General features: G+C 32.2%; 5 protein-coding genes and 1 pseudogene across 8 annotated transcripts in view; 1 reads left to right on the top strand and 5 right to left on the bottom strand.

Annotated features, from left to right (window-relative positions):
• The window catches only part of LOC139488689 (monocarboxylate transporter 9-like), a 14,626-nt gene extending 6,124 nt beyond the window's left edge, over nt 1–8,502 (top strand). For all 3 annotated transcript variants that reach the window (XM_071274501.1, XM_071274503.1, XM_071274502.1), the window contains exons 2-3: nt 1,453–3,445; nt 7,913–8,502. In XM_071274501.1, the coding sequence (XP_071130602.1) occupies nt 1,648–3,445; nt 7,913–8,148 (2,034 nt within the window). In that variant the 5' untranslated portion in view covers nt 1,453–1,647 and the 3' untranslated portion in view covers nt 8,149–8,502. The remainder of the gene's footprint in view (nt 1–1,452; nt 3,446–7,912) is intronic.
• A 13,412-nt stretch (nt 8,503–21,914) lies between these two features.
• Nucleotides 21,915–26,787, bottom strand: LOC139488712 (monocarboxylate transporter 12-like). The gene is made up of 2 exons (XM_071274532.1): nt 25,487–26,787; nt 21,915–22,554 (listed from the first exon to the last, which is right to left on the bottom strand). The coding sequence occupies exons 1-2, from the start codon at nt 26,784–26,786 to the stop codon at nt 22,403–22,405; spliced, it is 1,452 nt and encodes a 483-aa protein (XP_071130633.1). The 5' UTR covers nt 26,787; the 3' UTR covers nt 21,915–22,402.
• A 10,270-nt stretch (nt 26,788–37,057) lies between these two features.
• LOC139488711 (monocarboxylate transporter 9-like) lies at nt 37,058–42,343 on the bottom strand (annotated as a pseudogene).
• A 5,878-nt stretch (nt 42,344–48,221) lies between these two features.
• LOC139488688 (monocarboxylate transporter 9-like) lies at nt 48,222–58,294 on the bottom strand. Its single transcript, XM_071274500.1, has 3 exons — nt 58,185–58,294; nt 49,550–50,943; nt 48,222–48,760 (listed from the first exon to the last, which is right to left on the bottom strand). The coding sequence occupies exons 2-3, from the start codon at nt 50,934–50,936 to the stop codon at nt 48,624–48,626; spliced, it is 1,524 nt and encodes a 507-aa protein (XP_071130601.1). The 5' UTR covers nt 50,937–50,943; nt 58,185–58,294; the 3' UTR covers nt 48,222–48,623.
• Nucleotides 58,295–62,509: 4,215 nt separating this feature from the next.
• Nucleotides 62,510–74,824, bottom strand: LOC139488687 (uncharacterized). The gene is made up of 10 exons (XM_071274498.1): nt 73,935–74,824; nt 72,872–73,079; nt 71,268–71,572; nt 70,214–70,351; nt 68,960–69,157; nt 68,116–68,228; nt 67,054–67,505; nt 65,593–66,286; nt 64,076–64,370; nt 62,510–63,212 (listed from the first exon to the last, which is right to left on the bottom strand). The coding sequence occupies exons 1-10, from the start codon at nt 74,118–74,120 to the stop codon at nt 62,793–62,795; spliced, it is 3,009 nt and encodes a 1,002-aa protein (XP_071130599.1). The 5' UTR covers nt 74,121–74,824; the 3' UTR covers nt 62,510–62,792.
• Nucleotides 74,825–80,104: 5,280 nt separating this feature from the next.
• On the bottom strand, nt 80,105–138,693 carry LOC139488708 (uncharacterized). Of its 2 annotated transcripts, XM_071274527.1 has the most exons (8): nt 138,602–138,693; nt 137,680–137,943; nt 134,654–134,773; nt 134,035–134,391; nt 132,376–132,657; nt 112,953–113,012; nt 82,871–82,943; nt 80,105–80,847 (listed from the first exon to the last, which is right to left on the bottom strand). In XM_071274527.1, the coding sequence occupies exons 1-8, from the start codon at nt 138,675–138,677 to the stop codon at nt 80,373–80,375; spliced, it is 1,707 nt and encodes a 568-aa protein (XP_071130628.1). In that variant the 5' UTR covers nt 138,678–138,693; the 3' UTR covers nt 80,105–80,372. The 2 variants fall into 2 exon arrangements, with proteins under 2 accessions (XP_071130628.1, XP_071130629.1); XM_071274528.1 differs by lacking the exon at nt 134,654–134,773.
• Between the last annotated feature and the right edge of the window lie 5,486 nt (nt 138,694–144,179).

The raw sequence follows: 144,179 nt of genomic DNA, 5'->3' as shown, positions 1-144,179 counted from the left end.
TTTCAATGGGTACTGGTAGGATTTGCAAGGGATGAAGGCTCATGGGAAGTCTGGACTGCCACTAGAAAAGGATTTATGTTAAATAGGGACAGATATTCTGTCTAATATTACAGACTTTAATAGCATACAGTTTATGCTGCATTTTGAAGACCTCACTTTGTATTTAATATGAAGAATAGCAATAAAAGCACTGTTGATTTAATTTTTTATGCCCCACCTACGATAGTAGAGGGGCATTATGTTTTCTGGTCTGTGCGTCCGTTAGTTCGTTCGTTTGTTTGTCTGTCCCGCTTCAGGTTAAAGTTTTTGGTCAAGGTAGTTTTTGATGAAGCTGAAGTCCAATGAACTTGAAACTTAGTACACATGTTCCTTAAGATATGATCTTTCTAATTTAGAAGCCAAATTAGACTTTTGACCACCATTTCACGGTCCACTGAACATAGAAAATGAAAGTGTGAGTTTCAGGTTAAAGTTTTTGGTCAAGGTAGTTTTTGATGAAGTTGAAGTTCAATCAACTTGAAACTTAGTACACACTTACTTATTTTAAATGCCAAATTATTTTTTACCCAATTTCACGATCCATTGAACATGGAAAATGATAGTGTGAGTGGTGCATCCGTGTACTTTGGAAACATTCTTGTTTTGTACATGTAATTTGACTGTAGAGTGGAGAAATATCGTTACACATTTGTTGATGGGTTTACTACATATGTATCCTAGACAATGCTAGATAAAAAGTCAGAAAAATAAAATAAAATAAATTACAGTTCATATGTACTTCAATAATGTTTTCTTTGATGTTGATGGCAAATTCCAATGTAACACAGATGTGAGAGATGTACAAACGAAGATAAAGCACACTATTAATTAACATGTTCTTACAAAGGACAAATCTCTATCCTTCAATTGAAGTCCACGCCCTTCATATTAATTAGCTATGTATTAAATATTTCCAATAGATTTTTGTTAAAACCACAGTATCCTAATATATTTTAGATTTTATGTACAATTTATCATGCCAAGATATCGAACATCTTTATGAAAAAAGGTTTCTTGTTTGTAGTTTTTATAATAAATATGAAAGATGTGGTATGGTTGTCAATAAGGCAACTCTATAACATTTTAGTCATTTAGCTTATTATAGCTAAATGTATTAACTATTGTTGATTGGGGAAGAGAGGGAGTAGTCAGCATGAATGGGAAGATATCTCCTCCATTTTTACAGGTATTTTTCTTTGTGTGACACTGTTACATCAGAACCATTGTTAGGAGTATGATAATATCATGAATATGTCCTCTTGGTGTGTATTGTAAGGCAGGTTTTTATATTCTGAATGGTTTTTTTTCTACTTTCAGAATATTCCCATGGCCACTACTGATAATATGTCCCCTTTGTGTGTATTGTTATTAAGGCAGGTTTTTATATTCTTTATGTTTTTTTTCTACTTTCAGAATATTCCCACTACTGATGAAGTTCAACGCTGGACCTCACTGGCACTTACATCTCAGTGTAAGAAGTAAATTACATTTGTGTAGGCCAATGACTAAGCTGTGTTTATCGGATATATTCTGTATATACTTAGCGGAATTCTTCTCCAGTAATAACTTAAATCAACAATTTATTAAGACAAAGTTCTGTGATATACAATGGCCGAAGCATGTGGTCAAAATGGCAAGAACAAACAAATCTCAAAAAGTGTGTCATCGTCCAGCTCAGATGGAAGTCTTTCCATCGAATCGTCAACCATTTCTATGCCGCCAGCGCCAGACGGAGGCTATGGATGGATTATTGTATTTAGTGCCTTTTTGACTAATATGATTTGCGATGGAATCGCCTTTTCTTTTGGTGTTATGTATTCTGAATTATTGGACGTTTTTGATGCAAGTAAAAGTACAACTTCATGGATTGCATCTTTATTTTTTGGAATGCCCTTGATAGCTGGTCCCTTAGCTGGTGGACTTGCTACAAAATTTGGATGTCGAAAAGTTTTGATTTTCGGTGGAATATTGACAAGTATCGGAATATTTGCCAGTGCATTTGCCGATTCTATTGGCATGTTGTGTTTCTCGTTTGGAATAGTAGCAGGAACTGGCATGTCAATGGGATATGTGACATCACTTGTCATGGTAGCTTTTTATTTCCAAAAGAAACGAGCCTTTGCTACAGGGCTTGCTGTCTGTGGATCAGGAATTGGAACTTTTTTATTTGCCCCATTCCTTGAGTACTTGATTGAAGAATATACATGGAGAGGATCGTTTATAATTCTTAGTGGAATTACATTAAATTTAGTTGTTTGTGGTGCCTTGTTACGACCTTTGGAATTCACTCCGGAACAAGAATGGCAGAGGAATCTAGAAGCCTTCGAAAAAATGTCAAGGTCAGTGTCGAAAGCCAGTCTTCCTGATCATGGTAGACGTAGTAGAAAAGTAAGTGAATCCGACAGCTCTAGCAGTGATTCAGATGAGGAGAATTATATCGGATGTGAGCAGTTAAGTCATTCACAAGTCATACTACCCACATTTCTCGCAGAAAAGAAGAATAAAATACCAAAAGAAGTTTTTGAGGAAATGTGCTCAAACACTGACGAAGCTCTTGACATACTGAAGAATTATTTCCGCACAAGAGGTTCCTCAGATGTTAACATTATAACCAATCCCATAGAAGAAATGTTGACAGTGACCAGTAACGACAAAATCATTATTGTTAAAGAAGATCCCATTAAGAGACAGAAATTTCGCAACAAGCAAAAAGCAGTGCAAAGGGCAAAATTGTCACAATATTTTCCAATGTGTCGTAAAGATTTGTTTTATCGTGGAAATATCATGAAGATCTCTCACCTCCGTTATCGATCAACCAGTTGTCCAGAGTTATATCACGGTTCATTTGACGATGATAGTTCAGATGATGAAGATGAATGGTGTCCAGGAATACCCAAACTACTCAGATTTTCAAAACACTTGAAAAAGTTTTTGCGAACCATATTTGATCCAAAAATTATCAAAAGTCCACTTTTCATATTGTTTGCATTGTCCAATTTTATATTGTACTTCTGGTACGATGTGCCTTATGTGTTTTCAGTGGATCAGGCTAAAAAAGTTGGAATTTCAGATAAAGAGGCGTCATATTTACTCTCTGTTATTGGAGGGGTGAATACTATCGGACAAATTATGTATGGTTATATTGGTGACAAGAATATTAATCTTCCTTTACTGTATGGCCTTTCAATTAGTCTGTCAGGACTTTCACTTATGTTCTATCCTATGTTCACAAGCTTCTCAGTATTGGCCGTCATAAGTGGAGTATTTGGCTTCTTCATCAGTGCCAACTATGTTCTTTCAACATTAATTTTGGTGGAATTCCTGGGTATGGACAAGTTGACCAATGCCTATGGACTGACCATGCTGATACAAGGGATAGCCAATATGATTGGGCCACCGGTTGCAGGTAAATGTATATGTAATTTATAGAACACATATTTTGTTTGGTGAGAAACCCTACACACAACTTCATTTTGTTGTAAGCTATTAAAGTGAAGACCATTAGTGATAAAATGAGAAAAAAAAAAATAAAATTGGAAACTCCCCCCTCAGTTTTAGAGAAATGCTATATTTTTTAATCAAAATTATTTCCCTTTTAAGTTCTAGAAATGAGATAGAAAAAATAAATCAAATAACACAATGTAATGTATATCCTACTAATAATTATCTATTGTTTTTTTTTTATATTAATAACAATACATGAAGTGGTTAGAAATCTTACTGGGATAAATGTACACAAAGATTATAGAATTATCTCCCTTTGACAGTACATGTAATATTTGTAAATTCATCTTCAGTAGCAAAAATTAGTGAAAATGTCTGAAAGGCTTTTAAAAAATTCCTTTATTTGAACAAATAGTTTGGGAACATTTAAAACAGTTTGTTTTATTTTAAAATTAACAAAGCTAAGCATTGATTTAGTTATTTAACATGTTTAACAATGAATTTTTCCATGTATAAGTATTTTAAACTTTTTAGAAACTAAAACATGCTAAAGGGGTATTTAGAAAATACACATGTAAGACATAATGTGTGATTGACATTGCATTTCCCGTTCAGGCCCGTAGCCAGGAATTTCCAAAGGGGGGTTCGTTGGACTAACAAACTCGACTTTAACAGTCACAATTCGAACAGAACATCGACTTTAACAGTGCTTATTTGTTTTCAAGGGGGGGTTCGTCCGAACCCCCCAAACCCCCCCTGGCTACGGGTATGCCATTATTGAAAATAGTTTTAAAACTTATAAAAAAAAAACATAAAGGGAGATAATTCAGCAATCATATTAGTTGCATGGATAAAGCATGTTTGGTAAATTAAAAGTTCATATATTCAGATTCATTGCATGCACTGTAATACAATCTGTTTTTAGATTGATGCATGAGTATGATCTTTGAGAAAATTTCTCCTTGTTGAAGGTGGTACTGTGACCTATAGTTGCTAATGAAACAGCTACATCATTTGATCTTTGGTGGATAGTTGTCTCATTGGCAATCATACCAAATTTCTCATTTTTGTGTACAAAGATGTATGTACAAAAATGTATGTTTGACATTTGCATGTTCTTAATTAATAGACTTTTAGATTTAAATTGAATTACATATGATAGTATGTAGAATCTTCTATAGATGAAAACAAGTCCAGCCACTGAGTTAAGCCTTTTACATGAAGTGTAATTGGTATATGATACTGCGTTGCATGTTAAAATATTAGGTCTAAAATACATGTATATAAGCAGAATGCACATTATCCTGATTTAGAGTCATTTCCTTGCAATTTGATTGGCTGATTGATAGTTTCCTAATAAATTTCAGAACATTTTATCACATCAGTTGGAATTACATGCATCTCCTTTATACCATTTAATTTTCTTCTAGTTGCTTTATTATAAGTCCTAATATTTTTAATTTTTCAGTTTTAGATTAAATATCTATCTAAATAAATTTGGTTGATACAGTGTATTGTTCTTATGATTGAATTTGAATATAATAATTTGTATTATAATTTTATAATTGCATATATAGCAATATAATATTTCCCACAGAAAGTAACCAAAAGTTAGCGTGCAATAAATTCTAATATTGCACTAGTGCAATAAATTTTCAAAATTCATGACGTCATCAACGACAAAATCTTAGTTTAAACCAATTTTTTACTTTCAAATATTATATTGCTATACAATAAAAGGGTTATTGCATGAATATTGGGGAATATTGTCCCTCGTAGAACATATATTGCACTCACAAGCTCATGCAATATAAAATTCTACTCAGGACAATATTCCCCAATATTAATGCAATAACCCTATAATATAACAAAATAAGGATAAATTCATTACACAGTCATGACAGTGTGTACAGAATTTATCCGGTCAATAAAATTCATATTGGGTTTGGCCTTCATATATATATATATATATATGAAAATTTGCTGAGATATATGTGCAAATGTATTATTTTTATTTGTGTGATTGTTTCAGGTTATATTTCAACACCAGATGGTGGTAGGTAAATAAAAGGTAGTGGTGCCCCCTGCTGTTTATAAATGCAACTCTCTATTTCAGTGAAGTTCTTTAGCTCTATCATGTCTATGTTTATCAATATTATAAATAAACATTTGACTTTGTACGGTGTGGTAAGCAATACATCTTTTAAATGTGGACCATGATCTCCTTATAAGGATCTCAAATCTCCTAATGTTCACTATCTTTACATTAATGAGGTTATGAGCCATTAGGTCATGACGGTTATCTCTGAAATTATGTAATGCAAGTGGCTTTGTGAAATAATTGTATAGAAAAAAATTGACAAATTATTTCCTAAAATAGTAATTGTTTGTATAATCTTAGTAACCTGACATTCTTGATATGTGTAACATTTTGTAGAGGGTCTTTAATTCTTTATCAAACTTAAATCCTATGGGAATTGCACCTGAGAATAATTGCTTCATTTTTCTTTCCATATAATTGTATAATGCAGCAAGCAATATGTGATTTTAATCAGGATATAATTTTACTGTCAAATTCAAGACCCTGTGGTTCAGTGGTTGTCATATGATTTAATATATCATATTTGTTTCTCTTTGAATTGTTTTACATTTGTCATTTAGGGGCTTTTTATAGATGACTATGTGGTAAGGGATTTGCTCATTGTTGTAAACTTCTATGTCATTTGGTCTCTGGTGGAGAGTTGTCACATTGACAAGTTATTCCAAACCTGAATTTCACTAGTCATTTGCTTGAACTTGGATAATTGTTATATTAGGTCAACCAACCACAATCATTCTTTAATTGATGCTATTTTAGGGGCCTAGAACCATCAGCTAAGAGTTATTAGAGACTAAAAACTCTTTGCCAGAATTTTGTGGTTGTTCTCATGGACTCTTGTTTGATCAGAGGAAAGCAGTACAGCAAAATGCATTAAGTGCATAGGTAAAGGTAATATCTTTGACTAGCTTGCTTGCTAGCTGAACCGTGAAGTCATTATTCAAGGTATTCTATACTCCTTTGCGAGTAGTCTAGTCCTACAGAAAGATAGATTGGTTATCTGTGGGACTCACTTGTCAACTCTGAAAGGAGGGTAGTATACTTAACCTAATAATGACTTCAAGGTTCAGCTAGCAAGCAATCTAGTAAAAGATATTACCTTTACATACACACTTAATGCATTTTGCTGTAATGAAATTATGTTGTAGCTAAATAAAACATGAAATGTTTGGTTGAGATTTTTTACATGTTAGTCTGGTATCCTACCATAAGTATTTGTTTGATATCAAACTTTGAGGGAAAAGAATGACCTTCAAATGTAGGTAAACAACATCCATTTAGTTTTTGGGATGGAGTACAGTTATATTGCATGCATGTGTAGAGATCACCTTAGACTTGTTTAGTGTAAGCTTTCATGCTTGACATTATATATATATGTCCATGTCTCAGGTATTATAAAACTTTAAAAGCCATAATTCACATTTGATCAGTTATGCACACACGCTTGTAGTCAAGCATAGATTTACTCTTCACAAATCTCTGCTTCCTGACAAAAATATGTTAAAATCTGCAGAATTATAGTTTAAGATTTCCATAATGATAAAGATTTTATTTCTGTCTTCTTTTACTTTAATACATAATTTTTCATTTTTATGAGATTAATGATCAGGTGGTCCTTGACCTTTAGGTTACAAGGTTATCAACAAATTTACATACATTCTAATAATAAACGTTGATTTAATTATTTTATAGTTTTTTTTAATGTTCAACTTTAAAAATAACAAGGAGTCAATGATAATGTGCCCACAGTTGGCCAACATGTTTAAATATTTCAACTTTTTAAATATTTTCAACATTAGACATAAAAAAATGTAGGATATGCAAATATGTCATCAAAGCAAGGACAAAAAACATAAATAAAATATATCAAGAGAACAATATATGGTCTTAAATAATCAACAAATGTCTATGAACTTTCAAGGGCAAAATTAAGTGTTAAAGTGAAGGTTCCAAGTCCCAACCATATGTCCTTATTCAAATACATTGATTGTCCCAAAAAAAAAGGGGAGGGGGGGTTCTAACGATTCCAACCTCTATCTCTATCTACCTCTTTTGGTCTTTGGTAAAAAGTTGTTTCATTGGCAATCAAACCTCATGTTCTTACTCATACTGAAGATTCATTAACTCTATAATAAGGGTACAATATATATCATAATATATATAATAGACAAGAAAAACATAGACATTGTTACAAGGATACTCTCATTTACTGAAAGTATTCAAAAGATACCCCTAATCTGTTAATTAGATAATGAGACACTGTAAATTGTTCATTTCATTTTCTCAGGATTTCTGTTGTCCGCCACTGTAATTTGTTCACTTTATTTTCAGGTCTTCTGTACGACACCTCAGGAAGCTACAATAATACTTTCTACTTCAGCAGTATGTTCATCATTCTAGCTGGCTTCATGTTGACAACTGTTCCAATAACCAAATTTCTTAAACGACATCTAGTGTCACATGGCATGTCACCTGACAAACGCAGGAGGGGATCTCCAGAGGATATTGCAGATCATGACATGACAAGAGTCCAGTTTCTACCTAAAAACATAGAAATCAGTGTGTAAGAAATTGACATAAGATGCTTAGTTACATTGGTATGTCCAAAGACCAGTCATTTGGCAAAAGGAATAGTAATCAATGTGTAATAAATTGACCTTAGATGCTAAGTTATATTGGTATGTCAAAAGATCAGTCATTGGGTGAAAGGATAATAGCAATCAGTGAAAGAAACATTCAGCTTTTTTTTACTTTTGTATAATTGTGTGTTGTACTATAGTATAGAGAATTATATGGTCATCTACTGTAAGTTTATACATTTTAGACCCATTGGTGGCTCTGGTTGTTTTCTGCTATTTGGTTGGGTTGTTGTCTCTTTGACATATTCCCCATTTCCATTTTTGATTTTATGCTACCTAAAATTTCTTTTGTTTATATCCTGATAGATATAAGAAGATGAGGTTTGAGTGCTAATGAACATGAAATGAGCTGCATCGGATAGAAATCTACCTTATGCAAGTGCATGTATACATGTACATGTATAAGATTTTAATTGTTTTTGGAACAATCAATTGGGAAAAAAATGTATAGATAAGTTTTTGTTCTGTTTTGTAGGGTTCTTATAATAAACCAATTTAATTGTTAAATGATTTCAGACTTTTCAAAGAGATTTTCTAAACCCATAATAGGCTAACAGATGTAATGATATACACCTTATCGCTAATCCTGGCTGACCCGGCTGCTTGAACTTTTGACACAATCAACAATCACTTTTCCATTGTGGCGTCAGATGTTATGTTTTGTGACGTCAAAATTTTACGGGAACCTGTGTGATATCCAGTAATGGCGGACAAATAGCGATAAGGTGTATTCATTTGCATAAGGTTGATTTCTTTTTGACGCAGCTCAAATGAAATATCAGCTACTGGATGTTAAGCAAACACCAATTAATTGTTATGAAAGTTTGTATTGCATTTGTAGTTTTTTTTGGCCAGTACAAAAGATTATAGAACTATTTTCTTTTGAAAAATTCTGTGTTCAAACGTTATGATTTAAGGATAAAGTTAATGAATTATAAATTTATTGTGTTTCAAAACATGTTTTATTGATACTTCAATTTTAATCATATAATGACTTAACAAATATACTGTTTAATAATATAATATAATGGCTGGCTGGCCGGGAGTCTTTATATCATTTTCATCTGTCATTTTATATTTTTTAAAGGTCAGCCAATTCTTTAGAGCTAATTTAATATGTTCAAGTGGTTATGAATAATTAACTATTTAAATTTGAGTTGCTGTAATATTAACAAATACCCCATATTTACCTTTATTCAATTTTATGAAGTGCACTTAATTTCATCAAATAGATTTTGATACTTTGCATCTTAGTATAATTATATGCTGTTGGGTAGCTTAAGAATTTGTCTGATATCATGCATATTACATTGCATCTCAACTTTCACTTCCATACATGTAGCAATGATATGTATAAATGATGAGGGGGGATAGGACATTTATCGGGACTTCAGGATCGGGTTTTTTAAGCTCGGGATTTCGGGATTGACCCTTTCGGGATCCAGGAATTCTTTTTTTCCAATCTGGGGACCTCAGGATTTCGTGTTTTTAAGCCTGGGATTTCGGGATTTTGCATTTTTAAGCCCGGGATTTTGGGATCAGGACCCATCCTACCCTCCCTCAATGATGTACTGTAAATTCAGAAATTATTGCAAACTTTTTATTTATGCTTATAATGTGGCTGGGTGAGAATCTCAATAATTTGAACTCACATTCTGAATTTAATACTGTGGATTCATTTATTTTGGTGGGTACCAATTTTCATGGGTTGAGAAAAAATGACACTTTGATGGATATTTAATATTGTGGTTTTGCCAAAGTCTGCATACGAGCCAATGAAAAATTTGTAATTCGTTGAACATTTGCATAAATTGTGGTTAAACTGCAGTGACGAAATCCAAAAAATTGGTATTCAAAGAATATTATTGAATCCACAGTACATATATCTGTATGCATATTTTCATTTTCCTGAAACAGTATTGGAAACTAATCTCATAGTTTTGTGACCAGTCATCAACAATTTCATAATTATATTTACAATATGAGGTTTAGTTGTTAACTGTACAAACTTTGTTATTTTTCATATTTTAAAAGTTGAAGATGAAATGTAAAATATGACATTTGTTGATATTTTTAAGCTTACATTAATGTTGTGTATTCAGAGTGTACTATTTTGTTAATGTTTTATAAGCTGACATTATAACATTGTGTATTCAAAAGTAATGAATTGTTTAAATGTTTTATTGTTTATAAATCAAACATTTGTGAACTTTTGACTCCATTTAAATATTGACCTAAATCAAAGACAAGGTTATGTTTATTATTATGTATAACTGCACTTTGGACTATTCATGAGAAAAAAATAACCACATGATGAAAAAGGAAGTAAAGCATGCTCAGTACTTCAGTCATATGAGAGGGTATGGATGGGGTTTACAGAATAGATAAAAATTGGACCAAGGTTACAGAAATTATATGTAAAAATAAAATGAAGAATAGAAAAAAAAGGCCAAATTGATATAGAATAGAAAAAAAATATGTTAAAATATGAAGAATAGAGAATAATGGGCAAACTAAATATAGAATAGAGACAAATGGCCTTTACATTTAAGGAAATACATAAATGAACATGATGATCCTGGCCCATCCAGACCATCAAAAGAAAACATATTTTGAAAATGTTAATGAGACCAGTTATATTTTAATGTCAACCTTTGATACTTGTTAAAAAATCATTTTCTCATGATAGTTTTACTTGTTCATGTGTTTATTATTCATAGTTAAATATAACTATCACTGATCTCAATTATGCTATGAAGGTCCTTTAATAGTTATATTTTTATTATTGGTTTTTATACTATTTTAGTTTTTTTATTTGTCAAAAGTCAATTTTGAAATTTCCACTTTAATTACAATTTTAAAATATTTATCATATGCAAATATTTAATCCTGAAAAAGAGGACCAATTGTGGTCCCTGACTATGCAGCAAAGCAATTTGAGAAATATGTGTGTAGAATCAAAACATATTCTTTCCATTATGTTCACGCTGACGCAATTTGTCTACCAAAATTCTAGAATTGGAAACTAAAGTGTGTATTGAGATATTGGACTATTAAGCGATTCAGGAAATCAAAATTGATTCTCACCATATAATTTATTAGTTGTCCTTTTAATACTTATGTGTTGCATGTTTTTTTTAGTTATTGGTTAAATACTTTATGTTGATTTTTTTTTTGGTTGAGGTATTTTTGTATTTTTATAACATTGGGGTTTTGATATTTGTTAGATGTATACAATACTGCATGTGACAGTTGTGCTAGACTCCATTCTTTATTTACTAGGATTGTTAAGTTTTCTTCCCAAAGTTGGTTTGTTCCCACCAATTAAAACCGACCACTGTAAAATGACACAATAGTGCTGAAGAGGTGTTAAACCCTAATCAATCAATCTAATATGAGTATCTGTTTGACGCTAAATGGGCTATGTCACAGATTTTGGTATAATTTTGCTTATAACTTTGGCTGGTTGATCTGTAACTGAAAATCGAATAAATAATGCATGCATCTATTTTATTGAATGAATTCTTTCAAAATAGGTGAATATTTGTATAGAAAGCTTTGACTTTCTAAAATTTGTCTTAAAATCATTAAAAGCTCATATTTCTTCTCCATAGATTTTTCATAAAAAATAAATGCTGGTGGTACATGTATTCTGTTTTAATGATGTAAAATGATAATTAGTATATAGTTCAAAGAGCCAAAGATCAGGCGTGGATCCAGAGGGGGGGTTCCGGGGGTTGGAACCCCCCCTTTTTTTTGGACGATCAATGCATTTGAATGGGGACATGTAATTAGAACCCCCCCTTTGTCCTGGGTTAGGAACCCCCCCTTTTTAAAATGGCTGGATCCGCCCCTGAAGATGTATGCCAAATGGTGCCTAAATCTGTGACATAGCCCATTTATTATAACGTGACCTAAAGGTGGTACCTAACATTACAGGGAGATTACTCCGTAAAGTCAGCTAAACGTTTTAATTATGTTGTGTTGTCAAAGGAATATTAAGCTTCTCAATGATCAAAATTATTGTTTGTCAAACTGCTATATAACCAGTGTAATTTTTCTGACAAAACGGTTGGTTCAAAATTTTTGAAATTTTTATATTTTTGTTAAATTTTATGAAAATTAAACGAGCCAAACTAATTTTAGAGAAAGTGTTGGGTACCAACTTAAATAATCATATGCATGATGGTTGGATTGTTGTCCATATCATTCCATATTATTTATTACTGTTTTTTGTTTTGTTTTGAAATTAAATTATAAGTGATTGTTTAACAATTGAGTTACTTTCCCTCTTTCAATATTTCAGTAAGAGGGAAAGTGATTCAAACTTGTATGTTTATGTTTAATTATAACTTGCAAATTAATTGTGTATGAAATTTATTACTAGTGCAGGCTAATTTTTGTTTTGCATATATGCAGCTTTGGCTATGAACTGTTCTGCAAAGTATAATAACATTTTCCTTGAGAAAATTGAAAATTCCATAATCTGTCAGAGAATATTCATGTTGTTTTTGTATGTTTATACATTTTTGATTAAGATATTATCCTGGATGACACCGAAAAGTATTCACTGCTAGGGAAAAAAAGGTTGAATTTGACGGTACATTAAAAAGCCACTTAAAAAATCCTGTACTAGCTAGTGGATACTTTTTGACAATAAGAGCATAATTTAGATTGTGACTGGTTGCTACTATTAATAAGTATACAGTGTACTTTATTTGCTCTTGTATGAGTGTTTCTTTCATAATTTGTCTGAGCTGTTTGAACTCATTAACCAGCTGCCTCAGAATCTAGTGCATACTGGGTGATATTCTCAAAAGTGTTCACAAAAACATTGTGATTGGTTAAAAACTTCATAAACAATGGAAATTCAACCAATGGCATAATTTTTATTTTTGGGGATTTGAACAATTAAATTACCCATAATTCTTAAGACTCTGAAATAGTCAATTGAATGACCCATAAAATCATTTCTGGAAATAGTTTGCAGTCTTTAGATGCATAAATGTTTGAATTGATATATTAACAGCTAGCACAGGCAAAAATGCCTGCCACTATGAAAAACTGCTTGATTGTTAAAGCTTTTAAAACATTGTTTTTTCTTAATTTTTATGAATCATAATAATGCTAATGGATGGCACAGCCTTTTAGCAGGGCTTAGCTGTGGCAATAATCAGGAATATTTCTTTTAAAAAAAAATTGTGTTTCTGAAATCCAATCAAAGGCAGCAAACTGAGCAAGATGGCAATCTTATTTAATTAAATTTCTAAAATTTCTTTTTAAATTTTAAAAATTTAAATTTCTTAAATTTTTTTAATTAAATGTTTGTGTTGCAAAGATAAAAGGGGTAGAAGGCAGGTCCTAGGATTAGAGTTTCCTATAAGCATCAGAAAATGTAAAAGTTTTTGACTATGTAACACAGTCTGAACATATGGCTGTTTTAATGGTTTCTTTTGATGTATTAACTGTTTATGTCGATCCTTGGTACCATAACTAAAATTTGCATTTAACAAATATCATACAATTTCAACACAACCATTTGGATTGATGGATGAAAGCTCCCTTATATCTTTATTTGTCTTTCCAGGGCAACCATACCATCACTGTCATAATCAAGCACTTACTACTTACACTGATTTACTTTTTGTAATTGATTTATTTAAGCTCAATTGATATTGAAATTATATCTGGTCTGAGGTTCCAGAGTTATGGGACTTTTAACAGTAATGTTTAAGGATATGTTTATAAAACATAGAATTACCTAATGAAAAGTAAAATCACAAACATACTGAACTCAGAGAAAAATTCAAAACAGAAAGTGGCAAAAGCAAAAGCTCAACACATCAAAGGAATGGATAACAACTGTCATATTATTGAATTGGTATAGGTATTTTCTTATGTAGAAAATGGTGGGTCCATTTTACTGACTTCTGATTAAAACTTAAATTTTCCGTTTGTTTTCTTAAAACTATTTCTGTATGCAAAACATGATTAAACCTCCTAAATTTTCTATATGTAGAAAACATGTGTATCAAGCCCTCTTTTTTTTAAATTTTCTTTAATATTATAGAAAAACTTATTTGGAAGGAATTGATCTTTGTCCAGTATGTAATCAATGTACCCACGTACAAATTTTACTTGAGAGAGGCAGTAATGTTGCATTTATAGTATTGATATTATACTTTTATAATGTTTGTAACTAGCAAGGGAGATAACTAAGTAATACAGCATTATTAAGTTATTCTGTTCTCAGCTAGCAACGGAAGTCTAATGATGTTCAAAATTTTCATTTTTGAGAAGTCGATATTGGTTTTAAAAGAATTGCTCACTATTACTCAAAACTTTCAAATATGATTTTTCCTTTGTTCACCATAGCACAAAACTTTTAAATTACTCTTTTAGTGTGTACATTTGTGTACTATTTAAGGTTAAATTAAATGCCCACTTGGATAATATCTGTTAAGGAGGTGTTCCATAATTGGAAGGAAATACATATAGAAGAAGATTAAATTTTTCTGTTGTTCACTATAACACAAAACATTCAAATGTAATTTTCATTTTCTTCCCTTTGTTAGTTTACAAACAAGTAGTAGACAGGGAATACCATATACAAAATAAGATAGGTATGTTGAAAGTTGATGTCTGTGATGTTATCCCATTGTTACTTATAGAAGGTCTCATTTGTTAGTTTCGTATGGTCTCAATTATTGTACATATTATTTACCTGTTATTGTTTTATATTATTTTAGTATTTATTCTGCAGTAATCAGAAAATGTATATAAATCTTTATTTACCTTATTATTTTAAGTATATTACCTTGTCTAAAGTCATTCAATCTTTATTTATAGGATTCCTACATACATTTATATGTTTCCATGGCAATTTAATTGTTTTCTTCAATGTCAATTTATTATGTGATAAAATATGTTGTTTGGAAGGAATTGGTGCATTTATTTTAAACATATAATTATATAAAAGTATTTCTATCCAGTGAAAATCTATTACAAGTTATAGGAGCACATATTAAATATATGGGGTACATTTGATCTTGATTTGTGATAATGTATTCCTACTTGATACCTAAATCACATTTGATTTAAATTTGTAAGCCTCTTATATTTCACAAATATATGTTGGTAGCCACAATAATGAAAGGGACGGCAGGCAGATCCTAGGATTACAGTTTCATGCAGGCATCAGCAAATGTGAAAGTGTGTTACTATGTAACACAGTCTAAACTTATGTCTGTGTTAAAAGTTTCTTTAAATGTGTTTTAAACCGTTTAACTCTTTCAGACATCTTGGAGTCTTGACATATGGCTGTTTTAATGATATCTTTAATGATTGATTGATTGATTGTTGGTTGCTTAATGTCCTGTGTATTAATGAATTATCTGTTTATGTTAACTAAATAAGGTCTCACATTTGTAAGCTCATGAGAAAGTTTAATTGTTCAAGGTGGCTAATAACAAAATCATAAGACAATAACACGTGTGTCACATAAAACAATTGTATAGATCTCTTTAATTTCTTAAAGGTAGCTACCATCATTATGAAAAGAAATATATTTTGGCAGTTTACTTACATTTAAGATTAGTTTTGAAGATATCCGATTGACTTTGAAGGTCACATGAAATGCCATTGCCACAAATTTATACTCAGTCATCCTATCATCTTTCAGCATTTTTATATTGAAAAAATGTACGATAGAATTTTTTTAAAGAAAATTTGGTGATTCCTAAATATTTACAGAGAAGAACCCTCAGTATATTTAGTGCCTCAACACAGTTATGAGAAAGAATGACTACAATCAACATAATGATGACACGACGACAGAATGACATAAAGCTTTATTAATTGTCAGAATAAGCAATACAACTACAAACATAAGCTCTGAAGAGCTTTTAATAACACCATTTAATGCGTTTCCCTCGGTTTTAGTTTGTTATCCCGATTATTTTTTGTCCATGGATTTATGAGTTTTGAACAGCGGTATACTACTGTTGCCTTTATTTACACATAAGTTTTAGGGTCACAATCACGAAAAATTAATCAAAAATAGTAATGTTCTGTAAAAGAGACTAACTAATTCCTGACAATAAAGTTTATGATCAAAATAGCAAATTCAAAAGCTTTTAATATTGAATTTTCAAGTTCAAAATATTATTTTATTGCCAGTTACAATAACATGGGATACCTTCCTTAGTCACTACGAAATTTGAATATTCAAAATAATGCAAACATGGAGATTCTGACAAACAGTTGATTTTGTATCTTTGCAATCATAAAGAGTGGTCTAAAATATCTGCCAACAAAGAGTTTCAAGAAAGCTATTAAAAAAAGTATTGAATACCCCAATTGAATATGAGGGAAATATAAATATTTTTTTTAAGTGGAAAGCAAAGTTTGGTCCCAGTTAATCGAAGACTTGAAGCACCATTTGATCTGTTGTGTATACGTATGATATGTATTATTTTTAGATTTGATGTTTACCTCATTTCACATTTTTTCCGAATTTTTTATGATATATGATATCCAGAAACTGAAAAAGGGAAGTTAAAAATTTATCTTGAAAGGAGAGATAATAATATTGTACAGTACACATGTCTTAATTCTACAAACAACACATCGTCTTTTACCTGGAATTTAAGCTTGTATTTAATTTTGCATATTTATAATTGAAGATATATACTTTTTATTACCTATTTTGTTGTACTATATTGTTCTTGTTATTATGTGACTGAAAATAAAGTCCCTTGAATCACTGACTCTACTCTTTCCTCTTTCCCGATTTAAATCAACAACAATACAATACACTGCAAAACATTTGCACTCAGTGACGTCTTAATCAAGAATTGAATGCTTCTTTTTGTAACTTCATGGAGGTGTTAAAGCGTTGACCGAAGTATATTTTGTATGAAACGCGGGCGCAGGGTAAATGCTTTTACAACCCAATGAAGTTACTAAAAGAAGCATTCAATACTTATTATAACATTTTTAGCGAGGATCATAAATACACGATTTTATCAAGTTTTGATTAGCTCACCTGGCCCAAAGATGGCCGCCAGCGCGGGACTTAGTTTAACATAGGACCCTATGGGAAATGCATACAAATGACTTCTAGAGAACCACTGAATGGAATGAAACCAAACATGACATGAATGTTCCTTATGAGGTGCTGACCAAGTGTTGTTACTTTGTAGCCGATCCATCATCCAAGATGGCTGCCAGTGGGGGACTTAGTTTAACATAGGACCCTATGGGAAATGCATGTATACAAATGACTTCTTCTAGAGAACCACTGAATGGAATGAAACTAAACATGACATGAATGTTCCTTATGAGGTGCTGACCACGTGTTGTTACTTTGTAGCCGATCCATCATCCAAGATGGCCGCCAGCGGGGGACTTAGTTCAACATAGGACCCTATGGGAAATGCATACAAATGACTTCTTCTAGAGAACCACTGAATGGAATGAAACCAAACATGACATGAATGTTCCTTATGAGATGCTGATCAAGTGTTGTTACTTTGTAGTCGATCCATCACTCAAGATGGCCGCCAGCGGGGGACTCAGTTTAACATAGGACCCTATGGGAAAAGCATACAAATGACTTCTTCTAGAGAACCACTGAATGGAATGAAACCAAACATGGCATAAATGTTCCTTATGAGGTGCTGACCAAGTGTTGTTACTTTGTAGCTGATCAATCATCCAATTTGGCCGCCAGCGGGGGACTTAGTTTAACAGGACTCTATGGGAAATGCATACAAATGACATCTTTTAGAGAAACTCTGAATGGAATGAAACCAAACATAGCATGAATGTTCCTTATGAGGTGCTGACCAAGGGTTGTTACTTTGTAGTCGATCCATCATCCAAGATGGCCGCCAGTGGGGGAACTTAGTTTAACATAGGACCCTATGGGAAATTCATACAAATGACGTCTTTTAGAGAACCACTGAATGGAATGAAACCAAACATGGCATAAATGTTCCTTATGAGGTGCTGACCAAGTGTTGTGACTTTGTAGCTGATCCATCATCCAAGATGGCCGCCAGCGGGGGACTGATTTTAACATAGGACCCTATGGGAAATGCATACAAATGACATCCTTTAGAGAACCACTGAATGGAATGAAACCAAACATAGTATGAATGTTCCTTATGAGATGCTGACCAAGTGTTGTTACTTAGTCTTAGATCCATCATCCAAGATGGCTGCCAAAGGGGGGGGGCTTAGTTTAACATAGGACCCTATGGGAAATGCATACAAAAGTTTTCTTCTAGAGAACCACGGAATTGAATGAAACCAAACATAGCATGAATAGTCCTTTCTTTATGAGGTGCTGGCCAAGTGTTGTTACTTTGTAACCAAATTTTAGCCAAATTTTATCTGTTTTTATATGATTTCAAAAACCCAAGTAGAGTCAGGTGAGCGATACAGGCTCTTGATAGCCTCTATTTTGATTTACCTGTGCACTTTATTGTGGAACCTCGTGTCATCATGAATGATAAGTTTTATTGTGTAATGAAGTTGATTAAGGAATAACGCGAGATTGCAGTGTAGCTAATCAGAATAACGTATTATAATGAAACATCCATCTTATGTTATTATAGGTTAATAAAAAACCACAACAAATGGTCTGTCCAAACTATCCAACTAAAACAAGTTTAGATAATGCAAATAACAAACTTCCAGTATAACAGTCTGGTATTATGTCCAAATAGCAATAGACCACCATCTAAAAATGAATTTATCATGTACATTAAACGGTACCAATTTTTACTGCACCAAATGGGCATTCTACAATGCATATCTCCTCAGTGATGCTCGTGGCTAAACTTTTTGAAAATTTGAAAAAACAAATTACGAAAACGTGAAAAAAGATACCACATGGAAAGTCAAACACCTAGATCGAAAATAAACTGACAACGCCATAGCTAAAAAATAAAAGACAAACGCACAAATTAATGTACACAAGACACAGCATAGAAAACTAAAGACTAAGCAACACGAACCCCACCAACAACTGGGGATAATATCAGGTGCTCCACATGTGGCATCTATCGTGTTCTCATGTTATTACAAACCCGATAAATAGTCGGTAGGTATCATTTTTGGTGAAAAGGGAAGTGGATTGTAATTAAGACATAAGGAACATAGCAGTGCTACGTAGATTTTGACTATTGAACGTGTAACTATAGACTAGTTGTTACATAGATATTGATAGCTGCTAAGATATTGAACTCAACCCTGATCAAACAATAAATGACCTAAATCATAGTGAAATCCAAACAAGTAATCAGAGCTGTGCATTAGGGAGATGTTATAGATCATACATATTATTTTTTAATTCAAAATGGTTCAAAAATGATATGTTTAGTCATGTCAGCCCTCACGTACTGGTTACTGGGATGGTGACATGCTCGGGAACCAAAAACCCACCTGTAGAGGTGTAAAAAAAGTGTTAAAAATTCTTACACATGTTCATTAAAACAATTAGGTGTTATACATGATATTTACACAGCGAAGAATAAGTTCAAAACCTGTGATTTATTTATTGTGGTAGTCGGCAGCGTCTGGAAAGATTTATGACTATCTATAAAGACTATTGAGTAGAGTTAAAAGGTGTTCACTAGTGTTTCATGAGTAGTACCAAGGATTTGTATAGTGAGATACAAATCCTTGGTAGTACGATTCTTTCCATTTCGTTGTGTTGCATATAACTTGAGATCCTGTCTAGTGGTATTAGCCCTTCATTTTTTTTTATTGTAGTAATAATGTTGTTGTCTTAAGATTTGTTCTTCAGTGTGCTTTATTCGATCTCTTGATTTGATTATGTCTGTTATAATTCACGGATATCCATCTCTTTCAGCCTTCGGATAAATATTTCAAATAATGGGATTCCAAATAGGGTCAACAGGTCATTTACAGAGGCAATTATTTTATACAGTATTTTTGGCTGTCGATTGAAATTTAGAAGATTGTCTCATACTATGCCATTGAGGTTTAAAAACACAAAGTGAAGTATGTGATAACTGGTATTCTAGATGTTCAATTCAGTATTAACATTGTTGTGCTATTAAACCAAGAGTTCCAAGTGGTGATATTGTGATCATTCCTTCGTAATTTTTAGAGACGCCATCACGAGTTGGCTGCCCGTTATTGAATATCTGTATCACATATGAGATGAGAACTGACTTGTTGAAAGTGTTGAAACTACAATCCAACCCTTCCTCACAGACAGTTACTGACCACGTTATACTTATCGGGTTCAAACTTCCATGATCAGCTCGACGAGATCCCCCTCTCCCAATTGTTTGTAGGGTTCGTGCTGACAAGTCTCTTATTTTCTGTAGTGTATTTTTCTTTTATAGCCATGGCTTGTGAGTTTGAATGTTCATTTGATATCTTTTGTCTCTATTCTGCTCTTAAAAGATCAAGATGATTTGCAAGAATTAAGTCTGATGTGTTTGGTCCTCTTGTTACACGATATTTGTGCATCTAGCTATCAGGTTTTGGGCTTTGGGAGTACCGAGAGCGCGTAGGTCCAGAGACGCGTTTTGGAATCAAAAGATTTTTAGTGTTGTTAACATTCGTTTTACCCTAGTATTTATATTTGACTTATTTAGTACTTTATCGGGAAGGTGTAGACTAGTACGACAATAGGTGTTTATCTACTTTTAGTACTGTACTGTATGTCAAACACATTTTTGTTGGCGTCTTGGTAACATTTATTTGTATGTTTGGTTGAAATTTTTACTGGGTTGTATATCTATGCTGTTTACTGTCATAGCTTATTTATTATGCTGAATTCCATACTAATCAATTATGTCTGTTTGGGTCACTCACCCAATTTTGTCATTTCTTATGGACTTTTTACTTTTGAATTTAACTTGGAGTTCGGTATTTTTGTGAATCTTTTTGTTTTTATTAATGTTTAATCACGACAATTCAGTATGTTGGTAAATTTGTTTTGGATTTTTTATTCTGGGTTTTTCTTATATTTTGCTACACATAATGATTTCTTCACATTCTTCCACTCATACTGATTTCTTCACAATCTTCCACTCATTCTGATTTATTTACATTGTTCTACTCATGCTGATTTATTCACATTATTCCACTCATACTAAGTTCTTCCATTTTGCTACTCATGATATTGATTTCTTCACTTTCTTCTACTCATACTGATTTAAAGTGTTGTACAATGCGTCACGCATAATCGTGTATAACTACAAAATCCAACCGAATACCAAGTTATCAACATATTTATATTTGCCATGTAGCAAGAGTAAAAACGCAGTGTTTCGATAGTCTTCAACTTTACAGATGCTATCATGAGTTGGTTATGGAATGTTTCTGTTTCACAAATGACGGCGTCTATGTTCTATTTGTCGTAACCTCAATCCTGTCCTCCTTTACTTGAATGTGATTTACAGAATTAGACTTATCTCAAGATATGTATTTAGATGAGCAACACGACGGGGGCCACATTTGGAGCAGGATCTACATAAACTACCGGAGAGAAAGGGATCACCCCATATTTTTTGTGTGGTTCCTGTTGTTTTGTCGTCTGTACGTTTTCTTTGTTGTGTATTGTTTATATTCATTTATTTTTTATTTTAAGGTTTATATTACTTTTTAAAAAAATAAATATTTCGGGATGAAATCACGAACCTGTCAAGATGATATTACATATATTTCATGATCATGCAGGGTCTTAGTTTCTATTATAGGATATAAACCAGACTTTAATAGACCAGTGAAACAAAATGGATTTAGACTTGTTACATCTGAAAAAAATATGTGACTGAATGTACATAACATTATAACCGCAACAGTGTTTTTTTCTTATTTGGCATAACATTTCATATAATTGCAATTGTCTTCAAAAGTGTTTTAAACAAAACAAAACATAGATTTATCTAAATTTGCATAACTTTGTCATATAATTGCAACATAATGTTTATAAGATTAAAGAAATACTTCAATAAATAACAAATAGAAATACCAAATACACATAAGCGCTCTCTCTGCCCTTATACATTAATAAGGATTTGAGCATGAAAATATGCTGCAGCTTAATTTGCTGATATAATACTATCGAAGTGTTTAATTATTTTGGCTCGATGGTTACTGATTGCATGCTTATTTTCAGTATTCCGTATATATTTTAATCAGTTTGGCGTGGTTTTTTCTTCTGTTTTATGAAAGATGTGAGGAACACAATAATACCAGAAATAACGATACAGATGCCTGCGGAATAAAACGTTTTGTCATAGCTTCCAGTCGTGTCATAACTACCAGTCGTGTCATATAACCATCCTGAAGTAACAAATATAATATATAAATGTATATATGCAAAACACATTATGACTTCAAAAATTACTATTAAAGGGGCACTAGCTACGAGATATATAAAAAAAAATCTAAAGTATGATTTGTTTTTGTTCAAACAATAATTTTAGTGAAATAGTGAAATAATAATTCGCTTTTAGCAGCCAAAATGGTTCAAATTTGTCAAATAAGCTAAATAACATTGATAATGAATTATTCACTTGCAAGTGATTAATCGTACCTCTTTAAATCCGTATTCATGTGAACTTTAATTTAACCCCTTAACTAGAGATGAACAACACATGCATTGTACGTGTATTGGTTGTTTAAAGAAAAAGAATGTCAGCATTGAAAGTGACACAAAGGTAAATCATTTGATGACTTATTAGATCCACAAAAACATTTTTATTCAGGTAAAAACGATGAGAAACATATATTTCAATTAGGGATGTCAACGAGTACTCGAGTACAAGAGTATCGCTCGGTAGTACCGAGTATCGATTACCCAAATGATACTCGACTTATTGGTTACTTGTTAGTATGTTGTTGATTTCTTAAAATTACTGGAAAACAAAGATTTTGATATTCCCCTGCCCGGGAATTTATCTTACTTTTATCAAAATAAACAAAAAATAAAATACGTTTCGAATGTTTGCGTTTAACTGTCATTTTAAATTTTCCCAACCAGATGTACATGTAGAATATACGTTTTAGCTAATATTATTCACGCTCCCATCTCTGCATGCAGAACATATATTTCATCAGCAGAACTGTTTGTTACATTTTGTGTACTAAACAAATTTGGTAAATCGCTACATCCAAGAAAAAAATTGACAAGATAATATTTCTAAATAAGAACAAATTCATTGCACCCTGTTTCGACTATCAAACAAAGACTAATGTCATTTTCTGGTATTTGTAAGTTTTAATCATCTCCCCTTTGTTGATCATGAAATGTGTTTTTCTACGAATCCCAAAAACTGTTGTTTGAGTAATATTTTATCTTTAGATATTAATCAATTACTTGATTAGATTATTACCAGTTAACATAATTAGTACAAGTCGTAAATTAGCTATTACTTATGGTAGAAAATTCCTTAGACAATTATCTCGTCCAAGGTGATGATGTTGAGGGTGTTACAATTATAAGACAACGACCCATAATACATGTACATTAACAGGTATAATTTTTTTGTCTCCAATTTGTAAATGTTTTACCGAGCGAGTACTAGAGTATCGCTCGGTAAATCCAACGAGTAATCGATTATTAAATATTCACCGAGTTGACATCCCTAATTTTAATCTATAATTAAACAGACCTATAAAAATCCAATTGCATGAGTTGGCTTAATCTATTTATATCTGTATATGTTTACATCGCTTATATGGTCATCTGAGGTCAACTCGATAGTTGATTAGATGGAGTCTGAATTAAAATACACACGAAACGAAACACATATCATCGATCCTATGCTATGTAAATTGTTTACTTTAAACAAGGTATTTTAAAAATAAAACTGGAAATCAACATCAAGTTTAGAAAACCTCCTTTCCTTCTTACCGCCTAATGTTATGTAAACATGAAAACTTGGGAACTAAGCTTACTCCATGCATGCATGGACGAAGCAACTAAAAGAGGGACGAAAGATACCAAAGGGACAGTCAAACTCATAAATCTAAAACAAACTGACAACGCCATGGCTAAAAATGAAAAAGACAAACAAACAACAGCACACACGACACAACATAGAAAACTAAAGAATAAACAACACGAACCCCACCACAAAACTAGGGGTGATCTCAGGTGCTCCGGAAGGGTAAGCAGATCCTGCTCCACATACGACACCTGTCGTGTTGCTTATGTGATAACAAATCCGGTAAATAGTCTAATTCGGTAGGTCACATTCAGGAAAGGGAAGGGGATTGTAGTTACGACGTAAGGAACATATCCGATATCATTTGTGATACGGTTATTCCAAAACGGTCAACCAACTCGTGATGTCGTCCGTAAAATTTACGAAGGGATGATTTCAACTTCAGTTAATTTAGTCCATGCTTGCATTGACTAACACAGCAGACTTAGTCAATGCATGCATGGACGAAGGCGACGAACGTTAACTTCGTCCATGCTTGCCTGGACTAACACAACATACTTAGTCAATGCATGCATGGACGAAGTCAACTAACGTTAACGTAGTCCATGCTTGCCTGGACTAACACAACAGACTTAGTCAATGCATGCAGGGACGAAGGCAGCTAACGTTAACTTAGTCCATGCTTGCATGGACAAACACAACAGACTTAGTCCATGCATGTATGAGTAAACTAACTTTACATAGCCATTGGAAATTATTCAATTATTTAGCACACTTAGTCAATGCAAGCATGGACTAAATTAACGTTAGTTGCATTCGTCCATGCACTAAGTTCCTAAGTTTCCATGTTTACATATCATGAAAAGGTTTAATCATACTATCAAGTGTTTGCAATTTATTTCTTAAGGTAAGTTCTAATGCACAATATGTCTTTAAATCATAATAAATAGGTTGAATATAAAAAATCAACTAAGAAGAAAAAAAGGATAGTACAATGTAATATCAAATTAAAAAATAATTACACTAAAATCATGAAATTAAGTAATGCCGGTTTTCTAAACTTGATGTTGATTTCCAGTTTTATCTAATACCTTTTTTTTTTAGACTTTTCATAGTTTGGGTAAATGTTTTACTTAGTTATAAATAAAATATGAGATATTTTAATAGACACTGTAGAATGGGACGGTTTGGACAAAAAAAAAAATAAGTGCGGTTTTTCTTAGCAATGTTATATATAAGCACGGTAAGACATAACATGACCGGCGTTATATAGACAATAGTGAAATAAAATAAATTACTCCTATAGCAAAATTTCTAAAGCTTACCCACTACTGGTGGCCCGACTAAAAAAGACACACCTTGAAGAAACATCACAACTCCATAGGCATCAGTAAGTTTATCTATTCCAAGAATATCTGCAATTATTACGGAAGTGAGTACTTCGGCAGAAGCTGAAAAGAGTCCAAACAGTCCAGCAAGTATTGTGCATGGAAGAAAAGTGGTAAATAACGGAACTACAGCTAAAACTGCACCTGTCAATAACAAACTTCCGCTATATAGATATCGTCGATTTATCTGCTTTCTATCACCAAGGAAACCATAAGGCAATTTTCCCAAGGTATGCGAGATTCCGATTACGGTAAGCATAAACACTCTTTCCTTATATGTAAAGTCAAGAATTCTAGCCCGGATTACATTAAATACGTAAGGTACGTAATACCAAAAGTACAGACTTATGCTGGAGAGTGCAAACAAAACAAACCGTGCATTTGTGAAAATTGAAATGTCAATCAAGGGTTTGTTTATTCGTTTGCATGGGGTCTGTGTAGTTTCACGCATATCATGACAGCTAACTGGATTGTCTTTCGATTTAAGAGATTTTGAAACTAAGAAATCCCTTTGAATAGGAGTTAACTCATTAGCAAGATCCCCTTGATCTTGTTCAGTAAATATTTTATCATCACAGTCTGAATCTTGAACTTCTAAATATTCGTCTGTAACTTCAAGAGGTTTGAAGACGGCACCACATACTACAATATTCATAGAAATCGCACCTATAATCAGGACAGCACCACGCCAATTATATGAAATAATGAGATATTTATATAAAGGAATCAAAATTATCTTTCCAATGCCGGCGCCACAACGTGAAATTCCTGTAGCTAGGGTCCTTTTCTTTTCAAAATACATCGCAACCACAACAATCGAGTTCAAATAAGTCATCGAAATACCCAGACCGGCTATAAAACCATATGTCACCGCCATAGCATCTACGGATTGGACAAACGTACTTGATATGAAGCCTAATGCAGTAATGAGTCCACCAATTATAGTCGCTTTTCTAAAACCAACTCGGTTTGTTACAACGCTTGCAATTGGTCCACATAAGAAAGGAACGGCAAACATTGTATATCTGATCCATGGAGTTAAACTCGATTCTTCAAAATAATCCAATAGAGTTGCATACAATACCCAAAACGTAGAAGACCAACTGTCAGTAATCACGTTGATAATAAAAGCCGAAAATACAACCATCCAACCCCATTGGCCGTCCGGTGATTCGACTTTACCATGCCGCATAGAATTTGATACCGGGCCCGGTTTATTGCTGCATTCTTCTGTCATTTCAAATCTATTTGTATAAACAGAAAATCATGGGTTTATGAATGAAACATATTTCGGGTATGAAATGGATGAAATTGATGTATTGGTTTATATTTTCTTCTTTACTTGTTATCTATACTTAATACAGTAAATGTATTCTTATTGCAGTTACGTTTAAGAGCGGGAGGGGTGGCTAGTCACAGAACCGGGTTCAATCCACCATTTGTTTTAAGTGTCTTGTACTAAGTCAGGAAAATGGCCATTGTTATATTATAGTTCGTTTCTGTGTGTGTTGCATTTTAAAAGTGTTTCTGTTGTGTTGTTGTTTTACTTTTATATTTGATGTGTTTCCCTCAGTTTAAGTTCGTAGCCCGGAATTGTGTTTTCTCAATCGATTTAGGAATTTCGAACAGCGGGATACTACTGTTGCCTTTATTTACTTTCACTTGGACCGCTAAGTAAAATTACATATACACCTTTTGTTACAACCTTCATCCGTTCCAATAGAAAGATTGGGAATATTTCAATTCATTTTGAAATAATACGAATAAAGTAGAATGATTTATATATTGAATAAAGAAGAATGATTTATATATTAGATTGATATGCCGGAGCAAAATGTATCTTCCCTACACCTGTGTAAATAATAAATTCTGTGTCGATAGTAACCAGCTCACAGCAGGAGCATCCATTACATTATAAAGTGTATATCGAGCTTTTGTTGTCAATGGTCACTTTGGAATAGAAGTATGGTGACTCTGTCTTCTTCCGACCAACATCAAAATCCTTGAAAGAGTGGGACGTCTGTCTGCTGTGCGTGATGTGTAAGTTCACAGACACGTCTAATCAGAATGGGGATGTTAAATCCGATGCTTGATGTAGAAAGTCTTAAGAGTGCAAGGTTTTTGGCAAATTAAGAACCCTAGCAAAAACTTTTTGAGAGGTTCGTATGTGGTCTGTTGAAAGACAACTTTTTATTCCTATTCAGTATATGAAATATTTGCCACTGGACGATAAGTAAAACAAAAATCAATCAATCGATCTTCTTGCTATATAGGGTTTCTGCAATTTGATGGGTTTACAAAATTTCAATATTTGAAAAGAAATATGCGATTGAACAAAGAATTATAAGAGTAAAAAGGTGAGTAGGTGTATTATAATTATTCTTTATTCAAGAAACCTAATAGGAATGATATGATTTTAGAAATGGTCAATAAATAAAGGCAACAGTAGTATACCGCTGTTCAAATGTCAAAAATCGATTGAGATAAAAACAAATTCGGGCTACAAACTAAAATCGATCGAAACACATAACAATAAGAGGAAAACAACAGAAACACTGAAGTGTACAAAAAACAAACGACAATGCAACACACACCGAAACATACTATAGGATAACAACTGCCATTTTCCTGACTTGGTAAAGAAAATGTAAAGGAAAAAGGTTGAACCTGGTTTTGTGGCTAGTAAAACCTGGCACTGTTATGTCAATGTTTTATATAACAGTAAACAGTTGAAGAAAGATGTTTGGTATGTATTCCTCTTAATCATTTGCCATGAATATCAAATGAATAGTACATTCAATTTATTGGTATGAGATACGTAAGACACTGATTCTGACTTGAATTTCAACTAGACCTGAAAGCTTGAGCAAATCAAAGTCCGCAAGCCTAGAATTCAAAGTATTATAAAGCCAAAATTGTCAATGATGATATAGAATCCTATGTCACTAAGACTCTCTGGATCAGGGGTAGTGACCAAAGTAAATTATGTTAAAAAATGTAGTGAATTATTGATATTGTTTTCAAAAACTTACGTTACAACACAAATAATGTATATTTGAAGGGTCATTTCTTCGTAATTTTTAATGTAATATGTTGCTAGGGGTGTATATGTTATCGAAAATGTGTTAAATCAGAGATTTTGTATAATCCCTAGAATAATGAATGATTTGTAATATCACTAACAGTGAAATATGTGTTTTTTTTTAACATAAATAGACAAGTTATTCTGTATAAGAGTTATCAAGATTTACTTCTATGTGAAATGTGTAATATTTTAGCTTGAATAAAAAAAACCACACCAAAATATAAGGAACTTACTCCATTTGTTGACGCAGTTCCGTAAAAATTATTTAATTAAAATGACTGTTCAATATGGTGGCTACAAAACTAAAAAAAGTCACATGACTTAGCAATTTAAAAGAAACATATATTGTCACATAAACAATGTAAATGGTAATATAATATATGCTGTCAAATCATATAATAAAAAATTAAACGTTTTAAAAGAATGTGTGTCTTTAAAATAACATTTCAATTCAATTTTGTTGTTATATAATAAAGTACCGAGCTATGGCATGATTATCAATGACACAACTATCCACCAACGTTCAAATGAAATAGATATAAGCAATTAAAGTCAACGATGTTTGAAGATATTTAATATGCTTGAATGGCATGGACATTTTTGTCAAATTTATGTGCACCGATTGGACTCAAATTCCTGTATTTGATTAAAACTTACTCAAATGTTTAAACTGTTAAAAGTTTAAAATAAACAATTTAAAATGCATGTACCAGATAATATGTATCTGCATTTAATGTCATGTAATTTATATCGAGATGACCTACGGAATCTGCCGACAACAAAGAATCAGATATAAAGAGATAGCGAGTACTTGCAATTGGATTTTTCTATGTGTGTTTGATTTCTCATGAAATGTTAAAGAAATTTATTTATCATCATTTCTACCTGTATAAGATTTATATTTTGTAGATCGAGTCAGTCAACCAAAAGGGTTAACCTTGTTTCAACTTCAATGGTGAATTCCTGTCATGTCATGTCATGTCATGCCATGTAATGTAATTTTAGTGGTATATTTAACATTACCATAAGGCGCGATATTTGGGTAATACCAAACCAGGTTCAACCAAATATTTTTGTTAAAATGTCTAATTCCAAGTCAGGAATATGGCAGTTGTAAGCTAATAGTTTGTTTCTATGTATGTTGCATTGTCTTTTGCTTTTTGTTGTACTTCCGTGTTTCTGTTGTTTCGTTGTTTTCCTCTTATAGTTGATGGGTTTCCCCCGATTTTAGTTTGTAACCCGGATTTGTTTTCTCTCAATCGATTTATGCATTTTGAAAAGCGGTATACTTCTGTTGACTTTATTTGTCAAATTGACATTCCTTTCCTTATAATAGATGAACATGATTAGTTTCTGAGAGCTATCCGTGAGATTGCCAATTTGCGTACCTGTTATCTGAAATGATTTACTCATTGTGTTATTCTAAATATGATGCCTAGTTGTATTCTGTAAAGTTGACCTTGCATGGTTAAATGGATGGCACAGAATTTACACATACCATGAGTTTTGACTTAGTCTTGGAATGTCTGTTGTTATCTAGAGTAGATGAGTGGACTGTCTTCGATCCTGCGTTTGAGTGTTGACCTTTCGAGAAATGTGTCTCTGTTAAAATGCTGAAGTGTCTGGAAGTGTTGACGACTTTTATTTACAGAATAATTAGTAGTTTGATATTATTGTGTTGTATCACAGGCACTTTTTTTCAGGAAAAATTTCCTATATAGGTACTTAACTCGCATTTTAGAAAAATGTCAGGCGGTGACGAAATTCCGTTTTATTCCGATTTCTCGGCTGTCAACCCCTCTAAAACTTGTTATGTCGGAATCATCTGTAGCAATCCTACCAAAGTAAAATTGGAAATAAACGTCTCGCAGTCAATGATTAATTATAAAAATTGTTTCAGAAAAAACTGTTAGAACTTATTGTAATATTGTATAAGATACCTTGAAAAAAAAATCTAACAAGTGTTAATTGTGGTATGTCTAATAAGTTACGAGTTTCCTAATTTAAACACAAATTTTCCCATTACGTAAATGCCATTCAGACTCTCTCTTGACTTTACGTATGAAATGAAATGACATCAGATAACTTCGATAATTCTTTAGACTTTCCCATGAATGTTGACCAATCGGAAAAAGAGATATATAAAGAGAATGACGAAGATACCCTTTACTTCGAGACATTTATTTCCAATTTTGCATTGGTAGACGACATAATTACGATTGATATACTTGGGTAGGATTGCTACAGATGAGTCCGACAACAAAAGTTGGGGTGTTATATATACACCATTGTGAAGATAAAGTCAATTTAGATTAACGACATAACAAGTTTTAATGGAGTTGACAGCGGAGAAATCGGCATAAAACGGAATTTAGTCATCACCTGACATTTTTCTAAAATGAGAGAGAAGTACCTTGTGTTATAATAAGGTATATAGGACAAAAAATCTAAGACAAGTGCCTGTGTGTTTTATTTGTGTTGTAGTCCTGTCATGTAATGTTGTCCTTTTAGTGTTATATTTAACATTGTCATATAAGTGCGAGGTTTGGCTAACCATAAATCCAGGTTCAACCTACAATTTTTCCTTGAATGTCCTGTAACAAGTCAGTAAATGGCAGTTGTTATCTTATAGTTCGTTTCTGTGTATGTTACATTCTCGTTTTTTTTTTGAACTTCTGTTTTCTGTTGTTTATTTGTTTTCTTCTTATATTTGATGTTTTCCCTCGATTTTAGTTTGTTTCCCGAATTGTTTTTCTCTCAATCGATTGATGACTTTCGAAGAGCGTTTTCTTTTATTTAGAAATTCACACATAATACACTACCACGCTATAACTTATCGTTACAAATAATTCATTTGTCATCCCATGTGCTAGGCTTGACGCATTGTGTAGAATTATTTCCTGATATTTGATAGTTAACAGGGCCTCGATTCAATCATTCAATATCATTTGAAACGATAGAACTATAGTAGAACAATTGTGTCTGTTTTGATTCAATTTTTTGTGAATCTTGATTCATTTGTTTCACTGGATACTTTGTTTTTTTATGTTTTAAAAATCATTCTGTTCAATTTTCGTGAAACTCCACGACATAGCTGTTGATGAATGGAAACAGGATCTGAATATTAAAAAAAGAAGATGTGAAATGATTGCAAATGAGACAATCCTCCATAAGAGACCAAAAATGGCACAGAAATAAACAACTATCGGTCACCGTACGACCTTCAACAATGAGCAAAACCCATACCGTATAGTCAGCTATAAAGCCCCCAAAATGACAATGTAAATCAATTCAAACGAGAAAACTAACGGCCTTGTTTATTTTAAAAAATGAACGAAAAACAAATATGTTACGCATAACAAACGAAAACCACTGAATTACGGCTCCTCACTTGGGACATACATACATAATGTGGCGGGGTTAAACATGTAAGGGGGATTCCAACTCTCCCTTCAACCTATAACAGTGATTTAACAGTACAACATAAGAACAAACTATAAAAAAAAAACAGTTTAAAAAGGCTAAACTCATTAGATGAACAACTAGAGGCTCTAAAGAGCCTGTGTTGCTCACCTTGGTATATGTGCATACTAAACAAAGGACACGGATGGATTCATGACAAAATTGTGTTTTGGTTATGGTGATGTGTTTGAAGATCTTACTTTACTGAACATTCTTGCTACTTACAATTTTCTCTATCTATATAGACTTGGCCGTTTAGATACAGAGGAAAATATTTTGTAAAAATTTACAAAAATATACCAAATTAATGAAAATGGTTAAAAATTTACTATAAAGGGCAATAACTCCTTAAGGGGTCAACTAACCATTTTGGTTATGTTGACTAATTTGTAGATCTTACTTTGCTGTACATTATTGCTGTTTACAGTTTATCTCTATCTATATAAGTATTCAAGATAATAACAAAAAACGGCAAAATTTCCTTAAAAATTATCAATTTGGGGGCAGCAACCCAACAACCAGTTATCCAATTCATCTACAATTTCAGGTCAGATAAATACTTACTTGATCAACAATTTAACCCCTAGTAAGATTTGCTCTGGTTTAAGAGTTTTTCATGTATTTGGTTTTGATGTTATATTTGTTATTCTCGTGGGATTTTGTCCGATGCTTGGTCCGTTTCTGTGTGTGTTACATTTTAGTGTTGTGTCGTTGTTCTCCTCTTATATTTAATGCGTTTCCCTCGGTTTTAGTTTGCCACCCCGATTTTGTTTTTTGTCCATGGATTTATGAGTTTTGAACAGCGGTATACTACTGTTGCCTTTATTTATAAACCCAAATCTACATTTTACCCCTTTGTTCTTTTTTTAGCCATGGCGAACATCTTGGTTGGTTGGCTGGGTCACTGCACACATCTTTAAACCAAGATATGCTAATAATGATTGGGGCCAAGTTTGGTTAAATCTGGTCCAGTCGTTTCAGAGGAGAAGATTTTTGTAAAAGATTACAAAAATTTATGAAAAATTTGTAAAAAATGACTATAAAGGGCAGTAACTCCTTAAGGGGTCAACTGACCATTTTGGTAATGTTGCCTTATTTGTAGATCTTACTTTGCTGAACATTATTGCTGTTTGAAGTTTAACCCTACCTATAATAATATTCAAGATAATAAGCGAAAACGGAAAAATTCCTTAAAATTACCAACTCAGGGGCTTTGGTTTCAGAGTTATAAGCCAAAATATACATTTTACCCCTATGTTCTATTTTTAGCCATGGCGGCCATCTTGGTTGGTTTGGCGGGTCACCGTTCACATTTTTTTTAAACTAGATACCCCAATGATGATTGTGGTCAAGTATGGTTAAATTTGGCCCAGGAGTTTCAGAGAAGAAGATTTTTGTAAAAGTAAACGACGACGGACGACGACGGACGACGACGGACGACGGACGCCAAGTGATGAGAAAAGCTATCTTGGCCCTTTAGGTCAGTTGAGCTAAATATATAAGTGGAGGTGGCCGGGTACTTGTACATCCCAACAACAAAAAGACACCGAACAGATCTGAGAGTACTCGCAGTTAACTGACAGCTAGTTTAAAGTCAAAAGAAACCTCAAATCAAAAAAGAATATGCATATGTTTTTTTTTTATAACAGAATGGATAGTTTTCATTATACAACTGATGTACACAATTTTTATCCTGCGGAAAATTCTTTAATTTGTCAACATTTAGAAGAAGTTTACCTATTTTTTATTTGCCGACATCTTTTCCGTATGCATAGTGACCTGAGCGTAACCCTCCTCGTAAAAATCCGGTGATCGCAATACGCATGGATCTGTCATTAAAATAAACAAGTATCTGATTGTACATGTTAAACACGTGCTCAATATCCATGCTTTTTGTTATTTGTTGACTATAAGATGACAATCGGTAAACTTCGGCTTCAAAAGACGGCATTTAATGAGCAGCCATATTTGTTAAATCATAACAGACAGAGAGAAAACAAATTGACGTTTATACGATATATTTGCGTAAAAAATGAGGAAATCGTGCACAGAGGACTAAGTTTACGATATACATTATTGTTCACCACTCACTCGTTTCATATGACTTTAAAGCCACTTACAACTAATAAAACTAGAGGCTCTAAAGAGCCTGTGTCGTTCACCTGTATTTACTGATGCTTTGGAAATCATGTGAAATAAGGTTAAAATCATAATTTATAGTATCAGATATCATTAGATACTATAATAATATCTAAGATAATAGCAAAAATCTGCAAAATTTCTATAAAATTACTTACTCAGGGGCAGCAACCAAACAACTGGTTGTCGGATTTGTCTGAAAATTTCAGGGCAGATATATCTAAATCTGATAAACATTTTTGCCACCAGTCAGATTTGCTCTAAATGCTTCAGTTTCAAAGATATAAACGAACCTGGTGCTCCTCAGGGTGCAGCTTTATACGACAGCAGAGGTCAAACCCTGAACAGTTGGGGCAAGTATGGACACAACATTCAAGCTTGATACAGCTCTGAATTTGGATTGTGATAAAATTTTTGACATAATATGAGTTTCTGACACAAAACTAATGTCAAGATCTTACAAATCTACTGCGAAATATTGTGTAATTAAAGATTTCTTCTTCAAACTTTTTCAAAAATTTGAAATTTGAGAAATTTGGCGGAAAAAAAGAAAACTGCTACCCCCTTTTTTTTGTCAATTAGTCCAAAACCTGAAATTTTTTTATACAAAATTTACAAGAAATGTAAGGGAGGTAAATCCGAACATACCCAACATTGTATGTTAAATATTTTTGAATTACCTCCCTTACACTGATTTTAAATTGTCTTAATTGTCCATTGACAAGAAAAACTTAGTTTTTCCCCTTTTATGGCCCTTTGCACCTAATTCTAAAAAATGTTGAGCGATAACCTCCATAGTCAATACTAACCATCTCTTCATGATATGGAAACTTGTTATATAATTTCAAAGAGATTCATACACTTAAACACAAGTTATTGTTTGAAAACTACAAAAATGCTTATTTTTGGCCCCCTTTTTGGCCCCTAATTCCTAATCTTTTTGGACCATAACCCCCAAAATCAATCCCAACCTTCCTTTAGTGATATTAAACCTTCTGTTTAAAAATTATAGGGACCCAATCACTAAAACAATAGTTATTGTCCGGAAACAAAATGCGTCTTCGGACGACGACCAATGCAAGATGACGACGATGACGACGACGACGCAGACGACATGATACCATTATACGACGCAAAAAATTGTTTTGCGGTCGTATAAAAACTGCATTTTACCGTAGTACTATTTTTAGTCATGTCTGCCATTTTGGTTCGCGGGCAGGGTCATCGAACACATTTTTTAAACTAGATACTCTTATGATGATTGTGGACAAGTTTGGTTTGGTTATATTTTGTCTTAATAGTTTCAGTTTTGGTTAAATTTGGTCCAGTCCAGGAGAAGATTTCTGTAAAAGATTAAAAAAATTTAAGAAAAATTGTTAAAATTGACTATAAAAGGCAATAACTCCTGAAGGAGTCAACTGACCATTTTGGTCATTTGACTTATTTGTAGATCTTACTTTGCTGAACATCATTGCTGTTTTCAGTTTATCTCTATCTATAATAATATTCAAGATAATAACCATAAACGGCAAAATTTCCTTAAAATTACAAATTAAGGGGTAGCAACCCAACAACGGGTTGTCCGATTCATCTGAAAATTTCAGGGCAGATAGGTGTTGACTTGATGAACAATTTTTTTCAGATTAGCTCTAAATGCTTTGGTTTCAGAGTTATAAGCCAAAATCTATATTTTACCCCTATGTTCTATTTTTAGCCGTGGTGACCATCTTGGTTGACTGGCCTGGTCAACGGACACATTTTTTAAACTAGATACTCTAATAATGATGTGGCCAAGTTTAGTTAAATTTGTCGTAGTAGTTTCAGAGGAGAAGATTTTTGTAAAATATTACAAAAATTTACGAAAAATTGTTAAAAATTGACTATAAAGGGCAAAAACTCCTTAAGGGGTCAATTGACCATTTTGATTTTGTTAACTTATTTGTAGATCATTCTTCGCTGAACATAATTGCTGTTCACAGTTCACCTCTATCTATAATAATATTCAAGATAATAACCAAAAAACGGCAAAATTTCCTTAAAATTACCAATATAGGGGCAGCAACCCAACAACGGGTTCTCCGATTGATCTGAAAATTTCAGAGCCAGATTTGCTTTAAATGCTTTGGTTTCAGAGATATAAGCCAAAATCTACATTTTACACCATATGTTCTATTTTTAGCCATGGGGTCATCTTGGTTGGTTGACGGATCACCTGACACATTTTTTTTTAACTAGATACCTGAATGATGATTGTGGCCAAGTTTGGTTTAATTTGGCCCTGTAGTTTCAGAGGAGAAGATTTTTGTATTAGTTAACGACGACGGACGCCGGACGCAAAGTGATGAAAAAAACTCACTTCGGGCCAAATGGGCTAAAAAATCATGCATCTAAGACTATCAAGAACAATGTATTGGAAAAATTTAAGTCAATTTATCAGAAAAATATCAAAATTATTGAAAAATCATTTTCATTTTAGCTGTGTATTATGATCATAAAATGCTGTATACCAGAGTGTAATAGCACCGTGAAACTGAATTGATTAAAACTGAGAATCTTGAAACATCTAATAAAAATAAAATTTACTGAATTTGCAGATCATTTGTCATATAATTGAAACATAATGTTTAAAACATTAAAAACATAAATGTTCCTGAATTTGCATAACTTTGTCATGGAATTTCAATATAATGTTTAAAAGATTAAAGAAATAATTCATTAAATAACAAATAGAAATACTAAATACACAATATAAGCGCTCTCTCTGCCCTTATTATACTTTAATAAGGATTTGAGCATGAAAATAAGCTGCAGCTTGATTTGTTTACATAGTACTATCCAATTATTCAATTATTTTGGCTCGATTGTTTCCAGTTTTCTACAATCCCTTTGGTTATGGTATATGAGGAGTTTTAACTAATTTAAACTGATTGCATGCTTATTTTCCGAATTCCTTTTATACATTTTAATCATTTTGGCGCGTTTTTTCTTGTTCTTTTGAGAGATGTAAGGAACACAATGATACCGGAAATACAGATACAGCAGCCTGCGGAATAAAATGTTTTGTCATAGCTTTCAGTCGTGTCGTATAACCATCCTAAAATAAATAAATATAAAATATAAATGTGTATATGCAAAACACCTCATGACTTCAAAAAAGAATATTTAAGGAAAAACAGATCAACACATTTACAATCAAATTATTTAATGAATGGCTATTATTTATTTTGAATTTTTTTTAACCATAAAATTAATTTTTGACTCTTCACATTGAATAATCCGCGAAGCGGATTGTGTAAAATGTGAAGAGTCAAAGAATAATTATATGGTTCAATAAATTCAAAATAAATTATTGACATTCATTATAAATAAATTTCTATCAAAACTAAGGCTCAAAGAACTTTTTATATTATTTATATTAACAATAACAACGTACACACATGTTGGCGTATGAATAAACAACGCGTCAGAGTGGGCGTGTCGCCATAAAAATTAACAACATTGAAACTGATACTTTTTGCCAATCAGAAGAAAGTAAATACACCAAATTTATTTATTAGTGAATGCACATGCAGTTGTAGGTTTTGAAACTTGTCAACTGCGGCGTTAATCAATCATCAATCAATCCATCAATCAATCAATTAAAACTCGTTATAAATCAGCATGAATCATGTTTTATGGGATTCGCTTTTACATTGTTTGGTATTTTTTATTTAGTTGGAGAACTATAACTGGTAAAAAACGTTCAAATATGCATATCAAGATGACAACAATTCAAAGTCGAAACATAAGAAATATGGTAGGTTCTGAAAAATGGGACGGCTTGGACGAATGACCTCATTGGTGTGGTTTTCCTTCACAATGTTATATACATATAACAGAAGACGGAACAATTTTTCAATCATGTTCATGTATGTTGTAAGCACACTTTTAAAAAATCGTAACTAAACTGTTTGATAGGACATTTTAGTTATTTAACCTTTTTATAAGTGGTGTGAATTTGCAGACCTATATTCCACGGTATTTAACCTTTTCCTAAGTGGGGAGAGTTGGTAGACCTATATTCAACGGGATTTTGGCCTTTTTCATAAGTGGGGCGAATTTGCAGTGAAGAGTTGGGTGATTTTTTTAAAAGTTTGGCGATTGGACAGTGCAGCGAATTGTCATGAATTCATCAGGATCACAACAGAGTCAAAATATGTATGTTGTCTACACTTAAAATCCCAACCTAGCTAACTTGACACTTCTATATTGATTCGTCTAAAAATTAAACCCGATGGTAATTATGATTAGTGCAGTCCAAACTGTTTACCCTTTCGGTTCATATCAGTTCACGAAATTCATATATATATATATATATATAAATGTTGGGCCATATTTCATATTTGATATTCTATCTTGTGTTTTATGAACTACTGTTAGTCTAAAAATAATTATTCCAGCCATTTGACTTTGGTCTAGTCTTGTCTTTGACCTGTATCGTTTTTTTTTAATTGCCAGTTGTAATCTTTTTTCCATAGATACGGGACTGTACCGGCGGACAACAATTTCTTATTATTCGTTATTATTTTGTTTACTATTTATTTCAATTATATGCAATTATTTGCACTTTATTCTGTATTTTGTAAACATAAATAGAAATAACTTATAATTTGCTATTTACTATCCATTCCAAGTTTACATTCGATATATTAATTATCAGTGACCACTTTTAATTGATAATAAGTAGCAGATACAAGTTATTTCTAGTATATTGATGTTGACATTATATAGGAAAACGTGAAATTAATTCACATTAAAAGAAACCCAAGAGATAACGGATTTTGGAAAAGAGAGGCTCATGAAACTTGTTCTGTTCCCAAAAACATTATTTCCTCACGAGGAAAAAAAAGACAGGCGTCATATAGACAATAGTGAAATAAATTAAATTACGCTTGAAGCAATTTTTTTTTAAAGCTTACCCACTACTGGTGGTCCGACTAAAGAAGATACTCCTTGAAGAAACATTACAACTCCATAAGCATCAGAAAGTTTGTCTATCCCAAGAATATCTACAACTATTACGGAAGTGAGTACTTCGGTGGAAGCTGAAAAGAGTCCAAACAGTCCAGCAAGTATTGTGCATGGAAGAAAAGTGGTAAATAACGGAACTATAGCTACAACTGCACCTGTCAATAACAAACTTCCACTATATAGATATCGTCGATTTATCTGCTTTCTATCACCAAGGAAACCATACAGCAAGATTCCAAAGGTATGCAAATATATCATTAAGTCAACCATAAACATAGCTCCTTCTTGTATAATGCCAATACTTGTAGCTCGGCTTACATATAATAAGTAGTGTACGTCATATCCAATATACAGAATAAAGCCAGAGAGTGCAAACATAACATAATGTACATTTGTGAAAATTGAAATGTCAAACAACGGTTTGTTCATTTGTTTACATGGAGTCTTTGTAGTTTCACGGAAATCATGACAGCTAACAGGATTGGACTTATAATTGTCTTTCGATTTAAGAGACTTTGAAACTAGGAAATCCTCGTCAATAGGAGTTAATTCAATCGCATGGTCCACGTGATCTTGTTCAGTAAATATTTTATCATCACAGTCTGAATCTTGAACTTTTATATATTCTTTGGCACCTTCAAGAGGTTTGAAGGCAGCGCCACAGACTACAATATTCAAAGAAATAGCACCTAAAATCATGACAGCACCACGCCAACTATATGACATAATGAGATATTGATATAAAGGAACGAATATCTGCGTTACAATTACGGCGCGACAACGTGAAATTCCTGTAGCTAGGGTCCTTTTCTTTTCAAAATACATCGCAACCACAACAATCGAGTTCAAATAAGGCATCGAAATACCCAGACCGGCTATAAAACCATATGTTACAGCCATAGCCTACGGAATTGACAAAAGTACTTGATATCAAGCCTATGGCAGTAATCAGTCCACCAATTATAGTCGCTTTCCTAAAACCAATTCGGTTTGTTACAAAGCTTGCAATTGGTCCACATAACAATGGAACGGCAACAAATATCGATCCGATCCTTGCAGTTTTACTCCTTGATTCTTGAAAATAATCCAATAGACTGACATGCAATACCCCAAGCGAATAAGAGCAACCAAGTGTAATCACGTTGATAATCAAAGCAGAAAATACAACAACCCAACCCCATCCGCCGTCCGGTGCTTCTACCTTACCACGCCGTATTGATTTTGATACTGGGACTGGTTTATCGCTGCATTCTTCTGTCATTTCAAATCTATTTGTATAAACAGAAATCATAGGTTTATTAATGAAACATATTTAGGGTGTGAAATGGATGTATTGGTTTATTTTGTCTTCTTTACTTGTTCCATATACTACATATTTATTATACGTGTACAATAAATGCGTTACAATTGCAGTTACGTTACTACAGAAAGAGTGGTTATATTTCACTTGATTTTGAAAAACATGTAATACGAATAAAGTAGATTGATATGATTTGTTTGTCTTAGCAAAATGTCCCCTGCCACCATCTGTGTAATTGATGAATAAAATTCTGTGTCGACAGTAACAAGGTGTACAACAGGAACATAATTACATTATAAAGTGTATATCGAGATTGTGTTGCCATAGATCACTGGAATAGAAGTATGGTGACTTTGTCTGCTTCCGACCCCTTGCAAGAGTAGGGCGTCAGTTCTGCTGTGTGGGATGTGCAACCACTAAGGTTATTTATAGTTAATTTGTTCTCGTCTTGAGCATACATTTAATATTTGCCACTGGATGTTAAGCAAACAATAATTAATCAGTCGAACTCCTAGTTATATGAAAGTAAACATAGGGTTTTTACAATTTGATGGGTATACAAAATTTCTAAATTTGATGAGAAACGTGCGATTAATCAACAAATCATAAGATAATAAAGTTGAAAAGGTGTGTATATAATTATTCTGTATTCAAGAAATATAATAGTTTAAGGAATACTATGATTTTAGAAATGGTCAGTGAACAGTTCAGGAAAGATGTTTGTTGTGTTTTCCTCGTAATCATTTGAAAATAATATCAGCTAATTGGTATAAATAAACTCATCATAGATACCAGGACTAAAATTTTACACTTAAGCCAAAAGCGCGTTTCGTCTACTAAAGACTCATCAGTGACGCTCAAATAGAAAATATTTAAAAGGCCGAATAAATTACGAAATTGAAGAAGATTGAAGACCAAAAATTCCTAAAAGTTTTGCCAAATACAGCTAAGGTAATCTATTCCTGAGGTAAAAAAGGTGTGTGATCCTTAAGCCACTGGTTGTAACCTTAAATTTAACTTTCTCATAATATTTCAAAATAGCAATTATTTAGTTGCTTTAATACTAGGTTGAACAAATCGCTTCGTTAGAGTATATTCTAGTCGTGAAAATTTTCAAATATTTGATATATTGTCAAAAACAATGATGATTTCGTTAATTATTTCAGACCTGAAAGCTTGAGTAATCCATATAGTCCGTAACCTTTGGATCCAAAATATTCTGAAGCCAAAAATTGTCAATGATGATATAGAATCCCTAGTCATGAAGCCTTTCTGGATCAGGGGTAGTGACCAAAGAAAATTATGTTAAAAACTGTAATGAATTATTGAAAATTTTAGCCAAAACTGACGTTACAACACAAATATATTGGAAGGGTCATTTCTTTGTCATTTTTAATGTAATATGTTGCTAAAGGGATGTATAAGTTACCGCAAAATTTCAGTGATTTTGAGAAAGCCTTGAAATAATTGGAGATTTTATAAAAATGATTATTTTTTGAAATAATTGGGGATTTTATAAAATCAAGGAAGATATTGCTAGGGATTATATAAACTTCCTGATAACATATTTAGACTTTTGAATTGGAAATATGTTTTTCTTAATATAAATAGACAAGTTATTCTGTATAAGAAGTTATTAACTTTTACTTCTATGTGAAATTTGTAATGTTTTAGCCTGAATAAAAAAAACACACCAAAATATAAGGAACTTACTCCAATGGTTGATGCATTTCCGTAAAAAGTATTGAATCAAAATGACGGTTCGATATGGTTACTACAAAGCTATAAAAAGACCTAAAGTCACATGACTTAGCAATTTAATTGAAAAGTGTATTGTCACATAATAAATGTAAATGGTAATACAATATATGCTGTCAAATCATATGATAAATAATTTAATCGTTTTTAAAAAATGTGTGTCATTTTAAAATAACATTTCAATTCAATTGTGTTGATATTGTTATATAATAGTAATGTAAGTAATGAGGAAAAGTTTTTATTTATGTTTTATGGTGATAGAGTTTGCTATTTTACATCCAAAATCTGTCATGAAGTACTTAATAGAGAAAGTGTATTTCATACTCGTAATAAATGTATATAATTTTGTTTGTTTTCATTTGTATAATTGTTTTTAATAGTATGGTGTTTTATGCTAAGATATATAGATATATGTTATAGATGTAATGTAAATGTGTTTTAATATGTGTTTTTACAGTCTCTCATAACACTTTTAAGAGTGGCTCTTTTATAAATTAATCTCTTAATATTGTATTGTATTGTATATCAAATGTTGAACTATGCATGATTATCGATGACACAACCAGCCACCAACGTTCAAACAAGTTGCTTTCCTTAAAAAAAGAAATGCAATCGTAAACCCAAATACTTGTTTAATTGGCATTAAATATTAGATAATTGCTTAATAAAGATTTATTGTTTTATATCATTTTTGTGGTATAAGAATTAAAAACTGACATTGATTGTTTACTTAATGAAACTACAGTTCAATGTGGGTAGATATATTCTTGCTAAAGGAATCATTGCCCGCGACCAAGGATTTTTCCCCCTCTCTCCTGAAAGACAATATGCTAAGTCACCCACTTGATGTTCCATTCTAAGGTGCTGGTTTTTGTTTAAAGAGTTAGTTTTTAGGCTAAAGTTTAAATACAAATGTGAAGAAATGTAATCAATTAATGATTATTTGTGTTCAAGAAATGCAATACGTGAACCTGTAAAATAGCTGTTTTTATTCAAATTTGATATTGATAATTATTATTATCTTTACACCTACTCTGCAAGGTTTTTTGTTACGCTTAGGGTAGTAAGCATTGAAAATATTTTAAGTTGTGTGCTTTGTGCTCTTAAAAGCTTTAGATGGCAAACTTCTTTTGTTAAAAAAACAACTTAATAAAAACTTTAATCACTTTGAAGATATTTTCCGAATGTCCCTTTTTACTTTGATGTTTTCTTATATTTCAAATTGTGGGTCATGAAAAAGGCCTACAAGTTTAATTGTAAATATATATAATTTGAATTGAACTACATCCTCTTCACCTTGATGACCGAAACCAATTCATTGATAAAGTTATTTATAGCCTAGACAAAACAGCTTAAACCTTGTACTTATAGATAAACAAACACAATTGAAAACAACATAAACACTAACATGATCAAACCTGAAATAACAACTGAATACCCATCACCTAAATATAAGTTAGTTTAAAGGCCACATCTATTAACTGTTGTACCTTTTTTTTTTTTTTTTTTTATCTGAACGCGATTCGTTCATTTACTTTGAAATGGTGTCTTTTGCATGGTAAAGTTATACTACTGTCTAATGGTATGTATGTACATTCTTTTAAACCAGGTGTATTCATAAGCACACATCCCAAGTCAAAAGCATGTTGTTAAGTGGTTGTCTTTTTTTGTTGCAGTTCATATTTGCTTTTTGTTTCTGGTTTGAAGTTAAATTATATTTGTTTTTCCTGTTTAAATTGTTTTATAACAGTGTTTTGGTGCCCTTAATAGAATACTGTCCAATGTGACACAAGCCTTTGTTATGAAGGCTGTATTATAACCTATAACTGCTAACTTTGCCTACACTGTGTCTAACAATTCATGGAGAGTTGCCTCATTGTTATTTCTACCACAGTTAAAAAGATATTCCCTCTGACATTTGACAAATGCATTAGAATAATCTACATATATATATTGAAATTGAACTAAAGTTCCCTTGTTAGTTTCTTATATTGACCTATCTGTTTTCTCTCTTGTTGGAGAGTTTTACACTGTTCATTTGGGGACACTGTGTAGCCTACTGATCAGTGAGATGGCTCAAAATCTCCTTACACTATTTTCATGTTCGTACTTAATATATATATTAAAACCGAAAATTCATCATCTGATCGTCTTCAATCTTTATTTTTATTTTGACGAACATTTTGAAGAGCCTTAATCACAACAGGAACATATAGTTAGATGATCTGTTCCCTGACCATAACTATATAATAGAAATTATTTGTTCTTATCTCTGTCTGCATCTATCATCACTCGGTGTCTATAAATATACATTTGATATCTTATCGTTGACCCAGTTTAGTCTGCTAAAGTTGCATGCATGATTAATTTTAGGGTTATCGATCGTAATTAAAGCGGCACATTTAAATCGTTATGTCATTGGTTGAAGTATTATTTCTTACATCTGCATAGTAAAATGTATTTTTTTTTAAATATATTTTAGATTTAGATTTCATTTTTATTTTTGATTTATTTCTTCATATTCAATATAATATACTTATAGATATAGGAAGATGTTGTGTGAGTGCCAATGAGACAACTCTCCATCCAAATAACAATTTATAAAAGTAAACCATTATATGTCAATGTACGGCCTTCAACACGGAGCCTTGGCTCACACCGAACAGCAAGCTATAAAGGGCACCACAATTACTAGTGTAAAACCATTCAAACGGGAAAACCAACAGTCTAATGCACATTTTAATAACGAAAATGATTCAGGTGTACCTATAACAATCTGATTTGTATTTTAATCAAGGAGGTTATATGACCTCATTGTTTAACAAAAGGAAATAATGTTGCAATATTTAAATAAAGAAAGTAACTGTATTTCAATTTGCAATTTTAAGAAAATAAAAACGGAAATGTACTTCTATAATTAATTTTTAGGTTATTTTCAATAAACAATATTTTGTTTGTGTAAAATACTCAGTTTTTTACATCTATTCAAGGACGTCATATATTAGATGATATACGTCCTTGGTCTATCCTAGATGACAAATTTTAATAAAGTGCAAGAAAGACTTCCTCCTAATTTCAGTATGAAAAAAACATAGATAGCCTGCTTTGTACATCCCTAGACTCAGAATCCTAAATGAAATGCTAGTAATACTACTTTTATAGATTTTAGTTTTGACAAATCTCGTTTCCGAATGTAAATCGCCTTGTTTACATGCTGAAATCTTATCTCATAAATTAACACAGCTGGTTTCAACGTTTGACTCTAATTAAAATAATTACGCATATATGTAAGGTAAATATTAGCAGCTTGTAATTGCGTGCAAGGAAGTATTCAAATGCTCATTAAAATAGCCTGCGTCATTATAAATTTCGCACCATATGTAACATATCTCTATAGCAACTTAAAATGATAATGCTTATTCAACAGCTAGGTCAATTGATAAGCTATTGCGCATGTATATGAAAGGTGGCAATAGAAATATCAGAAGTATTCCGAATGACATCCGGTGTTCCGAAAGACTCAGGGGTTTACGCAATGAAGTAGATATAAGCAATTAAAGTCAACCATGTTTGAAGATATTCAATATGCTTGAAAAGCAGGGGCATTTTTTGTCAAATTCATGTGCACCGATTTGACTCAAATCCTTATATTAACTTACTCAAATATATGTTTAAACTGTTAACATTTACAATACATGCACCAGATAATATGTATCTGCATTTCATGTCATCTAATTAACATCAAAATGACCTCTGAAGTCTACCGACAACAAAGAATCAGATATAAAAAGATAACGAGTACGTGCAATTGGATTTTTCTATGTCTGTTTGATTTCTCATTAAAGGTTAAAGAAATTTATTTATCATCATTTATAAGATTTATAAATGGGTTAACCGTGTTTCACCTTCAATTATGTATTCCTGTCATGTCATGCCATGCAATGTCATTTTAGTGGTATGTTTAACATTGCCATAAAGCGCGAGATTTGGCTAACACCTAACCAGGTTCAACCTAACATTTTTCTTAAAATGTCTTGTTCCAAGTCAGGAATATGACAGTTGTACATGTAAGCTTATAGTTCGTTTCTATGTATATTGCATTGTCGTTTGATTTTTTGGTGTAATTCCGTGTTACTGTTGTTTCGTTGTTTTCCTCTTATAGTTGATGTGTTTCCCTCGATTTTAGTTTGTAACTCGGAACTGTTTTCTCTCAATCGATTTATGAATTTTGAACAGCGGTATACTACTGTTGCCTATTTGCCAAATTGACATTCCTTTCCTGTTAGCTGAACATGCTTAGTTTCTGAGAGCTATTCTTGAGAATGCAAATTTGTGTACCTGTTATCTGAAATGCTATACTCATTGTTTTATTCTAAATATGATGCCTAGTTTCGTACTATCAAGCATATTGTAAAGCTGACCATGCATGATGAAGAGGATTGCATATATTTACATTAACCGTGTGTTTTGAATTAGGCTCGGAATTTTCTGTTGTTATCTAGAGTAAATGAGCGAACTGTCTGCGATCCTGTGTTTGAGTGTTGGCCTGTCGAGAAATGTGTCTGATAAAATGCTGAAGTGATTGGAAGTGTTGATGACCGTGAGTAACAGATGATGAGTAGTTAAGTGTTGTATTGTATTTGTACTGTAGTCCTGTCATATAAAGTGGTCCTTTTAGTGTTACATTAAACATTGCCATAAAAGTGCGAGGTTTCCATTGGCTAGCCATAAAACCAGGTTCAACCAACCATTTTTACCAAAAAATGTCCTGTAACAAGTCAGGAAAATAGCAGTTATTATCTTATAGTTCGTTCCTGTTTGTGTTAAATTGTCGTTTGGTTTTTTGTTGCACTTTAGTAATTCTGTTTAGTTGTTTTCCTCTTATAGTTGATGTGTTTCCCTCGGTTTTAGTTTGTAACCAAGATTTGTTTTCCCTCAATCGATTTATGACTTTCGAACAGCGGTATACTATGGTTGCCATTATTTAGACATTCACACATAATACACTACCACGCTATAACTTATCTTCACAAACAATTCATTTGTCGTCCCATGTGCTAGGATTAACGCATAGTGTAGAATTATTTCCCGATATTTGATAGTTGACAGGGTCACGATTTAATCATTCAATATCATTTGAAACGATAAAACTATAGTAGAACTATTGTTTCTGTTGTGATTCAATATATTCGTGAATCTTGATACATTTGATATTAGCGTCACTGATGAGTCTTATGATACTATTGTTTCACTGGATACTTGGGTTTTTTTGTTATAAAAATCATTCTGTTCAATTTTCGTGAAAATCCATAACTAATTTGTTTCGTGATCGGAAACTGGAACTGTACAATGTATTGGAAAATTTTAAGTCAATTTATCAGAAAAATATCAAAAATATAGAAAAATCATTTTCAATTTTAGTTCTGGATTTTTTAAAAAGCTACAATTAAGGGCAACAGTAGTATACCGCTGTTCGAAATTCATAAATCGATTGAGAAGAAAACAAATCTGGGTAACACACTTAAACTGAGGGAAACACGTCAAATATAAGGGAAGAACAACGACACAACAAAAACACAACACTTAAATGCAACACACACAGAAACGAACTATAATATAACACTATAATGTGGGTCTCATTGGGGTCTAAGCGTGACGCGGGATTGCCGATTTTTTGTAAGCGTGACACGTGAAAGTCAAATTATTGTGTTGGGAAAACGGGAAATGAGGTCTAGCGGGACCCGGGAAATGACAAAAAAATGTGAATTGCTTACGTACATAGTGTAAGCGGGATACGGGAATCTGACAAAACAGTAAGCGGGATCCGGGATCGGAACCCCCAATGAGACCCCCTATAATATAAACACAAACCGAACAGTAAAAGCACCTCGAAACATAATGGATTAAAACTGAGAATCTTGATACATCTAATAAAAATAAAATTTTACTGAATTTGCATAACAGTTGTCATATAATTGCAACAGGATGTTAAAGACATTAAAAACATAAATTTTCCTGAATTTGTATAACTTTTGTCATATAATTGCAACATAATGCTTAAACGATTCAAAAAAATAAATCAATAAAATAGAAATACTGAAGACACTATATATCAGATCCCTCTCTCTCTATTCTCCTTATAAATTAATAAGGATTTGAACTTAAAATTATTTTGAGGCTTGATTTGCATATAAAGTACAATCAAATTTTTCAATTATTTCGGCTCGGTTGTTTCCCTGAATCCATCTGGTTCTTGACTTTCAGAATTTTCTACTCATTTTAACTGATTGCATGCTTGTTTTCCGTATTCCTTATATATTTCAATCATTTTCATGGCGCGGTTCTTTCTTCTGTTTTATGAGAGATGTAAGGAACACAATGATACCGGAAATACTGATACAGCTGCCTGCGGAATAAAATGTCTTGTCATAGCTTCCAGACGTGTCATATAACCATCCTAAAACAAATAAATATATATTATAGTTACTATTAAAGGATAAAAGGATCAACATGATTACGATTACAATATCAATGAGTCCACGTGTGGTTGTCGTTATGCTGCGGCGTAGTGCAAGCACCAATCAAACAACCAATCAAAACTCGTTATAAATCGACATAAATTATGTTTAGTCGACTTTGTTTCCCATTGGTTCAATAAATTAAGTGACTGGAAGGACTTATAGTGGGAAATGTGTTCAAATATGCATATTAAGATTAAAACAATTATTAAAGTTCGAATAAAAACAAAAAAGTAAGATTCTGTACAATGTGGCTGAGCTTTGACAAAAGCCCTACGCAATGGAATATATAAGCACGGTAATTATTACAACTTTTAATATGACATATCTCTGTTGATTTGTCAAAAATTAAACCCGACGGTAATTAACTTTATCAATCAGTTAGAGAAATAAATTCAAACCTCAGTGCTACATGTACTAGTGGAGTCGAAACTGCTTAACCTTTCGGAGCACCTCAGTTTACCGCATAAGGGTCTAAAATATTGTTCTGTCCCACAGGCTCTTGTTTCTATCCATTGATATTTCGACTATTCATATGTATAACATATGGCTAGTCGACATTCTCAGGGATAGAAACAAGTGTTACATATGGAAAGTCGACCTCACCGTGGATAGAAACAAGTGCCTGTGTCCTGACCGCAAGTACCTGTGGGTTTCTTAAGTGGAGAAAAAACTGTCGTGGTATAGACAGTATTGAAATAAATTAAAATTCATTGTGTAAAGCTTACCCGCTACTGGTGGGCCAACTAAATTAGACACTCCTTGAAGAAACATTACAACTCCATAGGCATCAGTAAGTTTATCTATTCCAAGAATGTCTACAATTATCACGGAAGTGAGTGCTTCGGCGGAAGCTGACAAGAGTCCAAATAGTCCAGCAAGTATTGTGCAAGGAAGAAAAGTTGTAAATAATGGAACTATAATTAGAACAACACCTGTCAATAACAAACTTCCACTATATAGATATCGTCGATTAATCTGCTTCCTGTCACCAAGGAAACCATAAAGCAGGTTTCCCAAAGTGTGTGAGATTCCGATTACGGCAACCATATACGAGGCTCTCTTTTCAGTAATGCCAAAATTCTTAGCCCTGTCTACGGTGAATACGTAAGGTACGTCATACCAAAAGTACAGAATAATGCTGGAGAATGTAAACAAAACAAAACGTGCATTTGTAAAAATAGAAATGTCAATTAGGGGTTTGTTTATTCGTTTGCACGGAGGCTTTGTGCTTTCATTGAGATCATGACAGCTAACAGCTGTCCTGACTATAGACGGTGAGGTGGCAACAGACGCCCCTAACACCGAAATAGACTCCAAAACGAGACAAGGATTTGACTTAATAACTTCTTGTGATTTAAGTAATTTTGTAACTACGAAACCACCGTCAATTGGAAGTAATTCATTATCACGATCCACTTGATCTTCTTCAATAAATGCTTTATCATCACATTCTGAATCTTGAACTTCAGCATATTCCTGAGCATCTTCAAGAGGTTTAAAGACAGCACCACAGACTACGATATTTAAAGAAATAGCACCAATAATCAGTACAGCACCACGCCAACTATACGACATAATTAGATATTCATATAAAGGAGCAAAAATTAACGTTCCAATGCCGGCGCCACATTCTGAAATTCCTGTAGCAAGGGTCCTTTTCTTTTCAAAATACATCGCAACAACAACAATCGAGTTCAAATAAGGCATAGAAATACCAAGACCGGCTATACAACCATACGTCACCGCCATAGCACCTACGGAATGGACAAAGGCACTTGATATGAAGCCTATGGCAGTAATCAGTCCACCAATTATAGTCGCTTTTCTAAAACCGAGTCGGTTTGTAACGACACTTGCGATTGGCCCACAAAGCAAAGGAACAGCACAAAATACGGATCCGATCCATGCAGTTGTACTTCTTGATTCTTGAAAATAGTCCAAAAGAAAAACATACAATACTCCAAAGGAATAAGAACATCCGTCAGTTATCACGTTGATCATAAACGCAGAAAACACAATCACCCAACCCCATCCGCCGTCCGGAGGTCTGACCTTACCATGTCGTATTGATTTAGTCACCGATTCCGTATCACCGCGGCATTCTTCTCCCATCTAATATCTAAATATTAACAGAAAAACATAGGTTTAAAACTCATATATATTTTAGGTACACGAAATTGCTGTTGCATGGATGTACTGATTTTTTTTTATCAATTTGTTTGGTTGAATTCTGTTAAACTACACATAGATACTGGAAGATGTGGTGTGAGTTCCAATGAGACAACTCTCCATCCAAATAAAAGTAAACCATTGTAGGTCAATGTACGGCCTTCAACACGGAGCCTTGGCTCACACCGAACAACAAGCTTTAAAGGGCCCCAACATTACTAGTGTAAAATCATTCAAACGGGAAAACCAACGGTCTAATCTATATAAAAACGATAAATGAGAAACATAATGGTAACTAGTTCGTTTGAATTAAAGGTATGTATTTAATTTCATGGAGAACAATAAGTACAATAAACATTCATTTTCGTCACCAAATTCATCTGTTACAGAAGAAAATGTTTTCGAAACAAAATGAATAAAGTAGATTGATTGTTTTTATATACACGATTAGTATCTCGTAGCAAGATTCCCCTCGTCTCATTTTAAATGATGAACATTGAGATCTCATAAACATGTTTAACCCCGCCGCATTTTTGCGCCTGTCCCAAGTCAGGAGCCTTTGACCTCTGTTAGTCTTGTATTATTTTTAATTTTAGTTTCTTGTGTACAATTTGAAGTTTAGTATATATGGCGTTCATTATCACTGATCTAGTATTTATATTTATTTAGGGGCCAGCTGAAGGACGCCTTCGGATGCTCTCGCTGCATTGAAGACCTATTGGTGACCTTCTGCTGTTGTCTGTTCTATGTCTCTTTGAAACATTCCCCATTTTCATTCTGAATTTTAAAATTGTGTGTACTGCAAGAACATATATATTATCAACTGTATTTCGAGCGTTTGTCCTTAATGATAACTTGTAAAATAAAAATATGGTTTCATTATTATTCTTCTGACCGGCAGTAAAACCCGTGCTAAACTAGGGCATCCGTGTTTAAGTACCGAGGATAAGAGCTTTATGTTAAACGATTTTATGAGAAATAACAGACAGACGGACGATAAAAGACTAATAATGTAACCAGCTGAAAAGGGGGGGGGGGGGGGGGGGGGGTAGTATGATATATGTTCTAATTAAAATGTCTTATATTTAAAATATGAACAGATTTTAATAGCTGGCAAAATTCTTTCTTGATTTATACAAGAGGTAAATAATTGATGTCTTTACCATATTCATTTTATTGATGTAGTTTAATTCACAGTTGGCAAACAATCTGGGAAAAAACCCATCATGGTCTTAAACTTGCATTGAGGTGGTGAGAGGTTTTACTTCGTCATTAAAGCCTAATTGGGACTTTGAGATACAAAACAGCAATAACATCGCTATTTCTTTACTTCTTTTTTTGTCTGTATTAATTTTGTACTATTTTGTATCATTTATGAATACCCTATATCTTTCTCTCTTTTTTCCATTTATTAAGCTCACATGACTTATCAATATAAATGAAACATTTAGCATTTACACAAGAGTTTACAATAAACGTTGGTACAATAAAAAGTGTCAAAACATATGCTGTGAATGTTTAATCTTTATAAATTAAATAAGAGCTACATTTTTTTGTAGATCTCACGGTGTCATTAAATTCATATCATACTTCAACATCGTTTTAAGATGAAAACATGTTTTATAGTCTTGAATGGTTAAATTTTCACTATAAACCGCGTATAAAGACTTTCTATCAAACGAAAATCGTTTTTTTAATCCAAATCTTCAGAATGTAGTTGCTATTGAATGATTTTCGTTTTGTAATCTAATACGCCGACAGCTTTTTCGTATACAATGACTTAAACAATGACGTGCAACGCAGCGCAAGTGCGAATGAAAACCACTCGCGTGATATAAGAAAAGGTAAACAAATGTCAAAGAAAGAAAGTATTAATTGATTCTGAAAGCATAAAAATTATACACCAATTCGATTGACAAAGTAAAGTTAAATTATGGAGAAATTATTGAAAATTAACAAAAAACAATAAATAAATAAATATCGCTCTATCATCTCACTTATTTTACACATACTCCAATCATGATTCTGTGTTGCATGGTTGTCTATCAAGGTTACGACCAGTAAAATTCGGCAACTCAACCTGCACGAAAGTTTTCGATTGACCATGAATGGTTTTTAAATTAAAAAATTAAAAAAAAACCCCAAGAATGTGTCCACAGTTCACGGACGCCCCACTCGCACTATCATTTTCTATGTTCAGTGAACCGTGAAATTGGGGGTAAAAACTCTTAATTTGGCATCAAAATTAGAAAGATCATATCATAGGGAACATGTGTACTAGGCTTCAAGTTGATTGGATTTCAACTTCATCAGACACTACCTTGACCAAAAACTTTCACCTGAAGCGGGACAAACGAACGGACAGACGATCGAACAAACGGTTGCACAGACCAGAAAACATAATGCCCCTCTACTATCGTAGGTGGGGCATAAAAACCATCATACAATAATAAAGTCTCATTGGAAACACGACTGCTCTGTGTACTATATGTCCCTTATATATATAAAGTGCCTAGAAAACCAACCTAACAGTGTTAGCGTAGATTTGATTAGTAACTTCCTCCCGACCGGGGCAGGAACCTGTTCTTTTTATTTCTAACTTCTACGACAACACCGCCTAGCATTGCGCAGAGACCTTATCCCCTCCTCTAACTTTTAATTAGCTTATAAGCCAGATGCTCCGCAGGGCGCAGCTATATACGACCACAGAGGTTGAACCCTGAACGGTTGGGGCAAGTATGGACACAACATTCAAGCTGGATTTAGCTCTAAATTTGGATTGTGATTAAATAGTTGACAGCATAGGTTTCGGACACAGAATGAATGTGGTCTAATGAACTTAAAATATTTTTTTTGCCTTTGAGCAATTCACTATGCTGTTGAATATTACTCCTCTCAAAAAATGTTTGAAGAAATTTTCTTTTTATTTATGAAATCTGAAATGAGACAAATTTAACCCCCCATTTTTTTTTCACATCCCCCTTTCCCTTTTCCAACTGATCTCAATTCAAATTTCTAATGGAGTTTGCAACAACAACTACTCATTTAAATACATCATAAATATTAAAATGTAACAAAAGGTGCTTGTTATCACTGAATAGTAAAGATTGTTTTAATTTATCAGTTGGTAGTAAAAGTGAATATACATTGTATATTGTATAAAACAATGATTTAAGTTGATTCAACTACTTTTCTGGACACAAAAAGATAACTCCAATCAATTGAAAATTTCTTGCTATTGCACAATATTGTGCAATTAGATATTTCTTGCTATTGCGCAATACTGTGCAATTGAAAATATTTGCTATTGCACAATACTGTGCAATTGAAGATTTATTGCTATTGCGCAATACTGTGCAATTGAAAATTTCTTGCTATTGCACAATACTGTGCAATTGAAGATTTCTTGCTATTGCTGAATACTGTGCAATTGAAAATTTCTTGCTATTGCACAATACTTAATATAATAATTTTGGATCCTGATTTGAACCAACTTGAAAACTGGGCCCATAATCAAAAATCTAAGTACATGTTTAGATTCAGCATATCAAAAAAGTTCTTTGATATGCCAAATCTAACTGTGTATGTAGATTCTTAATTTTTAGTCCCGTTTTCAAATTGGTCTACATGAAAGTCCAAAGGGTCCAAAATTAAACTAAGTTTGATTTTAACAAAAATTGAATTCTTGGGCCCCAATTATTCTATTTTTGATGAAATCAAACGAAGTTTAATTTTGGACCCCGATTTGGACCAACTTGAAAACTGGGCCAATTATCATAAATCTAAGTATATTTTTAGATTCAGCATATCAAAGAACCCCAAGGGTTCAATTTTTGTTAAAATCAAACTAAGTTTAATTTTGGACCCTACGGACCTTAACGTAGACCAATTTGAAAACGGGACCAAAAATTAAGATTCTACATACACAGTTAGATTCGGCATATCAAAGAACCCCAATTATTCAATTTTTGATGAAATCAAACAAAGTTCAATTTTAACCCTTTGGGCCCCTTAGGCAGCAACCATTTGATTTTCTGGGGGGGGGGGCTATGTTTTTTTTTTCTGTACAAACTTTTTTTTTCGCCTGTGGCGAAAAACAATCTATTTTTTTCGCGACAAGTCAAAAACAATTTTTTTCTTTCAATTTTAGCATAACATATAGTGGCAGCTGAGGGTGAAACAAACAATTTTTTTTTCTCAGAATCAAAAACAAATTATTTTTTTCTCCAAAAACTGGAAACAAACTTTTTTTTCCAAAAAAAACCATAGCCCCCCCCCCCCCCCCCCCCCAGAAAATCAAATGGTTGCTGCCTTATTCCTAAACTGTTGGGACAAAAACTGCCAAAATCAAACCCAACCTTCCTATAGTGGTCATAAATCTTGTGTTTAAATTTCATTGATTTCTATTTACTTATACTACTCGACAGTAAAGTTATTGTGCGAAAACCAAGAATAATGCTTATATGGGCCCTTTTTGGCCCCTAATTCCTAAACTATTTGAACTTGAACTCCAAAATCAATCCCAACCTTCCTTTTGTGGTCATAAACCTTGTGTCAAAATTTCATAGATTTCTATTTACTTAAACTAAAGTTATAGTGCGAAAACCAAGAAAATGCTTATTTGGGCCCTTTTTGGCCCCTAATTCCTAAAATGTTGGGACCAAAACTCCCAAAATCATTCCCAACCTTCCTTTTATGGTCATAAACCTTGTGTTAAAATTTCATAGATTTCTATTCACTTTTACTAAAGTTAGAGTGCGAAAACTAAAAGTATTCGGACGACGACGACGACGACGACGCCAACGTTATACCAATATACGACCAAAACATTTTCAATTTTTGCGGTCGTATAAAAAGGGAAATAATTTAGAAATCGACATTGTAATAAATAGTTTCTAAGAGCTCTTACATAACCCAGAATACCTTTAGGAACACCCTTGATACACACTATTTTGACGGCGGTTAACATTACCCATGCCTACCCGCCAAGTCTTAGGTCAAATATACAATAAATTGCTCATTAAAAATAAAAAAAAAAACCCACTTTTTTAAGAGATTTCACCTAATAAAATCAAGACTTTGGTAAAATTTCAACATACATGTATTTGTCATGCTATGTAGTTTCCTATATCCAAAGCGGTCACTGGTCTCTCCGGGGCAGATCCGGTTATTTCTATAAAGGGGTCTCAACATGGAATGGAAGGGTACAGCCATATGTCCGCAATTTTCAAGCATTGGTCGTAAAAAAAAAGAGTGACACCTGAAATCCCACCTCTGGATCCGCAACTGGTTTCTCTTTTTATATGTATACTAGAACACACCCGTGATATCGCGGGTCCGTGACTGAATTAAAGTATATGACTTTGCGCAAGCCTTATTTTAGTATTAGTATTGTCATCTGATAAAGTCATGCCGATTATAAGATACACAGTTTTCTCTGTTTTCAAATCTTTCTGTTTGAACCCGTCGAACTGGAACTTATCAATTATCATGATTATTGGTAATATTAATTATTTGGAAAACAAAAGGTCCTGGAATGGAGTATTTTTTAATCAACAGCATTGTCCTATATTAGTTATAAATAAAGTTGAATTCTTTGATTCGCTGTTTTACGTCATGCCCGCTAACAAATTGAAAACTGTACGCCTTATTTTTAGTCCAGATGTTTAGTATTCGTATTGTTATCTTAGAAAGTCTTACTGATTAAAATACTACAATTTAGTGTCAATCCTATGATTATGACCCGTGTATATAGCATATTAATCCTGAATACACCGTTTGGTGGTGCGCCTGTCAGATGCGGAACGTACAGATAAGGTAACAGGTAACAGGTGAATATACTATTGGTATCGGTATCGGACTCGACCCGGAACTTCTTAATTATTGGCAATATTAATTACGTGGAAAACAAAAGGGCCTGGAGTGGTGTAATTTTTAATCTACACCTTTGTACTATATTAGTTATATATAAAGTTGAATTCTTTGATTCGTCGTTTTTACGTGATGACGGCTGATAAATTGGACCTCGTAATTTTAGTATGATAGATATCAGTGATCGCTATGGATTGTTTACTTAGAATTTATAGTAAATAGCAAATACAAGTAATTTTTAGTATATTTATGTTCATTTCATACAAAAAACGCAAAAAATATTTGAAACCAATAGAAAAACCCTAAAAACTGGATTTTTGGGGAAAAAAGGGGGGGGGGGTAAACAATTTGTCCTGTCAATCAGGTACTTTATGCTTGCTGCATACTAGATAAATCAGTTATAACATACAGCCACTAACATTCTGTAAATGTTAAGTGCAATGAAAATTGATTTGATTTGATCTGATGAATATGAAAGTTTGATCAATGGACACAAGAAATCTGATAGCTTTTTTTTTTAAATCTGATATATTAAAAACGGACATGAACTTTGATCTGTTCACCCTAATGTAAATATGCGTCTGCCAAATCTCTATATTTTCCATTGACAATGTATTCCTAACATGAGAATTTAATATTAATTAAAGTTCCTATTCATCCTGAAAGGATTTGTTAAGGACGGACAAACGGACGCTCAGGTAAATCGATATATATATACATGGTACATATAAAAAAGGTTGACTTTTCCAAACAATATATTAATGTTCATTATCTATATTGTTGAATTATTTTTTTTTGTCGATTCGTCCATGTTAAAATGTTGTTTTTTTTTCTCTGTTGAGGCATATGTTAGAATGTTAGAAAGATTCATATCGAATGTACAAAAATTTGGGTCCGACGTCCGTGAACTTTTCACTATTTGAACTTCTTTTCTAAAAGGATCAATATATGAATTTTTCTTTTTCTTTACTGTTGAAGCATATGATAAAAAGATCATAACATGTCATTTTTCATATCAGCCCTCGAGCCATGCGGTTCTTAGCTGATAATACATGCGATATGAAAAATGCCATGTAATAATCTGATTTATAATCAATGTGGAGCTTTCTCACTATTCTAACAAAACTCTAATAAAAAGGCACGTGTTCACGGTGCAGGTGAAACGGTACACAACAAAAAAATGATGACGTTGCTTACGATAGTTTTATTTAACTAATAGAGACTATACTGGTTACATCATTTTTACCCAGCTCATTAAACATGCAATAAAGTGCAATAACAATTTATTATAAGAAAGTTGATAAAAATTAGAATATTTACCTGATCATTCGACTACAATTTCCACATGGTTGCTTTTTTACGGTGTGTAGATTTATAACACAACTACACGATGTGTACTTAACATCGCTTGAAAACCGTTTGAAGAATGTGTATATATATATCACTGTTAGTTGTGTGTTATCGATTCAAAGCTCGAGAAAGCAAAACATTAGGTTTTATACATGTTATATGGACTAAACTTTAAAATAAAACAAATTCGAAAGCAAACATTACATTTTATTGTTGAGGGTCAAAATGGAAATTTATAAATATCCTTAGATTAAACTCTTTTTGTTTTATTGATTCTGTATCAAATTTATCATAACTAACTTGGTGTGTGAAAGATGTTTTTTTCGTTGTGGCTTATGATTTTAATGTTGTATATAGATTCAGGCTCCTAGCCAGGGGCGGATCTCAATTTTGAAAAGAGGGGGGGGGGGGGGGGGGGTGTCACAACACAAGATAATAATGTCCAGCTTTATTAAGTCTCCATTCAAATGCATTGATCGTCCCAAATAAAGGTAGGGTTCCAACTCCCAGAGCCTCCCCCTTCTGGATCCGCCACTGCTAGCTGCCTAAAGTATTAATTAAACACTCGAAATGGAGACGTGCAGGTTTGCCTTTCATGATTTCGAATAATTAAGTTGATGTGATTGTGATCTGTAACTTGCAAAGTTATTTTTATTATACAAAATGAACACAGTGACAAATATTACAATAAAAAAATCGTTTATGTATGGTATTAATTCAATTCATGAAAAGGGTCTAGCTTCTATTCTGTAGTGCACAAGACATTTGAAAAGGGGCGAGCTTTACCTCGGTAGTAATGCCCATACGCCGGACTGAAAAAGGGCGCCGACCTTCAACTTAGTAGTGATGACCAGACGCTGGACTGAAAAGGGTCGAACTTTTCTTCTGTAAAGTTGACCAGTCAGTTTTCTCCTCGATAGTGATGACCAGTCGCTAAAAAATCTAATTTCACACTTCATGCCTTAACTTCATTTTTCAATTTTAAATACATCTTACATTTCTTTTATAAACAAAACACCTTGCATAACTTAATCTATATATATGTGTGTACATGCAATGACAGAAGCAATATATGTTTGACTTATTTATCTATCTTTTATTCAGACTTCAAAAATATTTATTATATATTTTAACCATTTTCCACTATTTTTATATTTTAGAACCTCATCATTCTCTAATCTTTAAATTTTAAGTCTATTTTTTTTCTATCTCCATTCTGAAAACCCTATCGAGACCCTCAGATTGTGCGTTGTCATTATTTTGTTTGCTTCTGATAGCCTTTACATCATATGTCATATGCTGATAAAATAAGTAATAAAAACTTTTAAAATCTTTATGTTAAAGTCACCCACCATCACGGTGTAGAATGGTAACGGACTTATCGGTTTTTTTTTCGGCGTTTCCGCACTTATCGGGTTCGGCAACGGACTTATCGTACTTTTTTCCAGACAGTGTGTCACAAAATGAACCAAATTGACGAAAAGAAGCCGTACGTGTTTATTTCTTATATGATCACGGAAGGCACCGATAATCTAAGTTTGCGAAATTTTTCATTTCACTTCGGTACAACTCATGGTTTTTTCAAAGAGCTTCACACTAAACAGGACAACCGGCCGAGCACTGTTACTAATGGTGATGTTTACGTTCAAATACGCAGTATATTAGAATGTGGACTTTTGGGGCTCCTTAATTTCATGCCAAATACATATTAGAACCACTTGTGTGCTTTAAAAAAAAACTAAAAATATCACATATCAAAGCTTTTTTTACAATTCGTTGGCAGCAGTCCGGTGCCAAAATTTTTCCAAATTAACCATAATTTAAGACCTTAAAAGTGCATGGAACAGTTCCGAAAGGGAAAATGTCTACATTTAATGAATAATTACCAAAAATTTACTTGGAAAAGAAAACAGCATGCTTACAACACGCTTTAATTGGACATTTTTTCATGAACAATGTTTGTTTCCATGTTCAGGTACCACGTTGGTGGAAACAATTTGGAATAAATCGTAGCTTCCTATGAATATATGATTAAATATCCAACAAAATAAATAATTTCCCCATTCCGTGACATCAAGCTTATTTAGAATTGTCAAATCTGCTTTAATACAAGTTGAAAGAAATAACTACTTACGCCAAATGTTGTCATCTAAAAACGCGAGAAGTCCGTTGCTGAATCCGATAAGTGCAGAAACGCCGAAAAAACCCCGAAAAGTCCGTTACCATTATACACCGTGACTATGACTCCTCTCGGTGACAATTAGTTCTTGCATGTATAGAGATATATAATCAGTATTGGAACCTTTCTATACATGCATGACATGGCTTATCGAAATCATGTGAAATCGTGATCAGGACTCGGTTTCACAAAAAAACTTAGCCTGGAAACTGTATCTGGGATTCGCATTTTATGTTGAACATGCTCTTAAGATAATAAGACGATGCATTAAATATTTCCATTATGCATGTGGAGTAGAAGTGTAGAGCGTTGGAAAATCAAAGGTTTTTATATTCATTTTTGCTCATTGTTGAATAAAAAAAATATAAGATGTGTTATGATTGTAAATGAGACAACTCTCAACAAGAGACCAAATGACACACAAATTAACAACTATAGGTCACCTTACGGCACCAGGCTGAAGCTAGCGAACAATAAGGCGATATATCGAGAAAAAAAATAACAGAATACATGTAAGACAACAACGGCCGTTAATTCAAAAATTATTCAAAAAGGCAGAAAATCTGTCCAAATATAGCAATTTTAATTCAATTTCGAAATGGTTTTTATCCCATTCATTGATGAAACAAGTCACATCTCTTTTTAGGCTAATATTCAGGACCACAATAACTCTGTATCTATCAACGGATTATTTGTAGGTGTAGGACCACCAATGCACCCACTTCAATTTAGAACGTATGTAAAAGTAGTCCTACCTTGTAAAATAAAGCATCTTTGATGTCATTGTTTAATTAAACTAACATACACATATGAAGAAAACGATCGGGCTATTCCAGGGCTTCTAGAGAAAAATAATGAGGATTGTCACGGGTATGACTATATAGGTCTTTGTAGAGGAGAAATAGGCGCTTCTTTTGCGCAAGGTATCGAAAGGCGCTATGTTAAAAAATCTGAAACTAGAGCTCAAAATTTGAAGAAAAAAATGGCAAAAAAACAGAGTGTCGGCCTATTCCAGGGCTTCTAGCGAAAAATTATGAGGGGTGTCACGGGGTATAACTATATAGGTCTTGTAGAGGGGAAACAGGCGCTTCTTTTGCGCAAGGTATCGAAGGGCGCTATGTTCAAAAATCTGAAACTAGAGCTCAAAATTTGAAGAAAAAAATGGCAAAAAAATGGGGTGTCGGCCTATTCCAGGGCTTCTAGAGAAAAATAATGAGGGGTGTCACGGAGTATGACTATATAGGTCTTGTAGAGGAGAAACAGGCGCTTCTTTGCGCAAAGTTTCGAAAGGCGCTATGTTCAAAAATCTGAAACTAGAGCTCAAAATTTGAAAAAAATGACAAAAAATAGGGGGGTCGGGCTATTCCAGGGCTTCTAGAGAAAAATAATGAGGGGTGTCAAGGGGTACAGTGGCGGATCCAGAACTTTTCCTAAGGGGGGGGACCCGCTCCAGTCATGCTTCAATGATTTCCTATATGACCAAGTTTTTCCCACGAAAGGGGGGGGGGCGGGCCCCCAGCCCCCCTTCTTGATCCGCCTATAGGGTATGACTATATAGGCCTGTTTTTTTGCCATTTTTTTCAAAATTGACTTGTTCCATATTTTTATTTTATATCGGAGCCTTTTAAAGCCGCCTATTATGTATGGGATTTTCTCATTGTTGAAGGCCGTATGATGACCTATATAATTGTTAAAATCCACTTCATTTCAATTTCGGTGGATAGAACTTGACTCATTGGCAATCATACCACAGCTGAAGATACCATTGGGACATTCAAACTCACAAGTCGAAATTTAACTGACATGGCTAAAATGATAAAGACAAACAGACTACAACAGTACACAAAACACAACATAGAAATCTAAAGACTGATCAACACAAACCCCACCAAAAACTGGGGTGATCTAAGGTGCTTCGGAAGGGTAACCAGATTTTAAGATTCCTTTTAAATACTATAATCTGCTACTTAAACTATATTTAAGATAGCAAAACGGGATACACGCAAATATGTCCAACTTGGTATAATTTGTTCGAGATATAGGAATACATTTAAGAGAAATTGTACCGTCGACTAGTGGATTATATCTTCATAACAAAAAAATACAACCAAAAACATTGAGAATGCACCAACATAAATTATGTTTGATCAAGTTTTATATTACACTGTTCCAAACTTTAATGCTACTATTTACTTTATAGTGAATTAGACCTAAAAATTACTTTAATTCTGGAAAAATGTTTATCCTGGTATCGATTTACAGAGTTTAGTTCTTGAATTTTGTTCTTGGTGCTTGTCTTCTTTATGTTGACATCTGATTCTGTTGATTGTCGATATTCTAACACATATATCACGCACTTAAAAACAAAAATCTCACCAAGTTTAAAAATATGTTATGATTTACAATGAGTTCAGGTCTACATCTTTCTGTTCAAGAACAGATTCAAAGAAAGAAACCAAACTTCTAGCATCGGGTCTGACATCCGGGTCATTATGCCAGCATCTTAATATCACGCTCTTTATGTCGTCTGGTGGCGGACAATGAATTGTTAATGGCGGACGTAGTCCTTCCTCCGCGACAGAGAGTTCTACTGAAGAACGCAATAAAGATTTCATATAATCGGACGCTTCGTAACCATACCAAATTTCCCACAATAAGATTCCAAAACTGTATATGTCTGCCTTCCGGTCATAGCATACATCTTGTTTCAGGACTTCCGGTGCCATATAAATGGGAGAACCAACAGCAGATGCAGTAATGTCTATTTCAGCTTTAGTCAGACCAACGTCTGACAATTTCACAATATTTTCTTTAGTTACCTGCAATTAAAAGAGAGCATTTTAGCTCAACTCCGACATTGAAAGCATTTGATTTGATTCAGATTTGAAGCTGTCAATTAGTTCTTTTACATATCATTATCAATTGTATATTTCTACAACTTAACAGAGATTATTGAAAACGTTCTTAAACTGGTAAAATCTTAGTTTTGGTGGTTTTTTTTTCTCCCTTGAGTTTTCGTATTAATACTTGAAGTTGCTTTGTAGAATGTATGATATGTTATGTTCTTTCCAGTGGCGGATCCAGCCATTTTAAAAAGGGGGGTTCCCAACCCAGAGTAAAGGGGGGTTCCAACTATATGCTCCCATTCAAATGCATTGATCGGCCAAAAAAGGGGGGTTCCAACCACCGGAACCCCCCCCCCCCCCCTGGATCCGCCACTGCTTTCCATGCCTCAAATATAAATGTAAGATGTCATAATACGTTTATTGCATAGATCCGAATACTAATGAATTCTGTGGACTGAACTTATAAATTGATGCAATTGTTGTTTCAGTATTCGTTTAGTTTGTCGTTTGAATATTAGTTAAACTTACAAAAGGACACATGAGTCAGACACAAGTTTTTCAATTTAGTAACATCTTCTCCAAGACGTCTCATTTAACGTTATCTTACGTCCAACCGTAAAACCAAATATAAAATATAATTCTAGAAATATAATTTCAATCTTCAGCTTCTGCGCTGTCCAATTTCAGCTGTCTTGCGCTTTGTATAATCAGGAACCTCCATAACAATAACATTACCATACGTAAACACGATTGATTAATTTACCAATAAAGTCAGTGGCAAATCTAGAAATTTCCCCCTGTCCCTTCCCTGAATCCGCCTATGAAAGTTTACCTACCAATATGTTAGCAAGTTTCAGATCCCGATGTACCAGACTTTTCGAATGTAAGTAACTAAGGCCTTCGCATATCTGTGTAGCATATCTTAACGATAAATCCAATGACGTGTGGTACTCTGGATCATTTGAATGACATTTTCCCGCGTTTTTAAATTCGGTATTTATCACTTTGTCCAACAATGTACCAGAACAATATTCCATAATAAGTGCCAACACTATTACTGTCTTGTCACTCCGCTTGTGGTGCTGTATAGTAGAACCGTGGTATTGCACAATATTTACATGTGAAAGATCTCTGAAACAGAATAAGCAATACAGACTGATGATCAACGGATAGATCTTAAAACCGAGATAACAACATTGAAAAACAAAAATAAAATTTTAAAATAGTAACCTCCAAAACCAACAACCGCAAAAAAATGGAAAAAAATAGAAAAAAATAAGTTTCAATGGCGATTGCTGTTTGACGGAACATATGAAGAGTTTATTTCTTATCGTATACTCTGTCTTAAATGAGGCCCCTCATGGGGGGTCCTAGTAATCACATAATCACCATTTTTTTGCCAATATAATCACATAATCATTAAATATTTGCTTATCTTTAGTAATCAAATAATCATAAACTAAAAATACAGTCCTAGGTAATCAAATAATCATGAAATATTTGGCTTAATAATCAAATAATCATTAAAAAAACGGCCAAGTAATCACATAATCAAAAACCCCATGAGGGCCCTCTTAAATGACGTCGTCATTTGTCCGCTACACATGGACTGAGCCATTGGTGGTTACGGCACATAATGGTTACCCTGAAGGGAGTGTAGCGGATACATGGTTATGTAATCGTATTAACAGACTGATGTCAGATATTGTCAAATAAAGTACACCGTTTGCTGCCCAAGACTTTTACGGGGCATTATCACTATCAGTATACTTTACTCCTAGAAACGCTTAACCCGAATAATCCAGTCGTTATATTTCACTGACTCGTCACTTGGATCGCTATATTACGTGACAAGACCGTAAGGAGCGCTATTATTATTCGAGCTAAGAAACACTATCAACTTATCTAAACACAACTGATACCCGAAGTACATAATCACAAATAAATCTACTTTCGGTAGCTAACAGTGATTTTTCTAAAGCTTAGATGGAGGGGCCCGGGGCCAGGGCCCATGCAATTATAATACATGTTTGGGAAATGTTGTCATTGGGGAAAATATATTTAGTCCGTTTATACGGTATGCCACTTGCTAGTGTATGGGGACCCCGAACCCCAACCCCAGGAATTCTGCATTCTGAAAAGGAATAACTGCATGAATTGCAAACAAGATTCAAGAGATTTTTAAACAAAATACCACGTAACAACACCAACAAAATCTGGCGACTATGCTTTAGATACGGTTTGGAATTTTAAAGCTGAAATTGGGGGAAAAAGCATATCCTTTTTGAGATTGGGACCAACATTCGGATCCAAAACGAGGTTTGGAAAATCCCAGGGTACACACTATTCTTACCTTAACGTTCTCTCTTCCAATAGTATATCAGATACGTTATTAGCTTTTAAAGGCGTTCTATACATTTTTACTGCAACGTCCTGGAAATTATCTTCATTATCTTTTAAACGGGACATACATACATCGGCAAAACTTCCACAACCAATCAGATCGTTCCCATTCCATGTAATATCTTGAAATCGGGAATTTTCCTTCCGTAGATTTTGTACGTAAAACATGTCAAGTTCGCCTTGCAATCTCAGACATTCGACAATTATTTGTGGATACAATTCCTCAAGATTTTTCTTTGATCGAGACAGATCGGTATTCAAATTTTCAAATAGTTGTCTATCTGACTGTAATATGTGTGGTATTTTCCCTTCCAGTACCGTTATACTAGAATCGAATCTTTGTAAATATAAGTTCACATTTTGTTCTAATTTCCCATTTTCTCGCAGCAATTCGACAAACAGTTTTGATGCCGCTTTCATTTTGTGTTGACAATTGTCTTTTTTATAAGATTTGAATAAACTTTTCACCGGTTTGGAGGTCACATCTAGTGTTTGATCAAGACAAACGATAGTTCCAAGACTTTTTCTATTCATAACTTTATTTCTAGAAGCGCTGGAGAATAACTGTTGAATCGATTTCGTAGGTGCCTTTACTGAGGTATGAAAGTTATTCACTGCTTTCATATCTCCTCCCAGCATTACCCCTGAAATCAAATATTAACCTTTAAAAATACGTATATATATTTTTATAATTATAAGTAAAAAGATATAGGAAGATGTGGTGTGAGTGCCAATGAGACAACTCTCCATCCAAATAACAATTTATAAAAGTAAACCATTATAGGTCAATGTACGGTCTTCAACACGGAGCCTTGGCTCACACCTAACAACAAGCTATAAAGGGTACCAAAATTACTAGTGAAAAATCATTTAAACGGGTAAACCATGCATTTGAAATAATAATAATAAAAACCCACAATAAACAAAAAGATAAAAGATATACTATCTCCCAAAGCCCGAAACACCATTTTATATTGCTTTATTGTATCCTGCTGAAAGTCAAGTGGCAAATAGTTCAAGCTTACTCAAGACCGGACTGTTTTATCGCAAGTTTGATAGAGCTGAGGTTACACCACTGATTTGGCTGTTCCATCTATTTGTCTATTTTGACTACTCGTGATCACAAAACCTTAAACAGTTTTAGCTTTCTTAATATTCTTATCAAACTGAAAATAAGGAGGTATTGTATAATTGCCAATGAGCCAATTATCAACAACTGAAGATAACAAGGGCGGAGATGAAATCAATTGTGGAGTCGCCGTATGGTCTTCAAAATTGAGAAAAATCCATACCGTATACGTAATAAGCTATAAAAATCCATGGCATGAGTTTTCGGTGATGATTAGTCCTAAAACATGTTAAGCATAAGTACTCATACATATCAAAATACCTTTTCCCTCTTTTCACCTACCTTCCAGTTCTTTAATTCTGTCTTCCATTAACTCAAAATCTTGTCGAAGTTGTTCACTAATCTTTTCCTTAACACTTTTAACAATGCCTTCTGATCGTTCCCAAAAATCAATCTGTGATTTAAATTTCTGTATAATCTGTTCTGATGCCTCCTCTGCAACCTTTCGCCAATTACCAAGAACATCCGGGCACTCCTCTTTGCTCCATTCATCAATTCCCCCATCTAACCATGAAGAGCTTAAAAATCCTTGGACTTTACTATTTAAAAGCTTTGCCTCGTTTTTAAGCTGGAGACGTAAATTTTTAATTGCTGTGTGTGTGTTAGTTTCTAGAAGCTGAATTCCAGTTTTCAAATTTTCTTGCATTTTCCGTTTTTCGTCCAGACCTTTCGAATCCATATGTCTAGCAAGTTTTAAGGAATATAGAACTCTTTTGATCACTTGTGATAAAAAACTGAAAGATAAAATGTTACATGTCTTATGTAGTAATATTTAACGGAATGCAATTTTTTATGCCCTATTTATGGGCATTATTTTTTCTGGTCTGTGCGTCCGTTCGTTCGTTCGTTCGTTCGTCCGTCGTACCGTTCGTCCGTTCGTCCGACTGTCCCGCTTCAGGTTAAAGTTTTTGGTCGATGTAGTTTTTGATGAAGTTGAAGTCCAATCAACTTGAAACTTAGTACAAATGTTCCTATGGTATTATCTTTCTTAATTTAATGCCAAATTAGAGATTTCCCCCCATTTTGACGGACCATTGAGCATAGAAAATGATAGAGCGAACGGGACATCCATGTACTAGGGACACATTCTTGTTTATAGCTATGATGGATTACATAAAATACACAAGTCGGTAATTTTATAAAATTAAGCATTAACTTCAAACAATTTTTTTCAAAACCAAGTATAGGCAAAAGTCATGACTTAAGACCAATCTTAGTCTAAGTTTTTTTGTGAAACCGACCACAGCTTTTTCCAAAAGCCCTTTGGATCTTTTGACTACAGAAACACAGCGCCATGAGTGTACACTGTTTTAAAAGATAACTATTGCAGTACGGGATTCTTACCAATAATGTATATTAAAGCCATTTTTCAAACATGATGGCATGACTTTTACAAGTCCATCGGTTATAGCTGTGAAGTCTTCTGGTTCGTCGCCATGTCTTGATACCTTTAATGACTAGATTTGGAAAATGGAAAGAGAAAATTATTCTGATTATTCAACCATTTTTTTTTGTTTATCAAATTTCAACCTATAGCTTATATATGCGTTTCACTTCTCTCTTACAGTTTCCTATATCCATAATACTCGTAAATAATTATTGTCGTATTAATATAAAAGAACTATAAAATGGTTTCACACTCGTCATTTTTGGGGCTCTATATAGCTTGCTGTTCGGTATGAGCAACGGGTCCGTGTTGAAGGCCATACTTTGACCTACTAGTATAATGGTTTACTTTTACAAATTGTGACTTGGATGGAGAGTTGTCTCATTGGCACTCATACCACAGCTTCTTATATCAATCACTCTGTTTATTTCATTATAGGAATCATATATGTAAAGTACCTTTAAATTTATTAGCTGCTTACTAAAAATGTATATCGTCCGTATTATACGGTACCCGTAACAAATAAATGAGGGTCAGGATATATAGGGGTTCCTCATTTCTTTATTTTTCATGTCTGTGTTCTCTATTCTTACCATTTTCTACCCTCTTCTTTATATTTGAACACCCAATTATTCTCTATTCTCTTTTTATTGTCATTTAATAGGCACTTTTTATTTCTCTCAACTCTATTCATACTTCATAGACAACATAATTAACAATCACGGGGAAACGGATCGTTTACATTTATTAAAACTTTTTGAAAAGTCTTCGAAAAGGGCAAATTTGACTTCCGGACTATACCTCTGTTGCCGAAATGTAAAATAGCTGGTCCTTCTGTATTCCTGGAAATAATTTCTTTAGTTGTGACAAGGTTGTCTTTGTAAGTTCAGATTGATCAATTTCCGGTACAGTGTCCCATTTGTTGAAGACAAACATAGCAGCATCTGTTGAAAATTCTTGGTCACAAATAGACGATGTCGAGCGCAAAAATTGGCGAACCTGTAAATTTAAAAAATGGTCAAATATCTGTTTCAATATTGTGTTAACCATGCATCTATATCTCTTTAATCATACCCGAAAAACTATCGCAAACAATCGACAGACTATATGCAAGTGAGAAGTTGAAATAATACGCGCGCACATGTTTGTGAAATGGCTTTAATTCAATGGGGGAGTCGATTTCAAAATATTGGGACACAAAATACAACTCTGTAACTTTTGTAGTCTTACTTGCTGTAGTATCCACGACATTTTAAAATGTAAGTTATACACACTCATTGGCGGATCCAGGAGGCCCCCTTATAAATATGTGAATCATTTGGTTGATTATATAGGGAAGCACGCCTGGAGTGAGCGCACACCTCCCCCTTTATGATAAGTTCTGGATCCGCCACTGACTATCCGCCTAATCTCATTATGAACAAAAGCATCTATTTTTAAGCGGTTACACCACTAAATACTTCAATTGTATATATGACAATCTAATTAAAAATCGATCTCTCATTGCTCCCGTTTTCTGATATATGTCGCGTGGGAGATCTAACGAAACCCGCTTTGTGGTCACATGTGAGTGAACTGGAAGTTATGAATTTATTATGATATGCAAATAAGTTGACGACATATTAATAAGCCAATCAAAAAAGTTTATGAATTATTTGGACTGACGATTTCTTCGTAAATAAAATGAGTTACATCCCTTAACCTTACAATAAACTTTCAAGATCGTGGAGGACTCATTTTCATTGGTCGAAAAAGACACACCTACGAGGTCACTCACATATGACCTCAAAGCGGGTTTCGTTAGATCTCCAACGCGACATATCAGAAAACCGGAGCAATGAGAGATCGGTTTTTAATTAGATTGTATATATGAGATTATCCTTATCTATGTATACCCGGCTAAACCACTAAATACATCAATGTTATATGCCATTAACGCCCGGTTACCCAACTAAATATATTTATCATATGAGATAAGTCCTACCCAATTTTGCCCGGCTACACCACTGCTATCCAGATATATTTGTGTCCTGTAATTTATTCACGACTACGTACCCTTTTCTGTAAGCCTCCAGCAGATGAACTATTGATGATGTATATAAATCCAGACACTTTAGATGCATACTTTTCGATCAATGGTACAACATTTCTATTTTCACCGACCCCAGGTGTGTCAATTAGTATTACACCTGCCTGTAAATATTTGTTTGTTTAAGCAATTAATTTCTTATCGTAGAGAAAGCGTGATATCATACACGTCAAAATAACTTTCGATGGTATTTTTAGACGCAGCGTATATTAGGAATTTGATGTTGTCGGATTATTTCTTTGTTTTGGTTTAATAATAATAATCTATTTTATTATTGTGTCACATATTGATTGACATACATATCATACAACAATATAAAAACATACATAGAACAATCAATACCCAGCCATATCATTTGGCTAATGAGACACATTGCACAAAATATATATACATGTTCTTAAAAATCCAACGATACCTTGAAATACTGTATTTTTAAAACTAATAACTATGATTTTAGAGTATTTTCAACATGATGAATAAAACTTAAGTAAAAATAAGTTAAAACTATCCACAATATATCATAAACTATTCGTTTGATTTTGATTGTTGTCCATATTTGAAGACCATGCACAAACACGCGGCTCTCTAAATAATGTTTTGGTAATACGTCAATTGTTCTAATTGTTTTCTCTTAGTCGTATACCTTTACAGCGAATACAAAATAGTTTCACTATATAATTTTACAATTTAGTTTTATCAATTAATTATTTTATTATAGCCAGTCTTTTTCTCCTGTCCAAGCATACAATGTACATATATATATTACATTCGATTTGGTTTTTTTCTCTCGAAGGTCGTTGGTTTTCTCCGGGCAATCCGGCTTCCTCAACCTATAAAAACTATACGCCACGAAATAGCCCAAATGTGGCGCTTAAAAGTGGTGTTAAAACAACAAAAATCAATCAAGCAATCAAGCAATCCTTTCTCTCTTCGTGTATTGGAAATTATAGTAGGGAGATATTTTGTTTGTTTCTTGTTTTTAAATTTAAATAAAAAACGAAGGTTAATTTATATTTGTACCTTTTTCCGTTGGCTTGGCCAAAATATTTCAATTTTGTCATAAACAGATTCCCCAGTCGTTGTATCAATTTCTGTTACAAGATGTTGAAACTTTTCAAAAGTAACCGATTCTGAAAGATCGAGAATCTCTGGTGCATGCCGACGTTCATTTTTGACAATTTTTCGATGAATTATTGCAATTCGTTCATTTGTCCTGGATCCCTTTATTTCACAAACAGTTCTTGTGGTAGGAAGACAACCAACTGGTAACAGATCATGGCCCAGAATGAGGTTGATAAAACTGCTTTTGCCCGAGTTTGTTTCTCCTTAAAAATGAAAAAAAGAGGATTATAATGATTTATTCAAAAGAATTAACTAAAATTCCGAGCTGTCTCGTATATATTCAAACATGTATATATATATATATATATATATATTATGTTTTTAGATGATATCTAAAACAAATTAATTCATGCAACGTCTATATCTGTATCAGACCACATGAAATATTATAAACCTATAGAAAATATAAATTACATAAAGTGTATACATGTATCAGACCACGCACTATTATAAACATATTGAAAGTTTAAGTTACATAACGTTTATACATGATGTATCAGACCATACATTAAAAGAGCCAGGGGAAGAAAATGATTCAAAATGTATTAAAAATGTTTTGTAAATGATCATATTCAGGTACATGTGAGAAAAAAAAAATATAATACACTATTGTTAATTTTTGGTTTATAGAGAATATTTTTTACATTAACCCATAATGTCATACCTAGAATTTTAACGCATTCTGGAGCCTCCTTATGGAGTTTTTTTATTACTAGTTTGTGATTTTTAATTACGAGACCAAATAATTTTTTTTTTATTATTATTTTATAATGTGGGACTGTGGTTATTATCTTGTTTAATTTTTTTGGGATGATTATGTGATTATATAAGCAAAACATTTGTGATTATCTGATTACTCGGCCACTCTATGAGGGGCCTCATTTTGTATGAGCTAAAATCAACTTGTCAACACCGCAAATATAACTATAATAAAATTTTATACTTTTAAACTAGATGATCTACCGTCAAGTTTTTTTTAGTGAATTGTGTAATAAAGGAATTATGTAATATTGAAATATAAGATCTATTCATTACAGGATCTGAAAACAGAATCTTTGTTGCGTATTACTATACACATAGTTTTATCAAGGAGGTTACATATTACCTCCTTGGTTTTATAGTACTTTCAAGAGGAACAATGGGGAAAAATAGAAGATTTTTTTAATTGTTAAAACGAACAAAATAAATTGATGTGTCGTTGCTCCTTGAGGTTCCTCAAAATTGTGTCAAAGTAATCACATAATCACAATTTTTTTGCCAATATAATCACTTAATCATTATTTCTATTTTTTAGAAAGATAATACAATAATCATATCAAATACAGACATAGAATATCGAAATGTATGGTCTGGTAATAAAATAATCACTATTAAAACGGCCAAGTAATCCCATAACAAATAAAACCATGAGGAAGCTCTTCTTTGTTGAGCGATCAGTAGCAAATATTACAAGCATTTTCAGAACGAGACTACACCAGATAACAATACGATTTTAACCATACCTGTAACAAGTATTGGACATTCAGTTGACCTCAATTTGCTTTTCATTGTTACAAGTCTGTGCTTGATTCCAGGAATGAAGTTTTCTAAATCAGCTTCATGATTCTTTGGTAATTTCAGGAGAAAATTGTCAACGTCTTCGCATTTTTCTGTTAACACTCTTCGATTTTCTTCCTCAGCTTGCAAAATATCAGTTAAATCATGCTGCATCTATATTTGTAAAAAAGAAGTATTTATATTATTGAATATATTTTAAGTTGATTACTCATTTGGTTGATTGATTGAATAATTGATGGTCCATTGGCAAATATTCATGCACATTTAGGACGAGATTACTCATTTGATTTTAAAGTTCGTCTGTTAAAGATACAGGTAATGAAAGACTTACATATACAATGTTTGTGTTAGCAGAATGGTATTTTTTTGAAGATATGAGATCATCCCCAGTTTTTAATGGGGTGCGTCTTGCTAAGTCTTTAGTTGTCTATGTTGTGTCTTGTTTACTATAATTTGTCTGTTTGACTTTTTTAGACATGGCGTTGTCAGTTTTTTTTTCGATCTAGGAGTTTGAATGTCTCTACGGCATTTTTCGCCCCTCATTTGACTACACAAGCGAATTACGACGAGATGCGTCGAAAAATAAATACTCGTAAATAAGAAGAAAACATAAAGATACGTTTTTTTTAAACGAGAATTGAAATTTCAAAATAATAAGGCAAAACCATGTGCCTACTTCATGAATGAAAGAAAACATCTACTTTGACCCTGATGACAGTATGCATCATGAATCTGATGTTCAGTAGTTGTCGTTTGTTGATGTGGTTTATAAGTGTTTCTCGTTTTATATATAGATTAGACCGTCGGTTTTCCCGTTTGAATGGTTTTACACTAGTCATTTTGGAGCCCTTCACGCTTGTTGTTCAGTGTGAGCCAAATTGAATGTTCCGTGTGAAGACCGTACACGTACTTTGACCTATAATGGTTTACCTTTACATATTATGACTTAGATGGAGAGTTGTCTCATTGGCACTCATACCAAAACTTCTTATATCTATCTATACTAACCTTGTCATTGTCCTGTGTTATGTTTTGTAATCTCCAGTATTCGACAACACGGTTCATAGCGTCGTTTTTATTTTTTATTCCTTTTCGATCTATACCAAAGTCCTTCATAACCTGAAAAACTGTACTCATGTCGGGTATTTTAAAAATGTCCTCAACACTGGAAAGACGCCTGCTGTAACGTTCCATTATTTTGTTACAGGTCTCTTGTTTAAAACACTTGAATAACGTTTTTATTTCGATTCCAATGTAAAAACACAATTGAACAGTGTGTAATCGGCAAGTTGCACAGTGTGTTATCGACAAGTGCAAGTATTGTAAGTGATGACAGCTTCTGTACAACTGTAAACTTCTTGAAAGAATATAAAATCTGTAATCCAATTGCAAGTTCTAATGCTAACGTCCAATCCAATTTTCACTGATAAATTAATCTTAAATATTCTGAATACATTTAAATCTGTTCACATTACGTTTAAAATTTCACTATTATACAGAAACCCGATATCACATATGATCATATTATAATATTTCATGCAGTTATTTATTATCCTTTACTGCATTTATGCACTGCTGTATGTCCCCACTAAAAATTAAAAGTCTGAAAATACCGGCAATGCAAATACATGAACGTTTCCGCGAAAAAGCAATTAAATTTCAATAACAAACCTCCAATTGGGCTTCCCGGTCTATTCATCTCTTTCAAAATATAAACACACCTTTCAAGCCATATCAAGTTAAAAACAGATTTGAATCTAAGATGAACTTCTTTTGTTTAAAAATATGTCCTCTTTAAAGTTGACAATTGTGTAATCGTCTCAAACCGTTAAAAAAGACTTTAAGTACACTATACATGCAATTTAAATTGTTATACTTCCGTATTTGAATAAAAGATATATATGCATAATTATTTATTTAATTATAGTGGGTGACTCCAATGTATAGATCTCAGCGGTATTTCTTTTGTGTCATAACACTGCACAACATAACGTTTATAAATAGGTTGACGTGTCAGATTATGAATTCGATTAATATAAAAGTTTTAATGTAGAAAGGACCCGTTGGTTTTCTAATTAAATTTGTACCAGGCACATTGCATATAAAATACGCGACAAACGAAAGCTAAAATAGACGTTATACATATACTATTCACAAAGTTATTTGTCTGTCATTTTTGTTTTGCTTATTTTATTTTTAAACAAGCTCGTTTGGTTTCCTGGACGTTCTTTCATCTTACACTTTGTTGAAGGCCATACGGCAACATATACTGTATATTCATTTTTAATTATGGTATACCATTATTCTTGGAATTCTCGGGTCTAAGTGAATCACGAGTGTTTAATACTAATGTTCAAATTAAATTTTCTATAGGCCTAATGCACTACGAAAATACATATTTTCTTTAAGCTAAGTGTACCCGAACTTTCGCAAAACCACTTTTTCAAAATCACAACGAATTTTAAGTACTTTTTTTCTTAAATCCATGAAAACTTTTTCCCTCGCAATACATGTTATAAATCAACAGTCACAATAGTTATCCAAATAAACGTCCTTTTACACTCTTTTGGCTACTCATAGTTGTCTCATTTGTAGCGAAACCCTCAAGGTTAAACCACGTTTCTTTATTATTCTATATTTTAAAAGTTATTATTTATCGCGCACATGTTTTTTTGTTCACATGCAAAATCGTAAGTAAATGTATGACACATAGAAGAACACAAGAATGCAATGCATTCAGTAGTTCTCGTTTGTTGATGTGGTTCATAAGTGTTTTTCGTTTCTCATTTTTTATATAGATTAGACCATTGGGTTTCCCATTTGAATGGTTTAACAAATGTTTTTTTGTGACCCTTATATAGCTTGCTGTTCGGTGTGAGCTAAGGCTCTGTGTTGAAGACCGTTCTTTGACCTATAATGGTTTACTTTACGAATGTTGACTTGGAAGCAATACCTTTGAGAATAGAAATGGGGAATGTGTATAAGGGTAACAACCCGACAAATTGTCAGAAAACAACCGAAGGCCACCAATGGGTCTTCAACACAGCAAGAAAATCCCAACCCGGAGGCCTTTTTTAGCTGGCTCATAAACAAAAAAGCGTACTGGTTCAGTGATAATGGATGTCATACTATGAACACCAAAATATATAAATGAACTAAAAATGATCTCAACCCTCCCCCTATATCTCTATACAATGTAGAAAAAATAAACACACAGCAATACGCATAGTAAAACTCAGTTTAAAAGAAGTCCGAATCCGATGATAGAATAAGTAACAAAAGAAACTAAACAAAATAACAATGATACACAAGTTAAAAAAGGACTTCTAGCAGTTACTGACATGTCAGATCCAGAACTCAATTAAACTGATTGACAGATAATGCCTTCATTATACGCATTGTTATATGAATATCAAGCACACAATATACCAAAATACCAAATATAATTTTGGGATAGATAAACATTCGTATGAAAATAATCTCGAATTCGTATTGGAAATCCAATCTTGCATTCATATTGGCAATTAAATGTTACATCAGTATTGGCAATTCAATTTTGCCTTTCCAAAATTTGCAATCTAACCATCATTTATGATAGTTCAAATCCAGTTATCTCCCGTTCATTAGATAATAATACACTATCTTTTGACTACCTGTCCGTGAGTAAAAAACACATGTATTTCACTTCTACGGACAAAATAAAATCATAAGTAATGCTGCAATGGTGTCTACTTCTAGAATTGATATCTTGAATGGTAAAAAATTTCAGACATGTTCAGTCAACATAATTGTTTTCGAACCGACAAAGAAGCAGCAATTACTTGGCATAATATTTTATGCATTTTACAAGAAGGGAAATTGTTTGTTTTCAGAAAAAAACCCATCGTCTTGTTTTAGTAATACTGTTATAGTGATTGTATTTTTCTCATCTGCATTATTAACATTTTTAACGTTAAAAGTATGAAAGAAGAAATCAAAAACTTAAAACGAAATCTTTCATACAGTTTTCAAGTGTCGCTAGCATTTTGACGGAAGCCGTTACACGGAGTGTGTCACAAATAGAGCAAGAACGGCTTATCATTTCAAAACCTTTTTTGCTTTTTAGTTTGTCGTTTTTTGTGCCCCACCTACGATAGTAGAGGGGCATTATGTTTTCTGGTCTGTGCGTCCGTCTGTCCTTCCGTCCGTCCGTCCGTTCATTCGTTCGTTCAGGTTAAAGTTTTTGGTCGAGGTATTTTTTGATGAAGTTGAAGTCCAATCAACTTCAAACTTAGTACACATGTTCCCTATGATATGATCTTTCTAATTTAATTGCCAATTAGACTTTTGATCCCAATTTCACGGTCCACTAAACATAGAAAATGATAGTGCAAGTTTCAGGTTAAAGGTTTTGGTAAAGGTAGTTTTTGATTTAGTTGAAGTCCAATCAACTTGCAACTTTGTACACATGTTCCTTAGGTTATGATCTAATTTATATGCCAAATTATATTTTTTTATCCCAATTTCACGGTCCACTGAACATAGAAAATGATAATGGAAGTGGGACATCCGTGTACTATGGACACATTCTTGTTTATATTAAGACAGGATGTTGTTTGCTTTTTTGACGTATTTTAAACCCACTCGCTATATTCTGTTTCACTTTATTGAAAATCAATGAAAGAGTATCAGGTATGAAAAACACAGTTGAATGTAGCCTGTAAAATTAAACGAGATAATTTAAAAATGTTTTACTGTATTCTTTCATTTAATGATTGTAGGAAATGAAATGTAAAGTAAAATGGTTAAACTTTCCTATGATTGTCCTTGACCATCCTATGATTATAATTTCCTGTTGTTTTGTAAGTTAAACATTTATTTAGTATCTAGTTTTTTTCTTAATCCTACACATAAATGTTCCATATTTCCTTTAATCTAAAAATAAATGTGAAGGATAACCACAACATATATCTTGTTTTTGTACTGTTATGAATCAAAGTGTATGACTAAACTCAGTACAGCCCTATCTTTATTATATTTAATTCATAAATACAACAATATTATCGTTATCTAGATGATATTTTTTCGTTAAATAATCAAGACTTTTCTAAATATAGTGCCGAAATTTACCCAAAAGGAACTTACTTTAAAGAAATCAAATTTAAACGGCAATAACTGACTTTTCCTAGATTTAGATATTTCGGTTTTACATGAGAAACTCCACACTAAAAGTTACTACAAAAAGGGAGATTTTTCTTTCCATATTGTTAATTTTCCCTTTTTGGATGGTGATGTTCCTTTTACACCATCTTACGGTGTTTATATATCACAACTAGTTTGCTATGCCCGTTTTGTAGTGACGTTTTTGATTTTTTTTTAACGAACGTTATCTATTAATTACTGGTAAATTTTTAAAACAGTGATTTCGCTACCAAAATTACTTAAATCCTTTACTAAACTCTTCCATAAATAAAATGATTTGGTTTTTGAGTTTGGTGTACCTGTGGAAAACTAATTTCAAACGGGATAGCACATCCTCATTTTTAAGGAAATGTTAGAAACGATCATGGTAAACTTTTTGATCCTTTTGAAAAACTTACTCTAAAAGGTTACCAATTCAACTCTTTAATTAGATAATTAAATATTGTTATTATTATGATACTCAAAATTGACAACAACACTTCGAATGGTCTGCAATTTTATTTGCTATGGTCTATAATTGTTATTATTAGTATTAATATTGATTTTGTTATCAGTAAATTAAAAGCAAACTAAATATTATTGTTATATATATTTACACATTCATGGATCAACAATCTGTCGAAACCTGTATCTGGGCATTGCACCAGGTCATATCTTTCTCTGACTATTTATGACGTCTTTACACTAAATCCAGTGAATGTTGGATGTGTGTACTGATTGATGATGTAGTCTTATACGCATGATTTTTTTATAAGTTATAAGTGTCTTTGAACTAGCTGTCAGTAACTGCGAGTACTCTCAGATCAGTGTCTTTTTGTTGTTGGGATATACATACAAGTACCCGGTCACGTGTACTCTGTGGTTTGTAAGATGTATTTGTGTCCATCTGATGAGTTTAATCTTTTTCAACTGATTTTTATAAGTCGTTCTTATGCTGTACTGTTACACCACTGTGTCAGGTATGAGGAGGGTTGGGATCCTGCTTACATGTTTAACTCGGCCACATTCTGTATACGTATGTGCCTCTTCTAAGTCAGGAGCCTACCATTTAGTGTTTGTCGTTTGTTTATGTTTTACATTAACTAGGCCGTTAGCTTTCTCGTTTGAATTGTTTTGCATTTGTCATTTCGGGGCCTTTTATACTGACTATGCGATATGAGCCTAGTTCATTGTTGAAGGCCGTGCGGTGACCTATAGTTGTTTATGTCTGGGTGATTATGTCTCTTATGTAGAGCTGACTCATTCGCAATCATACCACATTTTCTTTTTTATTTGTTTAATTTAAGTTAAATTAGGGAAAGCCATATATAATATATGTAAACTTGTTTACTACATTTACAAGGTGTAAGATACAAATACTATTATAAAGTGACTCTCACTACACAAAAATAGTTTAAGGTACAAAAGAGAATGAGGAAGTTAGAGGGATTGTTAAGTGGTAATTTAAGATATAAATAACTGTTAAATTAATGTTAAATTGCTCGAACAGAAATATTATCAAAATTGAAATCTGTTAATACTATTCTCCTCAAAGTACCGCATGGTTTAATGTTTTTTGGTGTTTTGATTTAATAAAAGGCTTTTGGCAGTTAAAAACATTTACATAAGTTTCATACATTTTCGTATTGACAAATAATAATATACAATGGAATGTAAAGTATATTATTCAATTTATGTGTAATATTTATTTATAAAAAAATTAGAAAGATTTGTGAGGGGTAGTTACAAATATTTACCTTGTAGAAACCAGTATTCAAACATGCTTACAGAAAGAATTCTTTTCAATATATATTTTTATTGTTTTAATCATTACATAAGATAAAAATAATAAAGATCGCAGCACGTTGTTATAAACATTTTATTCAAAGAAAAACATGTTTATGAAAATACATTTTTATAGAAGAATATATATATGCATTTGATTTTATTATATTGATTGATTAATTGCATGGTGTTTAATTTGCTTTCCGTCGAATCATAACAAAAAGGCGATATTGCGACATTATTTTATTTAATAAGAATTTTACACTTACAGAATAAGAAGCACATGACGAAACACAGGAATATATATACACGGTCACAATTGATAAATTTATTATTTGAACATCTGAGAAAATGAGGATAATATTGTCAATCTAAATACTTTAATGGGTTTACTTGTCTACACACTCATTACAGCAAACCAGGTACCGTAATAACCAATGAAAGAATATATTGACTGTCTTTAGTACGCGAAAATAAACATGGCGGTAAATAAAAGTGAGTTCACGTTCGCGTGGTGGTATGATATTCATCTTCTGTTAGCTGTCCAAAAAAATGGTCATAGGTCTCTTCACCTCTGTCCGGTAGTTTGTGATGACCTGCAGAATCATAAACATCGTCTGCTTTTTGACTATATATATTATCATCATTTTGGTATTCTCTCTTTTCATTGTTCCTAGAAACATCGTACGTTCCATTGTTAGACGTATGACTGTATAAGTTAATATCATTTTGGTTTTCTCGGTGTTTACTGTTACTTGATACATGGTACGTGCCATCGTCAGTCATATTATAAAGACCAGCTGACTGTTGACCATTCGGAAAGACGAGAACCTGCTTTTGTGTATTTGAATTTGAATTGTTTTGTTTGTTTCTATTATGATTGGATGATTCTGATGAGGTTATATGTTGCTGACTTGCGTAGTCGTATTGATTTTTATCATACGCTTTGTTACTATTGTCAGGACCAGTTTTTGACCTGTAAAATTAATTTAAATAATCATTATTCAGTAATTAAGTCAGCTTTTTTTTTAACGCTATGGCATAAGTTCTGAACTGAATGTTTTTGCCCAGAAAAAAAGATCTATTTCTCATATTGTTCACAGTGCCGTGACACATATTTCACGAACACTCAGGACAAACTAGTTTCATTTAGTACTAAAATGACCAGGATCTTCGCTTGCATGATGTTCATTGCAGAAATTGTTGAGTATTCTCCCTTCATAAACGTATGCCTTCTCCGTCTTCATAACATTAATATTTAATTAGTTTTATGTAAAACAATGAATGGCAATGTTTTAAGTGTTGACAACTTCCACACATCTACATTTAAAAGTATTTTCAGGGATTACCAATGAAAAGCAACGTTAAACGATAACGTCGAAATTACTGGTCGTTTTAAATTTTTTGCTAAACATTGTAAATCTTCTAAAAACTGACCAGAAGACAAACTACAGGCTTCAATGAGCCTGTGTCGCTCACCTGATATTCTTGTTACATATGCATGAAAAATGGAACCATTATACTTTTGCTTTTGTTTCAGAGATATAAGCCAAGAAATTGCATTTGATCCCTATGTTCTATGTTTAGCCTTGTCAGACACGTTGGTTGGTAGGGGTGATCACCGGACGATTTTTATTAAAACTAGATACCCTTATGATGATTGCGGACAGCTTTGGTTTAATATGTCTCAGTATTTTCAGTGGAGAGGATTTTTGTAAAAGATAATAAAAATTTACAAAATATGTTAATATAATTGACTTGAAAGGCCAATAAATCTGTAAGGGGTCAATTGACAATTTTGGTCATATCGAAATATTTGTAGATCTTTGCTGAATAGTATTGCTGGTTTCAGTTTATCTCTATCTATTACAATATTTAAGATACTAACCAAAAACAGCAAAATTTCCTTAAAATTACTTTTAATGGGGCAGCTACCCAACAACTAGTTGTCTGATATGTCGGATAATTTCAGGGCAGATATATCTAAACCTGATGAACATACTTCAAATCAGATTTACTCTAAATGCTTAAGTTTTAGAGATTTAAGCCAAAAAGTGCGTTTTACCCCCTTATGTTTTATCTTTACTCATGGCAGCCATGTTGGTTGGCAGTCGAGGTTATCGGACACGATTTAAAAAAGATACCCCAATTATGATCGTGGCAAAATTTTCTTAAATTTGGCCCAGTATTTTCAGATGAGAAGATTTTTGTAAAAGTTAACAAATGACGAAGGTGATGAGATAAACTTATCGACAGTGATGAGATAAGCTTACGTGGCCCATTTGGCCAGGTGAGCCTAAAAAAAGGACTTAATATAAAGTGTTTTTTCATTAAATATATTAAAGTTTTAATTTCAGCCACCCAATCAGTCAATTTTTTATTTCATTTTGAAAACTAAAACATAGCTTTATTATCATATGTATATATAGGTGTAATACCACCAAATAAAAAAACAAACAAAAAAACACGAAAATAGGTCGAAAAAAAATATTCCCTTGAATTTGACAGTTGTAGGTAATTAATCCTACATTTTATTGCAGTAAAATATTTCTGTGTCATAAACATATGTCTTGGGTATTTGGAAGCACCATTATTTTTTTATTTGGAATTTTTAAAGAATATTTTTTTAATCTTGAGGTTACATGGTGACTAAACCTTGTACACAGATAAAATAAGGGGAGAAATTTGATTGGTTTACTTCCAGTGATGGTTATTTTCTTATATGCAATGAAATGTAATGTGAATTTTTTTCTATAGTACTGGACAGGATAAAACTTTACTCATGCCAAGTATTACTTTATTTGAAACAAAGATAAATTCTTCACATTTTTTTTTGCAAAGCGCAAATTTAACAAAGATTAACCTCTGGGAAAATCAATGGTGGTATTACACCTATATGACAGACATGTGGAAGTTTTCTTTACACATATGGTAGTAGAATAATTTTTAATATGAATTTTAAATCATATTATAAAATAAAGGCAAAACTTTTACATTACCTTCTAACACGGTATATAACAACACCAACTATGATTATTATAAGTACGCCTCCGCCAACACCAGCTGCAATTGCTACAAAAAAAAATATATGTATTTATAATATCGATTTGGATTCATTTATGAATTGATGTATAAAAAAATAAAATTGTCAAGGCACCATTCATACGCAACGAGATTATGCGAAAACGGGTACAACCCGAATGATACGCCTTCTGAAAAAAAAACCCAACCCCACATATATTTTTTCATAAAGGCATAGTGCTTTATGCGATCTAGTAGAACACATGCAAACCGGTATCAGGTTATACATTTAAAGTTTTACTGCAACACATATAATAAGTATCTTTATTTTTAATTCACGTGATTATTTTGTAACTGAGAAACATATGTACCTGAAATTTAACATAAAATAGATGTATAGATGGTTCATGAAGCTTCAAGGTTCATTACTGTTGTTTCTTTTATAGATTTTTTGCGACATCCTTTTAATTTTCATTGGAATATTATACCCATTCTACATCTCCCTAAATATTGTAAACTATTTTTATGGATTGATTGGTGTTTAAATCCACTACCAGCACGTACTGATAGCTACTTTTTGGGCGTTCAGTTTTTCAGTTTTTGGTGGAGAAGACCGGAGTGCACATAGAGGACCACTGACCGTCGATTTGATAACTGACAACGTAACATGCTTATAAATGAATTATTCCATGGGACATATTTTAAATGTGTCCGATGAAGTATCAGGCGGAAATGTCACGTATTTCACTATATGACAAGCAATGATGTACATGTACTTCTTTATGCAAATATTGGTTTATTGTAAAGAAGACAAATTCATACCTATAATATCATATTGCACGGGTGAATTCAAAGATCCTCCTGTCATATCTACTAAAAATAAAAAAATAAAAATATTAATGTGTAAATAAATATCAATCTCTTGGAATAATTTGAAGTTCTTATAAATGCAAATTTGAACCATTTTTTTTAACGGTAGAATCATCAAACTTGTCAATAATGTACCTCTGAAGGTAGGTAAAACAAAATACAATATTATTTGGTGTAGCTCACCTGATTCGGTATCTAGAGTGAAAACAGTGACAAATTCCTGTAGGATAATATGTTTTCTTCCATAGGATTTTAAAAAATATATATTTAAATCCCATCGTTTTTTTAGGAGAATTTATCATTAATGATATGTATCATCAAATAATTATTTGTTACAGTTTTATTAATCTTGAAAGTTGTGCGTCTTCAATATTTTATTATTCAATATTACAGATTGAAGATCGAACTCATCACAATGTTCAGGTAAGATAAAATACACAAATATATATATATATATTATGTATTGATCACAATGTTCAGGTAAGATAAAATACACAAATATATATATATATATATTATGTATTGAATATATCAGTAAATTTTACAAATTCTACAAAATGCGACAATTCCCTTTTTGTAATCGCTGTTTTTTTTCTAACAAGTAGTGACCTCGAAACGATTTATCAAATGGATACAGAATACTTATGTCTTTGATTCACAGGATGAGAACGGAAAACAGCTGTGGTCGATAATTTCAAAATGATGTTAAATATCTTGACCCTAATCCGTTTTGAAAGGAAGCAAAATGTTTTGTACATCACAGTATTTACAAAAGCGCGACTATTCGTAAGATTTAAAAAATATTTTGCACAAAAAGTTTATGCATTTGAAATATCTACCGCTGATACATCATGTACATGCTACAGTAATGGTTTGTAATCGGACATGAAACTATATCTATAAGGTAAATAGTTCAGTACTTGCAAAAGAAATAATTATAATTATCGAGTTGCACTATGCTCGAGTGAATCAATATTAAAATTAAGGGAATAGGCAATTTACCCTAATTTTTCATTATTGTACTACGGTTTACTTCTTTAAAGGGGCACTAGCTAAGAGATATATAAAAAATATAATGTATTATCTTTTGGCTCAATCATTAATGAAATGGAAACAGTGAAATAATAATTCGCTTTTAGCAGCCTGCATGGTTCGATTCGATCCACTTAAATTCTTTCTTTTACAGGTAAAAACGATGATAAACATTTAATTTTCGTCTATAATATGAAATTAAATAGACCTAGAATAATCCAACAGGGACTCTTCACTTGTATGCTGGACTAGTCAGGTATATTGTTAACAGCAGAAAGTGCAATTTGTTGTTGAATAAAAATTAAAAAAAAAAAAAGAATAATCCAACAGCAAGAGTTTGCTTGATCTATTTATGTCTGTAGTTTTGTTTACATCGCTTATATGGTCATCGGATGAGTTAATTAGATGGCCTCCAGACTTAATTACACACGATACGAAGCTACGTATTTAGATGCCAAGACAAGACAAATACTCTATTAAAGTCTCACCACTTGTTACATATAAAATATACAGCTTTTTAAAACACAAAGTAACAACAAGAGCCACTCTATACAGAGCTATGAGAGACTATAAACAATTTTCTTAAATTATAATACAAATACAAGTCAACTGTCATGAATATAAAATACATTTTCGCTTTATTAAAATTTCATAGCAGATTTTGGCAGTATAAATAAACTCATCATAGATACCAGGACTAAATTTTGTATATACGCCAGACGTGCGTTTCGTCTACAAAAGACTCATCAGTGACGCTCGAATCCAAAAAAGTTAAAAAGGCCAAATAAAGTACGAAGTTGAAGAGTATTGAGGACAAAAATTTCTAAAAGTTTTGCCAAATCCAGCTAAGGTAACCTATGCCTGAGGTAGAAAAACCTTAGTATTTCAAAAATTCTAAATTTTGTAAACAGTTAATTTATAAATATAACCATATCAATAATAATTCATGTCAGCACAAAAAGTGCTGACTACTGAACTGGTGATACCCTCGGGGAAATAAATCTCCATCAGCAGTGGCATCGACCCAGTGATAGTAAATAAACTCATCATAGATACCAGGACTAAATTTTGTATATACGCCAGACGCGCGTTTCGTCTACAAAAGACTCATCGGTGACGCTCGAAACCAAAAAAGTTCAAAAGGCCAAATAAAGTACGAAGTTGAAGAGCATTGAGAACCAAAATTTCTAAAAGTTTTCCCAAATCCATATTTTTATTTGTAAAAAGAAATATAAATTTTTCATTATCAGACATATGTAAAAAAATTATCATCAACAATACTAGCATGGTTTGAAATAACATTACGAATATCTGAATATACAGGACAGTTTAACAAAACACGTTTTTCACCTTCAGTACAGTTAAAACATAATCTATTTTCAATATCAATATTTTCATAACGACCAGTTTCAATTCTGATGGGTGCTACACCACATCTAAATTTTGCTAAAGCACTCCTTTAATTTTCTACGCCATATACATTTTTGAACATTCTATATGTACGTAATTTACTTTTATCATCTGACATAATCTTGTCATACCATTCGTCCTTAAATTTTTCAAAACATACATTTTCAATATTCTTAATCAAATCCTTGTTCAACATAGCACCATTGCACAAATATTCCATATCAAGTTCTTTAAACTTATTTTTTACTCTAAAATGCCATTTTTTTTTACTTTTTTACATGTTTTACCCCTTATAAACACTTTTTTATTTACTCTATCATCATTCATTTTATTAAAACGTGTCCAGTTTTTAAAACACTAGTCGACTGTTTGATTTTACATGGCATCCAGCCCATGTCACCATACAAATACATATTAGGCGTGTATTTTCCTACACCCATGAAAAAATGCATGGCTCTATTTTTAATACTATTTATTCATGAAAAATCACGTGTTCCCCATATAGAGGCCCCATAATCTATTACAGACCATACACGTGTATGAAATAATTTTGTAAATGTACAATATTGAAAACCACCATTAGCTTTACATTTAGATATTAACAGACCCAACGATCTACTAGCGGCTTTAGCAACTGCTTTTGCCATATTATCATAGCTTAAATGTTCAGTAAATAATAAACCTAAATAAGTGTATTGGTAAACAATATCAATATTGTTACCATTAAACAAATATGAAAATTTTTATCTAGAAACAGACTGTGTTCAAAAATGTACTATTTTAGATTTTTTCAAATTAACAGTAAGGTTATTAGTACAACACCATATATACAAAACGTCTAATATTTTTTGTACATCACTCTCATTCTCAATAATAAAAACAAGATCATCTGCATACAACATGTATAATAACATGCTAACTTTATCATTTTCAATGTCTTTACCTATGTTCAATTTCTTTACCCCATCAACAAGATCATTAATATCAATATTAAATAACAAAGGCGAAAGGATACACCCTTGTTTTAGACCACAATTTACATCAAACCAATCTGTTAAGTTACCATTTACTTTAACACAAGACTGCACATTGTTATAAAGAGAATAAAGTGATTTTAACATTTTTGAACTAATACCAAGTGTTTTTAATTTACAAAATAATAAATTTCTTTTCATCCAATCGTAAGCTTTTTTGAAGTCAATGAATGCCACATATGTTGATTGTTTACGAAGCTTTCTAGTTTCTATAATAGTAGACAATGTACTGAAATGGTCTACAGTACTACGACCTTTTCTAAAACCGTTTTGCTCGTCACATCGGAAGTCAATATCATCAAGCTTATATCATGTATATGTTAGTCGGGAGTTCAATACTCCACAATACAGTTTGTAGGAAACTGGTGCCAAAGTTATACCACGGTACGACAAGGGATCCCTCGGATCTGATGTTGAGCTTTTTGAAATAGGCGTTATAATCCCTTTTGACCACATTGCTAGAACTTTACCAGAGTCAAAACAAATATTAAAAACTCTATTTAATGCATTTAACATAGTTTGGTTCTTGTACAATTCAACTGGTATTTCGTCATATCCAGGTGATGTACCATTTTTGGAACATTTTAAAACATTAAATACTTCTTCCACAGATATTTCACAATCTAACATATCATCATATAAAACATCTACATCATTTTCACAATAGATTTATATTTAATATATATTTAAATCACTATCATCATTTCTATTAAACATATTAGAGAACTCATACTGTTAATTGTTTATTTCAGACTTTTAATAGTTTGAATGAATGTTTTACATTGTTTTAAATCAAATATGAGAATTTGACTAAAATTGGTGAGCATGAATTTGACAGCTAGTGACCCTTTAACAAGACATCCCAAAAGTTACAAAACGTATTAATATTTAATATATTTTGATTTTGCTATTGTTGGAAGTGTAAAAGTAACAAAATGTCTAAACATATCAATGAACTATCAATTTAGCCGCCAAAAAAATATTTTATAAAAAACAATTTGCAGAATAAAACTTTAAAAAGGGTACCTGCATACATTTTAACATATGTAAAACAAACGTAATTCATACTGAACAACCCTTTATTTCTCTTCAAGGTACAGTAAAATTAGATTCAATATACAAAGTTTGAGGTTTTTGTTTGAAAAATAGGGGTGAGGTGGGGGGGGGGGGGGGGGGTGGGTGGGGGGTCTGGGGGTGCAAAAAAAAAAAAAAATTGAATATGCAGAGCAAAAAAATAGACAAATAAATAAAAATAAATAAAAAAATTATATGGAATACAAGTTTGCTAAAATAAAATAAACAGAAATGAAAATAATAGGCAACATGAATAAAATATAAAGAATACTTATAAAAAAAATTAAAATGAAATCAGGTACCACATATCACGATTCTCTTAGTAGATGTCATGTGCATTTACAATGTAGTCTGTAAACATTTATGATTTGTATTAGAAAATTGTGCTTCGAAATAAGATTTTAATATTTATGTTTATAAACATGTTTAATCTGATGTACAGTTTATGTATTTCAAACGTGTTTCTCGTTTCTCGTTTATATATAGATTAGACCGTTGGTTTTCCCGTTTTAATGGTTTTACACTAGTTATATTTGGGTCCTTTATAGCTTGCTGTTCGATGTGAGCCAACAATGACAAAATTTGTGCATACTTCGCCAAAACGTAGTATGTATTGATATATGTTCAAAAATATAATAAAATGATAGGCAATCGCGCATTTTTTAAAGCGTCAGGTTGAGACAAAATGACACACTTTGTATGGATTACACAGAGAAAATCATTTTGTGATTATAAGCTAAACTAAATGATGAAATTGTAAAATATAACACAAGAATATAGCTTTTAGATTGTGCCTGATATTCATATAATGAAGATATAATCTTTCAATCAGTTTACAGTTTAATTGAAGTCTGGAGCTGGCATGTTAGTTATGTATTATTGTCACTTTGTTTATTTTCTTTTCAGTGTTACATTTTCTGACACCAGACTAGGACTTCTTTTGAAATGAATTTTAATGTGCGTATTGTTATGCGTTTACTTTTCTGCATTGGCTAGAGGTATAGGGAGAGGGTTGAGATCTCATAAACATGTTTTACCCCGCCGCCTGGGCCAAGTCAGGAGCCTCTGGCTTTTGTTGGTCTTGTATTATTTTTACTTTTGGTTTCTTGTGTATAATTTGAAGTTTAGTATGGCGTTCATAATTACTGAACTAGTATATATATTTGTTTAGGGGCCAGATGAAGGACGCCTCTGGGTGCGGGAATTTCTCGCTGCATTGAAGACCTATTGGTTACTTTTTCTATGGTCGGGTTGTTGCCTCTTTGACACATTCCCCATTTCCATTCTCAATTTTATTTAGAAAATGATTTGAGAATACCAAAAGAAAAGATAGGGTTACCGAACATTTTCCGGCTTAAATACAAAATAGCAAAAGGTCATGTAGATTCCCTCAGAAAATGCACTAATACAGAGTTACTTCCCATTAATTTGCCAACTTTAAAACATTAAAAAAACAAGCAAAAATAATCTGCACATGTAAACATATTTATATTTATAAGTTATAATCTTATACATTTGTTCTTTTAAATGACAATTCACATCAGTTATCTACATTCCTGCATCAAACTTTGCTAACTTGATTAAAAATTTCGACCTTACATAATCTGCTTTTTTACAATTCAAGATGGCGAAAGACACCTATACTTCTTTAAATATGGTTTTATACAAAACATTATTTTACTTTGATCACTGTCTCTTTATTTTGATTATTACGAACTACACAGAGAAAATCATTATGTGATTATAAGCTAAACTAAATGATCTTTTGTAGACGAAACGCGCGTCTGGCGTATATATAACATTTAAATCCATGTATCTATGATGAGTTTATTCGCAACCACTGGGTCGATGCCACTGCTGGTGAAGATATATTTCCCCGAGGGTATCACTAGCCCAGTAGTCAGCACTTCTGTGCTGACTTGAGTTATCATTGATATGTTCATAATTATAAATTAACTGTTAATAAAACTTCGAATTTTTGAAATACTAAGGCTTTTCTACCTCGGGATTAAATTACCTTAGCTGTATTTGGCAAAATGTTTAGGAATTTTCGGTCCTCAATGCTCTTCAACTTCGTACTTTATTTGACCTTCTAAACATTTTTGATTCGAACGTCACTGATGAGTCTTTTGTAGACGAAACGCGCGTCTGGCGTATATATAACATTTGAATCCATGTATCTATGATGAGTTTATTTGCAACCACTGGGTCGATGCCACTGCTGGTGGAGATTTAGTTCCCCGTGAGTATCACCAGCCCAGTAGTCAGCACTTCTGTGTTGACTTGATTTATCATTGATATGTTCATAATTATAAATTAACTGTTAACAAAACTTCGAATTTGTGAAATACTAAGGCTTTCCTACCTCAGGATTAGATTACATAAGCTGTATTTGGCAAAACCTTTAGGTATTTTCGGTCTTCAATGCTCTTCAACTTCGTACTTTATTTGACCTTTTAAACATTTTTGATTGGAGCGTCACTGATGAGTCTTTTGTAGACGAAACGCGCGTCTGGCGTATATATAAAATTTGAATCAATGTATCTAAGATGAGTTTATTTCCCACACATTTTATCAAGTGATGCATAATTCCAACGCAATGGCAAAAAAGAAAAAAAAAGAAGAATGTTTCCATAGTAAACGAATGTCCCAATCGCACTATCATTTACTATGTCAGTCCGTGGACCGTGAAATTTGGGTACAAACTCTAATTTGTCATTACAAAATCATAAGGAACATGTGTACTTAGTTTCAAGTTCATAGAATTTCAACTTCATCAAAAACTAACCTTGACCAAACACTTTAACCTGAAGCGGGACAGACAGACGGACGGATGAACGAACGGACGCACAGACCAGACAGCACAATGCCCTTAAATGGGGCAAATAAAAAAAAAAAAAAAGATAATCAACAGCATACAACACACACATAAAAACTAAAGGCTAAGCAAACAATATCTATCCTAAACCGGTGCTCCTGGAGGGTAAAGTAGATTCCGAGACAGTATGGAAACGACACAATACAGGAACAAACACAACACAACAATAAACGAAAAACAAATAGGAGAAACAGCAATTAACGAAAACCAGTCAATTTGATTTGGGACCGGTTCGCATAGAATCTGTCCGGGTTAACCTTGTTGGAATGCATCGACCGTCCCCAGCCCCCTTGACTTTGGAAATCGGTACTCTGGTTTTTTTTTTATTTCTCAACCTAGAATTCATTATATTGAACATTTCACATTGGATCAAACAATGTTAGAAAGAAAATGGCCCTTCCCCCCACCCCGCACTTTTCTTACTTATGCGATTTATTCAAACATTTTCAAATACAAAATGTAATTATTGTATACTTTTTACACCTAAAAACAATATGAAAACTTACTATTGCACTGAAACGAAACAGAAATATTCTTGCTGGAGACGTCACAATCTTCAAATCCGCTTGTAAAATTCAAAACGCTGAATCTACATTTGTCAGTCTTATTCAAGTTTTTACAAAATCTCTTTACTAGTATCTCATTTTTTATAGTTTCGGCGAGACATTTTGTCTGATGACTGGTCGGATTTTCAGGTTCGAGAAAGAGTTTGATCTCACTGGCAAGGTACTGTGTTTCACATTCTATTTCGATGAGTTCGTTCAATTCGTTGCAGGCTGAATGCACTTGTTGTCCTACATTTAAAGACAAAGTATAAAGATGAAGATTTTGCGAGAGCAAAACATTATTGTTCATTTTGAAAATAACACTCGTTTGCATTGTATTGTTCAATATATATTTTTACATTACAAATGGCCAAAGATTATATTTACCATAACTGAAAGTTATCATTTACCATTGCTAATTATGTAACTAGATTAGAAACGACTAGAAGACTAATGAAACAACAATCTTACACAATCACACTGCAGAACACCTATAGGTATTCCATAAAAGATGAACATAAGCTCTATGAATATTTCATACGCATTTAGTTTTATAAGCGTTTCGTTAGTGTTAGCATGTTGATATCTCCAAACAACGCAATGGGTTAAAAATTTGTTACCATTTGTAGTGGCCAAGTGTAAATACATTTTCTACCTTTTTGTGAAATAAGATAAGACAGTTAAAACTATGTTGCAGTAAACGCCTGCTTTTACAGACACATATTAAGATACCCCAGTTCCAAATAATATTTTACTTGCATTCAAAACATCAAACTAATATCAATCATTTTTTTTCAGTCACTCATTGGGTTTTGATTGAATGGAGATTTTCATCAGTATTATTCATATTGTAACTACTATTTCGATTCCCTTGTGTAATTACTAGTTGAAGATGCAAACAGTTTTTTTTTAACAAACCAGGAATATATCTATAAAGCCTACATATTGACTATAATGGCAGATGACAAACACGTTTAAAACTTTTACACATTTTTGTTATAATAAAAAAATAAAGCAATGTTGTATGAGTGCCAATAAAATAATTAACTGTTAATACTGGTGTCATGTTTATCAACACAATATTAAACAGAAAAACCAAAGAGTATAGCAATACACGCCCAACTAAAAACACTAATTAATTCATGTTCTCTACAACGGTAAGCAATTCGTGTTGTTCCATTTATTATGAATTACGTTATAATTAATAGCTTGAGTGAAAAGGTGTCGTACCATAGACATGATATAGTAAATAACTATTTCTGATCACGTAACTTACTAACCGGCTTATAAGATATCCTTGCATTTCAACTATCTAAACCTGATGCATGAACAAAAGTGTATAGATTTTAAAACGAAGACAAGATAGACAAAATAATCAATACATTGAAATAGTATTCAGTCATCGCAGATTCCATACTTTTTGTTACAAACATTTGTGGTGTACACGGTTAATTATTTGATATAGAACCATCTAATGATTGATCGCATTCTGTTATGCAATACAAAGAGAACAATGCTGGGCTAGTCCTTTGACAGATGGAGCATGCATGGTAATATGATACACGTATATTCCATGACAGTTAGCTATATAAAGATAATAGTCCGTTAAAGGTAAATTAAGGATAACTGTAACGTCGAGACTTAACTTTACTGTTTACCATAGTATTAGCTTACATTAAATGCTAGGATTATTTTTGCATCCTGTAAATTTATTTAGTAACAATCTGGAGTATTTTGACTATATATTTTACATCCCCATAAAGAAATGAAGGTTTTCATATGCACTCATTCTTGTATCGAAAATTTGTAATTTAATTGTTATTTACATTTTATAACATTTTCCATATTAATGGAACTGAAGAAAGAAAAACATAAACATTTGAATACTGTATTATACTTTTCACACTATTATTGTAAAAAAAAAGAAGTCTGAGGAATGCTCAAATCTATTCTTTTTATGTCGAAATTCAATTTCAGGTATGGAACTCCAAGCGTTTTCCGTTTTGTTTTTATCGATGTTATTCTACTTCACACTTACTTTTACAAGGTATATACGCTATCGATGTGTCATCTATGAAAATAAGACGTACTGCTGTTGAATTAAACTGTTTAAAGTCAGCTTCCAATGCTATCGTAAACTGATCTTTTCCATATGCATCTACCAATATGTTGATCCATGTATTATACAATGAAGAATTACCATCCACAGTAAAGAGTAATGTCTGATTTTCGTCAGTAATCTTGTATATACTCAAATTACAGTCATACGAATTGGCATAAAATTGGTACCAAAGTGACAAACATATTGGTTCAATGAATTCAGTACTTGTAGTAATACGTGCTATGCCAGCTTTACCGGACCAAGATACCGCTCTTATGCTATAACCTTTATCATCTGAAATAAACAATATATATATAAAAAAAATCAAGAGTCTGTCTAAAATTGAGGGTAAATTATATGGCCTTCCAAATACCGCTTCGATCCCTAAAATCACTGAAGAGACATTTATTGTCGAAATCCGGATCTGGTGTACTAAAAGTATTGACACCTCATGTTTGTGGCATAACATCTTGGCCACAAGTTTATTGTTTTCTGTTTAGTATTAAATTTATAATTAGATCCATTTTGTTACATCTTGTGATCATTTTTATTTGGCAATCGCCAATGGCAGTCAGCAGGGTTATAGAAAATCAATTGTTCGACCGGTTAGTCAAATGCGTTTTGTTTAAATATAATTTTTCACTTTTTCGGTCTTTTGGAAAATGTTGTTTGTGCTGTATTGAGACCCTTCTACAACGAAATTTGTTTTACATGCACACCTTAAAAATTGCTGTTTTTATCCAAGTCAATCATAGGTTTGAACATAGTTTTCAATTTAGACTTGTTTATATATATATATATATATATATATATATATATATATATATATATGCATGTAGCAACTATTTCACAACATTTTGGTGATTAAATGTTTTAATCATATCTTTTATTCTATAGTTTTTATAAACATTCAGAAATCTAATGACAGGCAAATTATGTCAGCATAAAGTAGGAAAATGTTGTATTTGATTGTAGAGAAGATATTGTAGAGATGGTATCTTTCATGGCATTCTTGCTTACACAATATAGGATACTAACAACATGTTATGCGATCGAAAGTAATTTACATGCATTTTATACAAAATCTATTTTTTATTTCTATGTGGAAATATTAATTATGTATTCTATTCAAAATAAAAAATCTATATCTGAACCTTGCGGGGTATGATCAAACACCTGGGTGTCACGTTGCCATTCGGAATTTTCTGTTGACACGTCCTTCCAATCTCCAAAATCTTTCTCAAAAGTACTTACAGTTGTCCAGTTTTCTAAAATGAGTTAAATGTTACATTCAGTTGTATATAATGTAATTACAAGTGGTATTGAACAAAAATAAGAAAGCCTCCCTTCACTGAAGATCATATACTAAAACGAATATATTAAGCATTATCACATTAAATACTTATACCCTCTCCGATATTTCAAGTATGCTTTTATGACTGTCATACATTTGTGCTGTGAAATATATATGATACTTAAAATATAGAGACGACCATTTTAACATCAGTGTCGTCATTTGCACTTATGTGTTGAGAAATCTAATGGCGTTTTAAAAGTACAAATAATTTCTATGAATAAAAAACAGTTTAGGACAACGATTATACTAACATTGATAAGGATGTCTATATAAACAGATACTCAATATATGAAGTAACTTTAAACAATACATTTCTGGATGAATTATGTTGCCACTCATTATACACATACATTTCTGTTCATACAGGAGATGACTTAGACATGCACGACTTTCTTTTACCACATAAATTTGCAGATACCCTTATGTCAAGTTTTATACATGTATATTTCCAATAGCTAATACACAAGGAATTTTGCAATTTGCTGTGAAAAGTAAAATCCCAAAAATACTGAGCTTAGAGGAAAATCAATTCGGAAAGTCCATAAACACATGGCAAAATCAAATAACAAAACGTATCAAAAACGAATGGACAACAACTGTCATATTTCTGACTTGGTACAGGCATTTTCAAATGTAGAAAATGGTGGATTAAACCTGGTTCTATAGCGCTAACCCTCTCACTTTAATGACAGTCTCATCAAATTTCGTTATATTTACATTGATGCGTTAAATAAACAGACAATCAATAAAATAGTCAAAATATGGGTACATCAGTCATCATCGTATAACAATTTTAAAAGGAACAATTTAACAGAACACAAACACATCTACTATCTACGAACACATTCATTGATTTGAGTGTCTGACGTCTAACTTTCATTTGTGAAAGTTATGCTTTCGTGCATATGCTAAGGTGTAAATACATTTTAAAACATTAATCTCGTTTTTGATGTATGAATGGCGTTATTTTAAATCTAAAATGTACTATTGACGGATAAACGTCATTCCTTTCCTCTGTGAACCTCTGAATTTCTAAAAGTGTTTTGTATATCATAACTTCATAAGACCACGTCACTTAATAATGCTCGTTACAATGACGTTGTTGATGTTCCAAATTGGGTATAAAAAACGTCGTATATAAGCTAGCATTTCCCTGAATATATACCTCTGTATTGTTATCCAATCACCAAACTTGACACATTTGTAATTCGTTATATATACTGCAGCTGTCCTATTTGAGCAGTCAAATTACATTGACTGTATATTCATATGTGATATACAGTCACTGACCGTATATCACCTTGTTTATGACGTTGACAATGCGTTTCCGTAGAGTTTTATTTATGACGTCAATAAAACATACAGGTTCGCGGAAATTTTACGTCGTCCGCTTCAAATTAAAAAATGATGGTTTTTACCCTAAATACTTCATTTAGAACACTTATAAGAGTTGCAGTATATAAAGAATAACCATACATTGTCTCGAAATATCAATCGGTAATTTGTACTCGGCTCGAAACAGGTAGAAATGCTCGGCACAGCCTCGCTTTCTACCTGTTTCTAAGCCTTGTACAAATAACATTGATATTTCGAGACAATGTATGGTTATTCTAAATATATTATGTTGTCGTTGTTTAATATATATGGCATATTTTTAGTTACTTTGTTTGTTAGTGACCAAATACGATATCTTTTGAGATAGTAAATTTGATATTGGAAGACAGCAAAGTAGTAAAATAATGCGAATAAATTTATATTACCGACTATCTTATCATAACAGCCTATCAATGTGATCAAGTTTGTTCTAATATTAAAAACCTACTTCCATTTGTCTTGACAAAAACACATGCTAGCAATAACAACTTGTTAGCTTCAAATCAGTTTTATAAATTTATTTAAATTTTTCCCATCAACTTCTTCGTCTGTTGAAACGTTTTATATTTTTCCTCAAGACCGTGATGTTTTTACAAAGGGACGTAACAATACTATTAACCATGTATTTAAAAAAAACAAAGCTACTAACCCAATTGAATATGCATAATCTCCGGACGGTTGATATAAACAAATCATATTTCTAAAAATGTATAGAAGGTCAGATAAATGTACATATATATATATATCCGTCATCTTATGGCAATTTGTAAATTACTATTTGAAGAGGTAAATACAAAGGTTTGATAGTAATGTATACCGGGTTTACAAGTATAAGATAGATTTATGTATCTAAACTCCCGTAAACAGGCTGATGTAAAGTTGTTATCCACCAGACAGGAATTTTCACCATTACAATTGTCTTCTATAGTCTGTTTATCATTATAATTTAACACACATGGTTTTTGACGACAAGGTGTTTCCTCTTCATGTACATCAATGTTCTGTATTTGTATCTGTGAAGTATTCCAACATGAGATGTTTAATGTTTTTTGTTCTGGATATCGTATCGTTGTTACCAATCCTACAATTTGCAGTTAAATAAGTAAAAAAATATTAATACTTTAAACATCTGAGGCGTAAACTGTAAAGAAGTACTGCGCAACAGCCCTCAAAAGAACAGTATCAACCACTAACGACAACTAATAAAACAGAAAACACACAGAAACAGCAACATGATTCAATTATCAGGTTTCAAATCCAGTATTCGTACTGACATAATGTTGAGATATCGAGTTCAATTGTTAAAAGCAAAATTTGTATTAAAACCACGTTGCTGTAAACTGCTTCATAAATAAGTTACATAGTACAATACTACTTATCCAAATATATACTACTTAAATAGCGAGGCCCAATTTGTTAGTCAACATGACAAAAGTGGCAAAACATAGAATACAACTCTGATAGCTCGACTTTATTTCGAAACAAAGAGTATTGGGATGAAACTGCATATAATACATCAAAATATTTTTATCCAAAATACGTATTCAAGGAGATTGTTCATATGTTATATAACAATACTGAAATACCGTATAGCAGTTGATTTTCGCGAGGTGTTTATTTTTGTCTATTCTTGCGGGTCGGCGGAAATTGCGAAAAAAAATTCCACGAAAATTTATTCATACGTTTGATACTTTTTTCCCGTTCGTCGGACCAATATCGTTTTTTGTTAATTTAAAAAAAAAATTAAATTACGAAGGCCATTGTTTACTGACTGTCAGGTATTAGATAGTTTATTGGTTACACAATGAAATAATTAATAATATAAGAGTGTACGGTTCTCTGTCTTTATTAATCAGTGCCAAACTATATCAGAGTTGCAAGTCACTGATTATCATTTTATAATCTAATAAGAACATAAAAGGTCCGGTAAATTTCGTTACTACGTGTACTTAACCGTAACATTTACAACAAGTTTGTACAACTGTGACATATTTGAAGAGGGACGAAAGATACAAGAGGGACAGTCAAACTCAAAAATCGAAAATAAACAGACAACGCAATGGCTAAAAATGAAAAAGACAAACAAACAAACATTGTACACATGACACAACATATAAAACTAAAGAATAAGCAACACGAACCCCACCAAAACTAGGAGTGATCTCATATGCTTCGGAAGGGTAAGCAGATCCTGCTCCACATGTTATAAAAATTCCGGTAAATAGTCTTATTCGGTAGGTCACATTCATGAAAGGGAAGGGGATTGTAGTTACGATGTAAGGAACATATCCGATATCATTTGTTGTACCATAACGGTCAACCAACTCGTCATGGCATCCGTAAAATTTACGAAAGGATGATTTCAATTTCACCATTTGGAACTCTTGGTTTAATAGCTTCCTTGTGAGCAGCAGCCCTCTATCAACAAAATCATGATAGGACATGCAAGCACGGGGAAAATATCGTATCAATTGGGAGATATATACCCCGTATGCAGGTGCTGCTGGAATGTTGCTACTTAGAAATGGAAAGTTCACAATTGGAAAGCTGAAATCATCACTTTTGTCGTCAAGGTTTGTTTTCAACCGACCCTCATTGTCAAGTTTTAGATATAAGTCAAGATATGAGGCCGGCCTAACTTTATCTGTCGTATCCTTTATCTCTAGTTCGGTGGGATAGATGCATTCAACATAGTCACCTAATTTTGAATTATTAAGAACATCATCTATATAGGGAAAAGAAGAGTTAAAGGATATTGCTAACGTCTTATCTTTCTTGAAACTATGTACCGGTATTCTATTAATTAACTGTATCAAAATATAATCAATAAATAAAACGTCATGCAGTAAAACAACCATAATAATAGACCCTTGTTTGTCAATTTTTACAACTTTTGAACTACAATTTATTGTATATCCGCTAAAATATTTAATTAGGATTAAAGGATTCGTTAAGATAAAACCCACATTTTTTCGTTTAAATTGTTACCCTTATATCGTCGAAAATAGCTGCTATACGGTACGTCCAAAATGTTATAATAGCTGTACTTGATTGTTAAAAACTTATCAAATAGTGAACGTTTGTCTATCGTTTATGGACGGTTCGGGATCAAAATACTGTAAACCAACAATTCAAGTGGCCGATTTATTTCGACAATTTCGTACATTTTAAAGTAAAAACTAAGATACATTAAGTATAAAACTAAGACACATTAAGTATGTAAACCAAGATACATTAAGTATAAAAACTAAGATACGTTAAGTATAAAAACTAAGATACATTATAAGTATAAAAAACAAGATACATTATAAGTATAAATAAAGGCAACAGTAGTGTACCGCTGTTCAAACTCATAAATCCATGGACAAAAAACAAAATCGGGGTAACAAACTTAAACTGAGGGAAAGGCATTAAATATAAGAGGAGAACAACGACACAACACTACAATGTAACACACACAGAAACGGACCAAGCATCAGACAAAATCCCACGAGAATAACAAATATAACATCAAAACCAAATACATGAATTTGGGATAGACAAGTACCGTGACATGTCTTATCGCAATGTGAATTTACACTAAAAAATAAGAGAAAACAAACGACGCAACGTTACAATGTAACACACACAGAAACGAACTATAATATAACAATGGCCATATTCCTGACTTGGTACAGGACATTTTTAAAGGAAAAAATGGTGGGTTGAACCTGGTTTTGTGGCATGCCAAACCTCCCTCTTTGATAGCCATGAAATATAACATTAAAATGACAACACAACATTACAGGACTACAATATAAATAAATTGGAGAACACAATTGACAAAGAAACACACGAACAACAGCAAACAAAAGACAACAAGTTCAAAATTTTAATATGCCAGAAGTGCATTTTGTTCACAGAAGATCTACTAGTGACGCCCAGATACAAAAGCTTGAAAGCCGAAACAAGCACATACACGGTGGGTATGGTTGTCCTGCGAGAGAACGTTCTGTGCTGGTGATTCGGTCCTGACGGGTGCTGGTGATCAATGAAAAAATGTAAACAAAGACGAAAATGATGATTTTTGACGTTTTCACTCATAACAAATGGAAGAAAACAGTTGAGATTTTTCAATTTTGTTTCTTATGGGTTCATATTTAAACCATTAAAAAGTTGACTCTCTAAACTGTTTCAGTAAGCGTAACACAAAAGTGCTCATTTTCAGAAAATCTGGAACTGAAAAAATAAAACAAAAATGCTCATAGAGTCTGCTTTCCATACCGCAATCCACACGGCAAAACAATTTTGTGAAAAAACATTGCAATTTATTAAAATTTAGCATTTTCTCAATTTATTCATGTCCTGATACTGTGCTGGTAGGTCCTGTCATTGTGCTGGTGGGTCCTGATACGGTGCTGGTGATTTTGGATAAGAAGTTGGTCATATTTGTAACAAATGTTACAAAATCAATAAAATTGGGCAGATAATTGTTGTCAATAAGATCTATGACTCCTATTTTAGCTCTTGTGCATCCATTTGGCTGTTTAATATAAATGCTCTCCATTTTTATGCAAAACCTTTTACATTTTTATTTTATGGGTTATTGTTGAAGGTCGTACGAAGACGTATGGTTGTTAACACATACTTCCTTTGGTTTCTTATGGAAATTTGTCCATTGACAACAAACATACCACATCATCTACTTTATATAAGTATTGAATAATTTACAACGTATTTTGGTGATCTTGCAAAATGATCGTAATCCCGAAAATCGTAAACATATTTTCTTATCTTAAAAGGGTGCAAGAAGGGTTCCATTAACAGGCCAATAAATAAGATTGCAGTTAATTTTGAAGAAAATAAAAATATAGGGGTATTTTCTCTCTCATAATAACAGTAAACAGATTCACAACAATGTCAATTTCAAGAAAGCAGACAACAGTTAATTAGCCAATAACAGTACAGCATCAATGATCTTGAATGTATGCCACTTTTAACTAAAATATAAAGGCACAGAACCAGAACATAGGAGCACAGAACCAGGACCGTTTTTCTTATCACCAGCACAGCATCAGGACAATTCCATTTAACGAACTTGCACGACTTTTGCAATATAATATTGTTGTAATATACTTTGCATGGTACTTATGACGCATCAGAGAAAAAATAAGCAACAAAACAGTCGTTTTATTGCCGTTCTGATACGATGTAAACAAACCCACCAGCACAGAATCAGGACCCACCAGCACCTGACAGGACCAAATCACCAGCACAGAACGTTCTCTCGCAGGACAACCATACCCACCGTGACATAGTCGAACAGCATCGAGGACCAAAGATCAAAAACTAAGATGCATTAATTAAGTTATGAACTATATAACTGGAAGTGTTCAAATACTTTTTTCATTGATTTACTTCCACACACTCTATTGGTTTTTACGCCTAACCTCTTGAAATAGTTACATATATTTAAAATTTTGTGTAATATATTTCCTAGTGTTATATTAGTCTTCGCAGTTCCCTGTAAATTTTTTTATAAACATATATTAAGATTTGATGATATTTTTATTTCGTCGTTGCAGAGGTCTCGACAAAGGTCTTAGAAGAAGAATCGGAGACAAGTTCAGATTTGTTGATAAAATGAGTGTCTCTATATGACATCGAACGTATGTAACTTGTACGATATAAAGGCTTTATTTCCATGCTTTCTTGAAGATAAAAATAACGTCTTGGTTATATCACCAGTAAAACCAAATGATTTTTGAATGCAGTTTGCTTATCGCCTGTAACATGTGTAGTTGATAAGCATGGTAAAATTGTCATTCAACGAAAATTCCGCGAAATTATGTTATTGTCTTGGCATGGCAACGAAACAAGGAGACGTCACAACTATGTTTCCGTAAACAAAAAACCCAAATGTAAATACCGGGCGTTTTAAAGCTTCGTGTACGCCTTAGAACGAATAAAATTACATTCGGAAGAACATATTTAAGTGAAAAATGCGATTAAAAAATAATCATTGAATTATAAAATATTACTTATATTATCAAAATTGGGTAAAACGGAACAACCAAAACAGTATCGTATGTATAGGGCTTTCATAGTTAACAAACTTACCGATTGTGTCCTAATAGAATCGCAATAATTCATGACAGCAGTAGATTTGTTTTCATTAAACCATGGATTGGGCATTTATTTGCGTATTTTACCCCTCGCTAACGCTCAGGAAAAAATAATCGAATATAAATGCCCAACCCATGGTTAAATGAAAACAAATCTACGGCTTCCATGAACTATTTCTTAATTATATACCCGAATTCGACAACAGTTTTTTGTAAGTCGATCATACCTATATTTGAGAAAGTATATTATTAGAAGACGCATACTCCCGTCAATTATACATATCGTTTTGAGTACAAGTTATTAAAGAGAAATATAAGCATGTAACGTATAAATAAACAAATTAAAAGGTAAAATGAATTTAAAACAAACCATCATACCTGACACATGCAGCATAAATATATCAACACATTGAAAATATAACATTAAGAATTCACTTATCCACATCGTATCCATTATAAACTTTACGGATGTATGTGGTAATGTACAGGAAGTGTTGCAAGTTTAAATGTATGAGTTATACAAATTTAATATACATGTAGTACATGTTTTTTAAACCAGTAATACACCCTGTTACTCGGACGTTGACTGACCTATATTTACTACATTTTTGTAACATGGAAATTACAATTGCTTCCCTGTTTCATAATGAATGTAAACCTTTGTTAACCACGATGTCAAATTATTTTTTTCAAAAGGTTGAAAAAAGCGATAAGGTACACATACTGTCATTATATTAAATTCTATCCAAAGTAAATGAGTTCGTCAATTTTCTGTTCAAATTTTGTCTTACAAGGCATCACTTAGGAAATGGAAACCCAAAATTCCTTTCAAGACTCAAACTAAAATAGTTATCTTTTAGACGTCATATTTCTATGACTTTTCATAGCTATAAAACATGATGATGAATGTATGTTTTATATTTTGTATAAATTATTTTAATTTTAGGTACTACATAAACATGATATAAGCAGACATTAAGATTTTAGATAACTTGATATGTGATACTTGTTGGGATATAAAAACATATTATCGATGTCACATATTATCGATAACACAAAAACACACATATCAGAAATGTATTTGTATATCTAAATTATACATGTTTAAAGTAAGTTACATATAGATTCCACAACTGCAACAAGTGTATTACGATATTTCTTCACTCGAGACAGTTAAATTTTAATATTTAAAGCGCGAGGCTTGCCGAGCTTTTTAAATAATTAAAATTTAATTCGTTGAGAGTGGAGAAATATCGTAATACACGAGTTACAGTGGTAGAATCTGTTTCTTTAATGATTTTTTAGCCTTCCTTTTCGAAGATTTTAGGAAAGTTGTGTACTTTTGATGTGACGTCATCAGACATGGTCGCCTTTTTTTATGACGTCACAATATGAAAATTCAGAAGAAAACTATAAAATTTAGCGTCATAAATGAATTTCAACCAATCATTTGTCGAGCACAGATTTTTCATTAGTGAGGAGAAGTATTTTTCTCACACCGGTCAGGAAATGTGAAAATAGCACAAAAATTAGAGAAAAGCTATTCTCGTTAGTGTGTTCGATTGATAACTGTTTCTCTATTAGCAAAAAAATTCAGATGACCAATTACTTTCTGCATTTTAATAGAAATGTAATAGCGTATTTCATTTACTAGATATCCCGTTTAATTAATAAACACATTTGTATGATCATTGTATATCCACCTTACCAATATTGCGGTACTTTGATTAAGAATTAAATTAGTAATTTTTTGAATTTGGACGTTGAACTTATTTTTCGGTAAGATAAATCTCGAAAAGCGATAGAAACATGAGTAATTATAAAAATGTCACTTGCATTTCCATATCATTCTTCACAATCAGGTGACATATCTGCTAAGGGCGAAATTTACATTGGACAAAGACATATTGTAACCACTCGAATTCAAAAGTGAAACACAAGCTAGGAATAAATCAGCAACTGTTGGATGCTTTGTGTAGAGATTGTGACGATGTCTTCCCATAAAAGAACATCTGCAACATATCTGTACTGAATACGAGGCAAAATATGATGCTTGCCTTATCCTACGCCACATTTTATAATCTGTCAAAATTTAACCATACATACGCCTCCGGGTGCGGGAATTTTTCGCTGCATTGAAGACCTGTTGGTGACCTTCTGCTGTTGTCTGTTCTTCTATGGTCGGGTTGTTGTCTCTATGACAGATTCTTCATTTCCATTCTCAATTTTATTTGTATTTTATAAAAACTTCTTTTGTAATATGAAATGTTTTTTTTTTTACATGTAGCGCTAAATCTAAACGACTAAGCGAGATATGAAAACAAATTTTGGTTATGTTTCAACTTGCATATAACCCCTTACCTAGCGATGGATAACTCATCAATTGTGCATATTCGGTTATTTAAAGGAAAAGAATGTCAACATTGAATGCGAAACAAAAGTAAATCATGTGATTTACTGATTCGATCCACAACATATCAGTCTTATATAGGTAAAAACGATGATTAACAAAATTATTTCTTTAATCTATAATATGAATTAAAGAAACCCGGCCATACAAATCCAATTGCAAGAGTTCGCTTTCTATTTATTATATTCTCTATTATATTTTCTTTCTTTATTTAACAAGCATCAACCTCACATTTATCAAATTAATATTGGAATACAAAAACGCAAATATATAAAACAATATGAACGTTTTGAAACAACTCTGACCGCACGAAATATGTTTGTGGTGTAGGCATCAATAAAATAAATAGTGCTAAGATCAATTCATTCAAAATTGGAAAGCACAGCTTTGTTTTTAGTATATTCCTTTTAAAAACAATGATGACCTTAGTATCATGTAATCAGGCGTTTTTTCACTTTTGAATTGTTTCAACGTATAGCCTTGTACACCTTTCTTCACGGTCTTTGGTTTGTCATATTTAAAGGCCAAAAAGTGCCAAATAGTTTTTTAAAGCTTTTTGAGCATTGAATCGTATGGTAATCCTGCCATATCTCTTTGTTCATTTATTTGTATTTTTAACAATTCAAACACACAAAAAAACTACGATAATATATTATTGACAACATTTTTTTAAGTACAGCGATGAAACAAGGAAATGAACATTTTTTTTTCAATTTTCAAATGAAAACTTTCTACCGTATCATCAACACAATTGTTTACGCTCTGCTTCTCAATATACACCCTGGTTTGATGTGTTTTGTGCTGAATTATAGTACATTTGCTGATATAAATCTTTTTGATGTAAGAAAAAGTACGTTGATATTTTTTAGTATCATCTAAACATCATCCGTATTGACATGTTGATATATAAAAATTACATATAAACTTGAGTTCGGTTGATGTTACCGGGGTTCGAATTATGCCTTTTTTTAATATATCATATGAATATCTTTATTATACGAATGTCATGATGTTCCTGGTGTTGGATGTTATTTTAAATGGTTGGGTCAGCATCTTCAGAATATCAAAAGTGACACACAAGGAACAGCGAACTCTATCTGAGTTACCATTTCATTTATTTTAATGCCCAACAATGAATAATGAAGTACGTTGAAAAAAGATCTATTTGTGCGAACTCGGGAAGACAAGGTAAAATTATTTAACTTAGTTATCATGATTCTTTCCTGTTAATTCAGAACAAAGGATGAATTATGTTTGAATTTGATATATTCATGTGATGTTAACAATTTTGTTCTGTACACTTTACCACTTTGAACATTGTTTTCAATGAACATACAACTACTAGGTGTGCTATATTTCAACTAGATTCATGAAAATGTTTGGCCTCATGTTTGGTTGTTTTACCAGCTGATTCACATTAACGCAATGTTTAAATGTGTAAAATTCACGTTCGAGTCGTGATATCATATTCATCTTCAGTTTGCTGTCCGAAGAAATGATCATACGTTTCTTCATTTCTGTCCTGTAACTTGTGATGACATCCAGAATCGTAAATATTATCTGCCGTGTGACTGTATATATTGGTATCATTTTGGGTTTTTAGTTGTTTTTTATTACTAGAAATATCGTACGTCCCATACTCGTTAGATATATTAGAAAGATCGGCTAGTTCTTGATCACACAAATCTAACTTCTTTGGTATATACACATTTGAGTTGTTCTTTGATATTTGATCTTGACCTGAACTTTGAGACGAGGTTGGCTTTAGTTGACTTTCGGCGTCATACTGTAGTTCATTAGAAGCTTTGCTAGCATTGCGATACATAGCCACCTGTTTACCAATTGAGGATCTGGAAAATATCATGTAAAATCAACAACCTATCTGTAACGTGTTATGCCATACCTAATATAATGTAAAAATCAAGTAACACATGCAGTCATGTACTTAATTATTGTTGCCTTAATGTTTATGAGGTTGACCATGAAAGCTCATGAAGTTTTAGCAATAATACCTTACTATTGGCATTCTTAAATATGAAGATATATACCCCACCGCATTGTGTAATCAATTAAAAAAAAGGACACGACTGTATTGCAACAAGTAAATTCCAAACGAAACTTATTACCATTGACATCTAGTTATCCCCTTTACAAAAACAGTTGTAATTCACAAAATGTGAAAAAAATAAGTTGATCATTTAAATATGACAGATAATTATTTTTGAAAACGTCGAATCAAATCATTTTTTTATGCCCCACCTACGATAGTAGAGGGGCATTATGTTTTCTGGCCTGTTGGTCCGTTCGTTCGTCCGTTCGTTTGTCCCGCTTCAGGTTAAAGATTTTAGTCAAGGTAGTTTTTGATGAAGTGGAAGTCCAATCAACTTGAAACTTAGTACACATGTTTTCTATGATATGATCTTTCTAATTTTAATGTCAAATTAGAGTTTTGACCCCAATTTCACGGTTCACTTAACATAGAAAATGATAGTGCTAGTGGGGCATCTGTGTACTTGGGACACATTCTTGTTTGAAATATTAGTTTTCAGACAAAGGAGTAGGTTTAGTAAGACCCCTTTTTGGCCCCAAAATATAGCAGTTTTACAAAATTGTGAAAATGTAATCTTTTAGCTATTTATTAGAAAGTAGAATGCTTCTGCTACATAAATATGGGCTGTTTTTGACAATAAAGTGCACATATATCGGGTACTAGCATCATTAAGTCATGCTAAATTACTAAAATCTTCACAATTTTAGCATTTTAGTTAAATTTTAGGCGGTTTTCGTCCTAAATGAAAGTAACCTCATTCATGTTCATTCATAATATTGAAATGTAAGTTGTATTTGATGATATTACGTAACATATATAAAGGTTGAGGATGAACACGGATGCGGCCACTTTCATTTTTGACAATATCATCTGGAAAAAAAACACGTTTTTTGGCATATTTGATAGATTTTTAATATTCAAGCTTGAATCGGAGCGTTTTTAATGACTAAATCAGTTAAAATCTTTCACATAAATTAATCGAATCAATTGAAATAGACACTTAAGTGTTTAAAAAGGGTCAAAAATCTTTCGTTAAATGAACCTGAAATTTGAGGCCAAAATCGGTCCTTACCGGACCTACTCCTTTCAAAACTTATACAAAATCTGAATTGTTACAGTAATACATGTATAGGATAAACATCCATTCCTTAAACTGATAATAAACAAAAACGGGTGCCATAAGATTCCTCTAAATCAGACACATTCTATGTCAACAGTTCATCACATCCAATGTATTCATGTCAATGGTTCTTGACATTGCGTTTTTGTACGCTACGCTAGTTTCCATTATGTTGTTAAATGTTTATGGTTTATGCCTAATTAGCGTTTTCCGATATTGTTACGCAGTTATTCATGTAAAAATTGCTAAAGGTAAATATATAGTTTTTAAAATAGATTCATATACACTTAATAGAACGTCTATATTGATTGCGGTTACATTTAATAGTGTTACCTATCATGTATTGTCTTACGAAGAGTCATGTAGGTATTTTGTTAGAATGAAATTGATCATGTTTATGGTTTTTTTCAAATTAAATTATTGAAAAGGAGATGCATGTTAACAATATTCTATTACCTTTTGATGTGACATATAACACACACAGGTATGATTATAACAAGTACTCCTCCACTGACACCGGCTAATAATACTTAAATAACGAAAAACATGATATGTTAATGCAATCACCAAAATATGACACGACTGTCAGACTACGGTCATCACTACATTTAATATACATCATCGAAATAATGCAGTCACACGTAATATATAATTTTTTTTCAGTAAATGTTTGTGCTGCATGCGAGTTTGCAAAAGTGAACTAATTTTGGGGCCCTTTATAGCTTGTTGTTCGGTGTGAGCCAAGGCTCCGTGTTGAAGGCCGTACCTTGACCTATAATGGTTCACTTTTATAAATTGTTATTTGGATAAAGAGTTGTCTCATTTATACTCATACCACATCTTCCTATATCAATTATGTTGAATGATATCGAGTGTACGCATTTCTTATGTTACAATAAAAAAGTGTCGCCTTCTAAATAATGTTTAGTTTGCTCTATGCCATCATTGTATTCCTTTTGTTGCTTAGGAGATTATGGCTTCTTAAGTTCGTCTGTTGTATATGAGCTTATACAGAAGCTTCCCTTTATAATCACAAGAATACTGAACTCCGAGGAAAATTCAATCGGAAAGTCCCTAATCACATGGCAAAAAATAATTGACAAAACGCATCAAAAACAAATGGACAACAAAGAAATTGTATAAGTTCTGTCATTTAGGTAGACAATTTCAATTCATGAAATAGAGTGGAAAATATTTTTTATGAGTTTTTATCCCCGTTTTCTTGGTTAACAAGGATCAATAGATTCCTGATGCTTTCTTTTTTTCAAAATGATTACTCAAAATTTCATAAAACAGTGGTGTTGATATTAAAGTTTCAGTTAACATGTTTAAAGAATACAAACGACATTTTCATCTTCTAACAATCACATATTTTACGAAAATTTAAAATTAGCTAAATATTAACAAAATAATGATGTCTTTATCCAACAAATAAAGCTTCAGATGCATTTATATAGGGATATAATTTCATTATTTTTCTAACCACTTACATAGTGGTTATGATTCAACTAGGAACCAAATAGAATATAATATAAACGGTTATATGTGTCCTATTGCGGTTATCAAAAATGTATATTAACATTTATATTCTGACAAACACGTATCACTATTGCTTGCATTTCCTTGAACGTTTTCAAAGACGTTAAATTGTCCTATAGATATTTCATTTTATTGATTCAAATGATACAAAATTCCATATAATTTTTTTTCTGATATCAAAAAGACGATGAATATAACTTAAGTACCTCACCACCCCGAAACAGCAGTATATCATAAATCACAAAGTTTAAATATTTCTCGTACAATTATATATCTTAAAATGTATTTCATTACATTGTTAATGTGAAACAAATGTTTATTACCTTTATATTTAAATAGAAACCCTACAAATCCTCTTCTTGTATCTGCCGATGAATAAATGAATAGATACATCAATAGATAAATAAGTAAATCAGAGCAATTATAATACAGAAAAACAAATAATTGAATGAGAAGATATACAGACAATTCTGTCGTGTTTTACGAAATTGCCTATTCGTGATGCCAACGATGAAATTACGAACGTTTTGTTAACATGAGAGTTATCAGTTGAACACCCTAATCGACGATGAAATTGAAAAAAACAAAACAAACCCGAAAATTTAGTAAATAAAATTGAAAAAGGAAATGGAGAATCTGTCAAAGCGACAGCAACCCGACCATAGAGCAGACAACAGCCGAAGGCCACCAATAGGTCTTCAATGTAGCAAGAAACTTCCGCACCCGTAGGCGTCTTTCAACTGACCCCATACAAAGTATATATACTAGTACAGTGATAATGGACGTCATACCAAACTCCGAATTATACACAAGAAACTAATATTAAAAATAAAACAAGACTAACAAAGGCCAAAGGCTCCTGACTTGGGACAGGTGCAAAATTGCGGCGGGGTTATACATGTTTTTGAGATCTCAACCCTCCCCCTATACCTCTAGCCAATGTAGAAAAGTAAATTTGTCCAAATGCTGAGAAAGCAATATTCGTCTGGTCGTCACAAATCCTCATGCTAAAATTTCGCATTTTGAAATAAAACATTAGCAACAACTAATCTAATAAATATCACATTTAGACTAAATTGCAGAAAATAAGATAAAAAAAAAACAGGTTTGGTACCGTCTGTCCAAGGGAAATAACAAATTATGGATTCAAATTATTAACCAATCCAATGTGCAAGAAAAGACAAGTTTAAAGTTTATCTAAATAATATATAGGCCATCAATTATAATGATTTTGTCAAAATAAATCTAATGCTGAACATCATTAAGAAAACAGACTAATGCAAAACACAAGGTTTTGAGAAGTTTGTTGCCATGCTTCACTTCTTTAATGGCTTTAGTTATTGTTGTTTTATTGTATTTGTTACGTGATAACGATAACAGTTGACGAATGCATATGCTTATATTTTTTTTTATCAGGTGAAGTATTATTTGCTAGGAGATATATAATGTAATAACTTGTAACTTATTTGACCACAACTATTTTCATTTCAATATGTTTGTTCAATACTGATTGAATCAAATACACCTTGAAATTAAAAGAAATAAAAGAAGCTGAAAGGAGCATCTAGTAGGACATAAAACCTAAATTCTATTTCTATATAAGTCAGGCAATTTATCATAATAATGGATTATTTGTAACAGTTTTTTAAATTCAAAATCTTCAAAGAATCACTTTGTAATGTGTTCAACTCAAATAGATTTTGGCATATGATTGGCAGATTGCTTCACATGATTGAATTTGTTGTGACCTTTAATTAGTAAATAATCTATACACCAATACGTAAAACTACTTCAAAAATTGGTATACATTTTGGGTTGCTGGAAAGCCTGTATTTATGAATTGATGAAATGTGTATGAACTGTTTTATAAATATAAAAACAGGAGATGCAGTATGATTGCCAGTGAGATAAGTCTCCACAAGAAACAAACAAATCACACAGAAATTAACAACTATTAGTCACCTGCGACCTTCAACACAACAAATTTAGCCAAACTCCAAAGAAAGCTATAACATGATCCGAAATGATAGATTTAAAACAATTAAAACGAGAAAACAACGTCCTGATGTTCAAAATAAATAGGATAAACAGCAACAAAAGAAAATCATTGAATTACAGGCGCCTGCCTTGAAAAAGGCACACACAGAATATAAAGTATTTTGTAAACAATACGCTGAATCTATTAAAGTAAAAGTTTCGTCAGAATTAAAAGATGAAAACAGATGAAGTGAATACGATTGTAAATTTTCAATTATTGTTGAAAATATAAATTGTACTAGAACACACCCGTGATAACGCGGTTATATTAAAGTATATAAATAAACGTAAGCCTTATTTTAATATTGGTATTGTCATCTGATATAAAATTAAGTCATGCCGATTATAAGATGTACAGTTTTCTCTTCTTTCAAAAAGTCTTTCTGTTTGATCCCGTCGACCTGGAACTTGTGTATTATTGGTAATATTAATTATTTGGAAAACAAAAGGGCCTGGAATGGAGTATGTTTTAATCAACAGCATTGTCTTGTATTAGTATCGATAAAGTAAAATACTTTGATTCGATGTTTTACTTCATGCCGGCAAACAAATTGAAAACTGTATCTATATGCATTATTTTAAGTCAATATTTTTAGCATTCGTACTGTCATCTTAGAAAGTCATAATTTAATTAAAATACTACGATAGGGAACAATGTGACAGTAATTGAATTTAGTAGTGCCAACCCTGTGATTATGACCCGTGTATATAGCAAAATTCTGAATACACCGTTTTATGGTGCGCCTGTCAGATGCGGAACGTACAGATAAGGTAATAGGTAACATGTGAATATACTATTGGTATCGGTATCGGATTCGACCCGGAACTTGTTAATTATTGGCAATATTATTTATGTGGAAAACAAAAGGGTCTGGAGTGGTGTAATTTGTATAATCAACACCATTGTCCTATATTAGCTATATATAAAGTTAAATTCTTTGATTTGTCGTTTTTACCCCATGACGGCTGACAAATTCGACCTCGTTATTTTAGTATTATAGATATTACAATTACGAATGATGTAAATGTGTGTCACAGCTGAGGAATAAAGTACTTTTTTTGGTGCATGTGTAAGTTGTCTGTACTATTCTGGTTTGCCAATTCTTTATGAATTTTATATTCTACCTTCAAATTGGATTTGTGAATCTGTTGAAATTTCCATATTCATTGTTGTCTGAGAATTGTCTAAAATACCCCAAAAATAGTGTAAATAATCATGCAAACATTAGATATAAATCAAGTATCTTTGTGTTTTGTAAATGCGACAACAACATGCAAGTATTTATATAATTATGAACAATTATTGCATTTAATAATACAAAAAGAAAAAAAGAAATATTCAAAATATAATGACCATTGCAAAAAATAAATCATGGCACCTTGCTATTGGAATCGGTGTACTTATAAAAGACAGTTGGTTTATCTGTTAAACTATTGTAGCATTATCATTTTGGGGCTCTTTATAGCTTGCTGTCTGGTGCAATGCTCCATGTTGAAACCGTACTTTGACCTTATAATAGTTTACTTACAGATTGTGACTTGGTTGGAGAGTTGTCTTACAATCATACCACATCTTCGTATGTCTATTAACAAGCTTAAGGTTTGACGGCATGCACATATTTAAAATCTTTAATTGTCATTTTTAATTTCTACTAACTGGCTGTGTTTGCGATGCGAAAAAATGTCAGCAAAATTATGCAGTTATTCTTGTTAATTTTGTATCAAAATGTCTGATTTACATTGTTGTTATGCATTTGCTTCTTTAATAGTGATTTAAACGTACCGATGGTCGATGTCAAGCAAATCTTGTTCGATAAATCTTTTTCTTTATTATCAAGGAAAACATTTAATTGATCTTTTTACTGGATATCAACAGACAAAAAGAAAAGATCTAGGCATACTGTAATATCTAATTTTAAAGGTATTTTTACGTTTAGTCTTAAATGGAGACGGGTTCAATACATGTATATGAATAACCGGTTCAGTTGAAACTTTCTTTTGTATATAGATTATATCGTTTTAATGCATTGATCATAATTACATATTGCTTGTGAAAAAATTAAAGGATAGTCAGGTCTACTTAAACATGCTAAATAAAATATCATTGTGTAAGCTCAAATTCAGTGCCTCTACGCATGGAGCAATTTCCTGCATAAGAGTGATAAAAACAATGAATAACGCCTCATATGTTACCAAGTCAGGAATATGGCAGTTCATTCGTTTGATGTAATTGAGCTTTTGAATTTGCTATTTGATTAGGAACTTGCGGCTTTGAAATTTCATCGGAGTTCAGTATTTTTGTGATTTGACTTTTTATATAACACGATTAACATTACTATTTAAACATTAACCTTAATGTGTGATGTGCAACTATATTTCGATGTTTTGTAGCAATCCAAAGTAAGGCAGAAGGTGAAACCAGTAGACAAATGTAACGTCTTTATGTCAACATGAAAAGTAAAATACTTACTGATGCATTCATACGTCACAGAAATATTTTTGTTGAACCCAATACAATCTTTATATTTGTTCATAAAATCCGACACTGTGAATTTACATTGATCCGATTTTTCTATGTTTCTGCAAATTATATTAAGATCTTTTTCAATCGATTTTTCTTGACAATCTGTCTTATGAATATTTTGGGTTTCTTGTTGAAACTTCAATGCTATGTCCCCAGCAAGGAACTGTGTCTCACATTCTATTCTTATTGGTGTATCTACATCCTGGCAAGTGGTATCAACTGTTTGTCCTTCATTTAAAAGAAAACAAATTCATGTCGATTTTATGAGAGTTTATGAATTTCCTTAATACAAATAAGCTTTTGAATATCATTTTTAGATACATATGTTGATATTTTAAATCCATGCTCTCACTTATATTTTTCACTGTAAGAAAACAATTAACCAGACCGTGTTGTAAATATTTAAGAGATTAATACATTGATCAATGAGACGGATAGCTAATAACATAAATGATACCAATTGTTCTGAACAAGATGCGCATTTCGACAGTCAATGTCTCTTCAGTTAGGCTCGAGGCTAAAACATTTGAAAATCAAAAACGTATGAAAACATCTGTGCAAAATGAAAAGAAATAGATCAGACTTTTGTAAGTATTTCATGTGTTTGAAAAAACATAAATATACCAAAATGTTCAGAGGTTTTCACTCCTTCTTGAATGGGCATGGCGGATATCGTAAAGTTTTTCTAATACACTTTTCTGTACGTTAAGTTTTGTCTGCACTAATGACACCCCGACGAATTCCAATAATCGATATTACAAAGCAATGTTTGGGAAATTAGTGATACTGTATGAAACAAGTTTTTCATTCAACAAACAACCGGCATTTGTTTATCCAAAAAGGTATTTATTAGCATGATTATGCTGATCAGATTTGAATTAGACCTATTTATCAGAGAAATAGATACTTAACCCGACGATGTATTGCAAAATCAAGACAACAGTACTTACGTAGAACTGTAAGGTCAATTCCTCGTTCCTTTTGTCTCATGTTTTTGTTGATATAAGTTGTGATTATATTTACCTTCACACTGTCTATACGCTATCGATATATCATCTACTAGAATACGGCGTACTGTGGTACTAAAATAAAAGTTTGCTACCAATGATAACTTGAATGGAACTTGTTCATATACATCTACTGATATATTGATCCATTGCTTTAAAGATGTAGATTTACCCTCTGTAGTAAATATTAAAGTTTGGTTTCCGTCATAAGTCTTGTATATACTTAAAGAACAAGCAGCATTACTGTTGGAATAACGTTGGTACCACAGTGACAAACAAATTGGTTCTCTGAATTCCTTTACTGTATTAATGCGTGCATTACCAGTTGTAATATAAGAATTTGTTGCAATTATGCTATGACCTCTAGCTGAAAAATAGAAATTATCTACATGTGTTCATCAACAATCCTGTAATATCTTAAGCATTTCATGTTCATCATGATTGATTTGAAAACTAAAGAGATACTTATAATAACAGTGGTTCATTCTATATATTTTTAAAGAAACATAGACAAGATATTAAATTAAGTAGTAACTTTCTAAAATAACTGTATCAACGTGTCATATACACAAAACAGATCATTTTCAAATTTATGGAAATCTTCATAAAGTGTAACAATAAAGATAGATAATGAACAGACCTCCAGTATGACCAAGAACTCCTGCAGTACGGTTCCATTTGAAATTATTTGACGATTCGACGACCCAATCTCCGAAATCCTTCTCAAAAGTACTTACACTTGTCCCGTTTTCTGTAATAAATCGAGTTAAGTGATAAATTCATATGTATAAGTCGTATGTATGAGTCGTATTTTACAATAATTCGAAGAAATCCTCTCATTGATAATGAACAAATATGAATATAAAGTAAATTAACTATGTAAGCAAGTTATGTGTACAGTAAGCAATCTTACTTATAGATATATGATATTGAAGCTATACAAGATGAACATGTTTTTTTGTTGTTGTCAGAAAATGTAGTAAAAACATTTGTTTATTATAAGAATAATATTTTTAAAGATACAAACAGTAGAAAAAAAGGTATATTTGCACTCAACACTTATGCCCAGATACAAAAATCCGCCTAATCAGAGCTCAAGACAGAGACAGAGGTACAGTTCACCCGAAACCGAGAGTGACTCTAATTGGCCAAATGCAAAACGAATGAAACCTAAATCATATTCTTTGCTTATAAACCTAACTATATCTTCCAATCCAGAGAAAACATCTTCCCAGCTTTAGCCGGATCGCACAATATCCAATAATGACCTTTGAGTTAATGAAGACAATAAAACAAAATCAAGATTCCCTTAGAATTTCTCTCGAACAGAATTTCAAACATGGAAACAAAATTTACAGACGAAATATAAATATGAAAACATTAAAGATGAAATGTCATTAGAATTCGCACAGGTTGATTACAAAATAAAGGAATTTGAAATTAAGATTTAAATCAATAAGATACTAATAATACACAATCTACCGTCATTGAGAAAAGTGTTTATTCAAAACTTGTATTTAAAAACATTAAATCCGATGGTTTAAGTACAGATGGTCTGAAGACATATATCAACGAACTGTTAAATGCTTTTGGATTAGAATGTAGTGTAATCAGCGCCCAACGGATCGGTAATCGTAATAATGGAACAGTTAACGCGGGCAATACATCACGTCCGAAAACAGTCATTGTCACATTCGAAGATGAAAAGCAACGCATAGATGTCCTCAAGAACAAACGAAATTTAAAAGACATTGATTAGTACAAAAACATCTATATAGAAACAGACCACTCGCGACAAGAAAGTATGCATGAAGCAAACATAAGAAAAATAATCAAATCTAATCAAGCGCTCCAATTCAAGGGCGGACATGTTACTCAGAAAACAAATTATCATTTAAGCCAGCCGAATTGTTACGATGCTAAATTATACATAGCTAGTTGGAATTGTAATGGTTGTTATATGACAAGACAAAATGATGATAGTCGATATTTAAGGGAACAAAAGGTTCACTACCTTTAGAAATCGAACGAGGTCGATATCGAAATATTTCAGCCGACCGGAGAATCTGTAAAGTATGCAACTCCAATATAACTGAAGATGAAAACCACTTTATGTTTTTGTGTGACCGTTACTCTGCTAGAAGGAACGAACTCAGACGAGAACTCACCTCTGTTAACTTTGACTTCCCAGAAGAATCACTAAACGAACTGTTAACGAGCAACCCGAAAACGTTGGCAAACTTTATTATAGACTGTTTAAGGATAAGACAAGATGTTATATAAATACTTTTACTTTAACAAAACTACACGACGTAAAAACTGTTAACTTAATATTTTATATCAAATAAAATTTAGCTGTACATGTATAATAATGTTTTAAAATAAGCCTATAAAGCTGGCTGAAAATAACAATGTTCATAACATATGTATTATATTATGGCAATTCAGGTTGCACTTTAGTACATTATTTATTCATTCATTCATATAGTTGATATTGCAAGACAAATATAGAATAATATATTTGGTGTATATGCATAAATTTGTTAATGGTTATTGAATTGAAATAGTTTTTGTCTACTACATGTATCTCCGTATGTTGGTTACGAATTATGTCATAGTTGTGCATAGAGCGACGTTCATAGACAGACGGGACATACTGGTTATCTTTGGATACGTTTATCCGGCACTTCTACATAAATCGAAAATTTCCTTATCGATGTCACGGAATGGTGTATTAACAAGTGAGTTTGCTAACGTTCGTACTTGAAGAAAGGGATTATCATTGTCTTACATATACATAATTTTCATTCATTGTATTTAAAACAAAGAACAATATGAAAAAAATTAAGCTAATAACAATATCCCTTAAGAAATAAACACAAATCCAATTTGTTTGTATAGCGTTGACCTAGTATTTTATATGTGGGCAATACCTAGGTGATAAAACGGTACTATATAAAGACCGTAAAATACAGATACAACACGAAAATGTGAAATTAAAGCCATCGGTTTTGAAGTAATTCAAAATTCAAACTAGGAAATGCTTTATTTAATGGTTGAAATTATATTCTATCTTTATTTGAATAGTTTCGAATACTCTTAGATCGGTACTTTGTGATGATGTCTATTTGGAATTGTCTGCTTTTTATTTTAACTTATTTCCCCTTGGATATCTCTCAGCTCTTTTTGTCCAATTTATTTATAGATTTTATATCAACATATTTATTCTACACCTCCGTCAGATTCAGAGGATGATTAGTACTCAATAAAATATGGTAAAATATTTAATACCGTGTTTACAAGTGTACGACAGATTGATGTATCTTAAACTCCGTAGACATGCTGATGTAAAGTTGTAATCCATTAGACAGGAACTTGCACCATTACAGTTGTCTTCTATAGTCTGTGTATCTTTGGAATTTAAAACACATTGATTTGGACCACATGACGTTTTCTCAGCATGTACACTGATGTTCTGAATCTGTATTATTGAAGTATTCCAACATGAGATGTTTACTGCATTTTGTTCGGGATATCGTATCGTCGTAACCACTTCTACCATTGGCAAGAAAATTAAAACAATCATCATGTAGAATATAAAAAACTAATTGTAGCATCGAAATTATATAATTAAAGTGGAAAAACACACATAAAAACTTTTATTCATTTATTTTGTGACATTTTCTTCAACCAACAGAAATTAAAAGCACCACCTCTGCCGTTACAAAAAAACGCAAGGAGAAAAACACCCCAACATCATGCAAATGAAAACATAAATCAAGATTCAGGTATGTAAGAAGGAGTTCTAACAGACACATAATATCGAAATGTTGAAATGCTTACTAAACATCTTTATCAATTGGTACATTGGGTAAAAATTAAACGCTTTGAGTTTAAAAGGCGCACCACGTTTATCGATGTGCAGCTTATTAGTTTCATTTGTATGTCACTCATTCATTAAGGTTGTTTTTGAGATACGCCTTAATACATGCAATTTATTTATTCGTCCTGATGAAATTACAGAAATTGAGCTCATATATGTAAAAGCAAAAACAACTTTACAAATACTATTACTGATGAGTCATAAAACATACGTTAATATTAAACATATTAAATGTATACATTTGTGAAAATGTTAAAAAAAACAACAGCTCCCAGTTCGTACTATGGTTGGTTCGTTGGCATATCAGGAAATCTCTGTAAGGACACCATTTGTTACAAAGGATAAGCTTTATTTTGATATTCTTGTTTAGAAACTTAAACGGACAATACAAACATTAACATTTCTTTCAAAAGTTGTTAGAATTCATTGTTTTCATCCACATCGGCTTCAACTTTCGTTTATATAGAACCAAGATTAACTTTCAGGTATTGTTCATTTCTGGCTAAATTTTGCGTTATTCTTAATGTCAGTTTATCGTAAATGGCTATTCGTCTGATTGAAAATCATACCACGTCTTCTTATTTCATTTTGCATCTTTAATTCTGAGGGGTTGACGTTAAGCAAAAGTATGAAAGATAAGATAAGTTAAGATATTTTTATTCCAATTAAAGGGCCCATGAAAAGCAAAGTAATCTTTTACAATGATTTTTTTAATTGACAAAATAGTAATATATTAATATGAATATGACCATCTCAATTCTTAGATGTTAAACCACAGCCAGATCAGAGCCACACACATAGAAAAAAAGCTTAACAATTATATCTATTATTAAAAGGCAAATATTCTCAACGTCTTAAATAAAACAATATTTGTACTATATTGATAGTTTTCTCAGTTCAAAACATTTATTTATATAAATTGCAATACTTTTCAATACCTCTAGGTTTTCTTGAATAAAAAGCCAATTAAATTTGGCACTTGTGCTTTATTTTTCATGAAACGAATATGTAAACGCTATTATTGTAAATTTATACACCAACATTTACCCGGATTGAACAATTGTTTTAACGAGAGATATTCCTTCATTTGAGAAAGTATGTGCAACTGAAGACCTCATATACAATCACTCGAAATATAAATTGATTTAAAAGTACATTTTTGACGATAAAGTACAAAACATGTAATTATGAAAATAAAAGATGTAAAGGTTTTTGTGTATTGAAGAAAGAACGCTTACCTGCTGTATGCATCATTAAAATATCTAAAAATTGAAAATATAGAAAAAAAAATTCACTTATCCACAAAGAATACATTTTGAATAAAAATGTGTTATGGATGTGGTATTGTACAGGAAGTTTTTAATGTTCAATTGAATTTTAAAAAAAGTGTTATTGTTAATTTTACCATTTAAACACAATGTAATTTGGTCGTGTAAAATATAATTTATATTAATAAGGGAAGTACATATGTTGTATTGTTAAAACTAGGTTAACATTTTTTTAAAAATACACTTCAATACACAAACTGCCATATTTCTATAAATGATGTATAAATTAGTCAATATTTCATTACAAAAAACGTTAAAAAAAAGTGTAAAGCAAACGAAATGAACAAACTCGTATTACTTTTGGGTACTCAAATTTATGTTATCATATTTCTATCAATGTTTCATATAAAACTCGATGATATTTTAGATTCAGTTAATCATCTCCTGTTGGTATAATACAAATCAATTGAATTGTTTTTTATGAACATACAAATAAACATTATTAGAATAATATAATTTCCTAAAATGTTTCGTTAACTGCTGTCTAATTAATATCAATTCCTGCATTGATTAAATTCAATGATTTATTTCTTTAAGTTCTTTATTTGATACTTCATATATGTTACGAGTGGACAAACTACAATACATGAAAAATAATTAAGACACTAATAACAAAAGAATACTATTCAAAGATTATAAAACTTATAAAGTGCACAAATCTGGATGTTAGTCGACAGTTTCATAATACCAAAAGAAACATAATGCATTAACCGATACTGACATAATAACAGCATCTTTTGCATTTTCAGTACAGGATTAGGGTTCTATTATATTGCAGAATATAAGAACCCTATTAAATACTTTTGAATCAATTTGTAGTGTTTACCCCTCTGCCTTCATGAGTCATATTTACATGATTAAAACGATCATTTTAGAATAAACGAATCATATCTTTGTATCATTCCACTTACCACTATGCTATTTATTTTAAATTTAGATTCAAATGAGTTAATTCTGATACTGGTTGTCAATAGATATAATATCAGATTATTACATGGCATTTTCATATCGTATGTATTATCACATGTATCAGCCCTAGGTTCAATATCAGCCAAAGAGTCGCATGGCTCGAGGGCTGATATTGACCGAGGGTTGATAATTCATGCGATATAAAAAATTGCAAGTTATGATCTTTTTTTTCCACGGACGTCGGATCCCAAATTTAGTACATTCGATATGAAATCTTTCTACCAGATGCCTCAACAGAGAAGAAAAACATTTCAATATGGACGAATCGACAATTTTATTGTTTTTAAATCAACAATATACATAATGAACACTGTTTGGAAAAGTCAATTTTTTAAAGGAAACTTTCTAAATTATGTTTGAAACTTAAAAAAACCGCATTTATTTAAAAATTTGTTTGGTTCTTATTTTTTTTTTAGTATTATTATTTTACACAATGTACTTTCAGTATCCAAATAATTGTTTTTTTAATTGGTACCAATTCGAAAAAATACGGAATTTACGTTAATCTAATGCTATTATCACACAGTAAATATCATATGTTATTTAGTCTAAGTATATGATAATATTTAATATTACATAAACATCGTCTAAAACGTATAGTGCGGGAATATACATTGACAATCTACTCTCTTTATGTACAAAGGTACACATTGCTCAGTTTATCATTATATTGATCTTCTTCAATATTCAACCAACAATTTTAATGGATTCTTTAACCCTGGTTGTGAATTAACCCTTCCACACCGTTCAACGTTGGATAGAGCATACATGCACTTTAATTAGTATTTTGAATATCGATTACTTTGAACTACCAAATTGGGATAAATTGTAATATACAGGTACAATAACACAACTATATTTTTGATCACTTATAAAACAGTGACCCCAGAATACAAAAACACAAACTTTATATTTCTTTTCAAATTCTATATAATAGCTCAAGGTTTTACATTCTAGGTCAAATTACTCATCTGTATTATATTATTCTGAGTCGACCAGACTCTGCTCTAGTTTGCCAACACCTTCTTTTGTAACGGAATTTAATTGAATTTAAATTATGAAGTCGTATGTTTGATCTAGTCGACTGTCCACACTATACTGTAAGACCACTTAACCTATCTGAATATAAGTAATTGGAATATATTTTGTAGAGACAGAGAACAAACAACACCATAAGACAGTATGTTTGCTTTGTTCACACATCGATGTAATATAAAGGAATTTTATACAAATGAGAGGTTTCGAACTATAAAACCAGGTTCAATCCACCATTTTCTACATAAGAAAATGCCAATACCAAGTCAGGAATATGACAGTAGTTATCCATTGGTTTGATGGGTTAGAGATTTCGATTTTGCCATTTCGTTCGGGACATTCGTTTTGAATTTTCCTCAGAGTTCAGTACTTTGTTGATTTTACTTTTTATAGTAAGTGTCTATAAGTAATCAGCCTATAGCTTATATATAATTATAATCGACCCCATTCATTAAAATTATAAGTCAGTTTGAAATCAGTTATCACTTCACATATTTCTAGACTTCAAACACTACGACGTAAAGCAGAATACAACCTCTCCTCTTACTTTCTTTTTACTTTGGTCGTTCAATTGATCGAAATTAATAGAGAAGAACTGTGCTCCGAAAAACGAAAAAAATAAGTGTTCTTTACAAATAAGCCTTTTAACTATTTTGCTGATATTTTTTTTATTATCAATTGACAACCGGAAAGAAAATAAAAATAAAAATAAAAATAAAAATAGAAGTTAGCTTGTAATATTTGGGTAATTTTTACACAAAGTTAATTTCCTGTTATTTGTTGGTTTGCTTTTTCATACATATCTTTATGTAGTACATTTTCCTTCTTTCTAATAAAACTAGCAAATTATGCAGTCTAATCCTGTTTAAAACTAAAAAGGGTAGAAAAATTCTATTGCATTTAGCAAAAGTAGGTACTTTATCATCCACTTCGTTGCAGTTAAACATTCTGAGTTTTTAAGCTTGTTTACATGGAAAAATGTGAAGAATGTGATTGGTTAACTTATCAGTCTTCTATAACATGTATAGGGTATGGGTACAGCTTTTTTCACCGTTGGAAGCCGTACGAATGACTATTATGCTCACATCCACTTTACTCAAGTTTTGGTGGATAGTTATGGTTTTGGCAATCAAATCACATCTCCGTATTTTTATAGTAAACTTTTCTTTGAATAGTTCATTCAGCTTGAACACTTTTATCATTTATTTATTATCACATTTCTTGCATAAATGTGTTATAGTTAATAAAACCTTTTGGTTTATTGGCTTAAAATGTTAAAGTATCCGAGAAAATGAGATGTATAAATGAACCAAAACGAACATTATAATGAAGCAAAAGGGGTTTATTACTAGCATTCAACATCTGAGAGTCATCTTTTGTATCATATACAACTGTGTGTATGCAGATAAGATGATTAGCATTGGACAAGACTTTGTTCTGTAAATAGTTGTATTTATGATGATTTTTTAAACAAAAATGGGTAAAACAGAGTATTCCTTTGAAATTGACAGTTTTAGGAATCATCGTAAATCCCATTCACGTTAGATTTTTTTTTAAAGATAGGTTGGTTCTTGACCACCCCGATTCAACTTCTTTATAGATCGTTATTACTGGGTAATATAAATCAGTCGGGATGATCTCGCACGCCCCGGAAGGGCAGGCAGATTTTGCTCAACGTGTGGTACACGACGTAGTATTCGTGATTTGGTTTTATTTGGTAGTTCATATTCGAGGAAACGATGTGTGGTTTTTGATACAACAACTGATTTTTATCCGTCGTCACCTGTTTGTTTTCTTTCAATTAGTGCAATGTATATCAGGTATCAGAGAATGCAATTTATAAAAATAAAAGATTGATAGTCTTATATGTTCAAATGATCATACACGGTAAAATAAATCAATGAATTTATATTTATAGAATTGATGCATTGTCGCTTAGTCAGAGCCCCACATTTCCCTGTAAATCTAGTGTCAGTTGATTACTAGTGTCCCATTTGTTGATAACAAGTACAAATCTTTCATTTGTGTGGAGCCTGCGATATAAATGAAGCGGCAGAGAGACACAACAAGCTCATATTCCGTTGTCGGAAGACCTTTTTTCGAGACCTTTTATAGCTTACTAGGTGGTATGGGTTTTACTCATTGTTAAAGCCCATACAGTTACATATAGTTGTTAAACTTTACGTCATGTGGTATATATGTGGCTGAGAGTTGTCTCATTGTCAATCATACCACATTTTCTAACTTCTATATATGTGCTGTTTTGCATTAAATATTACTGTATTAAACTATTTTGACATACGATAAATTGTAAACCTCAATGTAATAAAACATGTAAAAGAGTTATTCTTCAAGATCTTAAAGATCAAGGTCGTCGCACGACCTTCAACAATAAGCAAAATATCTACAGCATCTTATGTGTAAAAAAAATAAAATCACAAAATTTCAATCGGAAAGAACCTAATCACAAGGAAAAATAAAATTACAAAACACATCAAACGAATGGACAACAACTGTCATATTCCCGACTTGGTACAGGCATTTTCAAATGTAGAAAATGGTGGATTGAACCTGGTTTTATAGCGCCAAACCTCATACTTTTACATCAAATTCCCGTTATATTTATAACGATGTGTGAACAAAACAGACATAATAAATAAAGTAGTCAAAATATGAGTACAGCAGTCATCACTGTGTTACAATCTTAAAACAAACAATTTTACAAAAAGCACACAAGCATCTATCAAATTATTTACAAAAAGCACACAAGCATCTATCAAATTAAAAACACATTCATTGCTTCGTGTGTCTGACGTCAGAAAATTTATACGTCACATATGAAGAAATTTTGTCGTTCAATGTTTACACAAAACAATTTTATAATTTCACATGGGAAATGTTGGTATACAGGGTTAAAAAATCAAAAGTATGTTAGAATTAATTTCAGAAATAGACCGAGATTTAAAATTGTCCAGAAGTTCTATAGAATTTATAAGAATCCAAAAATGGTTAATACCGCTACTCGATTGAATGGTAACGAAATGGCAAATGTTAAACAAAAACTTACGGCCTGGTTGATGCAGAAAACAATGAACGAACAACAAATATGATATACAGCAACAAACGATAACTACTGATTAGAAGGAATCTGATTATGGTTATCATTACCTTTCATATACTGTCGGAAAAAGAATAAAATCAAATGTATTTGTTCAACAAGTGTTTTTGCTGCATCATATTAGCCAATAGTGACGCAATTATATCACAAAGAGACCCATAATCTAAAGAAAATGAAAATAGAAAATACCTCAAAACATAGATTAACAAATTACAGAATATAAAAAATTGTCCAATCTGAAAACGTTACATATATAAATTTAACCAGAACCTACTTCATCAAATATATGATAGTAAAAGACACATGAAATTGGTCAAATTGAGTCCGAATATTTTTAAGTCTGAGATTAACAAAATAAAAGCTGAAAAAGCTTATAAATTGAATTTTAAAATCTTTATTTGTCAATAAAGCACTTATAAATAAATATATCACAAATTGTTGCGAAAAAAAAACCCACATAGATAGTTCTATAATAGACAAATTATTGCAATTGCCATGCAGATGAGAGGTAGTGCACGCATCTTTCATTATCTATCAATATTGAATTGCAGTACATTGGAACTTCGAGGTGCGATGAGAACGCTGAAGTGCAATGATCTACGCTGTATGCAGTTGAAAATAGAGTTATTCTTATATTATTTTCTGTTCATTTTTCTAAATTCATTTATACTATCATATCAATTTTAAACGGGATTATTACTTCTGTTTCTTTTTAGAAATCCAGACACCAAATCTTATCCACATATCTGCTATTTTATGGCATATGCAAAATGTATGTTTAATATCTCCAATAGCTTCATTGCACAAAGCACATTTATCAATTTGTCTTATTACAATTAAAAAAAAACAACATTTGTGCCCAAAAAAACTGTGTTTTTTTTTCTTTACTGGAAACAATGAAGTTTTTAGTTTTTTGTGGAGTTAAAAGACATATTAAGCACGTTTTTAATAAAAGAATGGTGGAATGTTGAAACAAAACCATCGCCCTATAGTAGTTATATATAATGCTGTGTTCTTTGATTTGTCGTTTAATTTCATGACGGCTAACAATTTGAACCTTTTTATATAATATATAGTATATGTGTATTATATTATTGACATATCAGATTAGCATGTTATAGTTTCAGTCATATATAGTCGTTTCATATTAAATCATATAGAATTCAAATTCAGAGAAAATGATAAATGCATAAGGTATTATAAACAATACAAATTGAATATCTGCTTCCGTGTTTTCCTAGAATACATAACTGTTGGGATATTGTTGATGCATACACATGTTTATCTGATTCTGAAGGGCTAGTAAGCGATTCATACTGAGATGCCTCCTGTTTCATCGATACCTGTGATGCATGTTCTGTAAATTCATAGGTTTGTTTTCTATTTCATCATAACTGTGATGAATGTTCTGTAGATTCATAGGTATGTTTATCTGATTCTGAAGGGCTTGTAAGCGATTCATATTGATAAAACTCCTGTTTCATCGATACATGTGATGCATGTTCTGTAGATTCATAGGTATGTTTATCTGATTCTGGAGGGCTTGTAAGCGATTCATATTGAGATAACTCATGTTTCATCGATACCTGTAAAGCATGTTCTGTAGATTCATAGGTATGTTTATCTGATTCTGGAGGGCTTGTAAGCGTTTCATATTGAGATAACTCCTGTTTCATCGATACCTGTAAAGCATGTTCTGTAGATTCATAGGTATGTTTATCTGATTCTGGAGGGCTTGTAAGCGTTTCATATTGAGATAACTCCTGTTTCATCGATACCTGTAAAGCATGTTCTGTAGATTCATAGGTATGTTTATCTGATTCTGGAGGGCTTGTAAGCGATTCATATTGAGATAACTCCTGTTTCATCGTTTCCGGTAATGCATGTTCTGTAGATTCATAGGTATGTTCTTCAAATTGCTGTTGTTTTTTTAGTGATTGGTAATGACCAATAAGTTTAGAGTCTGATTCATAAATATGTTCAGCTGAGTTTCGATTGGTTGACAATGATTCGTAACTGTTGCAAATGTGTTCATCCTGTTCACTGGAATTCTTTATGTTTTGTGGTTGATGGTGTATTGTATGAGTTTTATTTTTATTTTCATTCATCTTAGGAATACCAATATCTGTCATTTCCTCATAGTTTATTATATTATAGTCAGCCGAATCGATGATTTCGCTTGCATCTGTAATCTGTGGAGCCTGACATAGTTTCAAAATTTTGGCTCTCTTTTTTCTGCTCCAAACAATAAAGATCATCACTGAAGCAGCAACTATTATGAAAACCAGTGTAGATACGACAATAACTGGGATACCAGCTGCAAAATATATTATAAGACGTGAGCAAACAGCCGGATTGAACATTTCATTTTTCGGATGTATGTCCAAAAATAAATTCATGGAACAATCATTTGCCTTTTTATATTTAAAAGTAAGGATGCTTTAAAAAATAGTAACTACGCTTCAAATTTGAAAAGTCTCAATTTATACTTTTATGTGAACATTTGTTCATTATGTAATTTATAAATCATAATTTTGCTTGCTGTACCTTTAACCTTGAAATCCCCCCAAAAATAAATTGATGTGGCCTAATCCTATAATGATGTATTATTATACATTTTGAAATAAAAACAGTTACCACCCTATTGTTATGGTTTATGTCTGTCATATAAAGCGAACAATTTGACAAGTGAAGGGTTTTGTCCTTGAATCTGTTGTGATATTTATAGAAAAACTAATCCGTGAATTCAAATATAGAAAATATCAAACGAGTGAATGAACGACTCATTAATTTACGAATTCGTGTTACGAGTAGAAGTGTTTTCGACAGATAAATTTTTGGATCTAATTATAACATTGATCACGAACTTTTTAAAAGAACTTAGAACAAAAATTAATAAATAAAAGGAACTATACCCTTTTCTACGCATTTTCAATTGGAATCGATGTAACGGTATAATCAATACTATTGCCATTTTTTTAAAATGTCAGATGTAGGTTTTTCACATGTGAAATTATCGTATGATGTATTACAGGGAATGTTAGATTACAACATGGTATCTCCAATCTTAGATGTATAATTAAACCAATGTTCAATATCATCCGAGGAGCCAAAAGCTAGAGGGATGTTATTGACCGAGGGGTAATAACCCTTATTAAAAGAGAAAGTTAGCTGCAACTTTGGAATAAGTCCCCAGTCAAGCCCCAGTCACACTAGACCACGATCGCACCACGCTCACAGTGATATAAAATTAATTCAGATCGTGGTGAGGTCACGGTATGAGCGGTATGAAAATGTAAATTTTCTCTCTTTTCACGATGCTATTACGTCCACGGTACGCTTCCACAACGATCCCGCTACGTTTATATCACGTTCTCAACACGCTTATTTTGCGACATCACTACGATTATCACGATCTTACTACGCTCATCACGTTCTCGTTACGACATTTCCGAATGCAACATGATCTTATCACGCTTCTAATGCGATTATAGCACTATCTTACCATGATCATACTTCGATTACACAACATTCATAACGCGATCTTACTAAGATCTCATTAATAACGTCAACATCGTACGTGTTCCATATAATACTGTTCTATTTCATCTCTTTCTCTTAAATACATGTACGTATATTTCATGAAAACAACACAGTCATGCCACCAAAGTATATCAGAACTTGTTGGCGTGGAGGTAGGGGTAGGGGAAGAGAAAGAGGGATCTCTGATATGAATCCTGACCCGGAGAAGTGTTGAACCGACCAATCCAACCTGAATCACAACATATTGCTGGTCGTAAATCGTTCATTAACTGATCATAATGACCAAACTGGAGTCTCCTTTCGGTTTATAACCAAGTAAGAACCAAACTTGACCTACGCCGTCTCAAATTTCTTCTCCTTCTTCTTCATAGTATAATCATAGCGGGATCGTTGTAGAAGCGTAATCGGGACGTAGTAACATTGTGGAAAAAAAATGAAAATTGACATTGTCATGCCGCTTATACCGCGACTTAACTATCTGTCGACTATAAAATTTTCAGGTATATGTGTATTCGTAGTTGTTCAAAGGTGGAGAATTTGCACATTCTAAACATTCATGTTTTAGTCGTTTTGTAATAATTCATTTTCTAAAGAAGAACGAAGCGCACCTGATCTCTTCTATCATTTTCATATTTCCGAATCGAAACAAACAGTGACCTTATTTATTAATTTTTCAATGTTTTATAACACACGTTTGTATTTGTATATTAGTATTATAAATATTCATTTATGTTCTTTCAACCTAGCTAAGGTGGTACCAAACACCATTAAAAACACTAATTTGGCTGATTAATTTTTATAAAACTTTAACAAAATATTAGCTGTGATCCTTTGACAAAAATATAAAAATTTAAAAAAAAACAAACATTTTTGCGGAAAAATTTCATTGGATATATAGCAGTTTGACAAACTCTTATTTTGATCATTGAGAAGATTAATATTATCTTTACTGTACAACGTGATTAAAACGTTAAGTAGATTTTTACAGAGTTATCTCCCTGTAGTGTTATGTACCACCTAAACAGTCGTAAATAAGTTTGTATCTATGCTTTTGTTGTATGGAAAACAGATATATGTCTGTTACATGTTTTTTTTCTCTCTAAATTTATGTCTATTGATACTGAACGATTTTGCTCATAATCTGTAAGGGTTTATTACACATTCAATATGAAAACATAATCAAGTTTGAGATTAGAACAGGGTCTAGATTTATTATTTTTCCATATTTCATGCACTTAATCTGCTGAATCGAGTAATGTGAAGTATTTGTTTTAATTAAAAGTAGACAACTATTAGAAAATTAATGCAAAGGTCAATTTTCATTTATCGTTGGAAAGGTACCTTTTAATATGTATGATATGTTAGTTCGAAAAATTCAGTAGGAATAAAATGTATGTCACAGCTGCGGAATATGACATGATTTGCACTGATTCCTTTTTTTGATACATGCATTGGTTATCTGTACTCGTCTAGGTTGTTGTCAATGCTTTATGAGTTTTATAGTTTACCTTCAGAATGGATTCTTGAATCTGTTGGAATTTCCATATGAATTACTGTCTGAGAATTGTCTAAAATACACCACAAATATGGTAATGAATCTGTCAAATACTAGATACAAATCGAGTATCTTGAAATTTTATTTTAATAGTATGTGTTTTGTAATTAATTACGACAACGATTTTCAAATATTTAGAAACGACTTTTGTATCAATACAAAAAGAAAGAAATATTCAAAATATAATGACCATTGAAAATTTACATTTTTTGACACCCATAAGACTCTACTCCTGAGTGTGACCATGGTACTTTGCTACTTAAATAGGTGTGCTTAAATAGATTAAACGGCATGCACCAATTTAAAAGCTCTCATTTTTTGTTTCTTATTTCTACTTACTGACTATGTCTGCGATGCGAAATGATATAAGCAAACACTTACATCGTATTGATTTATATTGTTTCATGCATTTTCTCTTACATAATGTACTAGAGTATCAATAGTCGTTGATAAGTAAATCTTTATATACAGTCGACTCTCGTTGTCTCGAAGTCAGTCGGACCAGAGAAATATTTCGAGATACCCGTAGTTCGACTCAAACGAAAACCGGAAGTTTGAAAGAACAAGGGACACAACTCTTGCTTAGCTTGGTAAAGCTAAAAAAAATCCGGATGAATATTGGAAGGGGATCGATATTCTGGTATCAGATCGATGTATTTTTATGTCATGGTCTTTCATTATTATAATAACATTATTTTTACTTATTCAATTGTTTCAGTTACAATTTTTTCCTATGGCTTTTATCCGAGAGAGTAATTTCCAATCGATAGTTTCGTTATTCAGGTCGTTTATAGTTGACAAAATTGTTTATTCTCGGATACAAGAGATTTTAGAAAATTTATATTCCTCTTCATTTTGTTTTATCTCACTCTTTCTTTTCAAAAGAAAATACAACAAGATTAAAGACGCCGATTGAGTAGTTTTTAGGTGATCATCATCGGAAGTCATAATCCTTACTTTATACACATCCAAGCTCATTAGTGTAAATCTCAATTAATTGTTTTGTAAACATTTTAAATACTTTTTCATGAACATTAATAATGTATCACTAATTATTTATAAAAATTCTATAAAAGATAATCTTAGGTAAACACTCGTGGAAATAGCATGTCATAAATCAATACAGTGGTCAGTGACTGGAAATTTAATTACACGTGTATTGTCAGATTAACTCGAATTTTAGTGTATGTAACCTAAATGGTAGCCGTTATTACATCCGGTCTTGAACTGTTTCTTCTTCAAATTATAACAAGTACTCATGATCTGTTCCTATCCCAAGAACATCTATGGTTGAAAATAATATACAGTCATACTTATTAAATTTCAAGATTATTCCCTTATTATCCGATAAGATCCGATAAGCATCATTGACAGACCAAGTGACGGACGAAAAAGCATCAAACATCAAATATTCGGTATTTCTGTTAATTGAAATAAATGATAAAATATAAAATAAAAAGACTTTTTTTCAAAAGCATAAAATATCCTTAGTTTAATAATATATGATATAGTATACGTCATGTATGCTTTAGAGGTTATTTTGTCAAACGGCTCAACCTTATAATAAACCAATTATATTAACTTACTATTGCATTGAAACGAAACCGACATATTCTTGCTGGAGATGTAACAGTCGTCATATCCGCTTGTGAAATTCAAAACGCTGAATTTACATTTGTCAGTCTTATGTGAGTTTCTACAAAAGCTGTTTATCTCATTTTGAAGAGATTCTGCAGGACAATTCTTCAGATGACTAGTCGGATTTTCAGGTTCGAGGGAGAGTTCAATTTTACTGGCAAGGTACTGTGTTTCACATTCTATTTCAATTGGTTTGTTCAATTCGTGGCAAGCTGAATGCACTTGTTGTCCTTCATTTTAAGTTAAATATCAAGGTTAAGATTTTGCCCAAGTAAAACATGATTCATGACTTATAAAATTCTCGTTTGCTTTCACATTACACATAACTAGAGATTGTGTTTACCGTATGGGATCAGTTATTGTTAATCACTGTTATTTATGTTGGCTAGTTTATAAATGACTAGAAAAAAATTAAACAGCAGTCTTACACAATCAAAAAACGTTACCCCCATAATAAATTCATAACGATCAAATGAAGATGAGCCCTATGAATGTTAAACACACATACATTTTTATAAGCTTTCCAGGCGTTTGATCGGTGTTTGCATGTTGATTTTTGCGAAGAACACAATGTTTTAAAACTTTGCTGTATTTTTGTAGCAGGCAATTGTAAAGAAAGATAGTAACCCTTTGTGACATACGATTTGATAATTCAAACTTTGTTGCAGAAAATGCGCTGATTTTACAGCCAAAACACATATCAAGATACTCAAGGTTCAAATAATATATTTGCTTTGCATTCAAAACATCAAATTTACATCAAGCATTTGAAACCTGTCATGCACAAATTGTCAGTCACTTCACGTTTATTTTTAAAGAATATTTTATCAGTATTAATTATATCGTAAGTACTATATCTTCAGACTGAGTGAAATGACGTCATACATAGAGTTTCGTAAATAACTATTTTGGATCACCTACCACATTTTGTAAATGATACTAACAAGCTTATAAGATATCCGTGCATTTCGACCTAAAGCATAACCATACGTGGACGATTGAAATGAAAATACGTATAATTTATAACACAAAAACAGGATAAACGAATTAACAAAAAAGCCAGCACAGTTAGCTCAAGCACAAACACTCCGTACCAGCTATGTCCTTCACCAGAAAAGTGTGTCAATTATTCGTGCTTTTTCGATCTATGAATTTGACTGTCCCTCTGGTATCTTGGTGATTATCACTATGACAGACAAACAAGAAATCTTGTTTTTTTCGTAAGTACTTATTGAAAAATTTCCCGATCACAGTCTGAATTAAGTTAACATATAATTTTGTATATTGATAAGAACAACGCAAATCATGGTTCTAATATGTCATCATTCTTGTAGTGAAATTGTATAATATGATTTTAATTTTCAATGACAATAACACTGATGTTGATATTGTTCATTACAAATTCGAATCCTGGGCAACTGACAATAAAACTCATACAAATTTGAAGACTGTGCTTTTATAATACTATTGTTAAAACTTAAACTATAATAGCATGTCTTTTTAATTTGACTGTTCATTTGTATTAGTATAGAAATTTCATTGGAGGAAAGGGAACGCAAAGCATTTTCCTAAGTTTTCTTTTTGGTGTTATTCTGCTAAACACATACCTTGGCAAGGTCTATAAGCTATCGATGTATCGTCTATCAAAATATTACGTATTGCTCCTGAATTTCGGTGCTTGAAATCTGCTTCCAGTGTTATTTTAAACGGACCTTGTCCATCAACATCTATCGATATGTTGATCCATTCACTAAAAGATGTAGAATTACCATCCGCGTGAAATAGTAAATTCTGATTTTTATCTGAAATCTTGTATATACTTAAAGAGCAATCATAACTATCTGCATAAATCTGGTACCAAAGTGACAAGCATATGGGTTCCTTGAATTCACCATCAGTGTCAATACGTGCGGTACCATTTTTACCAGCATAGGACAAAACGTTCAGGACATAACCTGGTAATTCTAAAAAAATCAATTATTTACATTCATTTATCTACAATGTAATGGGATTTAAAGCATTTAATTATTTTTATGAATGTTCAAAAATTGAAAACTACTGGAAATAAGAATAGTGTATTCAAAGTCTCCTTTCAAAGTTACACAAATTGGAAATTTGATCCTCAGAAACAAATTGATAAAGTTGTTTCTTTCATAGTATAAAGCTAATATGTACAACACTATAAAATACAAGGCGTATGACTATAACGATACAAAATTTTCTTACTTGTATCTACTTGGGTATGATCACTCAAAAATGTTCCACGGTTCCATTTCAAACTACCTGAAGATACTTTCATCCAATCTCCAAAATTTTTCTCAAACGTACTTACGCTTGTCCTGCTTGCTGAAATGGGTTGAACTTGGATATCAGTTATGATATATCGTGTAAATATAAGCCATATCTTAATGATAAAAAACTTTAACAAGAATATTTCAATTATATCGATGGTCTTAATATAGGTCAAACTAAATCTTAAGTTAATTTAGATTTTAATTTAGTTATTTACCAAATAAAAGTTAATTGGACTTTCAAAATTTTCTATACAAACTCACTGTCTTATGAATTTGTGATAACTTTTAATAATTTTATTTCATTTTAGTGATGTATTAAACTATACGTACTTCAATACTATATTATATATTAAGTCACCCATTATCTATCATAAACATCTCAAGTCGAAAGATACCGTATTTAATGTATTTGCTCCTATGCTCATATTACTCGACGTTGATATTTGGAGAATATACGGTAGGTCTATATAGTTTCAGTTGTAAATATATAATGCATGCGAAAAAGATAATAACGTTCTCTTTGAAAGTATGTCTTTACTACATTTATCAGGTATCAGGTACTGAAAATGTGGTGAAATTAATTTAATTTCCAAAATAACAATTTCAATGAGATTTGTATTAATTTCCTGGAAGCATGCAGAAGACATCGATTTGCTTATTCCAATATCAAAGGAAAAGTCTAACAGACAGCCAAAACATCTAGCAAAAAGATGACAAAGAACACAGGTCTATCGAAAGAGCAATGATCAATCATAAAGTACTACTTTTAATGTCATATAATTTATTGATACTTTCATTAAATCTTCATTCATAAGGATTATCACTTAAGCGATCATGCCATATTTCATAGTTTTTTTTATTTTAAACAACCCGTCTGCATTGGTGATATCGTCGCCTTTTAATTCATGCACGTTTAATTCAATTGTTTCATGTGACTTATATATTTCAAACAGAAAATGACAATGACATCCGTTTCGTAAACTTGCTTTATATGCTTAGACTAAATAATACATATATTGTATACCATCTTTTCAGAAAGTTTATTTTTTTCTGTTTGGTATTTATTAGTGATTAATATCCATTTTGTTACATGTGGTGATCCGTTTATACAAATACTTTTTCACGTTTTTGGTCTCTAGCAAAATGTTATTTGTGCTGTATGTCATCATCTCTACCAAGAAATTTGTTTTGCATGCACATGTATAAAAATTGAGGTTTTAATCCAACGCCATCATACGTGTGAATGTTGTTTTCAATTTAGACTTGTATATATTTTTTATTTTGTGCTTGTACTATATTTGCCTTCGGGTTTATATGATCCGTTCATCCTATTTCGAGTTTTTCTTATTCAAGTGTATATCTTAAATTTAGTAAAAATATATGGCCTTCAAAATACCGTTTCATATTTTAAAAATAACACATAATGACATACAGAAATATTAGACAACATATTTTGGCTCTAATATTGATTCACTTATACGGTCTTTGCATCGAATCTAAACACATATTTTTAAAAACGGTTGTTGCATGATACGGGTTATGTTCTTCTCATATATTTTATGATAGTATGATACTAAACCCCTAACGGGAGGGATTGTGCCTGATATTCATATGATGAAGACATAATCTTTCAATCAGTTTAATTGAGGTCTGGAGCTGGCATGTTAGTTAACTGCTAGTAGTCTGTTGTTATGTATGTATTATTGTCATTTTATTTATTTTCTTTTGTCATATCTTCTGACATTGGACTCGGACTTCTCTTGACCTGAATTTTATTGTACGTATTGTTAGGTGTTTACTTATCTACATTAGCTAGAGGTATAGGGGGAGGACTGAGATCTCATAAACATGTTTAACCCCGCCGCAATATTGCGCCTGTCCCATGTCAGGAGCCTCTGGCCTTTGTTAGTCTTGTATGATTTCTAATTTTAGTTTCTTGTGTATAATTCGGAGTTTAGTATGACGTCCATTATCACTGTACTAGTATACATATTTTTTAAGGGGCCAGCTGAAGGACACCTCCGGTTGCGGAAGTTTCTCGCTACATTGAAGACTCATTGGTGGACTTCGGCTGTTGTCTGCTCTTTGGTCGGGTTATTGTCGCTTTGACACATTCCCCATTTCCTTTCTCAATTTTATAACAACTAAAAATTTGGCTATACAACACTCAATATAAACCATCTGTTAACATTAGAAGTCGAGAAGGTTAAACAATTTTCGATAAAAAATTAGCAAAAATCTGTTATCTCGACAAGCATATTATTGTACACGTTGTTATGAAAATACATTTATAATTTTTCTTAATATTCCCTTCAATGGAGAAAAAATATGTCCTACATATTTGGCTGCAAAGTATGTGTACAATCACATTATACGACAAAAAACAACTGAAAAGCGATGATGTTGAAATATCACTTATTTTGATAGTCGCATGGGGAGGGAGGTGGGCGTGTGTCATGTTGCTCAGTGTTTTGACAACTATTCGTATTTTTCTTTTTTTTTTAGCCATGGCGTTGTCCGTTTATTTTCGAAGTATGAGTTTGAATGTCCCTTTGGCATTTTTCGCCACCTTTTGATATATATTCTGGAGTAGGTATAAAACATACATACAAGCGTTCTTTTGAGATATGATATTTTCATAAATTGTTCTTTTATGAATATAAGGTTTCAACACCCTCATGCAATATTGACGTTGTATGGATTTGGCTACTAGTTTAGACCTCTCTCGGTTTATATAAATCGTTATAGGCTTCTATAGTTTTGTTTCAAATGTTCACACTAAGCGTACATTATGAAGTTATTTTAATAAAAGCGTTCGAACTTACACCAGTGTTATTTCAGTTTAAAAAAGAAAAGAAAGTAATTTAAAATCCTGTGTTTTTATTTTTTTGTATCACCGGTTTTTTAAAAATTGAAAAGAAATAGCATTTGTAGAAATGAATAAGAATTATTAAGTACCGTGTTTACATATGTATGAAAGATTTACGTATCGAAACTCCCACAAACAGGCTGAAGCAATGTTGTAGTCCACCAGGCAGGTATTTTCACCATTACAATTGTCTTTTATAGTCTTTGTATCATTGAAATTTAAAACACATTGATTGGGACCGCATGTCGCTTCCTCTTCCTGTACACTAATGTTCTGTATTTGTATTTGAGAAGGACTCACACATGAGATGTTTAGTGTCTTTTCCTCTGGATACTGTCTCGTTTTAACCAGTTCTATAATTTACATTACAATAGATATAATCAAAGTAAAATATACTATAAACATCTGAATCGCAAAAGGATTACATTACTATACATAGTAGACACCAAAAGAACTTCCCAGCACAAACCTCTATTTACCACTAATCAAACAGAACAAAGCAGCATACATCAAGATTCATGTCATTAAGCCAGACTTCATACGTATTGACACAAACTGTCGAGATGGAGGTTAAACTATTGAAGCATATTGACTGTAATTAAATTGAAAAATCTATAGGTTGATGTAATATATGTACATATTACATAGTATATATGAGTATAAAAAAGTGTTGCATTGGAATTGAAATTTTATTTTAGCGGGCAATTCATTTTTTGACAATTTCGTTAGCAAAAACAAAAACCAAGAAAATTATGCATGGCGAATAAGTCCTTTGGACATGCGTTAAAATTAAGATAAAGTTAATTTATGACAAACTATAATATGAATAATTTCATACGTTTTTCAATGGACAATCATACCTGTCTTTGAGAAACTATATTACTAAGACGAGGCAAACTCCACAAATCTAATGAAGCATATCGGTTGAAGTAAAACTAATAAAGAAGCAAAATTAGCATGTAACATATGATTAACACACAGTAAAATTTATTTAAAAGAAACAACTTCTACCTGTTTCCTGCTTCGATGATATTTCAACACATTGAAAATATAAAAATAAGAATTCACTAATCCACATCGTGCTCATTTCAAATATGACAGATGTATGCAGTTATATACAGGAAGTTTTACACGTTTAAATGTATTAGTGATGAAAATTGAATATAACGCGGACATATACTGACGTTTATTGTTTTGCTTTGTTTAAATTTGGAAAGTACAATGGCTTCCCTGTATGTATGTGAACCATTATTAACCACGAAAACAAATCATTTTTAAAAGATAGCAATAAGGCGATAAGGTACAAGAATTGTCATTATATTCTATTAACAAAAAAAAAATGTGTTCGTCATTTTTCTGTATCAAGGTATCACCAAGGTAATGGAAATCACTATAATTAGTTAAAAGACTCAAATTAAAATAGCTGATATTTTATGCGTCATATTTCTGAGTTATAATTTCATTTATTACTATGTCCAAAAATAAATAATGAAAAACACGTTGAAAACAGATCTATTTTACAAACTATAGAAGACAGTAATGTTAACTACGGAAGAAAAGACTGATGTTTGCATTTATCTTATTCATGTGATGATAACAATTTTGTTCTGTACACTTTACCATTTTGGACATTGTTTACAATGAACATATCTGCCAAGAATGCATTATTTTAACTAGACTTCTAGAACTATTGGGCCTCATATTTGTTACCTTTACTAGCTAATTTACAAAGAAGGGCTACATCAACGCATTGTTCAAACGTGTAAAATTCACTTTAAAGTGGTGGTGTCATTTTCATCTTCCGTTTGCTTTCCGAAGAAATGATCCTATGTTTCTTCATTTCTGTCTTGTAGCTTGTGGTGACCTCCAGAATCATAAATATTGTCAGCCGTGTGACTGTATAGATTGTTATCATTTTGGGTTTTTAGCTGGAAACATCGTAAGTTCCATCCTCGTCAGATATATTATATAGATCGGCTATTTCTTGATCACTCTAATCTAACTTCTTTGGTATATAAACATTTGAGTTGTTCTTTGATAATTTATCTTGACCTAAACATTGAGACGAGGTTGGATTTAATTGAGTTTCGTCGTCATATTGCAACGAATCAAAAGCTTTGATAGCGTTGCTAGACATAGCCACCTGTTTACCAGTTGTGGATCTGTAAAATTACATGTAAAAATCAACAACATATTTGTTTCGTGTTATGCCATACTCAATATATTTGAAATATTAAATAACACATGCACCTGACTTTTTTCAATAACATTGTAGCAGGATTGCTAAAAGAGCTCATGAAGTTTTAACAATAATACTTTACTATTTGCATCTGTCGATTCGAAGATATAGACCTCATAGTATTGTGTTATCAATGAAGAAAAGATGACATGACTGGTTTACGACAGGTAGATTATAAACGCAACTTCTAACCATTGTCGAATTCAAACTTCATATAACAACTTTCGACATAGATTAATTATAACTTACATAAAAAACAGTTGTAAATCCACAAAAAGTGAGAAAGCAATTAAATGACCATTTCAACATGACAGATATTTATTTTCGAAAAAGTTGAATCAAATTATTTTTTGTTTGAAATATTAGTTTTCAAACAATATTCAAAAGGGTACTTAGTATAACTAAATATACAAAATCTAAAAAAATTAAGTCATACATGTATAGAATTAACATACAATTCACCCTCTCTTTTAACCATTTCAATTTGGAAAATGATAATAAATGGTGCCAAAAGTTTACTCTGAATTAGGCAGATTCTATATCAATAGTTTGTCCGTCCGTCCGTCAATTTGTATGTCCATTTCATACTGGTTCGAATATTGATACAGACAGTTTCAATTTTAAGTTTAATGTAGTTTGTAAATAATATAGGTCACATCAACTTGAAACTTAGCACACGTGTCTAATATGTTGCAAAATGTTTACGGTATATGCTAAAGGAGTAGGTCCGGTAAGGGCCGATTTTGGCCTCAAATTTCAGGTTCATCTAACGAAAGTTTTTGGACACTTTTTAAACACTTAAGTGTCTATTTTAATTGATTCGATTAGTTTATGTGAAAGATTTTAACTGATTTAGTCACTAAAAACGCTCTGATTCAAGCTTAAATATGAAAAATCTATCAAATATGCTAAAAAACGTCACTTTTCAGATGGTTTTTGTCAAAATGAAAGTGGCCGCATCCGTGTTTATCCTCAACCTTTATATATGTTTTGTATTATCATCAAATACAACTTACATTTCAATATTATGAAAGAACACGAATGCGGCCACTTTCATTTTAGACGGAAACCGTCTAAAAATTAACCAAAATGCTAAAATTTTGAAGATTTCAGTAATTTACCATGACTTAATGATGCTAGAACGCGGTATTTGTGCATTGTATTGGCTAAAATAGCTCATGTTTATGTAGCAGAAGCATTTTACTTTCCAAAATATAGCTTAAAGATGACATTTTCACAATTTTCTAAAACTGCTATATTTTGGGGCCAAAAAGGGGTCTTACTGAACCTACTCCTTTAAGTTTTATAGTATTGTAAACACATTTATTCTTGTATTAATTGTTCGTGAAAAAGTTTCAATGATCGATTCAGGTACACTTAATAGAACGTCTCGATTGTTTGCACTTGCATTTAAAACAACTTAGTTTGACAAAAGATATAAAAATCTTACAGTAAACACATATCAAATTATTCCTCTCAGTAAAGGTTGATGTAGCTTTGTATGATATATTTAACCATGAATTCTGCTCAAACCGATGCGAAGGGTCAACTTGAAGTTACTGAAATTTGCTCAAACCGACTTGAGGGGTCCACTTGATCTTATAATTGCTACTAGTTATGAGAAATATTGATCATTGTTGAATGCATCATGGTGACTTGAAGAAGAAGGATAACAATAAAACATTCCATATTTGGGTTTTACCATGTATTGACATTAATATTGTCTCATGTACGTTTACTCCATATCCCTTCATATTTTCATTGAGTATACGACAGACTAAAAAAATGCTTTATACTACAACTAAAAATCTTCAGACAGTATAGCAAAGTATTATCTTCATATCAACTGACAAATACTTAACCTAACAATTTCATTTCAATCTTTTTGATCGCAGTAAAATTGCGTGGTATTAACAAACACCAAGTGAATATTTGAGAGGTTCAAAATCACTTTTAGTTACTGAAACATGTTACCTATAAAAACTCCCGAGATCGTTTACGTTGAAAGTAAAGATATCCTTATTATTTATATTTTTCAAGAATATAAAAAAACTATTTTGAGAAAATAACGCAAACTATTAATCATTTCCCATGTTCCGATGACGAGTTGTTGTGAGAACATCGTAACTTATTTACATTTCTAAAAATAACCTGGTTTAGGAAACCCCAAAATACGGGTCACGTATTCTGTGCATAATAAAACAATGAACATTAATTGTTTTAAATATTTTGCATCTTATTCTTATATGAAAATTAATAAAAATAAAATGTATTTATTTCAATTACCTAAAATCTTTTATTTTCATATACCGCAGAAAATAACAATGTAGATCCACAGAAACTCATGTAACAATCTCAAACCGATATCATATAATGGACCGGCATAGCGCATTTTTAGTAAGTTTGCAAAAGTGAGCTTATCTCATAAAGAAATATATCGATGGTACGCATTTCTTATGTAACAACAACAATTCAATGTAACCCTCTTTATCATTGTTTGGTTGTTCTGTTTGTTTCATGTCATCATTTCCGCGAAAAAGCAATTAAATTCAATAACACACCACCAATTGGGCTTCCCAGTCTATTTATCTCTTTCAAAATATCAACACACCTTTAAAGCCATAACAAGTTAAAAAAACAGATTTGAATCTAAGATGAACCTCTTTTTTTTTTTTTTTTTAAATATGTCCTCTTTAAAGTTGACAATTGTGTAATCGTCTTAAACCGTTAAAAAAGAATTTAAGTACACTATGCATGCAATTTAAATTGTTATACTTCCGTATTTGAATAAAAGATATATATGCATAATTATTTATTTAATTATAGTGTGACTTCAATGTAAAGATTTCAGCGGTATTTCTTTTGTGTAATAACACAGTCTGCACAACATAACAATTAAAAATAGGTTGTGTCAGAATTGGATTAGCATAAAACTTTTTTAATGTATACAGGACCCGTTGGTTATATAATTAAACTTGTACCTGTCACACTGCAAATAAAATACGCGACAAACAAAACCTTTATAGACGTTATACATATATATATATATATATATATATACTATTGACAAAGTTATTTGTCTGTCATTTTTGTTTTGCTTATTTTATTTTCAAACCAGCTCGTTTGGTTTCCTGGACGTTCTTTCATCTTACACTTTGTTGAAGACCATACGGCAACATATACTGTATATTCATTTTTAATTATGGTATACCATTATTCTTGGAATTCTCGGGTCTAGGTGAATCATGAGTGTTTAATATTAATGTTCAAATTAAATTTTCTATAGGCCCAATGCACTACGAAAATACATATTTTCTTAAGGCTTAGTGTACCCGGACTTTCGCAGAACCACTGATCACCACTTTTTCAAAATCACAACGAATTTTAAGTACTTTTTTTCCTTAATCCACGAAAACTGTTTCCCTCGCAATACATGTTATTAATCAACAGTTACAATACTAGTAGTTATCCAAATCAACGTCCCTTTTCACTCTTTTGGCTAATCATAGTTGTCTCATTTGTAGCAAAATCCTCAAGGTTAAACCACGTCTCTTTATTATTTTATATTTTAAACGTTATTATTTATCGCACATGTTTTTTTTGTTCACATACAAAATCGTAAGTATGACACATAGAAGATCAAGTCTGCAATACATTCAGTAGTTCTCGTTTGTTGATGTGGTTCATAAGTGTTTGTCGTTTCTCGTTATATATATAGATTAGACCGTTGGGTTTCCCGTTTGAATGGTTTCACAAATGTCTTTTTGTGAGTGACCCTTTATAGCTTACTTTTTGGTGTGAGCTAGGGCTCTGTGCAGAAGACCGTTCTTTGACCTATAATGGCTCACTTTACAAATGTTGACTTGGATTTAGAGTTGTCTCATTGCCACTCATACCACATCGTCTTATATCTATTAGTATTATAATAATTGAACAACAGTCTGTCGGAGTATGATAACCGGCATCTTATATCTAGTTTGAAAACAAATAAAATTCCAAGCAATAAAGTTGAGAATGGAAATGGGGAATGTGTCTAAGAGACAACAACCCGACTAAAATGCAGAAGACAGCAGAAAGCTACCAATTGATCTTCCACGCAACGTGAAAATCCCAAACCCGGAGGCGTGCTCCAGCTGTCCCCTAAACAAAAATGTGTACTAGTTCAGTGATAATAGACGTCATACTATAAACACCGAAATATATAAATGAACTAAATTTAAAAATAAAGGCCATCGGCTCCTGACTTGGGACAGGCGCAAACATGCGGCGGGGTTAAACATTTATGAGATCTCAACCCTCCCCCTATATCTCTAGACAATGTAGAAAAATAAACACACAACAATACGCAAA

This window comes from Mytilus edulis, chromosome 9, assembly GCF_963676685.1.
Source record: "Mytilus edulis chromosome 9, xbMytEdul2.2, whole genome shotgun sequence".
In the NCBI taxonomy this organism is placed as follows: domain Eukaryota; kingdom Metazoa; phylum Mollusca; class Bivalvia; order Mytilida; family Mytilidae; genus Mytilus; species Mytilus edulis.
Note: the sequence above shows the minus strand (reverse complement) of the source record. Positions and strands in the feature narration are given on the sequence as shown.

Coding starts and splice junctions, on each gene's coding strand:
- LOC139488708 (XM_071274527.1), bottom strand. CDS start 138,677: ATGAGCACGATGTGGATTAGTGAATTCTTATTTTTATATTTTCAATGT. Junction 137,944..138,601: donor ATCATCGAAGCAGGAAACAG/GTAGAAGTTGTT, acceptor TGTAAATTATAG/AACTGGTTAAAACGAGACAG. Junction 80,848..82,870: donor GTTATATACCGTGTTAGAAG/GTAATGTAAAAG, acceptor TTAATTTTACAG/GTCAAAAACTGGTCCTGACA.
- LOC139488688 (XM_071274500.1), bottom strand. CDS start 50,936: ATGGGAGAAGAATGCCGCGGTGATACGGAATCGGTGACTAAATCAATA. Junction 48,761..49,549: donor AGTTGGCCCACCAGTAGCGG/GTAAGCTTTACA, acceptor TATTTGTTTTAG/GATGGTTATATGACACGTCT.
- LOC139488687 (XM_071274498.1), bottom strand. CDS start 74,120: ATGGAACGTTACAGCAGGCGTCTTTCCAGTGTTGAGGACATTTTTAAA. Junction 73,080..73,934: donor TAACACAGGACAATGACAAG/GTTAGTATAGAT, acceptor TTACAAATATAG/ATGCAGCATGATTTAACTGA. Junction 71,573..72,871: donor ATGTCCAATACTTGTTACAG/GTATGGTTAAAA, acceptor TTCATTTTTAAG/GAGAAACAAACTCGGGCAAA.
- LOC139488712 (XM_071274532.1), bottom strand. CDS start 26,786: ATGACAGAAGAATGCAGCAATAAACCGGGCCCGGTATCAAATTCTATG. Junction 22,555..25,486: donor AGTCGGGCCACCAGTAGTGG/GTAAGCTTTAGA, acceptor TTGTTACTTCAG/GATGGTTATATGACACGACT.